The sequence below is a fragment of the Parasteatoda tepidariorum genome, chromosome 6, assembly GCF_043381705.1.
Source record: "Parasteatoda tepidariorum isolate YZ-2023 chromosome 6, CAS_Ptep_4.0, whole genome shotgun sequence".
NCBI lineage: Eukaryota > Metazoa > Arthropoda > Arachnida > Araneae > Theridiidae > Parasteatoda > Parasteatoda tepidariorum.
In genome coordinates, this window is record NC_092209.1 from 50,430,258 (window position 1) to 50,547,299 (window position 117,042).

Below are 117,042 nucleotides of genomic sequence, written 5' to 3' on the forward strand. Positions count from 1 at the left end.
TAACATCTTTCTTGGAATATATATAATTGCATTAAATAAACTTAATATTAGCATGTTACTTACAAATAAAGTATTTATTTTTACTATTTTCTAAACTTTAATTATTTTCAGGTTAGGAAAGTTTATTGAGTTTAAAAATGTGACTTTTCGTAATTTTATTTCTTACAGAAAAAAATGGAATCGAAGAATTATGAATGGAAAAATCATTATAATTTTTGTAAGATTTTCGTTTTAGTTTTCTTACTTACTTTCTAATGCTTTAAATAACTTGCATTGAGGAGAAAAAAATGTCTACTTTAGGAAAGTTAAAAGAAAAAACTAAAATAGGATGACATTTTTTTAACGAGTTTTTCATGGAGTCATTAGTTTTTCACTATTGCTACATTTGGATTAATTAACTAAAAATGAAATGAATGAAATGGGGGTTTAAGTTAATGAAAGCTTATTGCGTCATTTAATTATGCATTTATCTGTCTATACTTTAACAATAAACGGTATATTCTTTATCAAACATGGTGTAAAAATATATGTAAAAAAAAATTCCAGGAGATAAGTTTTGCGAAAATTTCAATTTCTAGCTCACACATTAATTTTTCAAATATTTCTGCCAGTTATAACTTATTTCCACTTATAAGATTATACATTAACTAACAAAATTCTAAGAAATAAATTTTACGAGCAATTATACTATTTATTAAATGTAACTAATTATTTTTATTACCTAAAATATCCTGTGTTAAACTATGAAACTCCACGAAATAAATTTTGAAAAGAGTGTTACAACTATATGACTTAAAAATGTTGTTAATATTTTTGCTATTTAAATCCTTCAATTTACTAATTATACTATTTATAATATCATAAATAATCATGAAATTTAAGGAACATACTGAAATTAATTAAAAATTTATTTTGGCTACCTGGTGCCACATGATTTTTATAAATATCCCTAATATTCATAACTACTGAATTTCATGAAAAGAAACATCAATTAATGAACTTATAAAATCTAATGAATTAAAATTTGCAACTATTTCAATCTTTACAACTTTACAAATAAATTTTAATCTTTACAAACTATTTATAACATATAAGTTATCGAATTTCTCTGACGTATGACTTCTTATATTCAATTATCACATTTTTGGAAATGCATTTTGCTAACATTTCTACTACTTATATTTTACAAATAATTATTTCTACTATTTATCACATCACATACCAATACATAAAATATATCCACTATTTATAACATATAACTTTCATAATTTCTTCTACTTAAAGCATCGCATACTAATATATAAAATATATCCACTATTTATAGCATATAGTTACCTAATTTCTACTACTTATGACTCTTTATATTCAACTACCAAATGTCTGGAAATACATTTTGCAAATACTTCTACAACTTATATTTAACAAATAATTATTTTTTTAACCTATAATATCACATACTAATATATAAAATATATCCACTATTCATAACACATAACTTACCTAATTTCTCTTACTCCTTATATTTGAACTATCTAATTTCTAGAAATACATTTTGCAAAGATTTTTTCTACTTATAATTTACAAATAATTATTTTTGCTACTTATAACATTACATACTAATACATAAAATCATCCACTATTTATAACATGTAACTTACAAAATTTCTACTAATTATTTCATTGTATACTAATACATAAAATATAATTCTGCTTTTGTCAATGATGATGATAAAATATATCCACTATTTATAGCATATAGTTACCTAATTTCTACTACTTATGACTTTTTATATTCAACTACCAAATTTCTGGAAATACATTTTGCAAGCTTGGCTTAGCCCCGACCCGTCCCATAGCGGGACATCCGGGAAATAAGTGAAGACTATCGTAGCTGCAAACCTCGAATCAGTCGGAGGACCCAGTGGTGCATGGACACGTGGTTTCATGGCCCCGAGTCACGCCCGACGAGAGCAACACTGTCGTTCGACGGACAGAGGAGGCCGAAGGGACAAGCCCGAGACGGGTGCGGCGGTGCCATGTTCGGCTGCGAACGACTCACCAGGAGTGTTGCACCGAGAGACGACCGCCACGCCACGACCCATCGAGGCACCCTCTGACTGGAAGATTACGAAACCCCTTTGAACTTTATTAAGTATGCAACAAAATGGATTATACAACAAAATGGACCACCAACTCGGTGATCAAACAAAGGAAACAAATTTAAATAAAATCAATTACAGCATTAACATCCCAGGAAGGGGTGGAGGACGCCTTAGAACGGCTCACAAAAAGTGGGTCAATATTTGATGTGTTTTCACAGGGCTGCTATTGCTCTTTGGAATGATGGGCAAGTTCTTTTGTTTGCTGAGTGATTCGTGTTTAGCTTTAGGCCGAATCTTCGGTTTGCTGTCTCGCAGTTGACGCATTTGCTCTTATTTTTGCAGTTATTTCTCTTGTGCCCTTCGTCGCCGCAATTTGCGCAGCATTCTTCCTTAGTGCAGTCTCGCGCCATGTGTCCGAAGCAGTTGCACTTGTAGCACCTAAGGGGTCTTAGGTATTCTTTGATTCGGTTTATAGACCATCCAAGTTTTAGTATTCCTTTTCTCATTATGTTCTTAAAAACACTTGGGTCAGTTTGAATAACGCAGTTGGTACCATTTAAGGATTTTATGGGAAAACAGATTTCAAATTTGTCGTCTACCATTTCATTATTTTGGTCGCTTAGCTTTTGCTTTAGCTCTTCTTTTTCCATTTCTTTGTCAACATTGAAGAGTATGACTCTTGGAAATTTCTTTATCGGCAATGAGCACTTCAGTTTGGTATCTAGTCCCTGGTCCACGATTTCTTCGTGAACTTTCTTAACATCTTTCTTGGACACCATTCGAACTACAATCCCGCCTTCCTTGATTGGTCTTATGTTTCTGACGCCAATAGCAAGCGCTGCTGGGTCAATGTTCTCTTTTAAGGTTTTTTCAGTCTCTTCGGAGGTGCACGGGACAGCCGGACGAACAACCAGCACGTGGTTCAGAGCCACCTTTGAGGCTCCTGTTTTGGTTCCGCTCTTCGCAATTTCTGCGTAAGATTTTTGCACTTTCTTCGCACTTTTTTCTACCACTTCTTTGAGAGTTTTTTGTGCCTCGTCGTAGAGCCCTCTTGTATAGGCCAGAACCTCTGATTGACTCACAAAAAGATTATTATAAGAAAGAGCAATTTTTAGTAACTCACTGATTTTTAGTGCATCAAGTTTTTTATTATAAAAGTCACTTGTGAATTTCGTAAATCGCTCATTCAGCTCTTCAACCGACTTAGCCCATTCCTTCCTTGACAGATCAAAAGATGCGTTAAAATCCTCCGGGATCGAATCCCCTTCCTCGTCGCTGCTCGTATCCAGAATACAACTCGTATTCCTCAGGGTTCTTTGATTGAAAGGCTCTGTAGGCAGCCTCGATTGGGAAATTTCGTTCAGGTCTTGAGTGAACCAGCTCTTATGAATAAATCGAGCTTTCTTATTATTTGAGGATCTATTGCCCAATTGGCTGTCTTCGGTCTACCGTCCCCTCTGTCTGCGTTAGCCACCCAGAGGTGTTACTCCCTCGTACCACGAAGAGGTGCAGAGCAGGTACTATAAAGCTGATGATTTGATGTTAGATGGTAGACCTTTTAAGAATTCGACGCAGGGAATAGACTCTCGGCCGTTGTTCCACTGCGAGTATTCGTTCTCGAATTACTTAGTTAGCTCGTTCGAATTCTAAGGGACACGAGGGAATACATTTTGCAAATATTTCTACAACTTATATTTAACAAATAATTATTTTTTTAACCCATAATATCACATACTAATATATAAAATGTATCCACTATTCGTAACACATAACTTACCTAATTTCTCTTACTCCTTACACTGTTAAAAATTTCTCCGAAAAAATGGTTAAATAACAATTTATTGAATGGCTATTTGACCATATTTAATCAAAACAGTGAAATAACCATAAATAAAATGGTAATCAAACTGTTGAGTTTGAGAAAAACTGTTTATTAACTGCTTTCACCTAATGCAGTTAAACAACCAGAATTTTATCTCACCAACTAGAAAAACCTAAAGAAGATACTGTGTACATATCATAGCCGAGCGGGCTTATCTGTCAATCTAATGACTGACAGAACTGGAGTTCGAGTCCTAGTGTTGACACCACATGACAACACATGAAGAATTTATAGTGTCCGGCACTCTCCAATGCCCATTACCTTACGAAAAGCCGAGTTAGTATGTCTAGTTAAATAATTATATTTTTTTACGTTTTTGAAAAATGCTGGTAGTAAATGGTTAAAAAACCGTATAGTTTTGTGTTCGTGGTTTTATAACCATACTTTTGTCAAATGGTTTCAAAATCATGAAGGAAAAAAAATGTTCTTTACTGTAAACTTTACGGTTAATCGGATGTACAGACAGCTGCCAGTTGTTTTACCATAATTTTAGAAAGAAAATTTTAACAGTGTATATTTAAACTATCAAATTTCTAGTAATACATTTTGCAAAGATTTTTTCTACTTATAATTTACAAATAATTATTTTTGCTACTTATAACATCACATACTAATACATAAAATATATCCACTACTTATAACATGTAACTTACATAATTTATACTAATTATAACATTGTATACTAATATATAAAATATAATTCTGCTTTTGGCAGTGATGATGATGAAATATATCCACTACTTATAACATATAACATATCTAATTTTTCTTATATATAATTGACACAGCAATTTAGACGCAACATTTTGAAAAAAATCTCTTCCACTTATAATTTAAAAATAATTTTTCTACTATTTATAACACTACATACTTATATATAATATATCCAGTATTTACAACATATGATTTACGTAATTTCTACTATTTATGAATTCCTATGCTTAACGATGAAATTACTAAAAATATATTTTCCAACATTATTAATACTTGTACATAATTTACAAATAATTGTTTAAACGTCACATACTAATCTATAAAATCCATAATTTCTTTTATTCTGCTCAAATATTTAATTTCATTAAGCATTTCAGGAACCTGAGAAAATTTTCATCTGATTTCTCTTATCTCTGAAAACATCATCATTTTACGAGGTTCTCAATATTCAATTTACAAGTTTCCCTTGGCAGTTGAAGATTAATTTTGGGAAAGCTTTCAAATTAAGAGAAAAGTACTCCATTGAAGTGGAAGCAAATTGAGCGGATAAACTTAATTTAAATGACGGTTGTTTGACCAAAGAATGGTCACGGTTCGAATATTCTGTCTATTTTACCCCCTCTTCTCATTTCTCTTACCGTTCTTTCTATTTCTGCTTAGCTTTAAATCTTACCTGACGTTTAATAAATTATTGATGCTTTTATTTCCTTATTTCATTACACATTTTGCTTGTTTATTTTGAGAAAATGTTCAGGATTATACATTGTAAAAAATTCCGGATCAAATTACGGTATAAAATATCGACGTTTGGGATCCGTATTATCTATTTTACCGTAAAATCCATTTTATTGTTGGATATTATACAGTTATTTTCACAGTAATATTTATTCAATTAGAGTGATTTAGTGATTTCATGGTAATTATTACTGTAAAAATTATAGTATTTTAGATATTTTGTTCTGTAGCATGTCCCGGTGAAAATGGATTTTACGGTTAAAAGTAACGGCACTTTTTACTGTAGCTTTACGCGAAATTTTTTAAGCCCATTTTTTATGAATTTGCAACGGAATTTTTTTTATGAATTTTTCAATCCTGATAAAAACTTATTTTTATTGATTGCTAGCTGCAATTCGCTGATCATTGATGATTGTCAATGAACAACTGACGTGATGTCAGCTTAGACATCTCCATTAAAGAAAGTGAAACAAACTACTTTTTGATTATATAGAGCTGTGAGCTAACAAGCATCACTGATATTACATTTTATCTGAGTAGAAAAGGATAATAATCGGAATTAATGAGTAGAAAAGGTTACAATGAAATTAAAAAGTTTATTTCAGTTCAATTTATAACAAATCTTAAAGCAAAAACTGTGGGAAAAATGCATTTTTCAAATGTTCTCTACTAACAAGCTAATAGAATTTATAGAACTGTCGATTTTTTGGATCGCGGGTGAAAATATTTTCCGTAGCACCCGCTTTCAGGTTCTGAAGTTATACAAAAGGTTCTGGTGTTATAAGAGATTCACAGACAAACTCTTTATTTTATTACGTCACTATCGTACACTTAAAATAAAAACTTGTCAAAATTACCGTACTATATTGTGATTACATTTTTAAATTTTGGTATAAAACCAAGGATGTGTAATAAATCTTAGCATAAAATCGAAATATACAGAATTTAAATCAATTATATGGTAATTTTTCCCTTTCTTTGATAGCAAATTATTGCAAAATTATAGTACTTATTACCAATAAAAAATACAAAACCGGAAAGTTGCTTGAGCCGAATAAATGATTTTTTCTACCGTGCTCTAAAGTTGCATGATAAATTGCCTAATTTTCACATATTTTTTCAAATTTTACCGCACATTATAAAACGATATTTTTGTTATTTTTGCCAAATTCATCACCAAAACACTTCAGTAAAAATTACCGCGGTTTTTTGTGTTTCCATCGCACTAAGGACACTGTAAATTTTACCATATTCTGGTAGTTTCGGCCATGCGTTTTTTGTCTGCACACAAAGAACTGGTATACAGTTGTATTTAATAAGCATGTTTAAAACCCATATTTATTATTTTTACTATTCATCATTCATACTACTTAAAAAAATTCGTATTCTACTTAAGACTATGTTTATAACACATCGTAAGAAAAGAAAAATAACAATTGAAAAATAAAAAATAATGAAGATTTTGAAAAGAATGGGACTTGTAACATTTTATTCTGAGCAATAAGTCTCTGGAAAAATAGTTTATAACACTCGAATGCATAAATATTTCAGAAATAAATCTCTCTATAGTATTGACAAATGTGACTAAGCAAAAAAAGTATAGAACAGTCTACTACGTCGTTTCTCAATTCCAAATATTGAAAAGAACAAGTAGTACTTCAACAATATTCGCTCTTCTCTTTCTTATAGGCTGCAGCAACGGAGCAGAGAGATATTTATTCACTGTAAAAGTGAAAAGCAATATTTCTGCTAAATAAACTGACTTGAAGGATTTAAAATTCATTTCAGTAAACAAAAATAAAGATAAAATTTCATTTATCCATTAAAAATTTTAATAAATAACTTAGCAAACTACGTCATAAAAAGTTCTATGTTCTTCCTTCGGGAATGGGCATTTTTGGAACCGTTTACATTATGAAGGCATTGTAAATTCAATATCGACTTTGGTTCTAATAGGAATTATTTTCAGACATATTTTAGTATATGACATATGACAGAGATATTTTATGGTATATGACAGACATATTTTATGTGTTAACAGATTCTTCGATGTAAGAGTGTAAATAAATGTTGAGTGATCAATTCAAAATTAAGTAGCTTAAGTATCTTAATGCTGCCAGCCAGGTGGCCGAGCTGTTAGCGCGCCTGACTGCGAAGCCAATGGCTGCAAGTTCGAATCCCACCCTGGGCATTGATGTTTCTCTCTCTATTTGTTGTCCTCTATGCGTGGATGTGGCCCACTCTATAAACGGGTTTGTGGCAGTGTGGCGTGGGTGATGTTGCTCACCTCCGTGACTTTGGTTCACAGGTGCCCACTGGGTAACGTGAAATGAATAACAATTCCGGCATCTTCTAAGGAGAAGAATAATGTTCAGTGCCTGCCGTTTGAAAAAAAAGTATATTAATGCTTATTTAAGGAAGTACTAAAGATTACTTTTCTCGATTATTTTTACACAAATTTAAGCTCTTTCTATTCTTTTCTAATCCCTCTGTTCATTGACTGGCTATCAGAGTCACATTTATTTATTTCTCTTTCAGAAGTAGCTTTAATTTACAATGCGTACCTACTCGTATAGGTAAGGAAAGGTGGCTATCCTTGTACAGAATACCCGCCCCAAGAGAACACTTAACACATGACAACACCAAAATTAGAGACTCATTGACACTTATACAGATTTCAAGGAACTGATCAATCCATATATCCACTTCCAGATATCCAACAGCTATTCCTGATTCTATTCATTGATGTTTTGCCGAACAAGGACAACTATTCATTTCTACTGAACTCATTGTTACAGAATTTAAGGAACTCATCAAGATTCCAGATATCTTCCAGCTATTCCTGATTCTACTCATTAATGCTCTCCTGAACAAGGACAACTATTCATTTCTACAGAACTCATTTTTACAGAATTCAAGGAACTCTTCAAGATTCTAGATATCTACCAGCTATTCCTGGTTCTACTCATTGATGCTCTCATGAACAAGGACAACTATTCATTTCTACCGAACTCATTTTTACAGAATTCAAGGAACTCATCAAGATTCCAGATATCTACCAGCTATTCCTGATTCTACTCAATGATGCTTTGCCGAACAAGGACAACTATTCATTTCTACCGAATTCATATTTACAGAATTTAAGGAATTCATAAAGATTCCAGCTATTCCTGATTCTACTCATTGATGCTTTGACGAACAAGGACAATTATTCATTTCTACCGAACTCATTTTTACAGAATTTAAGAAACTCATCAAGATTCCAGATATCCACCGGCTATTCCATATTCTACTCACCGAAGCTCTCCTGAACAAGTACAGCTATTCATTTCTACCGCACTCAAATTTACAGAATTTAAGGAACTCATCAAGATTCCAGATATCCACCCGTTATTCCAGATTCTACTCACCGATGCTCTCCTGAAAAATGACAACTATTCATTTTTACCGAATTCATATTTACAGAATTTAAGGAATTCATCAAGATTCCAGCTATTCCTGATTCTACTCATTGATGCTTAGCCGAACAAGGAGAACTATTCATTTCTACCGAACTCATTTTTACAGAATTTAAGGAACTCATCTAGATTACAGATATCCACCGGCTATTCCAGATTCTACTCTCCGAAGCTCTCCTGAACAAGGACAGCTATTGATTTCTGCAGAGCTCATTCTTACAGAATTCAAGAAACTCATCAAGATTCTAGGTTTCCACAGGCTATTCTAGATTCCAGTCACTGATGCTCGGCCAAACAAAGAAAATTATTCATTTCCACAGAAATATTTCTTGCATAATTTATGAGGATCATCAAGATTTCAGACTTCCACAAGTTGTTCTATACTTTACTCACTTATAATATTCAGAACTAGGACAACTAAGCCACTTATCATGTTTCCTGACTTGCCACGCTACACCCTTTTGCTTGCATTCTTCGAGTCTGTAGGTGAAACGAATCCGTAAACACCGCTTTCTTCAGCAGAGCAAGAGGTATAGATATATAGATATAACTCTTTTGTTGGGCCACATTCATTGGGTTGTAATTATTGACAACAGACACTACCTATTGACAGTTTAATATATTTTCTTTATTAAACTATATATTTAATATATTTTTAATATATATATTTTTGACTGTCTCCATCTTTACCGTGAGTGAAATCACGTTCAAACAAGTTTCCTAAAGTACTAATTTTACTTTATTTTCCTAATTTTTTAATGTACATAAATTATTTAAAATTAATGAAGAGTAAATAGTATTTTAATTGTTAGTTTTACATAATATTTAAAACTGAGTTTCAGCTTCATTTAGCATGATTCACCGCGCATACTTTGTCATAACCAAACTCACCAATAAATGTCATCAATGAGCTAGCTTCACTTACTATAAATGGGCTGGTAGCCTAACCGTAGAACTCAAATCAAGGCAAATATCAACCTTTTACGGCCAATGATGCTTTACGTCTTCGAAATGAAGAGAACTTGAAAGTAACAATTGCAGTTATTAAGAATTTATGAATTAATAATTTATTAGAAATTGTACAAAAAAATTAATTTATAAATTAATTAATTTCATAAAATTATGTAGATTACGACCTTAAAAGCAGACGATAAAAAATATCGTGATTGGAAAAGGACACTTTCGGGTCCTTCCTTGTAAGAAAAAATATCGAATAAAAATTGAGACCTATAAGCTTATAATGCATTTAAGAACTAATGTCTCAACGTTTTGGCAATTAATTTAAATTTCAACTGAATAAAAATTCTAGATCAAATTGCGGTATAAAATACCGTAACTTTGGGATCATCTTGTCCCCCCCCCATAAAAGTGATTAAAGGGCAAAGACTAATAAATTTTTTTCGTTTCAAAAAGCTAAATGTTCCTTTTAAATACTTCAAACATTTTAAAAACAACCTAATACAACCTTTTATTCCTATACCAAAAACAAAAATGGTCTTTATGTGCTATTTGTAAATAATCTAAAATGAAAGAAAGTAAAATATCCAAAAATATGTTATTCTCAGATTTATATTCTGGAACTCTATAATATAGGGATCTAAAAGAAGATAAATCAAACTAAGCATGAGACATCAGATTTTGACAGCTAATTATGATACAGATCTTTATCTGCTTTTTCAAAATAACGTCACATTTCTCTTCATTTCGATTTTGACATTTTCTTCCAAATATCGATTCCGGCATCGCATATTCCTTTACATTTTTACCTAGATGGGTAATCATTATTCATCATCCGGTTAGGGCTAAATTCCTTCTGTATGTCATACATTTTTTTGCTGCATTTTTTATTGCTATTATTCTCATGCAAATAAGAGTCATATTATCATAGTTTCACGGGTATATTTTTAAAAAAAATTTACATCATCGAAAACATATGGACATTTTTAAATCATCCATTGGGAACTTATTGTATGCATATATTTTGACGTAGTTATATAATTGAGAACTTATTTTCTTGCATGTTTGAAATAATCAAATTGTTTCATTGTTTGAATAGTTTTCATTGTGAACACATTTTGCAAGTTTATTTAAAACATTTTCATGATTGCAAATGTATTTTTTATGCTTACTTTTAAATAGTTAAATCATGGCGAGCACTTTTTTTTAGCAGAAACTACACTGTAAGAAAACAAATGATGATTAAGAAAAATACGGAATCAAATTACGATAAAAAAATACCAGTACTCAGTATTCCGGTATTTTATACAGAACAATCCATGTTTACTGCAATATATTACGGAGTAAAAAATCTCATATACCACAGCAAATATTGCAATAAAATCACTGCACCACTCCAATTAAATAAATAGTACTTCAAAATATACGGTAAAAATTGATTTCACGGATAGTGCACGCAAAATGCCGATATTTTATACCGTAATTTGTTCTGGAAATTTTTAAGTGCAGTTGAACCATTGAAAACATTATTATTGTAAATGACACAACATTATAGGCGTAACATGAAGTAACATAAGTATTGAATCAAGAGTACTGAAAAATGTTTGATTTTCCGTTACGTCTTATTATTATCTAATATAGAGCCCCTGAATTAGACAGGCCGACTCATCATCTATTTTTGGCTCTAATATATATAATTCTCTTACGTGGCTCCCAAATTTTGACTGTATTTCTCTTCCGCCGGTGGGAACGTTTGTTTTGTTTTGTTTACGTTTTGAAAACACCAAAGCATTCTGCCTTTTAATGATGTGTTTCTGATTAAAAATTAAGGATGGATTTAAGAAGAGCTGTGAAGTATTATTGCAATAACATTTACTTTATTTTCTTCATTTATGGAGAGAACAGTCGGCAGAGAATTCTGTTAGGTTAAAAAAGATTTTGCTAAAAAAAGAACGAATTCTAAAAGAAATAAAAGTAAACAACTTAAAAAATAAAAATGCTGTTGCCAGCCATCGAATTTTTTGAAAGTTAACTTAGCTACATAATGACATCGAAGCGCAACTAGATCAAAATTATGATACCTGAGCGCTTGACGTAACAAATCCTTCAATTCTATTAGTGTTGTATCGCCAAATGTCCAAATTAACAATTGTGTTCTTAAAAAAATTCTATATATATATATATATATATAATATGAATTCTATAAAGAAGAATTCTATAAGAAAATTAATATAATATAATATAATATTGTAATTTGTAATTTTTAACACGTTCGGCAAATTCTTTATGATGCACCTTCTAAAAGCATTTAAATGATTTAAAATTTTTTTAACACAGTAAGACGTAGGGCAGGTAGCATATTTCGAAAAATATAGTAAGTTCTACTAGTAGGATTTCAGAAAAAAATTCGTTACTTTCTTAAACTTTAGATATAGATTGCCAAATGAATTTTTCCAATTTATTATTTTTAGCATTTATAACTTTATTGTAGCATTTTAGGGACAGCTAAAATTTCCCTAAGAGACTGCTTTAATGTTATGTATGCATATGTTTTAATCTTACGTAAGCACTTGTAATTTTCTTTTTCTCTTTTGTCAAGTGAGGATGTGAGAAATATGCAATGCTAACAAAAGATCATATCAAATCTCTTTTATTTTAAAATTTTTTAATACAAAAAAAAACTTAAATGGCAAAAAAGTCTAACAAATTCAAATTTGGAATAAAATTTCAATCTGGGGAAATAAAATGCTGGGGAACGATTTCTTCCAGGAGTCTCAAGGTTTATAAAATGAATTAAAACAAAATTTTTTTTAATGCAATGTATATTAGTAAATTTCATAGTTAAGGAGAATAAGGAGGGCTATGAGTTTCTTACGTAAATATGAAGTCCAAAAATGTCTAAAACTTGCTTACGCAATATTTGAATAAGCTCTAATAAAGGGATCAAAATTGAATCCCAATGAGATCTATGATCAAATCCAATTTAAATGAGATCATCATTGGTTTTTATCAGGTGTCACTTCTTAACATTATTTAANTTAATTTTAAAGAATGCTAAAAATTAACAGAAACAGAGACAGTTTTTTTTCTTTATATAAATACAACTTACTTTAAAAAAATTCTATAAGTTGTCTTCTTATCAGTATTGAATCAAGAGTAACGTAAAATGTTTGATTTTCTGTTTCGTGTTTTTATTATTTATTTATTATAACTGTTTTATTACTTGTTATTTTTATAAATTTATTTACCATAAATGTTTCGTTTTATGTACGGAGGTATAACCCTTATCAGTTGACATTTGAATTATTTTTGAAGAATGTTATAAATTAACAGAAACAGAGATAGTTTTTTTTCTTCATATAAATACAATTTGCTTTTATGAATATTCTATAAGTTGTCTCCTCATCACTAATGAATCACGAAAAATGTAAAATGCTTGATATTCTGTCACGTGTTTTCATTATTTATTTATAACTCTTTAATTATTTGTTATTTTTATTATCTTATTTACTATAAATGATTCGTTTTATTTTCGGAGTAATTCGTGTGTAAATAGCAACATCATCTATTAAGTTTGACAGTTATAATTTTACTTAACGAAGCCAAATTAATGCTTAAATTCATTGAGGTACATTTTAGAAGCCTAACGTGAAGTTGGTCGGAACTGTTGATATATTGAGATTACGTATTTAATACATAGCTTATAAGGCCTCCGGAATGATATGCTATATGTTCGGAAATGATGTAATTAAAATACATAGTTTCAGAATGCTCTTTTGAAAACAATTAAATGTTTGCTGGCGTTCAAACAAGAGAGAAAAAAAGAATACTGCGGTTTGATACTGCGTACAGTGACAAAGAAAAAAAAAACGGATTATACTGATCATTTTGATCTAACGTTTGATCTGAGTATTGGATCTTCACATTCTAGGACTCAATCTTAGTGGTCCTAGAGGATGACATCTAATAGGCTAAATAATTAGAGAAAACAATATTTTAAGTTACAAAATCAGACACAAAAACAAACTTTATATGAACAATCTACTTTCTGATTCCCAAAATATTGGGGGTATCCGATATCTGGGAAATTTTTTGTTTATTAAAATTATTATTATTTTCCAGTAAATTAAAATTTATTTTTGCTAAAATATTAAAAAGTACCATCGATAATCAACATAAGCGTAATATTTATATTTAACCAAAAGTAGAAACAAAAAAGCGTCAACTTCAAGGGGTCTTAGTGTCAAGAAAAAGACAACGCACGAAGACTGAACAACGTAGCAAATTATGAAAAAAAAAGAGAAATATTGGGATGCCACACGATCGACAATTTCATAAATCACAAAAGTGTTTGACTTAATTCCAGGAACCAAGATCTCGCACCAAACAATTCGAACAGAACTTTAACTTCTTGGGCTTGAAAGTTCACATGTCATATGGAGTTACAATTCCTTTGGCCTGTATGTTTACGATATGAGTCATTTAAGATTAAAGTTTTATTTTCTTAAAATCATTAAACGAGATATATCAATGCCATATAAAAAGCTTTAAGTCTTAAATTCTCTCGCCATTTGATTTAAATAAAATCCCCTACAGTTGCCAATCAACCATTGTTATTATCAATTCTCAGAAAAGGTGTTTCGCGTTTAGTGCACTCAAAATATTTTAAATAGAATCTATTTGATTCTTCTCGGCATCGATCTTTCGCTCCCTTGCGGCAATTGGAGAATTAATTTTAACTAAAGCTTTTATGTCAAAAAGGGGAAACTTGGTGATAAAACTTAATTTGAAGGACTCTCTAAGACCAGAAATTGGTCACGATTGGATAATGTAGTTTGATCGAACGTAAAACTTCATTCTTCTTCACTTTATTTTGAAGAGTGGCTTTAAGTCTTTATTTAAGTTTTGGGAACAATTTTCGAGAATAAAGAGTTAGAACTCTTTAAAAAAAAGAAGTTATGTATGCTTGCAGTAGTTTCGAGCTTATTTAGAATGCAATAAGAGTAATTCTGTTGCCGTAAATACTCATAGAATTTAATTTCCGGTAAAAGAAATTGTTTCATTGTTTTCGTTTTAACATTCCTTTTAAGTAAGCAAACTAAAATTTGTGATATTAAAATAAAAATAGCGAAAGATGTTTGTCGCAGGTTCTACGTCAGTAATAAAATAAACCGTTTTCATTTTTAACTTATAATGATGTCAATTATACGTATTACAAAATAACATTTCGCTTTTTTAACTTAACGATGTTATTAGCATACATTTGTTTTAATAGTTATATTTTAACAAAAGTACTAAAAACTACACACGGTGACTAAAATATGTTATTTTATAACCGTTATTGAACAGCTGACCTAATTTTGAGTTTTTGACAGCAAATGTTTAATTTTACAACCTTGTAATTTTGAACCTAATCCAAAAGACAAAGGAACCCCTGTATTAAGTATTAGGAAAAATTTGCCTTCGTTGTAGATGTCTTGATAGAGCAAACCGGCATTTGCGCTACACGGAAAGAAAAACTACTAAATCCGGTGTCGGATGCAGAATTCATATCCATCCACCATCGTTAGGATTCGAACCCGGGAGACCTAATTGGGAGACGAGCGCTCTATACCACTGATCCACCGCAGCTGACTAAAATATTGTAAAAGGAATATGTATATTGTGCTAATCCAGTTTTCCTCTTCTTGGGCTTTGGGTTGTAGGAGCAGATGTTCTGGTTGGGTTGTGAGCCGAGCGCGCAATTGTGAGTGTTTAGTACTCAAGCATACTTGATACAAATTTTAATAAATCAACTGAAGGGAAGAAATGCTGAATCAATCTTGCCCTGTTCAAGGATAGAACCCCGGACCTGTGGCACGGAAGCGCTGCCACTCAGCCACTAGACCTCAAAAGTTTTTATTTCAAAAATGTATTTATTAAACTACTATATCACTCTAATTAATGTTTGCAAGATGAATGGTACAGATGGTGGACAAAGTAATGGAAACACTTCTTTACTTATGTATTTTATCATATTTCTCAAGAAATACAATAAGAATAATTTTATAGCTTTAGACTTTACTTCATCTTCTATTTTTAATGATAGATTATGTTTCCTGTGTGCTAACTCTCACCTTTCCCCAAAAATTATAAGGCAATCTTTTATGCTTCACTCTGAGAACCGAATTTGTTTTATTTGCTAGACCTGTTTTTTTTCAGCAACAAAAAAAGAATTGCAAACCTTCTTGAAAACAGAAGTATTTGCACAATAAGCATTATTTGAGCATGAGATAAATAAGCGTAACAAAAACTTCATAATTACGTCACGGACCCTGCTATTCTCCTTTATTTCAGGATTTTTGTTAACATTAGTGTACACAATAAAATGCAAAAGTACTGTATAGATTTTGATTTTAATTTACAGAATTCAAAAAGAGTGATTGGATTGAGTTATTGAGTTAGGCTTTTTCTAAACATTTTTAGCAAGTTAATGTTAAAAACAAATCAAATGCAATGAATAGTATCATTGTATCCGATTTGCATGTATCACATAAAATAAATTTGTCTATAGATTTTTAAATTAGTTACTTTTCTTTAATGAAATATTGAAAACACCTTTGTACAAAATATTTTAAATCTATTTATCATTTCTTATTCAGTGTAGTGGATAGTGCAATGATATCATATCCTTGAAATCGGTGTATAATCCCTTTGGAGCAGCGGCAGACTGTTGCGTTGAGTTATACAGTCATTAGGAAACCATAAGCTAGAGTATGTCATGTAGAGTAGGATTTAACACACAGCTCACTAAAATGTAACACTGCGCTCAAGATATGTAAGCATGATGCTTGATATATCGAAAGCAGTATGACTTTCCCACTTAAAATCATTTGAAACATTTTTATCATATACACGAGAGCTTTTTGAAACTAAACTATAATGTAATTGATTTCTTACTTTAATGCTAACAAAAAACTCTCATGAATCTTGGAAGAATGTTTTAATTTTGTATTAATGGAATAACAATAACTGCTGCCACTGAAAATTAGGCTTAGTGAGAAATTTAAGAGACGTATACAAATATCTTTATGCATTGCGAAAGTCAAGTGTTAAATATGCGCCTGTGATCATTTTAGTCAGACGCTGCTTTTTCATTTCAGATGATTTAAAATAACTATAGCATTTCTTGAACTTTTTGAAAGCTTTTTGGATTTTTTGAAATGTTTGGCAATAGTAAGAAATAAAAAAAAAATTATCATAAGTTTTGAACGCTAAAAATTTTTAAAATTTATAATATTTTAAATATTTAAAAAAATATTTTAAGAAAAATATAAATATGTTAAATATTTTAAGAAATGTTTGGGAAGATCAATATTAAATAGTGAACACACGAGCAACATATGCAAAAATGCAAAATGTTTTTGAAGTTTATCTGAGGTTGTTTTTTGGTGTTAAGGCTGATTTGAGGCTTACTTAAAGCTCAATTAAACAACTTTAAACAGTCAATCTCAAGGTACATAAAATTATTTTATTTACACTTAAGGTTATTTTGAAGTTGATAAAAATTTACCTTAGAGCAACCAGCTTGGGAAGGTTGTTTAAACGTTGGTTGGAATTTTTTTCGAAAAACCAGCTTAGAGAGGTTGTTTTTGGGATGTGCAGGTTATATTTTCTACACTTCAAGCAAAAAAATACATATGAGGTGTGAATAAATTCACCCGATTTTAATGAAAAGTATTGCTGAGCTATATGTGATGTTGATTTTATGAAGAGTAAATGAAATTTAGAATTGAAATTTAGAGTTATTGATGAGCTTATTTTTGATACAAAATATAGCTTATTTATATTATATATTCAAGTATATTTTTTGACACCTTTCAATCTCAAAACAATCTCACTAATACAATCTTTTTATAAAGTTCAAGAACAGTATAATTAGTTTATATGTGTTAAGGAAATCAACTACCAATTAAAATATTCCGGTTGAAATTAATGTATTAATTACCGGCACTTTTGTTGCATCATCCGTAAAATGCATTTTCTCGTAATATTCATTTTTACCGTAATATATTATACCGTATTTTTTAAAGCTACATTTATTTAATTAGAGTGATTCGGAGATTTTAATGTTAAAAATATGGCATATTAGATTTTTTTTTGTTCCGTGACTTGTTACGGTAAAAATTTATTTTAAGGTAAAAAGTGTGGGCACTCTGAGTGCCGTTAGATTTTTTTATTACCGTAATTTGATACAGAAGTTTTCGCAATGTAGAGCATTTCTTGGACTTTTGGAATGTTTTGTACCTTTTGAAACTGTTTTTTTACACAATAAAGGTTATAAAATTATTTATCAAAAGAAAAATAGAACTAATATATGAATTAGAGTAGGAAAGAAAAAAAATACAATGTGAATTGTGAGGAAAAAAACTGCTTAAAATCTTTTTTTAAATAATTTAAGAAATAATTCAAACAATAAATAATTAATAGAAAAAATTGACAAGAATAATATAATGGGTAATAAAAAGTTTTTTCAGGAAATAAACTAATAATTTATTACTAAAATTTAGCGTTAAGAGCTAAGATCAAAAAGTAATGTATGAGAGTATAGTTGAATTTCAAAACAGGTTGTAAGATTAAAAAATAGCAATGTTCAGACGCAGACTGCTGATTCATTTCGCAGAAACTCAAAGTTGTTATAGTCTGTGAAAAGGTTTCTTTGACGTTGACAAATATCTGTTCGCACAAGACAAACACCATAAATCTCAAAATTTCAAATATTGAATTTACCCAAATACATTTTTCATGATACCGACTGACAAAGATAACAGTAAAAACAAATGGTAAGAAGTCTGAGTTTGGAAAGGAAGATAAATTATTAATATTTTAATATTTTTACTTCAGATTTGCTAACATTATTTAAATAAAACATTTTAATAAACATTAATTCGCGTCGGTATGAAGTAATTTAATTTAAAACTAGCAAAAGCTTAAAAAATTTAATATATTTGCTGTCTTGTCATTAGTTTCTCGTTTTCAGCTTTCAAAACTGTATTTTTCTGGGTATTATATTTGAGAATTTACGCGAGTGGGACTTTTTGAATGACTAGCACATTTCTAGAATTATTTTTTCGTGTAACATTCTCAAAGTCGTATATGGGGATGAAGTTTGTTCATCTGAAATAGGTAATTGTATTTTTTTTAGTATGATGTTTAAAAAAGTTTTAATATATGTTTTTTGTAATAAATGCGTCAAAAGCGTGAACATTATTTTTAAAAACTTATATGTTTATCTTTTTAGAACCATTTATAAATATTACTTTTAAACTTTTAAAATTATAATACTTTTTGATGAAACAACTTAATCAAAGGCTAATAGTTTCAAAGAAAAATAAGATAAAAAAGAAAAGTAAGATAAAAAAGAAAAATAAGATAAAAAGAAGAATAAGATAAAAAATGAGATTAAAAAAAGAAAATAAATGAAAAAGAAAAATAAGAAAATTTTCGATTTATGTCTTAATTTTTCTTTTTTTGGCAATCTGCTATTATTCTTTTCGTAATCTGCTATTTCAACTTCTTTTTGTGTTGTTTTTTCCTCATTCTGAAAATAGCTCGTGATTAGCGAGATTACACAGAATAAAAAATTCTGTAAAACTTACTATGCTTGTATGGTAAAAAAGTTCAGGTAAAAGTAACCGTAATTTAGATAATTAAACAAAAATGTATGGTATTTAAAGAATTCATTTGGTAATTTTAACGTTTGCTATGAAAATAGTTTACCGGAAATTCTGGTTTTCATATTTATCATTCCTATTACCACACATTAAGTAGCAAATTGAAGCAAATAAATAGTTTTTATGCTACGCTCTAAAGTATCACTTTAAAATTCCTAAAATGTGTTTTTCAGAATTGTCACTCATTTTAGATTTTATTTGGTAATTTTTAATTTTTGATATCTATGCCTCTTACCAAGCAGAAAAGAAATCTGCTTACACTTCTATGGTTTAGTTAACTGATGGTTTATTTAATTTGTTTAAACGAGTCAGATGACTGATAAATATTTCTTATTCTACCATAATTTTTTTAAATGTGACAAGGATTAAAGGGCTGCAAAATTCTAATTAAAAAATTTTAAAGATGCTAAACTCAGATATATCAATATGTAGATATGTCTGACAGATAGACATAGGGTGACTGCCTAAACATCTTTAATGGGTGTAATTGGATTTATTTATTTATGAGCTGAATACCAGTTCTCCGTAAAATTAGACAAAAGCAAGCAAGCAATATATTAGAACAAAAATAGGGAAAAATGCTCAAAATTGAAAAGCATAATGAATAAAGTTAAAATAATTACATACTTTAATTTATTATATTTTTTCGTACCAGTATTCTTTACGTTATTACATTACGTTATTACAAACGTTATTACAAAGCACGTTTGTAGCACATCCTGTCAGAATAAAAATTAACTGTTTTCACAATCATTCGAAATAATGCTGTTACAGTTGATTTTCTCCGGTACTTACTCCTTTAGAGGTGCCATAAAAAAATTTTCCCAGTATCTATACTAAAATTTCTAAGTATTAGTTCAGTTTTAATTGGTGGCAAATTTACTTACATAATAAATAGTAACTGTATTTGTATATTTAGTACCTTTATGCCAGTAATGCCCATTACTAAAATCAATTGAGCATCTTTATTGTTAATAATCGTGTGCAATTATTTTTGCCTCTCCAAAATAAATTAGCACCTTTTCTCCAGCAACTTTGCATATAGTAGAATACCTAGCTTTACTTTATATTAATCAGTTCTTCTTATTAAATCAAGTAGGTATAATGGGAGATAATAATAATCATTCAATATTTTACTCTTTTTTTTACCGAATTAGTACCATTTTTCCATAAATTTTGTTTTTAACCAGGCTTATTTTTCATTCAACTAGTATTTATTAAAAAAAAAATCAAATGCACACAATTGCTGTCAAAAATGGTACAAGGTGATTTTTTTTCTTCCTATACAAATTCGTACCGTTTCTCTATTAACTTTGATTTTTAGTACAAGGCTATTTTTCATTTCAATTAATACTTATTTTCTAAAATTTACTAAGCATCATTGTCATCAATAATAGCATTAAATTTTTTTATGATTCTCCTAAATGAATTTTTATTATTTCTTTATTAATTTTTCCTTTTAATGCATAGCTTATTTTTTATTTCAACTGGCACCTATTACCAAAATCAATTAAGCGTATTTGGTGTCAATAATAGTAGGGCAATTTTCCCTGTTTGTCTGAAATAAATTTGCCACATTCCTCCATTAATTTTAATTTTTCTTTTTAGTACTTATCTTTTCTTTTATTTCAATTCGTAACTATTACAAAAATTAATCTTCTATCTTTAAGAAGTATTGTAACTATCTTTAAGAAGAGAAAAATCTATGCGTCTCTGAAATAGTTTCCCCATGACAATGTATCTATTTAGCAGATGCACTTTATCATTTCTTTTCAAGAAGACATAATCATACTTCTATCATTAACTTTTATAACATCTCAGAATAAATAGAATAATACTCGTAATATACAGAATACATTTATTCCAAAAAGGTATTTAATTTACATCATTAAGGGACTTACTTAAACAGAAATCTATATCGATATCAATATTCAGCTATTAATGTTTAGTATCAAACTTCACTATCGATACTATAAAGAATTAAGAAGTATCAGCACTATATTTTAATAGTATTAAGTAGAATTGATACCTTTGTTCAGTAATATTGAATAGTAATAACATTTATTTTTGATACTATAAAGTATGCAGCTGTATCAAATATTTCTTGCTGTAGTATCTAGTGGAATCAATACTTTAATCCAATTGTACCAAGTAATATCGATACTTTTCGCTAGTAGTATCGAGTATAAAATGCAAATCTAAATCGATATCAATATGTTGCATAAATTTATGTTTAGTATCAAACTTTATTATCGATACCATAAAGAATCTAGAAGTATCAATACCATATTTCGATAATATTAAGTAAAATTGACTCTTTTGTTCAATGAACAACGAGTACGCAAGAATTGATACTTTTGTTCAATACTATTGAATAGTAATGACCTTTATTTATGAAGTATTCAATCGTATTAAAATTTTGTTTTGATAGTGTCGAGTAATATCAATACTTTTCTCCAACTGAATCGAATGGTATCGATAATTTTCCCGAATAGTATCGATACTTTGCTTCGATAATATATGTAGTAACGGTACTTTCCTTTTCATTCATTTTTGATATAAAGGGACAATACTTTTTCTGTTACTATGCCACTACTTGTGGTATACGAGAACACATCTTGATACACGAGAATGAGAAGGATAAATTAACGAGAATGTTTGCAACAATCATTAGAAGAGAAAAATATAAGTTTCTCTAAAATAGTTTCCCCTTTAAAATATATCTATTTAGCTAAGTTACTGTTTCGTTGCTTTTAAAGAAGACTCATTCATACCTCTATTGTAACTTTTATAACATCTCTGAATAAATAGAAACAGTGTGTTTAAAGAAATTATTCAAATACAAAGAAGGGCTTAGACGGATTTTAATCGGAAACACTGTTGTGATCGTTTGTGTTTCTTTCTCTAATGTGTAAAAGTTTGTTCCCTTCAAGTACTTAAGAGAATAAGAATCATTTAGACTTGTTTGGAACCATGCCAAATCAAAGTAAAATAGTTATAAGAATTCTTTCTTAATAGCTATTTATTTGTTATTATTTTTCCCATGATAATACTTTTTGTAACAAAATAAACGTATTTAGTATCGCCTTTTTAATAGTGACATAAGGAAACCAGTGCTTCGATTGCTGAAACATGGAACTTAAAAAATGGGTTTTAACCTCCTCCATGAAAATTTGCGATACTTTTTCTTTATAAAATATGAATTTTAACCTGTTCAAGCTCTAAAACTGCATTGCGATTTGTCAAGCGCTTATAATAGATCTGAAAATAACCACTCGATACTTAGCGAGTAAACAAAAAAAAAAGTGTGGGCTTAGTTTAAATAAACAACCTGTCACTTCATTCATTTCAAAAATCGTTTAATAATTAAAGTACATCAGTGCAGAAACACCCTGGAAAACATAATTTTCACAAAAATGTCCAATGTCTCGGTTCAAAATTTTGATCCCACAAAATCCATCAATTTGTGATAGAAAGATTCAAGCAGAAGGAGATTTTTACAGCAATTTGCAATTTCAAAGTTGTAATAATTTATATATCAATAATATTTTGCCGATAAGCCTGTGTAGAGGTCAGAGAACTGGCATTGTCTCAGAAAGTTTCCAAGTTTGAATCCCAGGAAAGGCATGGATGTTCTTTCCTTCTCTGTACTATCTGTCATTACTGTGGGAGCAACAATCTGGTATTTCTGTAAGAGTCGCCAACAAATGTGCCCATCAGACAAAAGGTAATTCTCCCGGTTGGCATAGGAAAAAAAAATTTTACCTCCCCAAACACTTTTTTAAATTAAGTTCTTTAAAGTCAGTATGTTTGAGTAAATGTTGTCCCATATTTAGAATATTTTTTTTATGTCGGATTAGCTTTTTATTTATTTTCTTTTTTGTTGACAAAAACGCTTTCCAAGGACGAATTAGATTGCTCTAAGCTCCCTATTCACCTAATCTTAAATACTAAAGGAAATATTGCAAATACAATTTAAGAAGTAAACTCCTTTCAAAAGGTTTTGAAGAAAAGAGTGAATATTTTGATGAAATTTTATTTCAATAATATAAAACATTAACTGAAATGTAATATTATAACTTTCCACAAAATATAAACTAATAAAATATTTTAATTTGTATTTCTTTTTTTTTTAAATTTATGAAATTCACTTTTATAATTATAAACAGATTAAAATTAAAAATTTCAATAGCATTAATTGTTATAAATTCACAAACATTGCGTTTTTCTATTTATCTAAGCTTTACAAATTAATCTAAGCTTTACAAATTAAAACTCAAAGAACCAGGAGAGGATTTTGGTATAAGGATTTCGTTCTATTAATGAAACAAATAAGAAATTTCCGATTTTTAAATGACAAAGTTAGCAATTGCGGTGAGCAATTAGAGTCAAGTAATTGCTTTATAGCAGTTTAAAAAGAACATTTTCTCAACATGATTTCTGCGAAGCATAATACAACTCTTAATTTTCCGTTTTTACAAATTAAACAATAGATTTAGTTAAATTAAAATCATGGGAAATTTATGTGACTTTAATTAAAGATGACAAAATAAATGAAGTAAGTAATAAAATCAGCTTTGAAACTCGTTTATTCTAATCTTTGTTTTAAAACAAACATTTTAAGAACGTTTAGAGTTAATTGAAATTTGATAATTGCGCAAAATCACATCCAGTATTAAAAATAAATATTTTTTTTTAACTAATCTGTTCTTAAATCAAAGCCATATCTTTATTTCGCTCTTTACTTAATTCGCTGTTAAAAGTATTTGTTTAAATAAAACTTTAACTTCAAAAATTAGGGGGGAAATGTAATATTAATATTAAGATTATATTGATTTTTCATTACTGTAGTGTGTAGTTTCTTCTGCAACTTTTTTAAAATCTTCAGATCTTTAAAATATGGGAGTTGGCAAGTAATATCATATGCATTGATAAAACTGTATAAGAAACAATATTTAAAAATTTTTGTAGTCGCACTTAAGCGTCTTGAAAACACCTGAATATAAATAAAATCTGGTTACTTTATTATTTTTTGATAAGATATCTGAAGCAATTTTCTTTTAATACTATTGTAAAACGCTAACTCAATCTTGCAAGTATTTATATTATAAACATAGTTTTTATTACTTAATTTAAAATTATTCATTTGAAATTTGAGACAAGAGGTATATATCTTTTTTATTTTTATCACATTTTAAATATTGTAAATTAATTATAATTGTTAAAGTTTCTTTGATTAACTATATATTGAAAATTTACCCGAAGAATATTTACATTGTAATAAAAAAAATCAATGTAGAAAAAAATCTTGATTAAATATTCATCTGAAAGGTCATGTATATTAATTGTGAAAACATGTTTTATAAGGGCACTCTATATCTTATTATATGGTTACATCAGCTCAATTTATTGTATTTTTTTTTTAAAAAAATGTCCAGTTTAATATGTTTACATATAACTCCTACTTTGATTTTATTACGTTGGTAGTGCATTATCTCATATCACCGAACTACAGTCAATGGAATTGGTTCGTTAAGAACAAACATTTTGCAAGAGCAGCGTTCTAAAAATCTAATACATATATAATTCTCTTACGTGGCTCCCAAATTTTGGCTGTATTTCTTTTCCTCCGGTGGCAACGTTTGCTTTGTTTTGTTTGCGTTACTATTTCTCTTACACGGCGAATCGACCAATGATTGCCGCTAAAAATTTCACATGCCAAATCTAGCTGAGGTGGCTCAACATATTGCGCTTTTAAAAACGGAAACTGAAATAACCAGAGAGTATCAGCTGCGGCAATCTCATACTATTAAGCTAGGCAGAAGTGAATTCAAATTTATTTTAATGACTTAGTATTTACTAAAAAGATGTAATTGTTTTGAAAAAAAAGTTTTTATATAGATTTGAATGATTGTTTTGAATTCTTAGAATTTTGCGCATTTGCAATGTAGCTAAGTTAGTAGCGAGCGAAGCGAGCATGGTTTGCGAAGCAAACCATATAAGATTGAGTAGCAATTTTAGGGGGTTGGCGAGCGTTAGCGAGCAGTGGGCGCAGCCTACTAGTAGTAACTAATGGCAGTAAAATTTCCGTCCTTCATACTAGAGACAGCTTTTTAAAAAAATATGTGAGAAATGCTATGCTTTTCCGTCTTATTCTTGTATATAATTACATGTTTGTGCAAGTTTAAATTAATTCAGATTAAACACAATATTTACTACTTTTTTTGGTTTATAAATTTAATTGATAAGTAAATTTTTTGGCTAAGATTGTTAGATTAGTATATAGTACCTTTAAATAGTTATAGAATTGGTAAAAACTTCTGATGTGCCCACGTAAAACTATTTTTGCATTAAGAAGAAATATTTAAAATGTTTACAATATTCGATGCTTTCCTAGTTTAACTCTCTGAATAAATTTTAATGGTGCTTTTGGGTTTTGTTTCAGGTGTTATATTAAGTAAAATTTCAGATTGGGAACTGTAAGAATAAAGAATCTTGAATAAATCTTTAAATAAAACTACAGAAATAAATTATATATCGCTATACTTTAAGGTTAAAATCACCACTCGATTTAAATATAAATATATTTTCACAATTATATAGTGTGGGCTTCTATTATATAATTTCAGAATATGAATAATGTATGACAATTAATGACTAGAGTAAAATGAGAGATGACTAGAGTATTGATTTATATAAAACCTGTTTCATAAATTAACAGAATAAAATATAATTAAAAGTGAAGCTGTTCAATTATTATTTCTCAACTTATATTGAAATATTCATTCAAAAATTCAACTGGAAACAATATATACCATAGAGTAAGAGGGGGTGGGGGAAGCATGGTAGCAGAATTCAGTGATATAATTTTATTTAGTATTTCTGTATTGCTAAGTACAGCATGACGCGGAATTACATTATAAAACTATTCTACGCCCTATTGCTTCACAACAATACAGAAAATTAAGTAAAACTATATTGTCAAACTATTCTACTAACATGCAAGTCTTCGCCTTGCTTATTCCAAAATTTAAAAAAAAAACAACGACTCAAGACAATAACAGAAAGCATCAAAAGTAATGCAAAATAATATTGGTTTGGTTAGAATTAAGCGTTATACAAAGGTGAGAAAACAGCGATATTTTGTAACTTTCTAATATTTGAAAGTTGTGCAAAATGTCTGATTTTTTGGTTAATTAATATTATCTGATATTAAGTGATACTTGGGTAAAATCTAGTGCATTTTTGTGTAAAATTGACAGGCGACAATTTTTGTTTAAAACTTTTTATAATACTTTTCTTATAATAGTTTTAAAAAAATTCATGCTTTATTACTAACGATGTGTTTAATGCTAAATATTTCACTTTTTTTATAAATTATGTAACAATTGAAATATAGTTTATTTTTGAGATATTCCATATTTTAATCAATAGATTATTTTTATTGATAATTAATCTACATTTATTCTTGAATTGTTATTATAATAATACTTATCACCATTATGAAAATCAATTTTACTAAAATTTTTAATGTTTATGTATGGTAATTATTTTAAAGAATTAAATATATCCTTCAATGTATTAGATGATATAGTAATTCTGACGTAAATGTAAAAAGCATGGACTATTCACTTTTTAAAAATAAATATAGAAATAATATGTTACTTATTACCTAAAAAAGACTGGTTCTGTTTTTTTACTTATTAAAGCATTGTTTGACATTTTTAGCATGTATTTATGTTTTTTTTTTTTTGTTAAATGATTTTGAAATATTAGGCTTGTAAAATAATATACATTTTGAACCCCCGAAGAAATATAACGCTTAATGAATAAAATAAATTTTAATTTGTAGTCTATATCCTTCAGTATTCAAATCGAGAACGTAATTTAAATTAAAATATATATTTGGAATAGGAAGCATTCTTTACTTTTTTTAAATAAACACTGTAAAACTGTGAGTTCTTATTACTTAAAAGGAAGTGAAGCCATTGTTTGCGACTTATTTAAGCATAATTTGAAATCAATGCTTGGAATTTTTGTTATTTATTTATGTTTCCTTTAAAAAAATATTTTAAAGAACCAAGTTCGTCACAAAACACAGATTTCGAACCCACGGAAAAATATTACACTGAGAAATAAAATCAGCGCTCTAAATGACTTGTAATTAAAACTTAAATATATATTTAGAAGCCGGCGTATTCTTGCCTTTTTAAAAATCAAAAAATAAACCCAGGAATACCGTGGCTACTTATTACTTAAAAAGAAGTGGCGCTGGTGTTTGTGGCTCGTTCAAATATCGTCTGAAATCGATGAACTCCCATCCAGAGTCCTAACTCTAGACAGTTTTCCGTTAGTTCAACTGCTCATAGTCTTTGAGTGAACAATTCGTCTTTTTAATTCTTCTGGTTACTTTCTAGCTGAAGGAGAAAGTGGAAGTTGTAGTTTTTTTTCTAAAACTTTTGGAAGTGTGCCGTTTTCTGGGACGTCATTACCTTAGTTTTAGTGTATGCCTCTGGCTTTATTTTGAAGGCATATTTTTGTTTGTTTAAAGTTTGGATTATGTTGGCTCGACTTAAAACTTTCTTTCTGGTGATTCAAAAAAGAAATTAACTTCATTGTTTGGAGTTGGTAAGTTGGAATTTGAGTTTCTTTTAGAAGTTCATTGAACAATGTAATTAAAGATAATAAAAAAATTGAAGAATGCTATTTAAATGATTCAATTAAAAATACGTACAATAAAGTTGAAAACAATGTTTGATGGGGCTTGGTAAGCATAATTTATATATCTGTTACATTAAGCTATCAATGTTTTCTGTTTATAAATGTCTATTAAAATAAAAGTGTTTATAATTGATATAAGCTGTTATGAATTTAATATAGTTGCATATTTTAAATTTTTTATAGATATAAAGTTTAAAAATATTTTCTGAACTTATATATATTCACTTAATATTATAATGTACAATTTTGCTTTTTAATTAATTAACATTGAATTTTTGTTTTTAATTTTTATTGCATTTATGAAATTTTAAAATGATACACAAGCAACTTAAATGTATTTTAAGTAATTCGTCTTTAAATGATAAATTTTTGAATAATTAATTTTTTAATGTCTACTGAACTATAATATATAAGAGATAAAACAAATAAATAAATGAATTAAAACTTGTAAAACTGGAAAGACCACAAGAGAAAAGTACCAAAAGAAATTTTGCATAATTAAGTTGAAATATTTTATTAAAAACCAACAAAATACAAAAAGTAGAGCTGCCGTTATTTCTAAAAAATGCTTCCAAAAATTTAAAAACTCACTCTTGAAAAATTATTTTTTTCAGGTTACGCATAAACAATTGTAAATTTTTGCATATACTTGTCTAAAATCGTTATAATAGCTCTTTTTTTTAAAAAAGTTTATTCTAAAGCTATTTCAGTACTTAAACAGCCATTCTGGTTGTTCTCTATTGAATTGAAAAGCTAAGTGACTACCAAGAGACATTGTGAACATTTTATGTTTAAATTACGTTATGTGTGTATAGAACTTAGTTATTTGCTTTCAGTTCATTTAATAAGACTTTTTTTTAATTGAAAAATGTGTTTTATAAATAGCTTTCTATTGTTAGTATATATTATGAAGCGGGTGTTCGTAAATCCACAAAAATGTTTGTTCCAATAAGCTTTATTACTGACATATGACGAGGAAGAAAGGTTTATATACAAAACGTTGATTTGGAGAAAATCGAATGTCAATTTCAAATTTTATGAGCCTTCAAGATCAAGCTTTCAGTTGGAGTGAGAAAAAAAGAACAAGAATATTATTAATATTTTTTACCTCTCCAAGAAATTAAAAAAAAAATACTATTTTTTATGTTAGGAAAAATAAAATCTGAAAATTGGGTTGGACTAGAATATTTCTTTTCACAAAATTTCATCCCAATGAATACTTAGTCTCTAATTTTAACCGTGATTTTACTCATTATACGTCTCTTTTCTTTTACGAGTAGACAATAATCGTTTTTCCAAACCTCGGCTCATCTTCACCGCAAAATAACTGTCAGAGAGAATCGATTTTCCTCGTTATTAATTTGTAAAACCTGAATAATATTGAAAATACACAAATTGGTGATCGAGCCGTCATTTTTGCTTATAAACCATTCTAACAATGTAATTTGCACCAGCAATGTAAAATCAATATTGAATTTCAGTAAGTAAATGTTTCCTTGGTATAGAAACAACATGCATTTCCCCGAGCTTGTGAAGCAATAGGCTTATGATATCGGCAATGTACGAAATGCAGAATCAATGTTAACACTGTGATTTGCATCAACAATGCAAATCAACAAGGTGAATCTTAGATCAAGCATTAGGTGAAACTAGATAAAGCGGAGAGCAGTTTGATCGAACTAAGCAGCATTTGTGTTATATTGAGTGGAAAACTACGAAAATTTCCCATGGTTAGCCGATGAAATGCAGATTCTAACCTATGACCCCTTTACCACCGAGAATATTTTACATCACATAGTCAGAAAATTTATCGAAAGATATCGCTAAATGTCAATGTATTTAATCGTCAATTTACCATATTATATAAACAATCAAATAACCGTGGATGGATGGTAATTGAATTGTAAACTGTGAGAAAAATCGATTATTATCTAATTTCACCTAAAACGGTTAAACAACCAGATTTTTATCGCATCAACTAGGCTCACCTGATGAAACTACGAAGCTCCTTGCAACTGCGCACATATGATCTGTCTGCAGATCTGTCAGTCTCATGACCCACAGAACTGGGGTTCGAGTCTAAGTAATGACATCACAATATTTCCTCCATTCTCTTCAACACATGGAGAGTTTTCAGTGCTCTGCACTCCCCAATTTGTGTCCTGTACTCTCTTCTGCCCGTTATCCATTGAGAAGCCTAGCTCCTATGTCCAATTAATTTTCTTTTCTGTGGTTTTAAAACCGTAAAAGTTGTAAATGGCTTCATAACCATATTAGTTACAAACGGTTTCAAAACCGTAAAGATAAAAAAATGTTCTTTACCGTAAACTTCAAGATTAATCGGATGGACAGAATGCTGCCGGTGATTTTACCATAATTTTAGAATGAAAGTGCAGCTTCTTGGTCGGGGATGGGACCAGGAGAAGATTTCGAATCGACCAGCTATCGTTGGTATCAAAATCAGGGTCACCTCATTGGAAGGCGAGGTATTGGATATCATAGGTCTCTATCCCCTGAGCTACCTCGGCTAAATTTACCGGGAAAAAGCCCCTCACATCCATACCTTTCTATATTTACCTAAGTTGATACAAAGAGCGTAAGGTAATTACTAAATATTATGACTTTCACATCGAAGAAAGCAAAGCAAACTGGGGATTATTAAATAGTTGCACCGAGAAATTACTTTCAACTAGGTAGTAGTAAATCAGAAACAGAATCAGAAATTAGTTAAAAGTAAGAAACAATCATATTTGATATTTTGCTGGTTTGTCATTTAGCATTGTATGCAATACCTAACCATTATGAGAAAACTTAAATAATTTTAATATTTTTAATATTTTTGTAGACAATGTTTCGTTCAGTATACAATCACTACGTATTATTTACGTTACTGGATTTTCAATACCTGCAAGCTGTGAATAACCACGTACTTGCGATTACACCTGCAAGTCTATTGTATGAGAAACTAGTGTTTCAAATTGAAGGTCACACTATGCCTCTTTCTTTTTCGCTGCTTTTTACTCACCTGCGAAGTTTCACCTTGCGAATAGAATAGCCATCAGCGTTCTTACATGAATTATTTCCGTAACATGCCATATTTTTGCATAATAGAGTGTTTTAAAGTTCAATTAAAAATGTGTTTTAATTTAATAATGTATTTAAGTTTTTGTAAATGTAAATAACTTTTGTTTTGCTTAAAACTTACAATCTAATTAATAATTAAAATATCAATCATACTGTAAAAGATTGCAGATCAAATTATGATAGAAAGTATCGGCATTTTGGGTAAATCATAGGTAAAATTCATTTTTACTGAAAAGTGTTATACCGTAAATTTTACTGTGATATTTATTTATTTAAAGCGATTCAGTGATTTTACCATAATTTTTACTGCAAAACTTACGGTGAATCAGATTTTTTGTTCCGTAACATGTTCCGGGAAAAAGGATTTTACGGCAAAAACTAATTGTATATGAAGTATAAGTCGTAATAAAATTGTTGGATGTATACAAAAGTAAAGCACGGAGCTGTAAAATGCTGAAGAGCAGAAAAGTAATGCTACAGGAAAAAAAATGCTATTTCCTGTAGCAGATTTGCTACAGGAAATAGCAAATCTGCTCATTTCTGAAACAAAACGAAGAATAGTATGCAGAAACAATATTGCATTTGCATAAATTATATGCTAACGTCGTATTAACGTCATTCTCAAAATTACGTTTAAAATTTTAAAAAAGACAGCAAAATCTGACATCAATCGTGTGTATGAGTGTAGAGATGCTGGCATCATAGAATGTAGAAAATTGCAGAAATCAACTATAAAATGACTTTGATAATTTTCATTTTTTTTATCACATGGTTACTTAAAATCACTTTGACTAAGAATTGCAACCTTCCAAAAATTTACTAACAGCCCTTTAAAAAACATCATACCGGTACATCTAAGTTATAATCTATTTTCATAATTATATTACTCTCCTCTAAAGACAAATCACCCTTCTATTTATCGAAAATCTTAAAGTTCTAGATAGAACTTACTGGAAATGTTTTTGGCAGATATTCCCGTTTGTTGACATTTCAAGAATTCTAGAAGTATTCAATGTATAGAACTGGAAGATATCTGTTTGGATAGAGAGATGAACTTGAGGGATTAAAATGGAAGCTATCAGAGTAAAAGTGCTTAAGTGAGTAATGGGTAAAACAAAGGAAGTAGAGGGAGAGAATGTGTGATAAACAATAACACAGTGAGTACCCCTCATTTTCACACAGAATGTTCAGTGTGTGATCATGCTTGTTACGAGGTGGTCAACCACTTCAGAGCCCAGTGATTGCCATTCCTCTTTTGGAGCAGTTTACATATCTGTGAGAGTGGCTGCAGGAGGTAAACGAGCACACACAGCTAGGGTGACTGCATCCCAAAGATTTTCAAATGGATAAAGATTCGTTGAGTAAGCCTGTCACGCCATACGCGCAATGCCATCACTCTCTAAATAGTCATCAACGAGGGCAACTCTATTAGAACGCGTATTGTCGTCTATTGAAACGTAAATAAGACCATCTGATGCATCATTTAAATTCCCAACTCGGTCTAGGACTTAATCCCTATACTGTCAAGAACTTCACTGCAGGTGCGCAGATCGCTGCGATATCTCATTGAAAATCTTAATCAAGCCATGATGAGATTTGTTGCTTTGAAACAAGCAACAGTTTCTTCAGTGATTATAGAATCTGGTCCTCGATATAGAATCTGGTTTCGCAGGTCCGAAGGAGTGGGGGTTCGATTTTTGAATTTGGAAAGATCCAACGAGTACATGCAATCAGCGTAAAATCTGAGCAATCTGAGTCCTGCGGTTGGTCGCTGAGCAGTACCATGGCTACAAGGATTCGGAAACAATTTTCTTACCCTTTAGAACTATGCCTACATTGAGGAAATAGCCTCACGAATGAGTGTTGATGCAATCTATTCGTGGGTTTCTTAGTTAATAGGTACTTTACCTCTTGAGGTGCTCATTTCGCGAAAGACAAATGGCTGGAGAGCTTGGCTATAAAAGTGTCATAAGAAACAACAACACTCTCTGTTCTCAGACCGTAAGTAAACAGTGTGGTAAAAATCACCTGACTTCGGTGCTAAAAATATCTGTTGATGGACTGATCGAAATTTAAAATGAGAAGTTAAATAACTCAAATATTATGAAGTATGGACACATTATCTACGGTGTAATTTTGATGATACTACTTGTTAATATTCCTTATTGACATATTCACTATTGATGTATGCTTATGCCAGTGGCAATACAAACTAGAATATAAGATTATGTATCTTAAAACCTTAAATATCGACTGCAGTTTGATAATGTTTCTCCTAACCATTTCCAGTACTGTACAGCAATATTTATAAATTGATTTAAACATTAGAAATAATTTATCGGTAATTTTGTGAAATTTTCGCCATTTTTTCAAACTTTAAAGTGGTTTTCCTTTTTAAAAAATGTCAATATCTTAAGACATTATTGCTTATTAAAATACGATTGGTTACTTTTACAACTATTCTACATTATTCAACTATTCGACACAGTTCAACTATTCTACACTATTCAACTATTCTACACTCTTCAAGTATTCTACACTAAAACTACTTAGCATTTGAAGTAAATCTGATTAAAGTTATATGCCACAGTCTGTACTCAGATAAAAGATAAGGTTTTGTGAGAACTCATTCTAAGTTTTATATTACAAAGTAATCAATATAATTTACTTACGCAAAATACACATAACAGGAAAAATTGATAAAATTTATCCCTGATGTAACCTTAATCCTGATATTCTTAATTCAGATATTTAAGCCATAATTCTTTAAAAAGTTAACTACACACGGGGAAAAAGTATGGTCAAAACTACCAGAATATGGTAAACGTACCGTGTTTATGGCTGTATGGGAACAACAAAAATCTCGGTAATTTTCACCGAGGCTCTTTGATAATGAAGTTTAAAAAATTGCTGCTCGCAAAATATGCTTTTATAATATTGGTAAAAAATTGGTAATTGTTACATCTATCTATATTATATAAAACGCTAATACGTACGTATGTATGTATGTATCAATAAAACCGATGATATTTCTTTTCTCGCGCTGGCAACAGTTTTCATTTTTAATTGATTGGATTCGGCGCGCAAGAGCACGTAGTGAGCAACCAGAGTGAGCATTATCAGTTTGTTCAATTCAGATTCATGCACTGAAAACATGACAATATTTAATTAATTGATTAATTGAAGTGAGAATGCTTTAAAAGGCCGCTGTTGAATTGATATTTTTCTACTGGGAGCTACCTAAACGTCTAAAAAACGTTTAAGTGTTTGTATTGAATGCATTGAATTTTTTTATATTTCGCGTTTATTTATGCATTGAATTTTCACGCTTTAAAATGCAGAATATTAGTGAAGCAATATTTGATAATTTATTTTGCTAATATGTTTCTTATTTAGCTAATGTTTTGATTTTTTCACCATGTACAATCTAAATAGCTAATATACTTTTTTAAAAGCCAATAAGAACATTGGTAGAATTCTTCTACATAAGTACAATACTATGTCTTTGATGATAAAATACTATGTCTTTGATGATAATATATTATGTCTTTGTGCTAGAACATTGTGTTCATTGGCGAGCGAGCGCAGCGAGCCATGGTTCACGGCGTGAACCACATAGGATTGCGTAGCAATTCTCGGGGGTTGGCGAGCGTTAGCGAGCAGGGGGCGGAGCCTCCTAGTATAATATAAAACGCTAATACGTACGTATGTATGTATGTATCAATAAAACCGATGATATTTCTTTTCTCGCGCTGGCAACAGTTTTCATTTTTAATTGATTGGATTCGGCGCGCAAGAGCACGTAGTGAGCAACCAGATAACAATAACCAGAGTGAGCATTATCAGGTTGTTCAATTCAGATTCATGCACTAAAAACATGACAATATTTAATTTAAACTCAATTAGGAATTAATTAATTAATTGAAGTGAGAATGCTTTAAAAGGCCGCTGTTGAATTGATATTTTTCTACTGGGAGCTACCTAAACGTCTAAAAAACGTTTAAGTGTTTGTATTGAATGCATTGAATTTTTTTATATTTCGCGTTTATTTATGCATTGAATTTTCACGCTTTAAAATGCAGAATATTAGTGAAGCAATATTTGATAATTTATTTTGCTAATATGTTTCTTATTTAGCTAATGTTTTGATTTTTTCACCATGTACAATCTAAATAGCTAATATACTTTTTTAAAAGCCAATAAGAACATTGGTAGAATTCTTCTACATAAGTACAATACTATGTCTTTGATGATAAAATACTATGTCTTTGATGATAATATATTATGTCTTTGTGCTAGAACATTGTGTTCATTGGCGAGCGAGCGCAGCGAGCCATGGTTCACGGCGTGAACCACATAGGATTGCGTAGCAATTCTGGGGGGTAGGCGAGCGTTAGCGAGCAGGGGGCGGAGCCTCCTAGTTTGATATAATATGTTATGTATTTATCTCATGGTGCGAATAAAAGTAAATTTATTTATATATTAAAATAGATGATAGGTTGAAAGTATGCATGTGTAATTGTATTTAGATATATTTATTGTGTGAAAAGACGGGAAATGATTGAATTTCATAATAACAAATTAAGGCCAAAATTACCTTAAAAATATCCTAGTACTGGCCATCTGGTGTGAAAAATGAGAAATAATTTTTTTTATGGGCGAAAGAAATGAATTAGTTTTATTCTTATTGGCACTTAACTACTGAACACTCCAGCCCGGAAATATGACGGGAGCGAGAAATAGATGGCGAAATCTCACTCCGTCAGTTTCACGGCAGCGAGAAGGAAGGGGTCAACCACATACAGGAGGACTGAAAGAAATACTAAAATCATCAAATGAAGAAATGAACACACACACTTGTTAAAATTCTGCACATTTAATTATGAACGAATTCATGATTTAATTTGTAAGACATATCTCTAGATGCATGTTGTAACACACGAAAAGCCTTATTAAGAAATGGGTGACAAGAAAAATGGCGTCATGCATAAAAATTAAGAGAATGAGAAATTTGACTAGTTAAAAAAGATAAATATAGAAGGAAAGCTTAAATTTGAGAAGGTCTTTAATGTTAAGGAAAATTAAAGGTATAAAATGTAGATATTTAATTTACAGAAATTGATTATGGTTATTGATCTAATTTAAAATACAGGCTAAGAAAAAAGATGTAAAAAAATAGATCCCCTCGATACTGACCAAAGTCCGCATCTCGAAGAAAGAACAGAGGTGTCACCAAGCAAGCATGTACGAGAGAGAGAATGCGTCCTAAAGTATCTTAAAAAATTTGTTAACTGGTGTAGGACCAGAAAATTGATAGCCAACCAAATTCAAGGAGCCCAGGGTTTGAAAGTCAAAGGAGAGAGATTGGTAAAGTTAGTCCCCCTTAAAAAAATAAATGAAGAAAAAAGAAAGGCAGGTATAGATTGATATCTCTCCACACAAGGATTGCAATGACCGCGTTGACCATTGAGGAAGGTCAAACAGAAAGTTAAAATAAATTCAAACTGCTATATAAAAAGGAATTAATGGCTTAAGAAAATTAAAGGATTAGATATAAATAAAATATTAAATTGTAACGCTACACTAAGTGTAAATGTGACAGTAATGTTTAAATATTTGGAAATTTTATCATATTACCTTAGAGCAATGTATAAAATTCATTTATTCGGTTAAATTTACTTTTCAGTTTTGTATTTGTTTACTAAAGTAAGAGTAAGTAAGTAAGAGTTAATGAGAGTAAGAACTAAACTTTTAAAAACCGAAATTTCCGGTAAACCATTACTATAACAAAAATATTCAGGAATTATTAGTTTAAATACCATACGTTCTGTTTCTTATCAGCGGAATTATGGTTTTTATATTTTACCAGAACTGTCAGTACCATGCAGGACTGTAATTTCACTAAAACTTTTTCTGCTTGCAAAATCATTTACACACCAAAAAAAAATATCTAAAATTTTTATTTTATTTACTCAGTAAAAAAAAAATATGATTTTGCATAAATCGTATCCATAGTTTTGTGCTATAAAACTAAGTGATACAGTTTGCTCAAGCAAAATACGTTTAACTTGTAAAATGCGCAACGTTCCTTAATATTTTTTTAATATTTAGAATATAATTTAATATTTAATTTAATATTTAAAACAAGTTAACTATAAAAAATTCGCTCAAAATATCTATAATTTATTTATTTATTTACTTACATTTTAAATTCAATACTGAAAACGGAGCTTTAAAATCACTAACTTCCTACTAAGATGCAGGTCCATAAGAAAATATTTTTATAACATAAAATTCTTTTCATAATAATGTTAGGAAGAAATGTGGTATATTCTATGCATATTTTTCCAATTTTAAAATATTTATTTTAAGATATTAAAGTGTATCTTAAATCTAGCATGAACTAAGTTATGTTTCATAACTTTATAAAATGGCTGGAAAGTCTTGAACATTTATGAATAAGCCGATTAGTAAAACGAACATTCTTTTACCCTTTAAAGAGTTGTAATACTTTTATATATTTATTTTTATTCGATTCGTAAAATAGAAATTTTCTTTTCTCAGCAGATATATTTTCTAATAACAAATCTGAAAGAAATATTAAATGCTCTTTCGAATACGAAAATCTTCTTTGCGAACATTAACGATAATGGATTTTTAAGTACCATTCCATGTTTGAAAGAATATCTCAGCTTATTTTACATAGTTAGGGAATACGTGATGTTAGATTCTATTTCTAATAAATACTTTTCAATTTCAGGAATCAAATTTTATAAGATTTCTTTTGAAACGATTATTTTCATTTATTCGTGACTGTTAGGGCTGTTTGTGATTTAAAAAATGTATATTGCAATTACAGGCTCCGTATTGTTTACTTTTAAGAACAATAAAATAAAAATAAAAACACTTCTCTGATATATATGATAACAATGCTTATCAGAGCTAATATAGTTTATTAAGTCTTAAATATTTTTTTATTGGTTGAATATATAGTGATGAAAATACTATTAAAATTTTCAACAGCATTTTTTCTTGCATTAAGGAATATTTTTTTGGAAAAAATAATGTAAATCTCATCATTAAAAATTTACAAACAAATACGAAGATTGTTTAAAAAAGTAGCAATTCAGAATGGATTCCACATGGAAATGCATTTTGCCCCAATTTGCCGTCTTCAGCCACCGCTGTTCCCTTGACTAATGTGGTATTTCCTGTTTTCAATCCCATAATTTTTCTGTTTTGTGCTGGTATGTGTGGTTTTTTCTTATTCTTTATATTTAATATTTCCATTCTTCACATGTTAGTGTCTTGAGAATGAGACCTGTGTTTGGCCGCTCACATCATTTTAACTTTTTTCCATTTCGAATATCAAAAAATTCAAATTTTTATTGACCAGTCGTAGAGACAATTCTTCTAAAAATGTTAATAGAAAATTTTTAAGCATTTGTCAAGATATAGTTGAATAGTTTTTTTTTTGCATTACGTTACATTTTATAGAAAATTAAAATCTATAATTATTTTTTGCTTGGCTTTAACATTTCCCCTGCTTTGTATAAATTTTAAAATAATTATTGCTCACAAATCACTTTAATTTCTCTTATCACTTCATTTTGTATTCCTCTAAAAAGATAAAATTTGATAGAATAATATAATAATTGGAGCCTATAGATTTATTATTTTCGTGTTTTTTTTGCCCGAAAGTCAAAATAAACTAAGAACCTAAATAATTTATTTAATGTGTAATTAAATTAAAATCACGCTATAATTTATTTAATATATAGCGTGAAAATCGGAAATCGGTAGCTTTATAAAACGAACTTTTAACAATATTACTTTAAAAAGTACAAACACATGTAAAAGTGATATAAACTAAAACCGTGGATAAAATAGATGAGTCACCAATAGAAAATGTTGAACCATGATGGCTCAGGGAATAGAGCATTCGCCTTCCAATGAGGTGGACCTGGTTCGGATCCAGGAGATGGCTGGATGATACGAATTCCGCATCCGGCTTGCACCATCCACACAGTGCTGCTGTGAAATATCCTCAGTGATAGACGGATCATGGGTTAGAGTCCCCTTGCCGTCAAGCTAACCGTGAGAGGTTTCCGCGGTTTTCCTCTCCGTGTAACTCAAATACAGGTTAGTTCCATCAAAGAAGTCCTCCACTTAGGCAAATTTCTCCCAATACTGGATCCAGGAGTTCCCTTGTCTTCTGGATATTGGATTCAGAATTACGAGGCTACGGTGTTAAACATTACGAGTCGTAAACCCAAAATTGGGTCTGCTGTTTAACGACCTTTATAAAATAAAATAAAATAAAATAAAATAGAAAATATTGGGACCAGGGAATTTTTATTAATTTGAAGAAAGCAAAACTATAGAAATTCAAAATTCTCACAGCAGCTCTGCTTGAGCTTTAGCCTTCTTCAGATTATTTTTACATGTCACTTCGTAGCCAAATCTTGCCTGTTCAATATCTTAAGGGTTTACGATTTCCACTTAAATGGAGTCCAGCCATCGTAGTTTAGGACATGTTCCCGCTCTATGAATTGATTTATGTTGAAAATCTTAGGTGTTAAACTAGTTATATCAAAACGGCAAACAAGCCTTATCGTTCGTATCCCAGTGATTTGACGTAAATTCGAATCCCTACAATGGATGGTTTATTCGAATTTCAGTATTGGATCGCGCCGACTACAGTGCTGACCTAAAACATCCTCAGTGATAGACGGATCATAGGTTAGAGGCCTTACAGTCCGTAGACTCCTTACAGTCGGGCTAATTATGGAAGGTTTTCGTAATTTTCCTCTTCATGAACTGTTAGAAATTTCTTCAAAAATTGAATAACAGTTTGTTATTCGACCATATTCAACCAAAACAGTCAAATAACCATAAGAACATGTTATTCAAACTATTAACTGAGAAAAAATCGTTTATTGACTGTTTTCATTTAATACGGTTAACAAACCAGAATTTTATCAACGCCAACTAGGCCCTCTATATGAAAATACTTATTTCTTAGCAGATGGGTACTTACTTATAGCCAAGAGGACAAATCTGTCAATCTCATGACTGACTGTAGGAGGGTCTGAATCATAACGTTGACACTACTTCCATTCCTTTAACAAAGAGAGAGTTTCCAGTATCCTGCTTTTCCAAATTTGTGACCCTGGACAATTAGAATTCTATTCTACTATTCACGCATGAATGGCATCACCGCAAAGTTGCTTAACACATAAAAATCCAGATTCTCCTGATAGTTGGCCCACTAGAAACACTAATTGAGCCCATTTTAGCGATACATTTGGCATAACACAACTCAACAACAAATTAACTCCAACTAGCATAATCTAACTCCTATGTCTAGTTAAATTTTATTCTTACGAATTTATAACTATACCAGTTGTTATTGGTTTTAAAACCGTTAAAGTAAGAAATATTTTTAACCGTGAACATTGCGAATAATTAGATCGACAGGCTGCCTTAATTTAGAATGAAAATTCAATTATTATAAAGTGTAACGCAAATACGGATTAGTTCCATTAAAAATTCCTCCACGAAGGCTAATTTGTCCCAATCCCTTTTTTCTGGAATACCCTTTACAAGGTTAAGGAGTTGAATATTGATAGTCGTTAATTGAGAATTCGTTCGGCTGCTCAACGCCGGTTATAAAATAAAATAAAATGTCCTTCAAACCTGATTCCGTTTAACTTTATAGATTTTAGTATTCCAATGCTTTGTACTTTTTCTTCCTTGATTTTGCCAAGAAATCAAAAAATATTTCCTTATCACAGATAATTCATTATTACAGATTCATTATCACAGATAATTCATTATTACAGATTCATTATCACTGATAATTCATTATTACAGATTCATTATCACAGATAATTCATTATTACAGATTCATTATCACAGTAATATTAGCCTCCTTTTTCTTTGCTAGAGTTAAGATTTCGGATGCGTAGGAGAGGACTGGGTGTATAACACTTTCATACAGAAAAAATTGAAATTGTAACACCATTTAAAATCTTCTACCATAAGAGCAAAGAATTAAGAAATAAAGCTAGAGAAAATATTTATCTTTTTAAAAAATAATTTTCTATTTTCAGGATCTCACAGCACAGTTTTTTCTTTATTTTGATATTGACAAAAGAACTGTTGACTTTTGAACAAAAGGAGTTGAAAATACAATTTTGATCTTTTTTAAACTGCTTTAATTAATCAAGCTTCATTACAAAAATGCAGCTTACCAGTAATTTAAGGATTAAAACTTATGAGCTGTATGATGATATTACTTTCTGGAAAATAATCGAAATTCATTATTCTTTTTCCTTTGCTAAGAAATTAAAATTTTACGGCTGTAAAGCTTCATCATTTTTAATTAATTTAAGTTATATTTCTAAACACTCCACGCCACTGTGGTCGGCATTGAGTATAAAAGAGCTTCAAAATCATTTTCTATTTTATAATTAATGAATCTCAAGTGATTTGAGCATCATTAATTTTAAAACAAAGGAAAAGAGCTGCATCTACTGAAATAGAGCTGTGGGCAAAAGTAAAGCGTTTTAAAGGCGATTTCATATTGTTATGTTCCTAAGTTGAGGTTTTAGTTTAAGGCTACACTGTAAAAAAATTTTCTGGTCAAATTTTGGTACAAAGTACCGGCACTTTGAATACAACATCTGTAAAATCCACTTTACCGTAAATTTTAGTTTTACAGTAAAATAATATTATACCACAATTTTTAAAGTAATATTTATTTTATTGGAATGATCAAATTATTTTACAGTAATTATTTCTTTAAAAATTACGGCATTTAAAATGTTCGTTCCGTAACATGTTCCGGAAAAATGAATTTTACGATCAAAAGTATGGGCACCCTGATTACCGGTACTTTTTAGAGGAATTTTTTGTAGTGAAGTCCGTTTTCCTATTTATCATTTTTTTAAAAGTTTAGAATTATGCTACTGTAATAATACCTTTTTAAAAAGGAGTTATGCAAAAATTCTTATCTAAAATAAATGTTATTAGGAAATTATAACACATAATAAGAAGATGAGTGAGTGCGACTTAGGAATAAATAAAACCTATTTTGACGATGGGAAATAAAGCAAATTTGTTTTTAAACTTTTAGATTTATATTAATATCTTTTTTTTTTTTAAAAAAAAAGAGTTTCAGAAAAATCTGATTAAAAATAAAGAAATTGAACGAGTTTTAAAATTATAACACCTAAGTGAAAGATATGAAATAAAGTTTAAAAATTTAAATTTATAACATAATCACTTAAACTAAACTCGGCGTCTTTTTTTAATTTGAATACTTTTCTTGTCACCTTATATCTCCTTAAACACTATCACAAGCGTAATGTTAACTTATGACAATTGTTAGAACTATTTTTTGATGCTTTTTTTAATTTTAAAGATTTTTAGAACAAACTGAATTCTACATAATAAAAAATGGTTTACTTAATGGTGACAATTTCGTAAGAAATTAATGCCTATTTTAAATATTTCATGGCCTATTATATTTTCTCCAAATTATGAACATAGTGATTTTTTTCCCATTGAAGTTTAAACAAAAATGGTTGCACAAATGGCAAAGGGGAGTTGTTAATTATCCCGAAGATCATACAGTTAAAAATAAGGATCGAATAATGGTATAAAGTACTGGCACTTTGAATGCATCTCATCGGTAAAATCCATTTATAGTAAAATATTATACCGTAATTATTACAGTAATAAATATTTAGTTAGAGTAATTCAGTGATTTCACGGTAATTATTATTGTGAAAATTACGGACTGGATTGCATGAAGTTTATGGTAACATGGATTTTATGGTATGAAGAACTGACACCCTGATTGCTTGTATTTTTTACTGTAATTTGATCCGGAATTTTTCACATGGTAGTTATAATAAGCAATAAATAAGCAATTCCGTTACTTTAAAATATTGTTTTCGCATTACAGCGTTTTTCAGATGTAGAGGCCCCATAATTCAATAATTGCGTTCAAATTATTTAATTAGTTTAAACTAAATTAAGTGGTTCGTTTAATAGTTTTAAAGGAAGTTTTAGTTCAGGTAAAAGATTTTGTTATTGTAATAATACTTTCTAATTAAATAAATGATACGAAAATACATTTTAGTCTATATTTTCGTAAAATATGTTGTTATTTATTTTTAAACAAAAACCTTAAAAATTTAATGGGAAACATAAACAGAGTTTTTTACATTTTGTCTTTAAAAGTTTGTATAAGCTGTTTAAAATATAATAAAGAACTTTTAGTATTATCATATTTGGTTGATAATTTAATATGTCTCATTTTATCAGCGAGACATATTAAATTATCAACCAAAGCATTTAAGAAAATGCAAAATTTAGAGAAAAATGTTTTGCATTTCATAACCAAATAAGTTCGCTAGAATAATTTCAAAAAAGCGATGGAAAAGTGTTGTTTTCATAAAATATTTTGTCATCAAGTATTGAATCAAAACTGACAACAAAAAACCCGAATTATTATAGTTTAATGATTAAAATCGAAGATAAAAATATTCGACACTAAGATATTTTAATCTTTCATAAGGTATCATAATGCAAGAAAGGGTTTTCAATAAATCATATTTATTATATTTCCATAACTAGCCGACCAGTCTGTGTAGGGGGCAGGGAACTGTCCTTGCATCAGAAAGGTTCTGGGTTCGAATCCCGGGCAAGGCATGGATGTTTCTTTCCCTCCTGTGTTCTATGTCCTTTCTCCTTTGTGTGTGAATGTGACCCGCCCTATAAACGGGTTGTGGTAGTGTGACGTGGGCGACGCTGTTCCACCGCCGTGGCTTCGCCACAGGTGCCCACTGGGTAACGAAAAGAGAATTAGCAGTTCTGGCACTTTCTGTGGCCAATGGACAATAGCTCCAAGTGCCCGCCATTAAAAAAAAAAAAAAAATATTTCCATAACTCATGAAGCTATAAGTTTTGAAAGGATAGATGTTTTTCAAATAGCAATATCTTTTTTTACAGCAGCTTGTTACAATTTTCCTCTCTTTTATTCAGAAATATGTGAATCAAAGGAGAAAAAAAAAATAGTTTTGCATAAAACGCTTTTAAAAAATATTCATTTATCTATTAATAATTAATTTACGTATTTATAATAAATATTTGCTTAAAACAAATTGTTATAGAAAGACGAAGCATTTCATTGTTATAAATAAAACAAATTTAGCGACTACAGAATATTACGGATATTTTTAAAATTTAAAAGAAGTTTTTAAATTTTTGCCAAATTCACTTTGAGTTAAAATTCATTGAGTTTTTAATATGCATCGATTATACAAATATGTTAAATATTTACTCAGGAGACATAATGTAGGATAATATTTGAATAAAATATTTTAGCAAATTTAAACAATTGCTTTTCTTCGGTGAATAATGTAATCTTAAAAAATTTGTCAATGTAAATATATTTTAGCAGAGTTTAAATTTTTAAATATTTTCTTAATGCTATTAATTTCTTTCTTATCATATATTTATTTTTTATTTGTATAAGATATAGATTTTCAATAGAAAATATAAATTTTTTATTTCGAGGGGATTCTCGATTGAGTTTAAATTTTCATAATCTTACTCAACCAAAAATAAAACTAAAATGAAATACCGAAAATGCTTCAGATAATAAAAAAAAATTAAAGTTAATGGAAAACAATTGTATTTCAACTACCGTTATGAACATTCACTTGGATAGGTGGTTAGGGTACATTGCCATTTTATCCCCCCCCCACATCACCCTAGAGATTTTGCCTTCCTTCTATTGAAATGTATTTGATTTTTCTTTTTTGGGGTTTAGTTTATTTTACAATATTTTATCCCTAGCCTTGAGAATATGATTTAAACCACACTTACACATTATGAACAATAAAATTACCACAACCTACTACGGTTGTTTGATAGTTAGGGAATTGTAACCCATGACCAGTCTATCATGGTGTCGCGAGAATTTAATTCTAGAGATGAATTCGTACGGTTTCGATGAAATACATCTATTCACGAAGGTAGTGCCTCTTGTAGTGCCTGCGAAAGATAACTAATTATTTATTTTTTTGCCACTCAAGTATTACAAAAGCCCTCAAGTTTTTATTTTATATTTTAAATCCATCGTTCAACACCCGACCCAATTTTGGGTTTACGACTACCAATGTTCAACCCCACAGTCTTGCAATTTTGAACACTATACAGAAGACAAGGGAGCTCCTGAATCACCTAGTGAGAAAAAATTTGCCTTATTGCAGGACTTTTTGACGGAACTAACTCGCATTTGCGTTGAATGCAGAGGAAAACAACGAAAACATCCCACGGTTAGCCTGACTACAAGGGGACTCTAACCCATGATCCGTCTACCACTGTAGATATATTACTTCAGCACTGTGGTTGGTGTAAGCCGGGTGTGGCATTTGCATCCACCAGTCATCGTTGGGATTCGATGTTCACCTCATTGAAAGGCAAGCTCTCTGTCGCCTGAGCCACTACGGCTTAGGAAGACAGGGTTTGTAATTTACTTATTGTTACATACAAGGGCTATGACGTAAGAGCAATTCTTGCTTTAGACACTAAAATCTTCTTCTTTTTAGGCACTGTAATCAGTTTCCGGCCAAGATCATCAATAGCCTGGGTTCTAAGGAAAGGCCAAAGCAATCTATTTACAATTTAAGAAATAAAAATAAGAGATTTTAGGCATTAAAATCTTTTATTTTAATTTTTTTAATTGTAAATAGATTTTTGTGACTGGTCCTTAGAGCTCAACGATTGGTTGTAAATTCATTTTTACTTAGCATTTATATTTGTTAAGTAAAACTTCGTAACATCCGTCGTTACTTAATTTGCACCAAAAAAAGTAATACTTCTACCTACCACTCTTGTTGTACTCTGGAGTGTAAAAATTTTATTTTTTATTTTTTAATTTAGTAACTTTTTCATATTTATTTTTAGAATGAATTGCGTTTCTTTTTTCATTTAATTTCGTTTTTCGCAGTGTTTCTTTTAATTCGATTAAAAAAGGCAAGAAAAAATTTGATAAATTTAGCTATCACATAAGAAAATAAGACAGTTTTATAGCTTTTATAAGCCTTTCCTTTTCGGAAACTTGCGCTTTTTATGACATGAAACCATAAAAAGTTCCAAACGAAACGTTTCTTTAAGAAAAAAAAACAGAAAATTCAAAACAATTTTGATATAAATATGGGTTTTTTACGAAATGCCTTGCTATCTCAATTATTCATGACGCAAATTTCATATTAAACTAATTAAACGCTATGGATAATGAATAAATTATGAAAGCACTTAAAAATATATTGTCGTTAAAAAAATATGTATACATATTTTTTTAACGATGGTTTTAACTATAAAGAATAGCAATAATTTGAAAAATCTGGTCCAAATAGTATAGTGGTCCTAAGAAAGCATTATACACTCTTATTTTTAATTTTACTTTTTGCATGTATCACCATTTCTCTATAACTTTTTAAGCTAAGAGGTTAGCACATATTAAAGTATCATTTTTAAAGAATCATTTTTAATATTTATTTGATTTTGTAATAATTAAAATATTTTTCACTTTTAAGTCAAAATTTTCATTGCAATTTTTACACGGTGTTTAAATAGCAAGATGATTCGTTCCTTATTTAGTTTTTAAAAAAAAAAACAACAGAAAAACGTTTGACTAGTTGCCAATAGCTTTAGAAATTTTAAACATATTCGAACTAGAATTTTTCATCAGGTGGGGAGAAAATGGTATTAGTTCCACACCTGCTTATAACTATTATTTTTACTACTCGCTTGCTAGGCTTTTAAAAATTGTTTGTTTACTTTTAAAATTTCACACTGCGTTTGGCAAACATTTAAAAAAACGCCCTCCTCAGCAGCTTTTCCTTTTACTTAGACTTTTAAATTAGTAATCTAATTTTAGATATAAAATTAAATTACTAGTGAAAGTGAAAAAAAAATTAAGCTTTACATAAGTCTAAATGTGTGTTTTAATTTATTTTCGAATCTCTTCAGAGATTATTCTGTAGTTTTTTTTGTGTGTGTTTTCTTTCAGCCGTGAAACAACTCGACGTCTTTGCACTTTTTTTCAGCAGTTTCTTTATCCTAATTTAATATAATTACAAAGCTGAAACTTTTCAAGTTTAATAATTTTCTAAATTTATATTTTTACATTTTATTTCATGGAGATTTTCGTGTTTTTTTCTCCGTGTAATACTAATCCTGGTTATTTCTGTCAAATAATTCTCCACGACAAATTTATCCCAAAACTTGAGCCAAGAAATCCCTCGTCTTCTGAATTGGGTTCACAATTGCGAGACAACAAAATTGAACATTGGTAGTCGTAATCTCGAAAATAGGGTCTGTTGTTCGTCAACGGTAAAAAAGTAAAATATACTGTTATTTTAAAGAAAATTCTTAGTTTTCAATGCATTTATAATTGTAGTAACAGTATTTAGAATTTCACGTGTTTTTTAAATATCATATTTAAGAGTGTTTTACAAAAAAAAAAGAATTAATGTATTACCTTTCAATTTAAAACGAATGAACAATTAAATATTAATTTAAGTATTGAATTATTATATATTTTACAGAGTTCTGTGGAAAAGTGCTGCGACTTAAGCAAATAATTATGTCTACCTGTATTCATTCAGTCATGAGAGTTCTGAAAAATATTCAGAACTGAGTCAAGCATATTTCAAAATTAATTCCCACAGTTATATTTTATAAACTAACTATTTAAAATCTGAAGTTTATTAAGAAAAAGTTCGAAAAGCGAAAAAATAATAACTATTAATAAAAAACAATGTGTTATATCGAATAACAAATTTAAATCAAACGAACAATATAATATTTTAGGCATGCCGAATAGACACAGCTTTCAATTCACAAAAATAGATACAGCAGAATTTTCTTGCAGAATTTCTAATGTGAACAATTTTAAAAATACTTTACAAAGATTTTTAACACAGCTATAATAAGTTATAATTCTAAATTTAAGAGCTTTTCTACATGTTTTACAAAAAATTAACTTTTAATAGAATAATTACAAATTTTAAAGTAAAGTATACTGTATGAACTGATTTTTTCTAAGTAAGTCTCGTGTTGAATTGAAAACTTTTTGCTCACACTTCTAAAATTCGCTTACCTAAAGATAAATTCATGCTAAAAATGGGTGTTAATTATTATTTATTTTTTAATTATTTAATTTAATAAGAAACAGTCAAAGCTTGAATTGTAGTATATTTCAAAATAGATTTCCCATCAATTATTCGATTAATTTGGTTCAAATCGTGCCGTATAAAATTGGATTTTTTAAAACGAAATTACAATTTACAGTTCAAAACTTTTTTCGACTATTACTAAATAAAATTTTGAAAAATAATAAATAGTTGATGAATATTATATTTTGGATGAAATTAGCTTAAAACAAATTTTATTATAGTGTGCAAAAGAAAAATAAATAAATTACGTTTAGGCACATTAAACTCGAAACTTAGTCTTCATTTTAAGCTTTGTTAATAAAGAGAACCAGATGGACTTATATCTTACATGTATAACAAGAAATATTTATTTATTTACTTTTGTTAAAATTTGAGAAATCGAAGAGGTTCTTCCAACTATAAAAAAAACTATTAACAGTGTTTTTCAGAGCTCTTTTGAAAAGAAAAATAAATAAATCATGTTTAAGTACATTAAACTCGAAACATAGTCTTCATTTTAAGCTATGTTGATAAAATGAACCATCTGGACGTATAGTTTAATTACATTAAAAAAATATTTATTTATTTTATTTACAAAAAATTAGTCAAACTGAAGAGATGTTTTCATCTGGAAGAAAACCATTAGCAATGCTTTTCAAAGCTCTTTTACAAATAAAAATAAAAATGAAAGCACAGACTTACAAATCAAGCAAAACAACAATTTAAACTATAAGTATATATTATTTGGTCTTTAGAATGGCCTGATTACGCAAATATTCTACAATTTATTTAAATACTCTTAAAAGTCGCCAATTTAGCATGTTTTTCAATAGCATAATTTTAATTATTCTCAAAAAATGAATAATTTTACATTTTCCCATCTTTGTAAGTGCAAAAAATATAGTGTTTAAGCAGTTTTTCAAACTTTCAAAAATTCGATCACAAAAGCTGTTTTTCAAAAAACTAAGACTTTTCTTCGTTTCAGTATTTGGGGGCATTTTCGCAATTAGTGTAAAAAGAGTTTGCTTAACATGGACAAAACTAATTATAATAACCCAGAATAACTGTTGAAAGCTCACAACAGTTAAATAGAACATATTATTCACTAAATCTCTTGTTCATAAGACGACAAAATCTTATAGAACACCAGCCTAATGTCAATATCAGCTCTTATACCTTTAATTCCAAAATCGAATGCAATAAGCTTTCCTCTACGTTATGAAAGCTTCAAATTTGGGACAATCTATGCTTACGCATATTTGAAAGGAATAAATGCTTCTTTGGGAATACCTTAAGAGAAATTTAAATTACCTCAAAATAACTCGCATATTGTATGTACTCGCATATGTATAAAAGTTATCTTTTAATGAAGATTGTATGTTACACTTCGTTCAATTTCTCAAGTTATACATAGACTTTTCAACTGTAGGCTACAGAATGAATACATCAAAGATTTTCCATGTTCATTAGATATATTTGGTAAAGTTCTCGGTGGAATGATTTAAATCTGGTATAAAAAAAAACTTATTATAAGAATTCCATTGCATGTGTCACTTTTATGGCCTGGTGAAAGGAAGTATTTCCAAGGAAAATTATTCGTTCGTGTTCTTTGGGCATTAAAGAATTTGGCGAGAAATTGTTTCGCCCATGAAGAAAAATATCTTTTATTCTTAAGCCATTCTTTATCGCTTATTACTTTTTCTTCAAATATTTGAATTTCATCACAGGAAATTCTTTCTTCTCTTTTTTAATTGAGTTAGAAGAAGTTATTTTATCGTCTTTCCAGTTCCTCTGACGAACAAATTGAGACTCAAGAGCTTTCTAAGGACGTTAATAGGATTAAAACTGTTGAAAAGTTTTATGTGAGCTCACCGAAAAAACGCCTTTCGTTTTTTATTGTACTTTTATCGCCAATCCTCGTGTACTAATTTCAAGCAATAGAAAAAAAACTTTGATTTATATAAATTATCAGATATTTTTCAGTTATAGTGTCTCTTTCAGCTGTTTATCAATATATAAGAAGAATAAAATTATAAATTATTTCAGCAAGAAAATTGTCCTTGCTACTAGGGAATATTTTTTCATTTATGGAAATTTTTATTTCAAACCCTTATTATGTTAATTATTTTCAGAAATTTTATGTTTAATTTGGGAGAAATAAAATTAATCCCTCAGTAATGTTTTGTTTTAGATTCTAAAACATATTTTTGGGATATTGAAGATAAAATTAAATTATTATTATATTGGTTATGGGTTGTTGAAATGATACTTTGATTTAAATTGGTCATCGCAGTGATTATTTCGCTTCAAAATAGCACGTTTGAGCGCTTCTATGCAATCATTGAGAATTTGGTTTTTCCATCACACAAAAAAAGCAAAATGTAACCTTTTATTTGGTATAATTGTCCTTAATAGTCAGCTCAAAAATCTTACTTTGCAAAAATTCTTTGTCCCATTTTTTCAACTTTTTACAATATTTTTTTGAGATTTTAAAATTATCAAACATAAGACTTCGTTCTAAAATATGTGTTTTTTAAAATCATTTCTATTCTATTCATCAAATGCTTCGAAAATACCAAAAACATTTATGATCTTCGGAAACAATTTTCCAAATGCGTTTGAGTTAGATTTAAAACAGTATAATGCCTCATTTAGAAATGCTCTGAAATTTATACAAGATTGCAGAGCTTAAAACTAGTTATGATTTATTATAATATTGTTTTCAGGAAATATTATGGAACATATACTTAGGTGTAAAGAACAATTTTTAAAGAAACGAGTAAACAAAAAGTTAAGGGTATTTATCGGAAAAGGAACGAATAAAAAGAAAACAGATTTTTTTTAAAAAAGAAATTAATACAGCGAATTCAGTAAAAATAAGCCATATCATGGAAATAAAATAAATGAAACCACATATAAATGAATATAATAAATGATACAATAAATGAAAGAGCCACATTTGGTTTCACTGGCTTTAGAATGGAATGCATTATATTATTCAAATAACAATAAATTGAGAAAATAAAAATAAAAAAACTGTAGAGAAACAAAATACACATAAAAGAAGAAAAATTTAGCTGTATGGGAAGATAAAATTTAAAGACATCATTCAAGAGTATCTGGTTTCATGCAATTTAAAATTGCAATAGTAAAAGTTGCAATCATTAACTACGAAAATACACACAACGAAAAAAAGTAAGAGCTTGAAAAAATAAGTATAAGAGAATATCATTTATAGTAGATATAAAAGTTTTTAGCAGTTTTTTTTTTTGGAAATATACAAGCTGTTTCAGTTTTGAATTTCAAAAAGGAGTTGATTAAAAAATTTGACAAAAAAATATTGAAAAAATTCACGAATTTTTTTTTTATTAAGTTAAGGTGTAGGATAAACTTAATTAGGTTCTTTTGAACTAGTCGTGGCCTTTTTTTTAATAGTAATTCCGGTTTTTGATTAGATGTGGACATAGTTTGCGAAAAAATAATTTAAGGATAAGTATACTAATAAATTGTTCATTTTTATTTTAATTTCTTCGAATTATGCCTTTTTGTTAGGCCGGGATAGATTGGTCGGTAGGGAGCTGGGCCCATGTCAGAGAGTTCGTGTGCTCGAACCGCTCCGGCCGAAGACTGTCGAGTCGCAAAAGTCCTCCATGTTCCCAAAACAAATCAATACCTCTGGGGGTACTGGATTGGAGATCATCATTCTCTGATTCAGGTCAAAATTACGATCTGTGGCTGAATGAATAGATGTATGAATGGGTCCGCCCTATTAACGGGTGTGACGTACGGTGTGGCAGAAGTTGAATTCTTGGTCATAGATGGCGCCACTGGTAAACAAGAACAATCGTACCCCCCCCCCTGCCTAAATAGGCATACGTCAACAACAGCATCCCTTTTTGTTACTTCTTTTTGCAATTATTCTTGAATATTAAACAGTTTGTTTCTGATAGATATGTAATTCCAATAACATACTATTAAAAACTAATAAATAAATGAGTGTACTCATACCTATGCTGTGCAAAACGGTTAATAAAAACCAAGCAAAAATATCTCTGAAATATAGTCGAATTTGTATACCCTACAAATTGAAGACGGAGACAGCTAATACCAATTTTTGATCGAGCAAAATGCATAGTGTCAAAAGTGATGTGGAAGAAGAAATGTCTGAGAAAGATGTTCGTTGGCAGTCGGTAAGATTCGAACCAAGGACCTCCGAATTCGTAGTACTTAAACCACCATAGTAGTACACCGCAGTGCAAAGAGAGATAGGAAGATTTTATAGTTTCCGCCGTAGGGTCACATTATGCCATACTAATTTCTAATTTCAATGGTACAAAGGGTCATAATTTGAAGAATATGGTCTCATCAGCTTAATCAGAAGATCCTTTGTTCAAATCCAGCAGGCTGCCAGCGAGCATCTCTGTCATACATTTTTCTTTCCACATCTTTTTTTAAGCCGAATGCATTTTCTAAAAATTTGGTATATTTTGTTTCAATTTTGAAATCATAGGGTTTACAAATTCGGGTACATTTGTCTCGGAGCAGTAGTTTGGTAGAGCAGTATAACTAAGATTAAAACATTATTAAAAACATTTTTAAATAAAAAAAATAAATCCAAAACCAAAACTTGTTTCATTTAAAGGGGTTAGTTGATATAATCTAACTATCTCAACTCTATGGAAAACTATAGCTGACAAATTGATTTTAATACTCTCTTTTTCTATCTATATAAACACTTATTAAATCCTTATACATGCCTTATAATCACTTACTATCACGGAAAGTTCTTTACCAAAAAAATGTTATTTTAAATTATCGCTGTTACAATTAATAATTTGTTTTCAGTAAATTATTTAGAAAAGAGCCAAAACTAAGTAAACTTGATAAGAAGAAAATTTAATTTAATTTTCTTCAACATATTAACATATTCAATTATGCACTCCTGAAGTAAAATAAATTCTTATAAATATATACTCATCTAATTGAAATTTATTTTTCACTCAAATTTCTTTTAAAAATATTTCCATAAACAAAGGTAATTACTAGTTAGGAAGTGCTTTACGGAATTTCTTTTTGAAAATGAAATAACCTTTAACGCTGAGAATTATTTAATATTTGCTTTTTTAACAAAATTATAATTAAATGATTGTTATTTTTAGCGTGAAAACTAGACTAGTTTTATTTACATATAATGAAAAGTGGGTAACTTTCAAACTTATCTTTTTCCTACATTTCCTGCATTAATTTTTACTGTACATAGAATAAATTAATAATCTGTATTTTTTTTTTTTTTTGCTGAAGTTTTATTATGTTTGGGGAATAATTTGAAAACAATAAATAGTAAACAAATAATCTCAAGAAATAGAGACGGTTATATAATACTGGATTAAAAACTTCATTCTCTTCAAAGTTATAAGAATTGGAAATTACTATCGGCAAGTTTCAAATGCTCAAAAATAGGCATCCATTATCAAGACTATCCAGACGATATCTAAAAGAACAAACCTGGTTTAAAATCTGATACGTAGCGTTGCCAACGAAAAATGAAAAAATTATGGGGAAAGACAAAACTAGATCTACTGGAAATTTTTTCATCTCTTTTCTCTTTCCGCTGCTGCGGTTTTTCTAGTTTTGTTTCGCACCTTTATTTTTCCATTTTTTTTTCCTTGTAGAAGGCAGGGACTAATATAGGGGATAAGGACATTTAACTTTTCCCGGGGGTTTTTAGAAAAGCAACACGCTTTTGACAGACCGGTTTTACGCACAAAAAGGGGCGTTCGTGTCGTCCTAGGGATTATTTTCTGACATCCCCGCCGTACCTTAGCATTGCGCGTAATCGATGTTGATCATTAAAAAGCAACTTAATTTAAATTCTAAAATTTTTTCATTTCCGTAAACCAGTTTATTATTTTGTATGTTGCTCAAAGATGTCTATTCATTACTCATAATTAATTTGTTTGTTTATTGAAGTTTTAAAACCAGAGATCATTCAGATTATGAGCAATTATATACTATAGTTTCGGTTTTGTTTAGTTTCGGTTTTCAGAACTTGGGTTGATTAAAACCGAAGGAAGGATATTTGCTTATTCAACCATAATTATTAGTTTGAAGCATCTGGTTCTATTATAACTGAAGTATAGATGCTTATATTAGCATTTTTTTATATTTAAAAATATGATTTAACAGAAGGAGTTCGAAACTAAAATCCTTTGAATTTTATAAGTTTACTATTATTGTTTTAAAATCGTAATAATTAAAAATGCACATCAATGACACATTTTTTTAAAGCCATGCAACCGTAAATTTGTTAAATTTTCCGATGAGAATTAAAAATAAAAATCTTTTTCATGAAAATAATTATTCGTAGTATTTATTATGAACTCGATTGTATTATCTATTAATTTCCGATCTTTATTAATGCCTTTGCACAAATAATTATTCAAATTATTATAATATATATATATACCTATCAAAATCTCCCAATTCATTTCTTAATGTCCGCGTAAGACTATCTACCTTGCTAATTAATTGCCCTCAATCAAATGCTCTTCATTTTGTTTTGATTTAACAAGGAATAAAGATAAAATAACTCATAACTTATGTAAATATTTAAACATTGCTGCCTTTATGAATGTTTTTTTTTTTTAAATAAAACAATCATGTTTTGAGTTACACGTAAAGGGAAACCACGAAAATATCATTCAGATTGCTTGACGCTTAAAGAGTTCCAGCGAAATGCTCAGTAATCGTAATGAATTTTTTCTTATATAATAAATCATTTTTTTTGAGTCTTTGACAGACAGTCAATTATTTAATTATTTCGGTGATTAGCGAGATGCTCTTCATATTTTTTGTAACTTTAAACTCATTCCAAAAATCAAAGTAGCGTGCAATTTAAATATCGGCGTAAAACAATGTTTATAAAAGTTAATAAAATAATTTATTTTAACCAAGATTAAGTTGAAATTAAAGTAATCAAATGTTTCGTTAAATGCAAAGGAAAATCACGAAAAAGTATTTTAGATAACAGAACAATGATAACATTACAGCTAAATGTTCATTATCGCAATGAATTATTTTTTAACCATTAATTTTTTTATCATCCTTGACAAACAATTTGTCATCTAAGTGGATGTTGTGAAACACTTTCTTATATTTTTTACTTTTAACACGATCCATATATCATAGTAACTTGTAATTGAAATAGAGGAGTAAAATCATATTTTGAAAGACTTTTTGAATGAAAATAATTGGAATTTCCATTACACACAAATGAAAACCAAGAAAACGTTTTACTGGCAAACTAATTGTACGCTAACAGGCAATAATGAGACTATATCTCAGCAATTATTATCATTTTCCTATTTCTTGTGCTTTATAAATATATTTAATGTTTTGACTAGCTTGGAATGCTTACTAAAATGATCTTTATTTTATTTATTTATTCATTTTTTGTAAATACATGAATTGTGTTTTATTTTATTTGAAATATTTGAATTTCAGAATGATATAAAGAATTAAATTTTAATAAATTTTTTTTTTTTTTTTTTTTTTTTTTTTTTTTAAAGTTTAAAATTTACGAATTATAAATCTTTAAAAACATCTAAAAAAAATGTGTCATAAAATTTGCGAATTTCAGATTTTTCTGGGCTAAATAAGAGACTGAATGTTATCAATTATTATTAATCATTACAACTTATAAAAATCAAAAAATAAAAATAATAATAATTATGTACAGCTGCAATAAACAAGCACCGCAGCTCACTAGAGGGCGTGGATATAGAGTACAAACTAGTTACTAGACCAGTGATGTCAACGTTCACCGTGACGTCCGTAACTTTGAGTTTTAGATTTAAAATCACTTTCTTTTCTTCTCATTCGCGTCTGGTGAGTCTTGAAAATGGGTGACTATTTTTTAGCGTTTGGAAAATGTCCACTGTTATTTCCATGATGTATATTTTTGAAGCGAATGTAATCAAGTAATATATACTCACTACTTTAAAATCACTTCCAGGCCTTTTTAATTTAAGCTTGCTAAAAATAGCTATTTATTTTATATCTAGAAGTTTTGAAATTTTTGTTCTTAAAAGAAGAAAAAAGGGCTTTTAATGAATTACAGTGCATATTAAGATCTCTACTCTTAAAAACAAACTACCTCATGCATTATTGCAAACTTATTCACGACCTGCTTAAATGATTATTCTTGCTAGGCATCGGTATTTTATACAGTATTTATTCTTACCTGAATTTTTTTTAATGAAATTTTGGATTTTGTTGGACTATAATGTATATTAATGAAATCCCTACTTTTAAAAACAAACTTACTTATTCAATGCTTTAAAACCATTCCCTGATGTTTTGCATTTATAACAATGCTGTTTATTTGACGTCTGTTATTTTTTCCGTTTTTGATTTAAAAAGAAAAAAAATACAGTGTTTATCTTTAAAAGGGAAACATATTTTAATTATCAGGCTATGGATCTCATTGATGAATTTTTTATTCTTAAAATTTTTTTATGAGAAAACTTGCTAATTCAATTCTTTAAAACAATTAGCTGACTTTCTAAATGTATTTTCATCTGCTTATTTCACTTCTATATTTTTTTTTTGAAGTTTTTATTCTAAAAAAATTATTTTTACAGTATTTATTTTAAAAAGAAAGTATATTTTATTTACAAGATTTTTACTTCTTTTTTATCTGCATTGATATGGATTAAGATCTCCATTTTTAAAAACATACATGCTTACTCATTACTTTAAAACCATTCTCTGACGTTTTGCCTTTACAACAATGCTACTTATTTGACATTGATAACTTTTTCAGTTTTTGTTCTAAAAGAAAAGAAAGTTTTTTTTTGGCTTATGTTAAACTGTAGCGTATATGAATTAAGACCTCTACTTTTCTTTAATAGACACACCCATTTTCGTCAAAGCTTCGACACCTTCACAGTTAACTTCATTTTTTCAGTCTAATAATCGGAATTACTTATGTGAGGTTGGCGTGATTCATGTAATAAATGTCATCGACAGAAAAAGGAAAAGTGTTATCTTAAACTATTCTATCTTTATGACATTTTACAATAATAATGAAAACAGTGAAATGGATTAATTTGTTATATGCAAATAACAAATTAAAAATAAATTATATTAATTTATAATTTTCGGAAACTTATTTTGTTCATAAATGGGATTAATTATCATAAATAATAAATGCGTTTGAAAAAAAGTAAAAATATTTTCTAATAACAATTAAAACTGTGAAATCGATTAATTTGTACCATGGAGCCGAGGTGGGTTAGGGGATAGAGTGCTCACCCCCAATGAGGTGAATCGGGTTCGAGTCCTAGTGATGGCTGGTTGATACGAATTCCGCACCCGGCTCGCATCGACCACAGTTTTGACGCAAAATATAATCAGTGGTAGACGGATCATGGGTTAGAATCCCTTGACGTCAGGCTAACCTTGGGAAGTACTTGGTTTACTTCTCCCTGCATCGCAAATGCAGGTTAGTTTCATCAAAATGTCCTTCACGAGGGCAAATTTCCTCCAATACTTGATCCAGGAGTTCTCTTGTCTTCTGGATTGGGTTCAAAATTACAAGGCTACGGAGTTGAACATTGACGGACGTAAACCCAGAATTGGGTCATCTCTTCAATGACGGTTATAAAATGAAATAAAAATTTTGTTGCATGCATTTAGCGAAGGAAAAATAATTTTTATCAAGTTGTGATTTTTTTTATATTGATGTGGTTTGTAAATTATGTGATTAATTATGTAATTTTCAAAGTATGAAATTAAAAATTATGTTATTTATCAGCACCGAAATAATTCTACCGTTAAATTAATATCCAGTAGATGTTTTATAAATGTCATGTAACTAGGTTTTGTAAAACATATTTGAATTGTATAACATAATGAAATAAACCTGAATAGTAAATTAGCAAAACAAACCTTGAATAGTAAATTATCATGCTGTCATTGAAGAATATTATATTCACTTTTAGAAACTTAGTACTATACGTTATGATTCAATCTATTAGCGTGGATTTTAAAGAGAATTGCGGCAACCTTTTTATGGTGCTAAGTTGAAACTTCTTTAATTTGATTGCATAACGCTTAAGTTCAGTTTGAACGGAATTGTTAATATAAAATTAGGATTACAGCAAATTTTCGCTTTATTATAGTTCAACACTCTATAATCATGGTTAGGCGTTGATCAGATTTTCTGAGTGAGGATTTAAAATTTATCTCAATCGTTAAACATGTTAAGGTAAGATTGATATAATATGGTGAACTGAAAATGAAACATAGTAAAACATTCTACATTACAGGGCTAAAGTGATTATTATACAATTCTGAAGTGCAACTTGGTATTTAGCAGAGTCCGGTGCTATGCCTGCCTACTAACAAATTTCAAATAAATTCAAGGAGAAATTATATGTGATATAATTTTGATACAGAAAAGAAATTTAATTTATTGCGATTGACACTGTTGCAATAACTGTCATAATTATGCACAGAAAAATATTAAATTATTTGTTTACTTAGATAGGTTAAAATCAGTGAACTCATTGTTTTCGCTAACTTCCTATTTTGATTTTTTTTTTAGAAAATGTTAATTTTTTTTAAACTTCGTTTAGTGAGGTTTCACACATCATGCCAAATCTAGATTTTCGGCATGATGTGTGAAACTTAAAAACTCCTACTTAAAAAGAGGGAAAGGAAAAACAAAACAAAAAATAGTAAACGCTTCACTAAATATTGAATAACAGAAACAAAAAGCGAACCAGTGACTCGTTCGTAATGTGGACAGTGAATAATCGAATCATACTCATTTCAGTTTACTGAATCAAATTAAGTTACTTATTTGGGAGTCATTATTCTCAGTTGAGATTTCCTATTTTTCTACAGATATTTGATATTTCTTTAAACACCCTTATTGCTTACTACCTACATTTAGATATTTAATTATTATTGTAAGTTTAAATATCTCTTAATTCCTGAGGATCTAATATTTCTCGAAGTGTGTACAATTTTCCTCAAAAAGGGAGTTTTGGGACAAATTTTGAACTTTGTAAAAAAAACGTTATTATAATTATTTTACTATTATAGTAAAAACTAGTAATGTACATGGATAAGAAAAATTATTATGTGCAGTTTGAATTTTTATAATGTTTACAAGGCACTAAAGAAATATTTTCGCCCAAAGCTAATTGAAGATTGTTTTTTTCTCCTAATTATTCATCATGCATAATAATAGATTTTAAATCTTTAAAAAAAGCTCTTCAAATGTTATACTGGTAGCGAAAAATTCGGTTACCCTATAAAAAGAGCCCATTTGCATCTAAGTGCACTCAAAATGGATGCTAAGCTCCCAGCGAGTACGTATGATGTTACACAGCCTTCCTTTTGTTCGCTTTCCTAAATCTTTCGTGAATAAAAACTATTGTTTTGCTATTAAGAATTAATGAAAATCATATCTAAAAATCGCAACAAACTTACTTCTTTCAGTTCGCATTTAAAGAAATAAGAATGAAGAACAATAATTATGACAGAATAATAAATATTTTTTTTTTGCAGATGATTTTCTTCGACAGAGAATGAAAAGTAAAAATACTCATTATCTCGCATTTGATTTATTAAAGACATGTCAGCATAAGACTCACCATTTTTAGTTGTCAAACCAAATACAATTCTCTTGCAACGTCCTATAGTTGCTGTTTTTTTCAAGAACGAATGTCCTTCTTATTTGTCGAAATATGTCGCCAAATCTAGAATTCCAGTAAGACTTTGAAATCATATATTTTCCTTAATAATTCTATGATAAATATAGAAAAAAATAACGCGAATTAAATTTTAATTTGGCGTGTTTAACTTAAAAAAGCTTTTAAATTGTTTCAAAGCTTATTTGAATAATTTAATAAAGAAATAAAACGGAACTATATGCAGTCGCAAACGATTAGTTAAATTCTATACCACAATGATCTTTTCTTAATTTTTAAAGGAGTATAGTACAAATAGAGGCCCTTTTGTCAGGTTTTGAAATTTGTTTTTTGTCCATGCAAAGTTATTCTTAACGGAAAAACGATATAGACTATATTAAACCAGATTGTCAGAAAAAATCGGTTACATGTTGATCCAACATGTCCTTACTTTGAACCATTACATGATGCAAATTTACTGCAACATTCATAAAGTACTAACTTTAACAATAGTTTTGTTCATGTTAAACCATAGTAATCGTAATATGTAATCAAGCTTTAAAAGTGGGATGATAGTGTTCATTTAGTTTTATCTTAAAACTGTGACAAATTAAGCCTTTACAGTTTAACATGATCCATATTTTTTGTGTAATATTAATTATAAATTCTTTAGCACAGAAATTTTTCAGAACACTAAAAAAATATTTTTAAAATCAGGAGAAAAAAAAACTCAAGCCAGTTCACCATAATACGCTTAGAAAAAAGTATGGTCAAAATTACTAAGATACTGTAAAATGTACCGTATATCTAGCTTTATGAGAACGCCAGAAAGCTCGGTAACTTTACTCGAAGCTCTTTAGTAATGATTTTGGTAACTATAAAATATGGTTTTATAATCCGTGATAAAATGCCGTAAATATGATAAAATTTGGCAATTTTTTCGTGATACTTTAAGGCATGGTTTAGAACATGGTTAAATTAAATTTACAATTATGCATTCTTTACTATATGTATGGTAATAACAGCTATTTTTAAAACCATAATTTTTTGTAAACCGTTATCATAGGATGGAAAAATTACAAAATGAATGGTTTTAATATCATATATTTTGATTTTACCAGAAATATGTTTTTTTTCTTTTTGCCACAAATGCTATTACCATATAGTGCGGTAATTTTACCGAAATGTTTTGCTTCATGTATGAGTTTAATATAATACTTATTTGCACTGAAAATTTTGAAATTTTTCATAAATCAGGTTGTTTTTTACAAGCAGTAATAAAGTGATTTTATTTCAAAATTGAACAATTTATTTCGATCGTCTTTCTGAGAAATATTTGATCGGGAAAATATTTTTCAACATTCGATATTGCTACTCAGCGAAAACATTCAAATCCATAAAAAATATTTCAGTCAGATTCAATATTTGAAGTTTCGAGCAAACTAAAAAAATCTTTTTCTGCTCCTCTCTTCTGAAAAAGCACATTTGTCAATGACACCAAAGGATTTATTTCTTGAATTTCAATTGTTTCGGAACTTTAGTTTTGTTCTCAAGCAAATGATAGTTCTTGAGAATTTCCCATTGACTTTTAAATCGCTACGAATTTTCAATACCAGACTAAAACGATAAGATTTATTTTTTTGAATAGAATCTTTGAACATTATTTCCATGCATTCAGTTTAAGTAACTTTGATAAATATTTAAATATAATCAATTTCTATATAATACTTTTCCTCGTTTAATGCCATTCAAAAAGATTCAGGTTTAGATTTATATATTTTTCTGTATTTAACATAAAAAGATAATGGTTTAAAACTAATTCTCGTCTGAGAATTCTTATAGGTTAGATAGTCATAAGATAGGATATTTAATTAACAAAGTTTATCCACCTTCGTTTGGTTGCCATTCATATAAAACTAATAAAGGGTATTTGTCTGTTAATGTTTTCTTTATCTCTCATTTAAAAATACTTTCCTGAAATATATCATTATAATCTTTTCTTAGCAACAATCTTTGCAATAATTGCGCTTTTGATTTTGATTATTTTTCTTAATTAAAGCTTTGAAAAAAAATTTGAACCGTCGCTGTAAAGTAAAACTTAAAAAATTACTTTACCTAAAATGTTATGATAAAAGATTTTATAACAGCTTATAACTACTATTTTTAACCATTTACTATCTTGAAATAGTAAATAAGTCATATTTATTTTTTTATTATGATTTATATATATGTGTGTTCACTAAATCACGCAATTTGAATGATGATTATTGGAAATTAATATTCTTGAGAGCAAGTACTCTTAATGTTTTTGCGCACTGAACCATTATTTTATAGATATATACATTTTTGATGAATAGAATTTGTTAAGTTTTTGGAGTAACCGAAAGCTAAACCAGAGATATAATTACAAAGATATAAATGCAAAATGAGTCGATAAAGTTTTATCCTGATGGATTTGGGAACCAAATTTTTGATACAATGAAAACGCTTGGGATATTTTAATCGCATAATTACATTTTTTTAAGGACTGTAAATATGGGAATTAGTTGTAGAAGTAGGCAGTGGATCTATCTAGATTTTAAATAATTTACACTTGCATCATAACTTTTATTAGGTATTTGTTAATATTCCTAATGCCACTTGCCAGCAAGTCTACTCATTGAAACAAAGCAAATTTAAAGCAGAGGATGTGTTTTCTGTTTTACAGTGTCACCATTTAGGGCCAAGAATACGATTTCTGCCACATGCAAGCCACAGCCCATTTGTAGGGTGAAACCATTCATACATCCATTTATTCTTCCATGGATCGTAATTTTTGCCTGAATCAGCGAACGATCTATCCCCATATCCGTACCACCAGAGGTATTGATCTTTTAGGTGAGCATGGAGGACTTTGTAACCCAGCAGGTTTAACGCGCACCAGTCACCATCGGCCGACTGGTATCGAACTCACTACTTCTTGGACATGGCTCCAACACCCTACCAAACAGGCTATACCGGCCTTTTTTTAAGTATCGTTTAATAAAGTATAATCATTAAATGTACAAGTTGTTGATTTTTTTTGTTGACATCCTGCAAAATATCTGAAAGATCTGTAGAGCGAATTTATATTTGAAACATAATTACTTCGAACCTAATTACTGCATCTTTAAAAATTCTTTAAATTTCATTTGGAAAAAAAAAAGAAAAAAAACGCGGCAGTGGAATGGTGCAATATTCTATCTCAACATTGGTGCAATATATAGATCTTAACAATGTTTTATCATTTGTATCGGATAGAGAATTGGTTTAGAGAATATGTGGTGACTAAATACCACATGGTACTTTCAAAGGATACTAAGAAGAGAAAGGAACATCTAAATCGCGATTTGGAAAGTAAATTTTCTTTGAAGATCTTTCAGCTGAGATATCTTGAATTTGAGAGAAATGAAAGAGAGAGGAAGAAAAATATCTCGAAAATTTCTTATTGTCAACCTAAAAGCAATTAAACTCTAGCCAGTGATCTTCCAATAATTTTCGATACTATGTGCTAGCACCAAGGTTAAAACTGTATACGCAAAACTAAAAAAAAGATTACAGGTTGTAGCTGGTTGTAGGTAGGTTGTGGCTGTAGGTTGTTGCTGGTTGTAGCATTATGAACAGGGGATACCTTCACAGAGATTGAAAATTTTAAACGATAAGAAACTCTTGGTATTAGTAATGTGAACTGTTTCTTTTGAAGTGTTCCTCAATATATTTTGAAAATCACAAGCTTTGCTTTTAAAATGAAGACAAATTTAATGGAACAAGCATGAAAGATAATAATTTTCAATATATTATAAAATATTCAAAATAAAACCTCATTTATTAAGAGAAAGATAATAAAATGGATATGGGGTGCATTTTCGACGATCTGGTAGTAGTTTTTTAAACGCTGTTTGTCATATTTAGCCACCCTGTAGCAAGTAGTAATTTTGCTCTATGTGGTAAGCTAAGAAACGCTTGTGTATCAACTAGCAATAACCGAGCTTCGAATCCATATCACTTGTGCTTAAAACCACAATATTTTCTAAGCAATATCGGGTAAATTAAATTTTATTTTAACGCCTTGCATTTAATTTAATATTCCTTGGTCTTCTACACAGTGTCGATCCTTTTAATCTGGTAATTTGATTACCAATCAAATTATTGTTAGCACTACGTGTTCCTCCAATGCTGATGCTCTTATTAATGAGAACAATGAAATAATTCACAAATTTCAATGCAATTATTTTATGATATAATAATATAATGAGTCATGCTAATAAATTTTAGCATGACTTATTCCAGAATACATTGAACGTATTTTGTCTATACATGGAAGTCCTGTGTTGCAGTTTTAACTCAAGGAGGTATAATGCATTGTACATAAATATATTGTACAGTGCAACAAAAAGAAACGAACCACACTCAATAACCTTTGATCTAAAGATCGGATCTTCACATTTTAAGACGCAATCTTAATGGTTCGAGGGGTTCCCTCGATAATGCTAATTAATTAGTGCAGACGGTATTTTAAGTTACAACATCAGACACAACGCCCTTTCTCTGAATAAACATAATTTTTTTTAAACGGTTTCAGATTTCTGACCCCCAAGACATAGGGAGTAGCAGCAAACTGAGAAAATATTGTCCCCATAGTTTGGTCAGGAGAGTCATCCAAAATTTTGACCCCTTAATGTTAATTTTACTTTTTGCGTTATATCTCGAGAATTTTTTAAGCAAATTAAAACATTTTTGTGCACAGTTATAACATTCGTATATCCAAAGATAATTCCAAGCAAAAAAGTAAGTTTAAGTAAATATTTATTATTTTTTATTATATTATTAAATAATAGTCGAAAAGTTTTCAATTCGTTTTGCATTTGCAATTCCAAAGTAAGTAATTTCAGATAGCGAAATATTAAATTTTTGCGAAATCGGTTGAATAATTCCTGAGAAATCAAATTTTAAAGAAGTCGCAATACTTAAAAATTTGATTTCTCAGAAACGCTTCAATTGATTTCGTTCAAACATAATATGCTAATACGCAAAAAGTAAAATTAACATTAAAGGATCCAAACTTTGGATAGCTATCCTGACCGAATTATGAGAACCTTAATTTCACAGACTGTGGCTAACCCTAATGTTTTGGGGGTCGAAAAACCGAGTTCATTGAGACATGCTTTAAAAATAACTTTTCGGTTCAGGGCTTAAATTAATCATGCACAAATAGAAATTTTGAAAATTAAAACAGTATAAAACTAAATTTAACTTTTAGTATAAATTCTAAAGTGACAGAAAATTATTAAAGAAATTATTGTTATTTTTCGTGAATTAAACTTGAAAATTAGGAATGAAGTTACAAAAAATAATGATGGAAATACACTTACAGTACTGCATTGAATTTATCCTATGAAAAACTATCTCAATGAATTTTATTCATCATTTACTGTGGTATGTTATTTAAATCATTACTTCATTATCATGAAATTCATATTTCAAAAAGAAAAAGGAAAACTAAATTTTAATAAAAGTACCAAAGCCAACTTAATAATTGAGGAATTACTTAATGATTCACCTCGCAAAATAATCTTCTTAATCAAAATGTTCTAAGTATATGTGTGATATTAATTACGTCTTCTTTTTTGCTTTACATTTTTGCACAAACATTTTTATTAAGGAGTTTTTTTGGAAAAAAATGATTGCCATTAATCTCATTTCCCTTGGCTATTTTTAACCAGTTTTTAATTGTTGCAACAACATATATTTAATAGCATAGTTTTGCCATTAACCCCTCTTTCTTTTGGTTTTTTGAACCAGTTTTTACATATTGCAACACAGCATGCATTGAATATGATAGTTTTGCCATTAACCTTCTTTCCTTTGGTTTTTTGAACCAGTTTTTAGATGTTGCAGCACCGCATATATTAAATTGCTTTGTTTTGCCATTAACCGTCTTTCCTTCGGTTTTTTGAACCAGTTTTTACATGTTGCAACACAGCATGCATTGAATATGATAGTTTTGCCATTAACCTCCTTTCCTTTGGTTTTTTGAACCAGTTTTTAATTGTTGCAACAACATATATTTAATAGCATAGTTTTAACATTAACCCCTCTTTCTTTTGGTTTTTTGAACCAGTTTTTACATGTTGCAACACAGCATGCATTGAATATGATAGTTTTGCCATTAACCTCCTTTCCTTTGGTTTTTTGAACCAGTTTTTAATTGTTGCAACAACATATATTTAATAGCATAGTTTTGCCATTAACCCCCCTTTCTTTTGGTTTTTTTGAACCAGTTTTTACATATTGCAACACAGCATGCATTGAATATGATAGTTTTGCCATTAACCTCCTTTCCTTTGGTTTTTTGAACAAGTTTTTAGATGTTGCAGCACCGCATATATTGAATTGCTTAGTTTTGCCGTTAACCGTCTTTCCTTTGGTTTTTTGAACCAGTTTTTACATGTTGCAACACAGCATGCATTGAATATGATAGTTTTGCCATTAACCTCCTTTCCTTTGGTTTTTTGAACCAGTTTTTAATTGTTGCAACAACATATATTTAATAGCATAGTTTTGCCATTAACCCCCCCTTTCTTTTGGTTTTTTGAACCAGTTTTTACATATTGCAACACAGCATGCATTGAATATGATAGTTTTGCCATTAACCTCATTTCCTTTGGTTTTTTGAACCAGTTTTTAGATGTTGCAGCACCGCATATATTGAATTGCTTAGTTTTGCCATTAACCGTCTTTCTTTTGGTTTTTTGAACCAGTTTTTACATGTTGCAACACAGCATGCATTGAATATGATAGTTTTGCCATTAACTTCCTTTCCTTTGGTTTTTTGAGCCAGTTTTTAGATGTTGCAGCACCGCATATATTGAATAACATAGTTTTGCCATTAACCTCCTTTCCTTCGGTTCCTTGTTACATGCGGCAACTCCGCATATATTGAATATCATTGTTATGTATTTTGGAAAACTATAAATGGAACTTTTTCACTATTTAAAATTACTACTAAAATTACGAACCTACTGAATCACGAAAACTGCAAAAAATTATTTATATTCAAACATTTAAATGTATTCAAAACAAATCGTAAGAATACTTATCGCTTGAAACTCGAAATTAATTGAAGGGAATGATTATCATAAAGAAAAGAAAGCTAATTTTGAAATAATAGAGCGCCTAAGAATAGTACTAGTGTAAGTGGTGTCACAAACTCATCCATCCCCCTTCCTTTAGGAGGAAATTTAAGCAGCATGTTTTTATACTTTAAAAACCTTTCAGGTTTGAAACATCTCTTAGGAGCAATTAAAAAAAACATACGAATTTAATATCTTTGAAAGAATGTGTGAATGTGAAATTTAGTTAGTAATGAATCAAAATCAAGAATAATTTTTAATTTTAATAATTTTTTTCAGAAATGTACTTAATGTAAAATTAATTAAATGCAGAAATTTATCAATTTAATAATGTTTCAATAATATAATAAAAGCACAAACTACTTTTAAATTCAATTTAGTCCATTCTAACAAACCCTGGCAATTTTATTTTAATTAGAAGATATTCTTTGGTTATATGTTTGATTAACTTTTTTCTATGTGAGATGAATTTTCAGTTATTTCCACTGCCCTGATAGATATTCTTTTTCTCCCAGAAGAAAACATAGTGAAACCTCCGTTAAGCGGATATTCTTGGGACCGAAAAAATTGTCCGTTTATGAGAGTTGCCCGCTTACGGAAAGAGTACCCTAATAACGAAGTTTAATACTGTATATTGTTTTTATAATATTTTTAAAGATGTAGAAATTATTAAATAATATGCAATAACTATCTACAAGGATATTTGTTTAAACTTTATGAGAGATAAAAAAGAATATATAAAGAAGTTTGATATAAATACATAATTCTAGATCTAGCTACAGATAAATGAGTATAATTTTCCTATTAGCATATATACTCAAGTCAGACATATGATACCGAATAGGAACTTTTAGTCCTCAATCGGTTTCAATTATTAGGTTTAAATCCCCTTATACCTACCTATCATTTGATAGGGAACATGGTTAATACCTATTTGAAAGTAAACATTCAAGGACCTATGGAAGGAAATTCCCACGATTCACATTCAAGTCATGAGGACCTATGGAATTGATTATTCACAAGTGATCAGCTATCAAGTGTCTGAATAAATGTTTCATTCATATGAACATTTCAAAGATTACTTTCTGTTTACAGGTACAGAGAGCAAAGCACTTTTCTCCTCCAGAGTACCTCAGTGATTTCTGACGTCTCCGCTGTGGACACTTGAAATCACTGAGGTACTCTGAATGAGAAAAGTGCTTTGCCCTCTGTACCAAGTGCTCTTCGGCCCAGGCATCCCCTGAACATCTACTGGACTGCCTCGGTCTTTTAAAACAAGACCTTATTGAAAGACCCTTACTTGTTTTAGACTTTTTGAAGGTGAACAATCTCATGGACCTTGTCTAGCTAGGCGAGAAATGGGGATTTGAAAGAAGAAGAAGAAGATTACGTTTCAGTTCTCTTTTTTTCCCAGCTGTGTTAAATACAGTCTTCAAATTGATAAGAAAATTATAGAAATTTTCAATGGGGAAGAATCATTGAGAGCATTTAAGATGCCATTTCAACTTAAGGGGTCTCATAACCTGTGTGATCCATATGAAAATATCAAAAGATGCCGCTGTCCGAATTATTTCAGGAGAGCAGCATCAGTTTCTCTCCTTTCTTTACAACGATAAGGCAAGGTGACAGGAGAAAGATTGATTCTTCAGTAGTGAAATAGCTTAACATTATTTTTAGTTATGGATAAGGCAAAAAAATTATATGTTTTAAAAATGACAAAAAATTGCATTTTTTTCGTTGTAATTTAAAGCAGAAACATTATTTTTTCAAATTTAAAAAAAGTAGTGCCCGGTTTGTTGTTGTTGTTGTTGTTGTTAATTTTACGTCGCACTAGAGCTGCACAATGGGCTATTGGCGACGGTCTGGGAAGCATCCCGGAGAATGATCCGAAGACATGCCATCACAATTTTGATCCTCTGCGGAGGGGATGGCACCCCCGCTTCGGTAGCCCGACGACCTGCTAGCGAAGTCGAGCACAGTGCCCGGTTTGAAGAGATGGAAAATAACGGTTCAGGGCCAAAATAACTGTCCGCGACCGGTTACGGGAGTGTCCGCTTTGCGGAGAATGTACATAATGGTTTATTCATAGAAGATTCCCGGGGAATTAAAAATGTGTCCGTATTGAGAGGCGTCCGTTTTACAGGAGTGTCCATAACAGTATTTAGTTCCTTATTTTATGTTACGATGTGTAAAAGTACAGCTTTAATATTTGCATTGAATATATGATGGCAAACTAAACTTTTTTTAATATTAGAAATTATATTATTAGTAGTTCAATATAAGTTCGATAAACTCTTTTTTAAAATTTCAATAAAAGCTTTAAGCAAAATGCATTCAAATAGTAATTTGTATGCGATTAAATTATAAGCTGAAATATAAATTTTAATTCGCGTGTAGGTCGTCGGGTTACCGAAGCGGGGTGCCATACCCTCTGCAGAGGATCAGAATTGTGATGGCAAGTCTTCGGATCATCCTCAGGAATGTTTCCCAGACCGTCGCCAATAGCCCATTGTGCAGCTCTAGTGAGACGTAAATGAGCAACAACAACATAAATTTTAAACTTCAAAGCAGTTGCTAATAATAGGAATAACAACAAAAGATATGATAGCTTAAGCGTCTACTAAGCACGTGACGTCATAAATTGAGTTCTCTGAAGAAGAGGCTAATAAAACTCGGGAAAAGTAAACCTTACTGTTTAATAACCTTGAACATTTCCTAAGCAAAACAAAATTTATCTTAATTTTAAATCATGACTTGTTACTATTGCATTTACTTTCTCGGAGAGAAATCTTTCCTTTGTATTGATAGTTAAAATTATTAAAAAAGTAGATAATTTTGGATAAACATATTGATTTTTCAATTCTACGTTATTTTATTTTTTGACAAAGTTTTTATGACATAATTTCAAAGAAATGTCAGAAACTGGTAATGCATCTGATTTTTTTGCTTGCTTATTCAGGAAGAAAATATTCTATTTTTCGTCAAAACTTTTTTTTAAAAAAATTAAAACTTTCTCAAAAAAGAGTTGAAAGATACATGTCAGCTCAAAAACAAAACATATTTTCTCATCCGTAAAATGTTAAGGAAAGGCTATAATTTCTGTCACTTTTGACATTCTGTTTTGCAATTTTAAGATAAGAAATACACATAAAAACCAATAAAAATATTTTGCTGCTAGGATAAAATATAGTTGTCACAAAAACTTTTTTAGTAAAGGCTTACTTAAGAAATATTTAATAATAACATTTAAAAAAAACATTACTTGTTCTTTTTATACATTTTAATACATAGTTCATGAGATAAGAGCTTTATATTTTAATTCAATTATTATAAAATTTATTTAAAGTTTCTTTATTTGGTTCACCAATGAATTGTAATTAAACGAGGTAATGGAACGGTGAATGGATGAAATAGGAAAGGAGTGAATGAATACATTTATGAAAGGATGAGGAACCGAATGAAGAATCATGAATAGATGATAGAGTTAATAATCTCATTATTTGGTTCACCGAAAAATTGTAAATAAACGAGGTAATGGAACAGGGAATGGATGAAATAGCAAAGAAGTGAATTAATAAATTGATAAAAGGGTGAGAAACAGAATGAAGAATCATGAATAGATGATAGAGTTAATATAATAGTCTCAATATTTGCTTCACCCAAGAATTTTAAATAAGTGAGGTAATGGAACAGTGAATGGATGAAATAGTAAAGAAGTGAATTAATAAATTTATGAAAGGATGAGGAACCGAATGAGTGAGTTTAAAGAATCATGAATAGATGATAGAGTTTACATAATAGTGTGTCATTATTTGGTTCACCAAAGAATTGTAAATAAACTTGGTAATGAAACAGTAAATGAATGAAATAGTAAAGAAGTGAATTAATAAATTGATGAAAGGGTGAGGAACAGAATGAAGAACCATGAATAAATTATAGAGTTAATATAATAGTCTCATTATTTGGTTCACCGAAAAATTGTAAGTAAACGAGGTAATGAAACAGTGAATGGATGAAATAGTGAAGAAGTGAATTAATAAATTTACGAAAGGATGAGGAACCGAATGAGTGAGTTTTTAACAATCGTGAGTAATTGATAAAGTTAATATAACAGTCTCATTACTTGTTTCATCATAAATGAGCGAGTTAAGGGAATGATGGATGGAGAAAATAGCAAAGGAGTGAATTAATGAATTTATGAAATGGTGAGGAACTGAATGAGGCAATTTAAGGTATGGTGAATGAATGATAAAGTTAATAGAATAGTGCGCAGATAAGAAAGCAAACTATAATAATAAAGTAGTATAGGTGGACGCCTAATTAGTAAAAGTAGTAGTAAAAAGTGTAGTTGTAAAAAATGTAGTAGTGAAGGACAAGCAAAAAAATGAGTAAATAATACTGTGATTGAATCAGTGAGCGAAAATGTGAGTCGAAAGGAAATTGAATGATCAGTTAAACTGAGTGAACGAATAGAATAAGGCAGCGGTTCCTATTTTTTCCTGCTATGGATTACAAGTTTCTGACGACGGGAACCCGACCTCATAGTTAAAGTAAATAATTGAAATTATGTACGTATTAACCATTAAAAATTGACTTTATTTTGATTTTTGAACTTTTCAATATTTAATCATAATATTTTTTTTCATTGTTTTATCGTTTAATAATTTTAAATTATGTTTTATGTTCGACAGTTGAATTTGCAGTCTTGAAGAGGAATCTAGTCTAGCTGAAAATTTATTTTTAATAATTGCTATAAAACAAGAACTGTTAAAAGTATTAAAAATGAATATTATGGAAACATATTTCTTTATAAAAGAATTCAGTCATTGTAATTTAATTTGAAAATAGCAAAGCGTAATGCTTTTGAAATTTTTATGAATAAATGTCCTTTTTATTCTACTTCATAATTATTGTTAGAAAAATTATATATATTTTTTAAAATTTTCATTTCTCTCTTTTTGGCATTTAATTAATTCCGGCACTTGGCATTTAGCATTAAATAATTTCATGAAGCAATAGAAATAGGTGAATGATGGATTTTTAAATATAGTTAATTATAATTACAGATTTCAAAAATGTTTAAAGCAAACTTTTAAAGAATTAACAAAGGCATGTCTTAGAAGAATGGGATGCATTTTAAATCAATTATAAAAAATCGATTATCATATTTATATCGTGGAATTTTATTATCGTCCAAGTTCTATATGCCAAACTTTATTACGTTTATTGCTTTGTCGTGATTATATGGCATGTTGTGCTTAATGGTGCTCCGATGAATAGTATTAATTAAGTATCCGTTCAAGCTCTATATGCCAATCTTTATTACGTTTTTTATTTCATTGTGATTCTATGCCATGTTGTGATTGATGGTGCTCCGATGAATAGTATTATTTAAGGATCCGTTCAAACTCTTTATGCCAATCTTTATTACGTTTATTACTTCGTTGCGATTCTATGACATGTTGTGATTGATAGTGCTCCGGTGAATAGTATTATTTAAATATCCGTCCAAGTTCTATATGCCAATCTTTATTATGTTTATTGCTTCATTGTGATTCTATGGCATGTTGCTATTGATAGTGCTCCGATGAATAGTATTATTTAAATATGCATTGTATGCATATAACTACTACTGCTTTAAAAAAAAACATTGTCATTCCTATTTCGCTTATTGCTTTGTTGTGATTTGATGGCATATACTAGTGAATAGATACATTATACTATGCAAGTATGCATTGCATGTATATAACTGCTATTGCTTTAAAAACGTTGCTATTATTTAACTCATTGCTTTATTGTGATTTGGTAGCATATAATAGTAAATAGAAGCAGTGTATTATGTAAGAATGCGCTGTATGTATATAACTACTATTACTTTAAAAAATACTGCCTTTCCTCTTTAATTCACTGCTTTATTGTGATTTGATGGCATATAATAGTGAATAGATACAGTGTACTATGTAAGAATGCGTTGCACGTATATAACTACTATTGTTTTAAAAAATATTGCCATTCCTATTTAACTCATTGTTTTACTGTGATTTGGTGGTATATAATAGCGAATAGATTTTTTGTACTATGCAAGAATGCATTAAGTATATAATTACTAGTATTTTAGAAAAAAATATCATAGTTTGTGAATGTTTTGCTTCTTAATTTCTGCTGCATATTATAATGAAAATTGGTAATTTATTTTTCAGATAATTTACCTAAGGGATATTCATTAACAAGAGGCTGAGAGTCATAATAAAATCTGAATGAGAAATGCTCAAGGAGCCACCTATTGCTGCTTGCATCATTGAAAACTTGCTTTTCCTCTTTGTTGCTTCCGTACCAGTTATTTGTGAGTATTCATATCGTAATACATATTTTTTGTGCAACGTGTAGTCGGATTAGCTAAAAATAGTAAATTAGAATCAGATTAATTAGAAATAATAATTAGATTAATTAGATAAGAGAACCTAAATTGGCTATCATCGAAAAGTTTAACAAAAGTATTCTTTAACAAACTTTATTGCTTATCATTGTTATTCAGTCTACAGTATCTTGCCATAACCTTTCAAACTAAAATCATTTTTAAATTGTGTTCTTTGCTAAGTTACTTTTCCGAAATCCCAGGAATTAAAGTGATTTGAGAAACCAAATAAAAGTCTAGTAATTTGTTCCAATGTGAAAATAATGGCGCGTTCCATGAGGAGAATCACGTTTTCCCGTACCTGATGCACTTTAGATTGCCATTTAAAATAGAAAGACAAAATAGCTTAAAAATTTGTTAAATAACGTAAAAAAAACTTATTAAAACATACAAATTACTGTTTTATTTATAATATATTGCAGGTATTTCGATCTAGGTATTGTAGGCATTTCGATATATTGTAGGTACTTGAAGCAAAAACTTCTTAAATAATAATGAATATGGTAGTAACGAAATATCATAACGATTACCTCAGAACATTTTAAAGAAACAATATGAAATTTAATTTTGCTTCTAAATTTATTTACTTTCAAACGCATGTGTTAGTTGCAAGTTCGAACCAAAACTATCTACATATAATCAATATATGTAGCTATTCTGGAGTTTGATTTTCTGTGAAGTTCCCTTTTGTTTCTAGTCATAAATATTTTTCATTTAAATCTCATTAACGTCTGTCAAGTTTTAGAAATTGGCGCCTGTTTTATGAGCTCTTAATTGTCAACAGTTTTTTCCAATTTGTATATTTTTGAATTAAGTAACTTCTTGTATCATAACTGAAATAGTAAAAGTGTTAGCTAAAGAGAAAATTATAAATTAATTATTTTTGATAATTAGCAAACTAACCCATACTTGATTAAAAAAATCTTCTTTGGCTTCAAAAATATGCAGATGAAAATAAAAGTCGACATGTTTCAAACGACGTATTTCATATTTTTGAACCAAATTTAGTTTTCTTTTGAGTAATATCTTACCACTTCCATTTCCTGGGATTATTTACTTAAAACTAACCATTAATTAATAACAAATTATTGACTAATAATAATTTTTGTCAATTAATTATTATTATAATTATTTTAATAATTATTAATTATTATTATTATAATTATAATTATTATAATTATAATTATTATAATTATAATTATTATAAATATATTATTATAATTATTAATTACTAATCGATTAACATTATTTTTAATTATTAATTAATGACTAAATTGCTTAGGCAATATTTGCACTTATTATTTGAATCATAATAGAAATTTAGAAAACTTAATTTTTATATCAAGTTATTGCAAATATAATTTGCACTTAAAAAAAATAAAATATACTTTAGAATGTCTTGTTTCTTATTTCTCCAGGTTCTCGCCCCGACGTTCCACTTCGAATAAGCATGCTTCACATTCCCAGTCCTGTAGTTACAGGAGACAGTGTTCACTTACAGTGCTGGTATGAGCTTGGAAATGAAACTTTATATGCCGTCAAATGGTACAAAAATATGAGAGAGTTTTTTAGATATGTACCAGGTTCCAACCCATCTTTTAAAATCCTCCCACAAGTCGGCGTTCAGGTCGATGTAAGTTTTATGATTATTTCGAAAATTTTTAATGTTATTTTTCTTGCACGACTTATGGGGCTCTTTCCTTCAAACCAAACTCAACCGTTTAAGAGGGGGGGTATAGATTTAGTGCGATTATAATAATCTTAATTTCATTATAAACCATTGTGTTGTATGGTGTATATTTAATGTACCCAACTTTCAAAATATTTTAAATACAAAATAGTGACCTTATTAGAATTAGATAAATATAATAGGTGTTATTATATTAATTTAATTGCATTTTCCAACTTTCAGTAAAATCCACGTCAAAATTCTTGATAGTGCCATCGAAGGATTTTGATTATTTATGTCGGTTTCAACGCGTTTCTTGATGGTCCAACACTATAGGATGGTCACTATCATCCAACATTTTTCATCATGTGTTCATGGTTTTTGATATACTTACAAACTTCCATCATTTCAGGATAGAAAATGTTGTTTTAATACTATAATAGTTGACCATCAAGAAATATTTGATTTTCATGGGCCAATAAAATGTTAACAACTTATGATGTAAGATGTTTCGTTGCTATGACTGTGTGACTGTCTCCCGTTATATTATGTTTGGTACTGTTGAAACAGATGTTATTCTCTGCTATGATGGTTAACCATCGGATTAAGTTTGGTACTGTTGAACCAAGAATATGCATCATATTATGTTGGAAGATGATGCTTTACTATTTTGATGATCAACCCATGAGTTACCTTTGGTCATTAACAACATTTATCACGTAATGATAGTATATGTGAAGTCAATGCTATGATAAATCATCAAATGAAGTTAGTTACTGTTGGACCAGAAAAAATTATCATTTCGTGTTGGAAGATGATGTACTTATTTGATTGCTGCAAACAGAAGAAAATAAGAATCTCTGTTGAATTATGTAAGTTATTAAAACTCTTATAACCAAGTTCATTGTTATCAGATAAAATATTTTTACTTGAGTTTTTCTCTAGAAGGGATTTAATGATATAAATACTATATGAGAACTTATTGGACACCCTATATAAAATACCACTTTTCTGCTTTGCATTTTTGTCAGTAGTATTTACTCGCTGAATTTTAAAAACCTTTTTTCTTCAATATTGTTTTGTTTATGCACTTTGAAGAGAAATGATTTATTTTTGTTGAAAATAATATTTCTCATTTATCGTTAAACATGTTTTATGTTTTCAGTAAATGTGAAAATTATTCTGCGAATTTATGAATAAATAGCAAAATATTTTAAAGCTGTCATATTTTTGAAACTCCATGATAAGTAAATATAATTTATGCCATTTACATAAGTTTTTCTGCCGCCATAAATCATTCAGTAACTTTTGAAGGAAAATTGTGTAGTTTTTTTTTCCTTTTTTATCATAAAAGTTGAACCTCCCACTGTTCTCACTGTTTTTTGAAAGAGGAAACAAAATAGTTTACGAAAATGGAAAACAGTTTATCTTCGGAAACCAGTTGCCAAAGAAAATTCAATCCTCCATTCACGGTAAAGATGAATGTATGAAAGTTATTTAAAATCCATCAAAGAAAATGCGAAAAGTGAGAATACATTTATGATCAAAAATCAGTTTTTCACCTTGTAAAGACTTCCTCCAGCTGCATTTTTTTATTCTATAGTTGTAAAAAGCGTTTGAAGGAATGCTAATCATGTGATTTATTATTCCTATATTGGGATTTTCTAGGAAAAATTTCAATAAATTCAGTTCACGCGTTCCATTTTTGAATAAAACAATCTTAGCAAAAATTTGAGACAAAGAAATAAAATACCGTCAACTACAAGAAATGTTAAGAAAAACAAGCAAAATTTGAACAACAATAACTGCAATAAAGCACAGCAAAAAATAAACAAATATATATGTTAAAGTACAAACAATATGCAATCAACAATTGTTAAGAAGGGTAAAGGTTTGACAAAAGATATCAAAAGAAAATATGAACAGAAAACAAGAAATCGTTTGGTACACGTGCTGAAATAAAAGAACAAAACATTTTCAGCAATACATTGATAGTAATTCTCTTTGAATTTTCTTACGCTTAAGCAGTGGAGAAATAAAGAGCTTCAACTATGACGCAAGAGCATGTAGAAACGATGCGTTTTTTCAAAGCGTGACGAAATGGTAAACACTTTCGCCATAGCAGTTTCAGCGCCACACTACGGTAAACATTTTAACTACCAGCTCTATTGGTGAGCGGTTTCTTTATAACTATTGTTGAACATCCAACCCAGTATTGGGTTTACGACTACGAACGTTCAGCTCTGTAGCCTTGTAATTTTGAACCCAATCCAGAAGACAAGGAAACTCCTGGATCAAATATTCGAAGAAATTTGCCTTCGCGGAGAACTTTTCGATGAAGGTAACCTGTATTTGCGTTACATGGATAGGAAAATCACGTAAACCTTACACGGATAGCCTGACAGCAGGGGGGCACTAACCTATGATCCATCTACCACTGAGGATATTTTACGTCAGCATTGTGGTAGATGCGAACCGGGCGCGGAATTCATATCGACTAGCCATCGCTGGAATTCGAACCCGCCCACCTCATTAAAAGCCGAATGCTCTATCCCGTGAGCCACCACGGCTATATATTGATGAGTTTATCACTTTCTTTAATTATTTTTAATTGAATTTATTTTGAATCATTTGGTTATTTGCTTTATTTTAGTTACAGGAAAAGCTTAGAAGTTAATTCTTTAAAGATATCGTGTAGCAATGAAGACAAAAATACTTATTGTAAAGCAGATTAATTAATTTAAATATTTTAATTTTTCACCATTATTCTTGTTCTTAAGTTTATTTCCTCATTGCATAAAGTACATATTTGAATGAATGATGTGCGAAAGAATGATTTGAAACTAAAGAATAAATTCAGAAAATCATTATTAAAGCAGATTTTCTTCTTTTCTTTTCTTCCTGTTTATATTATCATTTATTGTATGACAGAATGAAATAAATTGGAGTAAATAAAAATATAGCAGAAACACTTTTTTCGAGTTACAGAATTAAAATTTAAAACAAAAGATAAATAATTTATTAGGAAATTTTATATTTTTGCATAAATACTTAATATAAACGAATTTCACAATGGCAACAGAAATTATTCTGTTCTGTTTTAATTCAATAAATATTACTGGAATGAAGCAAGAAATATAACAAAAACACTTTCTACGTTTTACAGAAATAAGACCTAAAATTATAGATTAAAAATAGATAAGTATATTTTATATTTCTGCATAAATTCTTAATATGAACGAAATTCTCTACGCTTACAAAATTATTTTATTCTGTTTTTATTCAATAAATATTATTGGAAGTTAGTAAGAAATATAACAGAAATACTTTCTACGTATTAAAGAACTAAACTCTTTAAAAAAAAAGAAAGTTATGGAATGGGTTTGGAAGTTTTATATTTGTTTCATATATGATTAATATGAATACATTTCAAGAGGCTAATAGAAATTCCTCGTTTCTATTTTTAATCAACATATGCTTTTGGAAGGAAGCAAGAAAAACACAGTTTTAAAACTTTGCTCACACACAAAGTAGTAATTCAGTCCCTACATGCGATAAATTTAATCATCATGTTATAATCCTACAAAAGTAAGCAGAAATATGACCTAAAAACTACATTATAAACTAAAAAGTATCAATTATTACATTCTACAGTATCAACTAATCGTTTTCTTTAAACTTTAAAAGTGGGCGCAATAAGCCAGTTAGGCATGAAGAAGCGTTTAAGAAAGCGTATTGATAAAGTCAGAATGGATTTTAAAGTTTTATCGTTCATGTTTTAAACATTTTATGAAAACAATTAAAGGATTAAAGAATAATAGGATTAATAGATAAAATATTAATAATACCAACTATTAATATGAGCAAGTAAAATCTGAGACAGTTATAATTCTTAGGAAGAGAAGTAAATAGTTAACTACATTAAATGTTTACAATATTTACAATTATAAAGAATAACAGAATGAGTCAATTAATAATTAGAAGACTAAAGTGTTGGCTACTGTAGTATTAGGAATGAAACACAAGCGAAATTTTAGCATATATTGGTAAAAAGAATACACAGCAAAAACTGAACCATCGATTATTCTGTTTTTTTTTTTTAAATACGTTGAAGCATATTATTTTCGAATGAAACAAATTTTTCATAACAATGAAACCAAAAGTTAATATTAAAACAAAATACAAATGCAAAATAAACCCCAAGAAATGTTTTAAAAAAACAAAGAAAGTTAAAAATCTAAAAACTAAGATGAGGAAATAAAATGTGAATACTTATTCGTCTAAGGAAGATTAACAAAATGTGGTCAAAATTAAGTGTTAAGAAGAATTTTTTTAATAAATTTTTCGAGGAACAAAGTGTTTACATGTATTAAGAATAAAACACACAATAAAATGTTAACCGTAACAAGTTCTATCTGAAAAAAAACAACCGTACCATATTCCTGCTTCTTATTGTAACGTCTACACCGATCAACAACATTGATTTTATTTTAAAAATGTATAATATTTTAAAAATATCAAACCTTTAATTTACTTAAAAATGCCAATTAAAAATATGCTAAGAAATTCAGTTAAAAAACTCATAATAAAGATTTTAACTCATAATGATAGAAAAACTCATAATAATAGATTTTATGTCCAACAACTAAATTTGCAGTCCTGGAGCTTTGTCCAGCCTTGTACTGAATTTGTTTTTTAGTATTTTCATAAACTTAAAAAATATAAAATGAGCCAAATTATGACTTTCTTTTAAATAAAAACTAAAATGAACTGCTATAAGCGTTGAAAATGAATTCTAGGGAAATATATTTCTTTAACATCCTATTTAGTTTGATTTGAAGATCCCTTGTGGGAAATATGCATGGGATTTTTTTTAAATGCATGTCTTTTTCATTATTTATTCCACGTATTGTTATTGAAACAAAATGTAATTTTTTTTTGTTTAAAAAGGGCAATATATTTTTTATTTTCATTTTAGTTTAAATAATTTAATAAAGGCAAACGAAATGCTGAATAAATAGTGGTTTATTAATTTGATTTTAATATAATTAAAAGTTTCAAAATAATTACGGGTTAAAAAAAAGCACTAAGTCTCAAAATATCGTTAACTCTTCCACGGAACCCTAGGGTTCTACAGAGCAACATTTTGGAAGTGCTGGTCTATGCCGTTCAACAATTTCAATAATTTTATTTCGAGAAATATATAAAATGTATTTAAAATATCAAAAATTAAATATGTCGAGTAACTTATTAAGTCAAAATCTGCCAAGAAATTCAGCTATAAGGCTATGATCAATGTTATTTATACTGTAGTATTTTGTCAAACAAATCATAAATAATAACTTTAATTTCATTAAATTTCTTAAGAAAACATTTGCTGCATTTTAACAAACTGTAGAAATCAGTTATTAAAATATCCCCGAACACTGTTATAAATTTCTAGAAAAAATTTCTAGAATACGGTAAAATAACAATTAAATAAATAACAATTTATTTAATTGTTATTTCACCATATTCAAACAAAACAATCAAATAACTATAAATAAGATGGTACTCGCACTGTTAACTGTGAGAAAAACCATTTTTTGACTGATTTCACCTAATACGGTTAAAAAACCAGAATGTTTTCGAACCAACTAAGTCCATCCAATAAAACCACTTAGTTCCTAGCAACTGTGTTCATGTTATAGATGAGAGGGCTATTCTGTCAATATCATGACCGACAGAACTAGGGCTCGGATCCCAACGTTGGCACCACAATATTCTCTTCCAAACATGAAGAGTTTCCATTGTCCTGCACGCTACAACGCCAATTACCTAATAAAAAGCCTAGATGTCCAGTTAAATTTCTTTTCTACGGTGCTGAAACCATGTTAGTTGAAAATGGTTAAAAAAATCCGTACAGTTTTGTATTCATGGTCTTATAACTATGTTTTTTGTAAACAGTTTCACAACCGTGAAGGTAAAAAATGTTCTTTTTACCTTCTTTTGAACAGACTGTTGCCGGTTAGTTCATCATAATTTTGAATAAAAATTCTAACAGTGTATTATGATATCCCCGTCATATTTCAGACCATCAATGGGTAAACTTTCATCATAGGGTTATTTCAAACATCCCATTTGATCATCTGACTATTATAGTAGAAGAATTTTAGCCATTCAATTTGGGATATACACTATCTACCAATAAGTATTTGGACATGTGTGATTGAAAAGAAAAACAAACTTTATTCATAATCAATTGACACGAGAGGCAATTACAATGTGAACCCTCTAGGGCATACTTTCCACAAGTCCATTTGTGGCGGCTAGGGGTATTTTCTTCCACTCGGCTTGGAGAAGACTTGTAAGTTCCTTCACTGATTTTAGACGGTAGTACACCCCTTAATTCGGCGATCCAACTCGTTTCAGAGGTTCTCGATAGGGTTCAGGTCTGGGCTCTGGGCAGGCCAGTCCATTCGATTAACCCCCCTGGCACGACACCAAGCCTTGGTGACCCTTGCAACATGACAGCTGGCATTGTCGTCCTGGAAGTAAAAACGGTACACCCAGTGAAACTGTCACAACGTAGGAAGCATATTGTCATCCAAAATAGTGCAGTAGGCTTCTTGCATGGGACTAATGCCGATGTTGTTCCCTGCACGATATATACCGGCGGAAGGTATGATGTATCTCAGGACCGCAGATATAGTCATTTGCATAGGTGTCCAAATACTTATTGGTAGATAGTGTACTATAACTTGCGAAATCACTACTTAATATAGATATTTTTAAAATCCTTTTCTAAAGAACGTTTAATATACACATTGAAAATCGGCTAGTAATTTTCAAGTAAGGAGAAAACTAAAACGGTTTTGAAATTTGGTGATATCACTTCTGAGGAAGGTGTAACTGAAAATATAATATTCCTTTTGATTGATTGTAGAAACAAAGAGAAAGTAAGAGTTATTAGAGTCTTTAGGTGATCAAACTGGTTTTGACCTTCGCATCCCGCCTGTATTACTGTGGTTCAACAGTTTCTAATGCATTTTTCTTTTTTCCTTAAGTGTTATTTATTTAACATATTAGTGTAAATGTGAATACTTCACTAAATAAGCTACATTAGTAGTTTACCAGATGGTGCTCCGCGGAACCCTTGTGTTCCATGGAAATGTCCCAGAAGTTCCGAAAGTTAGGACAACGTTATCAGCTACAAAGCGCTGCAGTGAAATTTATATTCAATTAAGTTTCCATTAGTTTCTTAATAATGATTTTTTAACTGTTCTGAACGTTTATTTTAGTTTTTCTTTATTTTTATTAAAACGAAAACCGTATTTCGGCTTTTTCATTTTTAGTTTATGCATAAAATAAAAGAAATTATAAAATAGGCTAGATGAAATTGCTAATTAAACAGTCTGACATAAAACCCAATTTTAACTAGTATTCTTTAAACTTTGCGATAAAAATATTTCATTCTTCATTCATTCATTAAATATTTTCAAAACCTTTTTAAAAAATTAAATTTACGAAAAATTTTCAAAATAAATAATGGTCATTAGTTACAGAATATTTTTCATAATTGCTAATGAAATTTCCTCTGAGTCTCAGGGTTCCTTTGAAAGAAGGTCGATCACTTAGGGTTCCTTAGCCGAAAAAAATTTGGAACCGCTGCACCACACTATCTACACTAATGAGTATATTTTTTTTGTCTTCATTTTTGACAAATATTAGTAAAATATGCATTAAAGAGGTGATTAAAGAACAGCCGGTGTACATTTTTTCAAACATGCAGAAATAAAATCTGGAGGCTTTGAAATTATTTCAGTAAGAAAGCTTTTCATGTGTCAAACTTTACAAAGATCAGGTTCAATTAGCTGTAGCTTTACTTTCCATTTTCCTACCGAATAGCCTGGTTTGATTAATTACAGCAAAATAAGTTTCCTCAGAACCTTCACTACTTAAAGTTAATATTCGATAACTTTCTCCATATAATTCATTAATTAAAACTTATGTAACCATAAACTTGAAGAACGCTAGGAATCATTAATTAATACTAATTATGTTCTCTATGTAAACTAGAGTTGTTACTTTCTTTTAGTAGAGTTATTAATACTTCAGTAAAAAAAACAGTAAAGACTGATAAAGTTAGTGGTATGAGGAAGATAAATGGGGCATTTTATAAAAGATGTTTATAAAAGAGATTTTATATCTAAATAAGTTGGTAAATACGCAGAAAAAAATTTAACGCAGCAAATTTAGCGAATATGAAACACTCTAATTTTACCTTAAAAAATTTAAATAAAGGATCACTACAGAATTTTTGTGATATTTTTTATTCGAATATCGTAATTTTAGTGAAAAAACATAATCGAATTTGTTCTCTTTTGTTCTTGTCTAAATCATCACATTTAAGGATAAAATATTATAGGAAAAGATTTCCTATTGCTTGAATAAATAGCAAACCTACTTTTACAGAAAATCATATCTTAGAGTGTTTTCTAGCAAAATTTAAATGCTTTGTAAATTTAATGGAATTTTAAATGCTGTTTATATTCATTTAAGTGCCGTGTACAATACAAAATTAGAGTTCACTAAAGAGTTATTATTAGAAATGTAATTTTTTTTTTCAGAATTATTCGCATAGCTAATGTAATCTTGTAAAAGTTGAAACAGAGAAAACATATACTTGTATATCCAAAAATGATAACGATTTTAAAAATCAAAGAATAACGAAGGGGCACAGTTCGATGCATTTTGATTTGAACATCAGGAATTTATTCTTTTGAAAATTCAAATGTAATTATAAAGTTCATCAACAGGTGACACTATTGACAATAACGTGGTGCAGCCTGGGAAAAATTGAATCACTCAATTTAACTCACGTACCTATAAATATTTTTAGTTGGGGTAGTCTACATATTTCTATATCAGTCAACTCCACAGTTTTCCCAACTATTTTATTATAGTTTTTTCAAGTCATCAGCGCCATCTTATGACAAGCTTTGTAACTAGTTTGTAAAATTCGTGAGAATAAATCTCATTTCTTAATGAGAAAGAAGCTACTTCTCTTTTTCTATAATCATTTTTTTCAATCATTTTGGGGATAAATGAAAAGTTTTCCTCATTGAATGCTTACGCTCACATTCCAAACTAGCAGCTCAATTCACAGATAATATTTCTATGTCTTTGTTCTTAGTCTTCGGGAAACTACAAATTAAACTCAATTTTAAAGTTTCCAGCAAATGCTTGATTTAGTACCTCTTACTTATAACAAGGGAATGTTAGTCTTCATTTCATCTGACTTTCTTTACAATTCAGTATTTTTCATTTATTTCAAAATTTAAGTGAAATTTTACATTAATGCAAAAATATAGCTTATTTCATTTTGACCCACTCAAAAAAGTATAAATTTCATAAATGTCTAATCAAATATGGATGAAAATTTTATGCACTCTTAATAAACCAAGTACAATTCTATAATTATCTAACAATAATACCTGAGTTTTGTTTCAGATGTCAAAATCAGACAACCAGAGTGTGTTTTTAAAAAATCTTAGTATGGACAGCCACGGCAACTATACATGTCAAATTTCCACTGATAAACCTCATTTTAGATGTGTGCAGAAAACAAAGGAGCTTCAAGTAGTGGGTAAATTTATTTCTTCTTTTTTATCATTGAAATGTCTAAGAAATCAATTAAATCCATCCTTTAAACCGTATTAGTCAGTATGATTTGAATCACAAAACCTCATGCATAAAGCTATAAATAATGCATTCATAATTCTAAATAATCCTTAACTCGCAACTTCCTGATTTTTTTTTCAAAGAGAAAGAAAATGAAATACGTGTTTTAACTTTGTCTTAAAATTCAGAAAGAATTTATAGTGTTCGTTACCTGGTTCACTATACGTTTCCATCAATATAATTAATTTTAATTAAGCTTTACTCGGCAAGGCATTAGTTTACGCATGCGCAATGATGACCTATAGTTAAGGGAAAGGGAGTAGAGAACCAAACGGAAAGCAGTATGAAACCAACTGCAGGGGTATTTCTCCCCTCGATCAAACTTTACTGTCAAAGGAGTGAAGACAGAGAGTTAAAATTCTAATTATGCTTTTAATCCTCCTTAGTTAATTTTCATACATAAATTGATGGTGAATATTCATTTTATTCCTCCGTATCTTTTGATACATGTAAAATACGAGACCGTCACCCAATCAGAACTTGAGATATAAAGCATTTGGTAATTTAGTTCTCTTTTAAATTTTTCTGTCAAAATTGCATCTATACAGTTTTGAAATCAGTAGTTTCTGAAAGGTATTTAAATAGTATACATTTGTTTAGTTTCAAATTTTTGGTAAATATCTTTCCTTTTATATAATTTGCGTTATAACATTCCTTCAAATTAGTTTTAATCAGTTTAAACTGAAATAAAATCAAATTTTGAAAAGAAACGTAAAAAGTGACAAATGCGTAGCTTTAAATTACTGATTCAAAACACAAATCGCAGATTTTCATTGCCTTATCGTTTTGTGGAAAATTTTATAGAATTTCCTGAAATTATTCAAGCTCTATTTCTCCTAATTTAATAAAACGATCCTTTTAGTTTCCTTTAAAAAAAATATGGGTGTGTCAAATAATATTATATCATGAAAAGTTTATTAAGTACAAAAAAATATCAAGAAAACAAAAATCAAAAATTTAATCTAAATTCCGAGATGGCGTGGCGTGGGTAGAGATCTCTTAAATGTTATACGGGTGAAAAAAATATTCTTCGTATTTGATTTGAGAAGGAAACGAAAACAAGGTTTTTTTTTAATCTTAAATTGTCGAGATTAAAGCTGTTTTTAAAATTGAACAGAAATTATAACTCTTCAAACAAATAAGAGATATTTTTATTTCATGCTACCTTTAAGTACAGAAATGAGATAAGCTATAGATTACGTAGGTGGTGCTCAGATTAACACGGGTGATTCGTTTAAGTGTCAGAAATAATTTCATTTTTGAAATTAACTGAATAATCTGTTTAGTACTTAATTGGCATTTGTTAGAGAGGAAATGAGGTCTTTTCTGGAATAAAAGAAATGCTTCCTCACACTTTAAGTAACTTGTTATTTATTTGTTAACATGTTATTCAAGTTTATGCAATCAAACATTTAACAAGCTATCTGGTAGAACCAAAAATGAATGAATTAAACACCTATAATGCAAAAAATCAAATTGTTAGATACGTTATTGGAATTAAGAAAATTAACATGATGAATTATTTAATCTTTCGATTATTAATAGTGCAGTTATCCACTGTTTGAAGTGTAAGAAGTCTGCTAAGCACTAATGAAGAGAGAGCTTTTCATCTACCATCCCGAGTTTACACTCTCTCTTCGTAAAAAATAAAAGCATAAAAATAATAAAATTTTCATTGAGCACTTTACATAACTATCCTCAAACCATTATAAAATGTATTGTTGTTTCGGATAAATTTTATGTTGAGTTTTAATGAATGATTTATTCTTGAATTCTTGACGCAGAATGGGAGGAGACCAATTCCAATGAGATCAGACTAATAGTTTAGATTCTAAACTATCTAAACTATCTAGATTGTTAAATTCTAACCGTCCCACTTAAAGCATTTATTTATTGATTAGTTATTTTATATAACAGAAACTAAATTTTAATTTGGTTTATTTTATTTTGAATTTATTTGATAAATGTATAAAATCAACATGTGTTTTTTTTTTCTCAAGTTTTTCACACTTGACTTCACTACAATTAGAAATTTAAATCTTTCACAGTGAGTAGCACTATACCAGCTGTCAAAATTATATTTGAAGTTGATGAATTTACAAAAAATCAATATTAGGTAAGCAGGAGGTCTGCCCAAAGCCGAAAAACATGGCAACGAGTCTACGAGACTAAAAAATTCAGGAACCACTGGTTTAGAAGTTATAAGAGTTTTATTTTCAGAAAGTGCATTTTTGTACTTTCATTTATTTCCACATCTTACATTACTCAGAAAAGTGAAGTATTGTTTCGTATACAATTTTTTTTTGTTTATTCGAGTGACACCAAATACGAATCAAAAAGACTAATATTGCAAAAGTTTAAATGACACTTTTTTGTATAAAATATACTACTTTTGAATTGCACTTAAAATGAAAAAGACCCTTATGTCTTTACAAGTATTTATCTTATCAACTCAAATTTTATCTGATTTAATTCTGCGTAAAATATTTTTGGGGAAAAACCACGTACCTTACATGTTTAGATAACTCCTAAATAGCAATACAAAAGGGTACGTATAACGCAGGTCTAAAATAGTATTATTTTTAAAACTCATGCAACTTCCGAACTATTCATTCTATTGACTCATGTTAGTTTCTTTCGATTCCAGTGTTAAAAATTCCACAGGAAACACCGTCTCACTTGTTTCAATAAATATATCAGATGAGTAAATAAGTACAAGTACAAATTTGAACTTTTATAAATAATACCCTTATAACTTTTAAGCTATTCAAACAAATGGTCTCGTAATTGATTCCATTCCAGATTTTTTTAAAAATACACCAGAATCAATGGAAACGGAATAGAATGGATAGTCAGCCGATTCGATTAGATTAAAAAAAATACACCAGAATCTTGTATATTAATTGTTTTGAAAAAAAAAGTCTAATTTTACTGGACTAATTTCTTTAATCATCCAATAATGAAACCAACAAATTAATTGATCGAAACTAATTATGAAAAATAAAAACAATTGGCTATGACAAGATGCTGCAAAGCCAAGCTAAAGGAGGAAGGAAAAAAAAGAAGAAGCAGGAAAAGGTAGTAAGAAAAACAGATATCTGAACTTTTAATATAATGTGCACATCATTATAGATTATGTACACTTTATTATATATATTGTACGCATTAACATGTTCCTTATTAGATTTGCTTCAGGAAGATCCAGTACTGAAATCCTGCTTTTAATACACATAGTACACAATGCAACAGACATCGATAATTTAAGGATGAAGCCAGTAATTCACCAGCAATGTGCAACGAATTGACTTAGTACTTTTTGATTTTTTTTGGATATCTCTTTTAAATTGCATCAAAGTTCAGTTTGTATACAAATTATATTTGACCCATTCCTTTCGAATGCGTTTGGTTGTAATATGAAGGTTATGATATGCAGGTTATAATAGTACGCAATAATAATATGGGGTAGATATAATTATGAAGCATATTATTTTTCAACGAAATATAACAATTCAATATTAATTTTCAAAAACATCTGAAGTGAAATACTGAAAAAGAATTGGAACATGATACATAAATGTTATTGTTGTGTTAGATTTAATAAGAGTTTTTCCTTGCGAAATTAACTAATGCCTAATTCATTTCGTTGATTTGGCTTTTCGTAATTTTATTCCTAAAGTGTATTTTAATGATATTATTTTTTTAAATATTTTTGTTAATCTAAAAGCAACTTTGTTTTGTTTCAGTTCCACCTTCGGATGGTCCAATACTAATGACTGAAAAATCTGAATATGAATTAGGTGATAATATTTCGATTTTGTGCAATTCTGGTAAATCAAAGCCAGCCCCAGAATTAAAATGGTACATCAATGATCAATTAGTAAGTAATATTTGTCATTATAATACTCTTTTATAATATCAGTGGGCGAAAATGTAATATCATCTTTATTTTGATTCATTCTCGGCTGCTCAGGTTTTTCTAGTTTTTCTTCTCACCACTTTTGCTAGGCAACTTTACGTTTTATAATTCAAATCACTTTTTTTCGTCTGAATAATGTCTGACAGAGTCGTGGTAGCTCAGGAGATAGAGCGTTCACCTCCCAATGAGGTGAATCATGTTCGAATCCCAGCAATGGCTGGTGGATACAAATTCCACATTTGGCTCACACAGACCGCATTGCTGACATAAAATAACCTCAGTGGTAAGCGGATTATGGGTTACTGTTCTCTTTCTGTCAGACTAACCTTGGGAGGTTTATGTGGTTTTCCTCTCCATGTTACTCAAATGTGGGTTAGTTCCATCAAAAAGATCTCCACGAAGATAAATTTCTCCCAATACTTGAGTCTGGAGTTTCCTTGTCTTCTGAATTCAAACTTACAAGCCTACGGTGTAGAACATTAGTAGTAGGTCCCAAAATTGGCTCGAATGGTCAACGACGGTTATAAAATAATGTCTGGTAATTCATGCAAGTGGTTGCTTATTTATGAGCGCTTGAAACATTTAAGCTGATATGTACAATCTATATATTTTTGAAGCGATTGAAATTTTTTAATCAAGTAAATTGTTATATATATATCGCATTCTCAAATATTTTCGTTTTTGGATTTCCAATTTTTAAGGACAATCATAGAATTCTGATTTCACTGCTCAACCCATGAGTTTAGTGCAGTTTTAAGCTCTTATGCTGTCAAAAGCAATCGGTTATTTTCCTAAAATTAATTGTCTTTAACATTTAGAGCAAATTTGTCAGGTTACTACTGATTCTTCACAGATTATAATGAGCAAAGTAAGCGACATCTAATTGGTTTAAATGATGCTATTGGAATCTTAGCAGACAGTTACAACAGATATAGACCGGGAGAATAGATAGAAGAGGCAGATAATTTTAAGGTGAGACCGTAGTTATAAAAGGGGACTTAGTATATTTTCATCAATATATCTGAAGATGTGTAGTAAAATGCTTGTGCTATCAGGTCTAGATATTTAGCAAAAAAATAAATAAATATATATCACCGTAATCCACTCAAATAAGTACGTACTTGGTCTACTCAGGCCATATTCTTCTCGCCGTGAGGATTGGTTTCCTCTTTGCTGTCCGTCAAGATTAACTGAATAAGAAACTTAAAAAATCGAATTTCTATCTTGATTTTCGATGTTTAATATATATTTAATATAATAGCATTCCACATCTGAACTTTGAAGCGATGGATTATCGGGAATGGGAAATCAATCAAGTGTCCATTATTATACCACCAATCCTAAGAAAAATTAAATTTTTTGTCTTTGAACGTCCAATTTAATTTTTTGAGTTCACGTCAACTGATTTTTAACTCCATAGCCTCGTAATATATCACTTGTCAAGTTAGCAAAAAGAGGCCACGTAGCTAAAAATACTAGACTACTTTAATGACAATTATGTAACAGAATATTGGATAAAACGTAATAAAATATTTTTCTGTTAGTGTAAGGACATGAAATTCATTCACCAACCTTTTTTACCCATTCCAGTCTAAAAAAAAGTTTTATCCTCGCATCCGCTATTCTACAAATTCAAATGCTAATCCTTACACCCGTGGATCCTTACAGTTAGTATGTACAATAAAGTAGCTATTAAATTAATATTTTAGATTAATCTTTTGCTTACGACTTGTACAACAAGTGGACTGCAGATGATGGTACAATATGGTATACGGTAACCAAAGAGTTTAGAACCATAGGATGAAAATAATATGATTGTTTGGGACAGTTGATATCGATAAATAACATACTGAATCACATGTTTTAACTCGCGAAATAGATCACCCATGAGGATTAGTATTTTACGAAAAGGGAGTAAAATTTCCAACAAGAAAAGTATGATTGATGAAGAGACTTTATTTTATTACCTCCGTTGAACAGCTGACCCAATTTTGGGTTTACGACTACCAACGTTCAACTTCGTAGCCTTGTAGTTTCGACCCCAATCCAGAAGACAAAGAAAAAACACTCCTGTATTAAGTATTGGGAGAAATTTGCTTCAGATGGAATTAGTTTTTTGATGGAAATAACCCACTTGGAGAAGAAAACATGCGATACATGGAAAGGAAAACCACGAAAACCTCCTACTATTAGCATGACAGCAAAGGGTCTCCATTATTCGTCTACCACTGAGGATATTTTACGTCAGCACTGTGGTTGGTGAGAGCCGGGTGAGGAAATCCTAGCGACCATGCACCACTGGGATTCGAACCTGGTTCACCTCATTGGAAGGCGAACGCTCTATACCCTGAGCCACCCCGGCTCTGATGAAAAGATGTGAAAAGAAATTCACAAGATATGCGTATACATCCATTGAATTAACTGAACGTATACAGACTTCATGCCATTCGTAATATATATTTTTAATTGCCATTATAAATTAATCCATATTTTGCTAACATTTTGTCCATACATTTTGTGTTTTTCAAATTAATTTTTTAAGAGATTCCGCATTTAATTTGCGATAACATCAAGACAAGTGGATTGGTATAATTGACGAGAAACGAGCGAAAGATTGAACCTCAAATGACGAGACTTCAGTGTGGATATTTTCTAATGGGAGTTAAAATTACATTGCGTCTACGGGAGTCTATGTCTCGCTTATAACAATTATTGGGTTAATGTAACGGGATTTTTCCGAAGAATAACTATTATATTGAATTAACAGATTTAGCTTTTAAATTTTATTACATCATCAAATCTTTGTTTGATATGCTTCTATAATGGTATATTATACCAACTAAATTATGTTTATAAAAAAGGAATAAAAGATTTGTTTTTTAAATTCGATGAGAATGATTGTAGTACTTATAATTATTATACAACTGCCTGAATTTATTAAAAAGTTTTTGGTCTGTTTATTTTTGTTTATTTTTTATATTTATAGGCTCCATCTGAGTTGTCCGACCAAGAAACTGTAGTATATCCCGACCAATTAGAAAGCACAAGCTTAGCACTCAGATTTAGGTTCAAACCAGATGTTCTACATAATGGAAAAGTAATTCTGAAGTGTGTTGCTACGATAAACCAGATGCGTGCTGTTTCAATAAAAGAAATCAGAGCTACAGGTAAAATAGTATTTTTTAACCTCAGTAGTTAGCTATAATCAATTAAAATTATAATTTTCTATGCAATTCAAAAATATAGTACCTATATAAAAATATAGCAAAATATAGTTCAAAAATATAGTATATATAAAATGGAACGCATCTTCGCAACTTTCAGTTTGTTCTACAAATCATTTTATTTCTCGTGGTTGATGAGTTCATTGCGTTATTTTTAATTCTCAATTAAAATGATTTATTTCTATTTAGGTTATTCATGGCAGTTAATAGGCAAAATAAATACAAGGGCTGCTTTATTATCAAACAAAAGTCTAATAACTATGTATAAAAATCGTTACCTAACTTAGATATTATTAGTGATCAACGTTAGCAAACGTGCGGTTAATCTGCGTTTGTATCATGAGCCATAAGTTCAGTTATTAAACAGTTTTTGTTTCAAATCACCAAAATAGAAAATTAAAAATTTCCTCTAAAAAGAAGTTTTTTTTCGTGAAATTGCTAACTAAACTACTGAACTAATAAAATTACTGAAGTGTGAGCCCAATTTTTTCCTAGGATCATATAATTTCTGTGTGTAACTATTGTCTCTAAGGAAACAAGATATAAATATTACTAAAGACATTCATATCTGCAATAAAACAAGAATGTCAAATGTAACTTAATTTATATACTAATTATCAGAGAAGAAAAATCTATCATGTTTTATAAAATTGTATCGCAAAAGGTAATGGTAAAAAGCTTCAAAAAGTTAAGGAATAAATATTCAACGTCTAAGATACAGAAGTGTTATACATCTAATAAAAATTATAGCGTTTATTAGCAGCATATTAATGAATTTCACTTGGAGTCATTCCATTACTTTCGCGCGTTTTAACGTTCGTTTTGGAGACATGAGGCCTCTCTGGTTATGAAGACAATGTGTGAATGAGAAAAAAAACAGAAAGTAGTTAGAAACAAAAAAATGCACATCTTACAGCAAAAAAGTAAAAAGAAAATTATTGAGAGAAAAACGAGATTCGGTAGTAGCCGAAGGAGGCTAAACAGGGCAGAATATACTGCCATGGCTGATCTGATCATGGCTGACTGGGCTGAAGGCTGAACAGTCATGGCTGACTGGACTGATCTGATATCACAATCACTATATAATCAGCGTTGGCATGAATGAAACAAGACTTAAGAGGTTAATAATAGCTGTCTTTTCAAGAATAGGAAAATTTCGGTATTACCAAAATTAGATTTATAACCTAGGTCCCAACAATAAGGGGTGTTTGGGGATTTGTAGATATCTTGTGACGAACATATCTATCGTAATGCCTCTAATAAAAATTTTAAATCAAACCAGTTTTCCAATTATAGCTCAAGTTTCATTGGTTAAGTATGTGGTAACTTTCTAAGCTAATGGTAATACTGTTAGGGTCTTTAAGTGATTTTAATTAAATTAAACTTCAGTGACATGCTGTAAAGCAATTTAGAATCTAAATCAGGACAGTGTGTTGTGAATTTTGAGGAAAGAGAGGGTGAAAAAAAACTAAACTTACCTGTTCTTTGCAAGATACATTGGCATTTAATAATCAAATATTTTCTTAACTTTTAGAAATCCTATTTTTGGAAAAGGAAGGAGTTCTGTTCCATCTCAAATAACTAAAACAAATAAAAAATACTTGTATGAAAATTTGTGACATCGAATAAAAAATAATTATTTTTCGGAGCTGATTGATTGTGAAGTAGGTACACTGTAAAAAATTCTGGATCAAGTTATAGTAAAAAATATCAGCTCTCAGGGTGTCGATACTTCTTACCATAAAATTCATTTTTTATTAAAATCTGATGTACCGTAATGTTTACAGTAATAATGACTGAAATTAAATAAGTATTACTATTAAATTTACCATAAAAATAGATTTTACGGATGCACCCAGAGTGCTGTTTTTTATACCGTAATTTTAAACGGAATATTTTACATTGTAGAAGGAAGTAAAGAATGTACACAGAAAAACGAATTGCATTTTATTGCAATTTGTTTTTCTGTGTTTATTTTAAAATCTGATGTACCGTAATTTTTACAGTAATAATTACTCTAATTAAATAAATACTACTATTAAATTTACCGTAGAAATAGAGTTTACGGATGCATCCAGAGTGCCGTTTTTTATACCGTAATTTTAACCGGTATATTTTACATTGTAGGGAGAAATAAGGAATATACACAGAAGTAAAAATTACATTTTATTACAAATATGTTATTTAGTTTGAAGCAGAGACACGTATTTTAACTACAATTTCTTCTTATAGGTGCTAAACAAACAGAACTTCATGTCGGATTGTTATGTGTGTTGGTCCTAATGGTTTTAACTCGACAACTACAAGCATTGTTTATATAAAACTGTATTTTGTTAATTTTAAGTGGCAATTAAAATCCGGAAGTTTCATAGAAATTTACGTTAAAATTATACACTCCTCATGAATGAAAAATTATTTCTTTGAAAGAAAATCAACAGAGTAATTTATGGAGTTATATTTTTCATTACATTCCTTCTTATTCATATTTTTTCAAGCAATCAGTTATTCGTTATTAAAGTAATCGTTACTTTTAAAAGCAATCAGTTATTCGTTCTGTTTCCAGCAATTGCTCAAATACAGTGAAACGTTTTTAAAAGAAAATGTATTTTAAAAGGAATGAAAAGTGAATTTCAAAGTGTATAATACATAAAAATGGTTGCATTTTGTCTTTTGGTGCTCCAGCTTGTGGCTTTGGTCTTTAAAAGGCAGCTTTCAGAAGTTTATATTTTTGTAATTAAAATAACTTTAAAAAAATCCTTTTGTTAACAAGCAAGTATATCGAATTTATTTGTGCTAACTTTTTTTTTTGTTCATATTTTTTTACTGTCATAGTTTTGTTATTGTTTTTTCAGGCTTAATTCTCTCCCGGTAAAAGCTGCGTTATATTTACCCCACGCATCATTCAAACGCAGCTTCTTAACATTTTTACTGCCTGATCAAAGAATAGGAATGCAATAGATCTTTCAAAATAATTCTTAAGTGTATATTTTATTCAAAGTGTTCCAAATATATTTGCGTACTTTTTTAGTAAGTCATTTATATAACACAACAGTTGTATTTCCGGAGAATTTAGTTTTAATTGCTAGTGAATCAAATATATTAAATCAGTGGTTCGTTACAAAGTGAGGGGGATTACTTTTTTTTTCGAAGTTAAGTTACGACCACATTGAACTTTCTCACATATATGATTTTCTTTGGACTTACATTTTCTGATTTTCATTTAACAAACCTACTCTGAGAGACGCACAGCAAAATAACACTAAAAGGTTAAAGAAAGAAAAAATAAAATGAACTCAAGTTTGAATTTCTGCTGAACTTGGAAATAAAATCTCCAAACAACACTATAAAAACCCTGAGAAAAACTATAAAACAATATTTCCAAAATAATCAGTATTTACAAGAAAAAAAGCTGGAGTCTGAGGAAAAATTATTCATTTGGAATGGTCTAGTATTTATCAGAAACATTGTTATTCAGCTTTTTGTTTTCCGTAATTTGTGTTGTCAGTCGATGTTGAAACTAACTTTTACATTAAGTAAATGTAATTGTCCTTATTTTTTTACCCTTGCATAGATTTCTTTCGTTTTTCTCTATTTGATTTGCTAAATAATCTGCAGTTTTTGAATTACTCGATAATTAGCAACACTGAAAAAGCTGCTTCTTAACAGACAGTGTCCTTTTACATTAAAACTTTAATTTTTAATTTTAGTGGAAAAATGTTTTCAACGGAATAACCAGAAATGTAATTCAAATTTCATAGTCTTTGTTCTCATTTACTAAATAAATTTTTAACGCACGTAATTTTTAATGGCGGGAGTTGCTAATTAAATTTTATTGGTTTTCCTAGCTATAAAATATAAATTTGGTTTTTGTCAAAAATTTACTCTTTATCAGATGGTTGGAAAAGAAACTATTTACGAGCTTATACCTCGAAGCGATCTGAACAGAACCAATTGACAATTGCGTAAAAAATAACGAGGGGATGCAGAGCAGCAGCGAGTAGGAGGGGGGTTTTCTTTGTAAAAAAAATCGCGCTCAAACCTCTATATTGGTCACTTTGACAGCAAATCGTCGTTCTAGGCAAATCGTCACTTTATGCACTCATTATATATTCTAATAAAATTTTATTTCAATGCTTCTAAAGTGCCCAAAATATTAGAAAAAGTCACAAAATTCAACAAAGCTGCTAAAATTATTTCAGGACTTAGCGCTTCTCGAAGTTGATGTAATGTCAAAATGACCGATCATTCTAGCGTTAAACAAACAATAAATTTTAGAATTCTTTAAATTGGATGATTGTTGAAATGATTCAAACTTAATTTAGAAACTACAAGCGTAATTTTAAAAATCGAAGAAAGTCTGCACTTATTTGGACACTTTGGAATTGTTTTTTCGATATTTTTACTTGACAGATAATCAATGAAGTTATAAATATCGAGACTGTTTTTTTTTTCTCTCACTTAAACTGAATTTTGACTGCAATAAGCTTTTGAGTACGTTTTTATCTGATGTGAAAGTCTTCCGCTAAATTACTTACTAATTTTTCTAGTATAATTAGAATTAATTTTTTCGAAAGAAGCTGAAAAGGAATAAATTCTTAATTTGAATTTATAACTCAAAGTTATTTTTCAGACACACTTTGAATCAATTATATTAAAATTAAAGATATTCTTTTTATTAAGAACTTCCCTCAATTTCTTTACTGATATTGCTGTCTTCTTTCTGTTATGTGGAATTCAAACTGTTGTAATTTGATATTAATGTTTTTAATCGTCGTATTTTATGCTACTGGAAATTACAACGTGATCTGTATCTTTTGACTAGTATGTAAGTTGTTCATGATGAATTTTAATTGTATAGGAAACCGAGGTTATTTGAAACACATTTCGGTATTTCAGCATAGTATTTATTTATTTTTTTAATTTTTGGGTGCAATCTCTTTAAAAGCACCGTATCATTCAAAATTTCATATAATTTCATTATCATCAAAAAATATCTACTTTTGCATGTATTTTTAGTGTAACCAGTTTTTAACTATTTTGACACAAGTATACTCCTCGTGATTTGAAATATTTTAAACAAAGGATAATAAACGATATTAGTTCACTGTCAATTGAAATTAACTTAGTTATTTGTAGTTGGATTTCATATTTATCAAAGTTTTGAAGATAGTCAGATATGTTTTAAAAATTTCCACTTAATGATAGAGCAGCGACTGACATTTTTAAGCTTCGGAATTTTAAACAGGACATGTATATAATCACTAAAAATGGTGTAAAAACAACAAGTTTAAACAAATATTTTTGCCAGTAACGCTGTTTTCCTTTATTTTTTTACCTTTTGACGCGGAATTTTTATTAAACAAATTTTTCATACTTTTTTCATTATTTTGCATTAATTTAGGTCAAAATAAGTGAAAAATATTATATTTAGCACTTCAAAAATTTATGGTTGTGAAATACAGCGTGAAATATCGATGTCTTTTTCTGCGTTAAATGTAAAATCTTTCAACTATGACTCACTTACATACAATAATTTTTCAAATTTGCATTTATTTGCGTCTGAGAGAAACAGTTTTTTATCATTAAAATTTCTTCAATTTACGAAATCAATTACTGATAATTTTTTAAAAATGGATTTTTCCCCGTATATTTTAGTAGAAAACAGTTCCGCTAATCTAACAGATTTTTTTAGTAACTATAAGACTGTTTTTTTATTATTGAAAATTACCGAAATACATTTTATCTTGCAATTTGAGCGTCAAAAAAATTATTTAAAAGAGATGCTGTCGTCTCATCCGCCTCAGAGTGTTAAAATAAAGAGTTTTAACTATACAGTTTTCGAATTCATCTCTAGGAATCCATAATTTCGTTTTAAAGTTAATAGATGGATCTATCATATCTCGGTAAACGAGAAGCGCATAAAAAAAGTTGCTGTGACGTCATTCTGGAATGTTCTTAGAGCTTGCGCTACCCTGAATGAAAATGAGATTCATTGTTATATACGATATGTCACATGGGTGTAATGTAACACCTAAACAGACTATATGTACGAAAAATCTAGATATACCAGTTTAATATTAAATTAAGATTCAGTTTAGAAACATTAAGAAAAATAAAAAAGAGGCAAATTGATCATTTGCAATAGAAGATACGAAAGTATCATGAGCATGATAAGCACTCTTGGAAGCTGGAGTGTTCTATTAGAGTTATTTATTTAAAATCGCAGGTTTCAACAGACATTGTTTAAAATATGTTTCAAATCAAATACAACCTGAACTTGAGTTTTTGCTAAATGTGGCAGTCTCGCTTACTCAGTCTGAGACAGCAAATATCATTTGAAAGCATGTTAAATTTTAGAGCATTCATGTAGAATTTTTAACATTAAATCTGTCTAAAATTTAATTTATGCGATTTTATAAAATAATCCTTACTCAATACAAAGTTATTACCAGCAAAAAGCGTGTTTTAAAAATAAAAATATACAAAATAAATAGTAAAAGTCCAAACTAAATAGTCCTAATAAATGATTAACATTATAATTAATTATATAACTTATTATACTGCAGTGTTAAAATTTTTATTCTAAAATTATGGTAAAATAACTGACAGCAGTTGGTCCATAAGTAAAGTTTACGGTAAATAAAAATTTCGTACTTTTATGGTTTCGAAACCATTTGCAACTAGTATGGTTATAAGAACGCAAATATAAAATTATACGGTTTTTTAACCATTTGCTACAAGCATGGTACCAAAAACGTAAAAAAGAAACTTAACTGGACATAGGAGCTAGGCACTTCATTAGAAAATGGGCTTTAGAGAGTGCAGAATACTGGAAACTCTTCAAGTGTTGTAGGGAATGGAAGAAATATTGTGATGTGATCGCTGCGATCCCCAATTCTCTCGGTCATGAGGCTGGCAGATTAGCGTATTGGCTACAATATATACGCAGTAGCAAGGAACTAGGTGGCTTCAATAGGTGGGCGTAGTTGGTGTAATAAAATTCTGGTTGTTTAACCGTATTAGGTGAAAGCGGTTAATAAACATAGTTTCTCACTGTTTACAGTTTGATTACCATCTTATGTATGGTCATTTGACTGTTTTGTTTGAATATGGTAAAATGACAATTTAATTTTCCTTTAACCAGTTTGAAGCATCATAGTTGATGCATTATAATACACCATCTAATTGATACATCATAAGCAAGTCAACATCGTGCACCTCTTACATCGTGCAAGTCAACATCAGAAACCTCTGTGGAAAATTACCTCGGTTTCCCCTAAATGTTTTCTTAAGTTGAATGCCATGTGTTAAATTTTATATAAATAAAAACTGTTTAAAGTAAAGCTCCTTTCTAATGTCGTGTGACTTTGTTATTTATTGAACTTGCACAATTTATGACTGTTTAAATGTATGTAAAAGTATTGCTAAAAGTGATATAATATTGTTTTGTAAAGAAATTTGCGCATGTATATTTGTGCATGGCGAATAATAAAGATTGATTGTTATTTTGTGTTTGTTTTTAATGAATTCTTTTCATCTTTATTATTATTTCGTAAATACATACACCGAAGAGCCATCATACTATGACCACCATCCATCTATATCAATGGGCTCACCCAGGTTTTCATGGTTTTTCGCCCAGGAACAATGCTTTCATAGGGCCCATTAGGACCCATAATACTCATAAAACAATCCCTGGCGTCTGTAAGCTACTTGAACATAGTTGCAGACCAGGTTTACCCATTCATGGCAACACTTTTTCCTTCGGGGGATGGTGTTTACCAACAGGATAATGCACCATGTCATAAGGGTCGAATCGAGGAACATTCCAGTGACTTTCAAGTCATGTCCTGGCCCCCAAATTAACCTGACCTTAATCCAATAGAGCATTTGTGGTCCTACTTGGAAAACCAAATTCGAACTGCCACGCTACCCCATCGTAATGTGAGGGAATTGCAGGACCAGTTGGTGAGCGCTTGGTACCCGATACCTCAGACTACCTATCAGCATCTTGTGGAATCAATGCCGCGGCGGGTGCTAGCAGTTTTGAGGGCTAAAGGTGGTCCTACATGTTATTAGCTGGGTAGTCATAATGTAATGGCTCTTCTGTGTATATATATAACTGTTTCACTTAGATAATCAAATAAGATTAGAAATGCATCCCAGTGAAATTGATGTTAAACAGCTCTCAGTTCGCTAATATTAGAGCATAATGGTAGAGCATATTCTTTTTCTTTTTTAAATAAATAAGAGCTGAAAAGCAATAAAATTTTGAGCCGAAATGATTTCAACACCATGCTACCTTAAGCAGCTGAACTACATAATAAGGGATGAGATTATAATTTTCTCTTACTGCTTTTAATTAGGCACCAGCAACTGGAGAAGAAGTAAAGTGACTATATTTAACCCTGTGGTTTAAATCAGATTCAATTCGATACCTGTAAGTGACGTCACGCGTGAGTATCGAATCTGATTGGCTTCTGATTCGAAATGCCATGATATATTAACAATCATTTGCAGGTCTTCAATGGAATATATGAAGTTCGCCATAATCATTTGGTAATTATTATTGTATTTTCTCTTCACTTCACTTTTATGAAATTCTTAAATGTTAATTCTTTAATAATTTCTTGCGTTAATGAAGTAAATTTGTTTTGTAATGTAAATTGCAATTTGGTCTTAATGTTTTAAATTTCTCACCATTTTTCCTGCTCTGAAACTTATTTATGTTGAATAAAATAAATACTTACATATGTGGCATGCAGCACTAATCCTTTTAACGTAATAGGAAAATGAATACGCAACGCGTTACTGCTTATAATTGCTGCATAACTGCTTCTAGATAAATAATTTATGAAGATTTTCTTATGGTAGATTATGAATCACCATTCTGATGGACTTTTGATTCATTTTCTATTTGCTTTTTTTTACTCAAATTTTATTTAAATACTTTCATATTTGATTATTTTTGAACTTTAAAGTAAATCTTTCATGACATGTGTTCATTAAGTGGTAAAACAAATATAAATAATTTTTGCAAAACATAATATCGTGAGGAAAGGAAACAAAGAATTTACATGAAACATAATATTTTGAAACTTAACTCTATACATTTCTTTTGAAAAATAAAACTATTTACTTTAATTTGAAGAAGATAAACTATGCGTAAATTAGAAGAAAAAAGAGATAAATTAATACTTTCCAAGAATATTTAAGAAAACCTTCTGCAGAAAATATATTTTTTATTTTACATATTAGAATTTGGTTTGCGAAGTAAAAAGTAAATTTAATCAGCGTCGAATAAACAGTATTCTGCAAACAAAACTATTTCTATTTGACGCAAATATCTTTTTAAAAAATTTCTATTTTTCACAAAACCTACTAACTATAATATTAACTACTTCACAACACTATATTAATACTTAAAAGTTTTTTATTTACCTTTACTCGAATGATTTTTTTTTACATTTTCCAGTTCATTAAATTAGTTTAGCATTCTCAGTAAATTTTTTGCAGGCATCATCGCGTTAATTACTATTTTTGCAATATGTTAAATAAAGGAAAAGATTATTTTAACGACATTCAAAACTAAAAGTTTTTAGTTATTTAAGTTTAAAATGATGAAAGTATATTTTAATAAAACTGCAAAAAAAACTTATAAATATTAGATGTTTCTATATAAAAATGACGGTAATACGAATCAAACATTATACATGAGATATTATTAAGCTCATAAGCACATAAAGCTATGAAATTACTATAGGAAAAGAACCTGAGAAGTTAATAAAAGTGCTTTAAAATAACTATTTAAATGTTTAAAAATAATAAACTCTGTAAGTCCTAAATATATCCTAAGTATAATAAGTCCTAAAATTCTATAAGTCTTTAACTAAGAAAAAAAATGCGATCGAAATTAGAAGAATATAATAAAATTTATGGTGTTTCTGGCTGAATGGAAAGAACAAAAAGCTCGGTAATTTTTACAAAAGCAGTTTGGTAATGATTATGGTAAAATAAACATAAAATATGGTTTTGTTATCAGTGATAAAATTTGATAAATGATGTAAAATTTGGAAATTTTACCAAGACACCTTAGAGTATGACATAAAAACCAATTTTTTGGTTAAATTTGATTTCACAGTTTTGTATTTTTTACTTACTGTGTGTTAATAAAAGCTATAATTCGAAACCCAGAAGTACAAACAAACCGTAATTATATGAAGGAAAAAATTACCAAATGAATGGTTTTAATAACGTATATTTAAGATTTTAATACAAGAATTATGGATTTTTTCGTACTAGAAATGTCATCCCATACAGTACGGTGACTTTAACAGAATTTTTTTCCGTTTAAATTTTGAAATTTGCATAACTCATTTTGGCATTATTTTTACAAATTACATATATTCATTATTAAAGCACATGCTATATACTATTTTCAATCGTAACAAAATTTAAAATACTTCTATGAGGTTCATAATTATTTCGCTTTCTATTTCTCATTTTACTTTCATGGAAGCTAAGTTTTACATTTATTATGTTAGCTTTAGGATGACAATTCTAATTATTTACATTATTTTTTATAAATTTTTGCCATTATTATGTATTTTTATAAATTACATATATTCATTGCTAAAGCACGTATTATATACTACTTTTAATATCAACTAGTGTAAAAATACTTCTATATGGTTCATAATTTTTTCGCTTTCCATCTCCCGTTTTACGTAAATGGAAGCTAAGTTCTACATCTTCCATGTTAGCTTTAGTGTGGTAATTCTTATTATTAAAATTATTTTAAAAAATTTCTGACATTATTATAACATTATTTTTATAAAGTAAATATATTCATTATTAAAGCACATGCTATATACTATTTTCAATCGTAACAAGATTGAAAATACTTCTATGAGGTTCAGAATTATTTCGCTTTCTATCTCTCATTTTACTTCAATGGAAGCTAAGTATTACATCTATCATGTTAGCTTTAGGGTGGCAATTCTTATTATTAGCATTATTTTTATAAATTTTTGACATTATTATGAAATTTTTATAAGGTAAATATATTCATTATTAAAGCACATGCTGTATACTATTTTCAATCTTTACAAGTTTGAAAATACTTCTATGATATGCATAATTATTTCGCTTTCTATCTCTCATTTTACTTCAATGGAAGCTAAATTTTACATCCATCATGTTAGCTTTAGGGTGGTAATTCTTATTATTAACATTATTTTTATAAATTTTTGACATTATTTTTATAAAGTAAAGGTATTCATTATTAAAGCACATGCTCTATACTATTCTCAATCGCAACAAGTTTGAAAATACTTCTATGAGATTCATAATTATTTCGCTTTCTATCTCTCATTTTACTTCAATGGAAGCTAAATTTTACATCTATTATGTTAGCTTTAGGATGGCAATTCTTATTATTAAGAAGAAAAAAAAACTAAAATATAACAGACGACGCTTAAAAGGTAAAGGGTGTGTCTTTAACAAAGACGTAAATGTCTCAATTTGTGGGGAAAAAAGGTGAATAAGCTATCTTCGGAAGAAAGATTGCAGGTTAGAGTACTTCGATTAGTAGATTAACGATAGGATAAAAATCTGACAATTTTCGATTTTTTAATACGGGTATTTATTCTATAAAAACAATTTCAAAAAGTTTCTTATTGGTTAAAAGATCGTCTGATTGAAATAAGTGTTTGGAAATATTAGATAATCATTTATTATTGGAAATATATTGGAGCAAAATGTAACAAAATTTTATAGGATGCAAAATATTAAATATAAAATCTTAAGCTGTTTAGTAAAAATTCTGGTGAAATAAAAGGTTAAAATAATATCTAATTAAATTTGCTTTCGGTCAAAATAAAATTTATTGACTATTAGCTGCTTCCGGCAACCACCCGGTCTGATTTTTTATGAGTAAAAATTCAAATGTGTCGGGAAGAAAAATAGTTTTGTAAAAAGTAAGCTTTCATAGGTCAGTTCACAGCAAAAAACGTATGGTCAAATTTTTCAAACATTTCATTTTCAAACAAGCATTTTCCAGGTTTTTAGCTCTATGAAAACACCAAAACTCTCGGTAAATTTCACTGAAGTGTTTGATATTGATTTTGGTAAAATTGAAAATAAAATATGGTTTTACAATGTGTGATAAAATTTGAAAAATGATATTAAATTGATAATTTTAATGTGATACCTTAAACCATGGCTTAAAAATTATTTATTCTGCCAATTATACTTCTCTGTTTTATATTTTTTTTAATAAAATGTGTGGTAATAAGAGCTATAAGTTGAAGAACCTGTATTTACAGTAAGCAATTACCATAAGAACGAAAAAAATTTCAAAATGAAAAAAACGTATATTTTGGTTTCATTAACCAGAATTATTATTTTTTACTAGAAAAGTCGTTACCTTACAGTACAGTAATTTTACTAAAATTGTTTTCCGTGAAAATTCTGACTTTTGGTCAGTTTTAAGATTTGACCACACAAAAAAAGTATCATTGTGTTAGATTGCGCATTTGGTTCTAGAGCACGTTTTTATTTCTGCGCGAAAGCAGTGAGTTTTTGGAAACATTAAAATTACATTATCTTAACATTAATCTTAATATAACATTTTGCAACACTGCTTTTTCCCTAACAGGGCGCATAAATAATAAAAAATAAGTTTTTAACTTCAATATTGCACATGAACTTTGATAAAAATAAATGACCAAAGAGCAAGCATATGAAATTATTAAAAAAAAAATTAAAAAAATAGTAGAAATTTAAACACTATGCCCATCATCAAAATCATTTGAAATCTGTCAAAGAAAGTTAAATCAATGACAATAGGCTTAAAAACGAGTGTTTCGTGTGTTTTAATATTGTACGCAAGCTACATGATGTAGGAAAGAAGCGAATGTTTCTATCCTTTAGAACTTTGAAATCTATGGGAAAAATACGATTCAAATCAACGCTACTGCTCCCAAATTGTTTAAGTACAGTGCACAAAGAAAGATACGGACCTCTCTGAATAACTCTTGATCTAACGATCGGATATTCAAGTTCTGGAACTCAACTTAAAGGTTCAAAGGAGGTGACCTAAAATATGCTAATTAATTAGAGTAGACGATATCTTAAATTACAAAATCAGACACAATAACGTAATTTCTCTGAATAAACATACCATATTTCCAACGGATTCGGTTTTTGATCCCCAAAGTATAGGGGATAGCCTCAATCTGGGAAATATGGCTCAAATAGTTTGGTCAGGAGAGTAATTCAAAATTTAAGCCCCTCTACTGTAATTTTCAATTTTTGCTTGTTTCACCATATTACGAGGACTTTTAAGTGAATTGAACCATTTTCCACACAATTGTAATAGTAGTTTAACCTTAGAATCTTAGATAATTCCATGCAGAATCTAACTACTAGAAAGTAGTTTTATTATTTCATTTAATAATAGTTAAAGAAAATGTGTGAATTGTAAGGTATAAAATGTTTTTACATAATTATTAAGAATGTAATTTTAAATGGCAAAATGTGAGCAAGATTAGTCGAATAGTTCTTTAGAAAAATAATTTTAAAAATACGACTTTTTCAATACCATATATACCCTCCTGATTGGGTCCGTATTTCCCAGATTACAACTAGCCCCTATATTTTGTGGATGAGAATATCTAATCCCTCGAAAATTAATTATGTTTATTCGAAGAAAAAGCGTTTTTGTGACAAATTTCGTAACTTAAAATATTGTCTGCACTAATAAATTAGCATATTTGAGGTCATCTCCTCCAGCCACTAAGATTGAGTTCTAGAACGTGAAGAGTCGATCACTAGACCAAAAGTTATTAAGGGTGGTCCGTTTTTATTTTGCGCAAGTGTACATCCAGACCTACATAACATAGAGTCTTTTGATAAGTAAATCTAGTGAACAATGATATACAAGCGCACTGTTTTTAATGCCACAGTTTTTAATTTTTCTGCCGTCGGGTTAACCGAGGAAGGTTTCAGTGATTTTCTTCTCCATGCAACGTAACTCTTCTTAGTTGCTTCAAAAAGTCCTCCACGAAGGTTAGTTTATCCAAATTCTTGATTCAAGAAATATCTTGTCTTCTGAATTGAATTCAAGGCCTCGGAGTTTAACATTAATAGTCGTAAACTCAAAATTGAGTTGACTACTCTACGCCGGTTGTAAAATTTATAATATCTTATTGGGAATTACTATAAATATGGAATATTCCATAAATTTATAATTGATTCAATTTCTAATTCAAAAAAATCATTATTTAATAATTAAATTTGAAAAACATAGTTCAATCCAGCTAATTTACGCAATTATAATGTTTTTAAGGAAATTGCGTACCTTTCTCGTGTTAATTGAAGTATTTAAAAACTTATAAAGCTTTTATTGATATTTTTCGAATAAATTAATTTGAATATTGTGAATTTATCTTTATACTTCCGAAATTCTTTACAGAGACCATTAAAATGTTTTCAGAACAAAAATTACTGTTTTAGGCAATTCACATGTCAATTTAAGAGGAGAAAATTCTGTTTTTTAAAAGCTTTTCATCATTTTCTTTTAATCATATTTCTTCTATAAAAGAGTAAAGAGTGTTTTTTTTTCTTTTCAAATTCTGAAATTTTTGAAAATGGATATTTTAACATAAAAATAATTATTCTTTTAAAACTGGAAGAAAATTCACTGAATATAATTTTTTTTATTGTAACGTGCTTTATGTATTTCCACAAATAAACAGCAACATCAAACATCCACGTTTCAAAGATATGTATTATTAGTTTTTTAATTCTGTAATCAATTTCGAAGTTTAAAAAATTCTTAGTTTTACACATAGAAAATTAAATACAATCTCCTGCATTTACAAAAACGGAACATATTTTAATCTCAGCTAATGATGTTGGAATATTATTTTTTATCGCAATACGTTTTTTTTTTCAATATTTTCAAAATATTTTAAATGTTTCAGCAGAAGTTTTAATATTTATAAATATACTAAGCATAAAATCTTTTTTTTTTTATTTTCTTTCCTCATATTTCAATTTAAAACGGAATTGTTTTTATTGTAAATTTTTCCCAACAGAAAAGTTGGTTATGCAGAATGTTTCAAAAATTCTAATAAAAGAACAGTATATACCGAAAAGCCACTTTTATTAAAAAATTTTATTGAATCGAATGGAAAGAATCATATTTTTAAAAATATTCCTTACAATAAATATGATTATTCATTGCACTATTTCAAATAAGTTGATAAAGAAAAAATACTTCAGAGATTGTCTTTACCAATCAAAGGCTTCACGTTATTGTTTTTGACTTCATTTTCAGAATAATTTTTATCCTGTTACAGACTTAGAAGTCTTGTGTAGAAAAAGATATGTGAAGATGTAACGTAATCTAGTTATTGAGCAAATTAAGTTAGTCTACTATCTAACAATAGCATTTATTTAAAATATAGCTATTTGAATTCATTTTTATTCTACAAGAAAAACATTTTTTCCACTTTTGGAATTCAATTTGAAAATACTTAAAGATTTTATTATCTTATAATACAATAGCATTTAATTAAAATATCGAAATGAATTCATTTTTAACTTCAAAAGGTTTTTTTTTCGTAGAATCAACTTTGAATGCTTCTGAACATAATAATATTTTTCCCCATTTAAATTGTCGCAAGGAGTTTCAAAATTTAAGTATACAATAGCTAATTATTTACACTTTGGCATTTTAAAATGTCTGAAAAAAGAATAATTAGAATAGTTGTCTGATTTTGATTAAATTTAATGCAATGAAACAGATAGTCTGAATATTATACTTTCTGAGTGGACAATTTCATGCAAATTCAAGCTTTCTTTCGTATGATTACTAGTGCAGGATAGCATTGAAATTTTAAAACCACGATTAGACCTGTTTAATTAGAGAGCAATAACATTTGTTTAAAATACTAAGATCCCTCACTCCCGGTCCGATTCGCTCAACAGTCCCCGTGGTTGCTTTTCATTCAACATTAAACATAAAAGAGAATGAGCAGTTTATGTCTATTTTTTACACAAACCTACAATTGGATTGTTATCTGTGGCATTTTGAGGAATAAATAATAATAGAATGAAAACTCAGTCCAGAATATAAGTCCACTAAACAATAGCATGAAAAACAAGTCCATAATATCAGTCCAAATTTTTTTTAACTTTTTATTTCCAATGGCAGGAATGCAAACAATAACGCAGAGGAACAATAAAAATAGAAAATAACAAAAGACCGAAGTCATCTTTCCAAAAGCTCTCTCGCACGCCAATATCTTGCTGTCTCCGAGTCAAGCCCGTGGAACCTCCTACAGCAATGGAGGTGCTCTCTATTCATTGGTGCTCCAGAACCACACAATTGAAACTGAGGGTGGTCCAAAAATTAATAGCATGAAAAATAAGTCCATAATATCAGTTCAGAAATCGATAGCATAAAAACATAATATCTGTCTAGATATCAATAGCATGAAAAATAAACCCATAATATCTGCCCAGAAATCAAAAGCATAAAAATGAGTCCATAATTTTAGTCCAGATATCAATAGCATGAAAAATCAGTCCATAATATCAGTTCAGAAATCAATAGCTTGAAAATTAAAGCCATAATATCAGTCCAGATATCAATAGCATGAAAAATCAGTCCATAATATCAGTCCAGAAATCAATAGAATGAAAAATCAGTCCATAATGTCAGTTCAGAAATCAATAGCAGATAAAATTAGTCCACCCCGAGAGTTCTTACTCAATTGTTACTCAGCTGAAGAAAAACTGTTCCAGTTCATGCACAAATATCTCAGAACCAACATGGATGGAAACTGTTTTTCCCCTTTGATTTTCATAAAAGCATTTTTTTTCCCTTGAGAGTCGATAAAAAAATAAAGATCACTCTGTTTACAAAATATGCGATTATTTTAATTACATGTAAAATTATTTCATTTATATGTGAATCGTTGCGAAATGAAGGGATTGCTGGATTTGAAAATAATCATCTGCACTTTAAAAAAAAATAATCATCTGCACTTAAAAAGAAAAAAATAAATAATCATCTGCACTTTAAAAAAAAGAAAAAAAAATAATCATCTGCACTTAAAAAAAATTAATAATAATAATAATCATCTGCACTTGAAAAAAAAAACTAGAAAAATCTAATATACAACACAATAAGTAGAGATAGATGAGTTGAGAAAGAAACGAATGAGAAAAATAATTTTAAAAACTAACCTAACGTCATATAACAGTTTACATTCCAAACAGTTTGTTGCTTCGGTATGATTTACAGCTAGCAACATCTGACCTCTCTTTTATTTTATTCTTTTATTTTTTCATTTTATTTTTATTATTTTTAACATCAAGTCAAAGTGAGCTTAAGAAGTAAACATTACGAGAGAGATAAATTTTTATACAACTTAAATTTAATAATTATTTTTAAATAAATAATTATTGATAAATGACTGTTATTTGAAAAAGAAAATGTAAAATAAGAAGAAATTAAAGGAATTTTGAAAAAAAAAAAAAAAAAAACGTCTAAGTTATAATTTATAATGGTCGTATCATCACGTCAAATTTCAACGAATCATTTGCTCTTCAACGAAAATTAGATCAACCATTACAAATATTAGTTTTTTTTCACTACAAGAGTAGCAGTTGATAATTCTCGAACTAATAATAGAATCGTATTTTATTAAGAAGAAAATTGTTTTAAACTCAAGAATAATAAACCCTCTCAGCATGCCAAATTTCAACTCTGCAGTTGCATTTCTGCAGTCTGTAGAGCGGCTTGTATGATATTTTTTGCAACAGGTTAAACTGTTAATAATTCTCGAACTAATAATCAAATGCAGATGTTTCTCGTTCTATCTTAACTCCTGTACCGTGTAACTGAAAAACAAATAATGTTGTAAGTGCTTCGAGAAAGATTTCAAAAAACGACATAACAGCTATTTTTCTTGTCATTTCATTACTATCAATTGAAAGTATTTTAAATTTGTTATACCCCTATCTTCATTGTGTCCCAGTTACTTGCAAGCCCTATCTAATCTCAAATCACATTCCAAATACAATTGAGCATAAACTTTGCCTTTTCAGAATTACAAATTTTGTTCTTTGACTATTCAGACTTTTGAAATTTCCCAAAGATTTGACGTTTGAAAACTTTTTTTCGTCTTTTCAGACCTCTGAAAAACTTATTATTTTTCTTCTTCACATTTTAGGTATATTTCAAAATTTTTCAACATTGATCACTGAATTGATTTCTTATGCCATTGTCTTTTACAATCTTTGATATTCCCAACGCATTGTTCCTCCAATACCTAATGCTCTATTATTGTGTAAACTTCTCATTTGTTTTTTTTTCCAAATTTTCATTGTACTTTATACTTTGTAAGCCATTTATACTTCTTGTTGATGTAATTTTTGTGTTTTATGTATGCTTAATGTATGTTTTGTATGTAGAATGCATGTTCTACTCTTGTGTGCCCTTAAATAGGGCGGGTCGAGATACGAATAAACAAACAATACCCCTACCTTGATATAACATTAATAATATGGTGAAGAAAAATTGCTTATCTGTTTTACGAAAAATAGTTTTAAACAAATTAGGAATTACGATAATTTTCTTCAATTGATTATATTTCGGCAAAGCTTATTACAAATTAAAAATCAACATAACTCACACATATTTGGCCACTTTATGAGTTGCGCGTGCTCTACAGGTTGTTGCAACGACGTTATAGTATTTTTTTTTCTTGTTTCTGTTTTTCATATATTTGTTTATCAAGATTATTTTAATACATTTCGAGAACGGGCCGGGATAGCCTGGACGGTAGGGCGCTGGGCCCATATCCAAGAGGTCGTGGGTTCGATCCTCGCCGGCCGAAGACTCCCCGTGTAGTAAATGGTGACTGATGCACGTTAAATCTGTCGAGTCTCAAAGTCCTCCATGTTCCCACAACAAATCAATACCTCTGGGGGTACTGATCCAGGAGTTTCCTTGTCTTCTGGATTGGTTCAAAATTACAAGGCTACGGAGTTGAACATTAGTAGTCGTAAACCCATGAAATTGGGTCGGCTGTTCAACGACGGTTATAAAATAAAATACATTTCGAGTATGATCCGTGATGACTCAGGGAATAAAGCTTTTGCCTTCCAATGAGATGAACCGGGTTCAAATCCCACCAATGACTGGTCGATACGAATCCACTTCCGGCTTGCACCGACCACAGTGCTGACGTGAAATATCCTCAGTGGTTGACGGATCACGGGTAAGAGTCCCTTTGCTGTCAGGTTAACCATAAGAGGTTCTCATGGTGTTCCTCGTCATGTAACGCAAATGCGGGTTAGTTCCATTAAAAAGAAATCATGCTATTCTTACGTTGGTTTTTTTCAATTGCATGACAGTGTACACACTTCTCTACACACCTTAGTATTTTCATAACTCTAAGACTATTTCTTTGCTCTATAAAACGAAATGTAAGGTTGGGTACCAAAAACAAGAGCAGCGGGAACGTTGGAGACTTACGAGTTTTTTTAATATTCGGAGACATGAATGCATTAGTTTTTAACTTGCCGATACTTAACTTTATCTACAACTTAAACTTATCCAAATTATATAATACTTTTAATTTTTTTTTCCAAAATAATGCTTCTGCTTTTCCGAATATGAGATAATTTTGATTAAGGATCATCCTAGAAAAGAGAAAAAAATACTATTTGAGAGAATCTACTGAAAAATACTATTTGAAGAATTCAGAAAAATCTTATTTTAAATTTAATTCAAGAAAAATAGTGCCAAGTGAAACGTTGTTCAGCAGCGAATTTTCTCAATCTAAGAGTGTCTCCAGCAACTTTTCTTTCTATATATTTATTTATTGAGTCAGATATAATATTTTCAATAAATCGTTACAATAAATAATTATTGCAGCATTATCAAATTCAATATAGATCGTTGAAAATGAATATTTAGCGATATGTGGACTATTTATTTTGTGCATCAAACAGAAACATAGTCATACAGATTTTACCTGATGGAAAACTTCCTACGCTTCAAAATTACACAAACTTGAATTGACAGTCGACAGGTTTTAAACGAATTGAAAATGAGTGCCCATTTCCAAAACTTGACAGACGTAAATGTAACAAAAGAAAAATAATTTGGAAAAAAAAATTTGTTAAAAAAGAGGAAAAATAAAGGTAAGAAACAAAAACTAGGAAAAAGACAGAAGTCGAGAGAGAAAAAAAATCAAAAACTGAACTAGAAAAAACTTAGAGGCTGAAAAGCAAATCATGGTAAAATGTATTTCCAAGCGTTATGTAGACGTAGGGTAAAAACTAATGTCATTTATTCATCTGAATCAGCACTCCGATGAATAAAATACAACTCCAAGGTATCAAGATGAGCCGATATGATTGAGGAGGAAATAATTCTAGCATTGTCGAAACCGAATTTATGTCAAAGATTCCAACAATGGAGAGCAATTGAAGATTTCTTGAGTTCTTGATAACGGTCAAATGCATCGTGATCCTTGAGTCTGCATTTTAAAGCTCGTTAAACAGATACACGTTTCATACAGATTGTTTTATAATCACCTGCCTTAATATTAACTCCAAGAATTTTTGTTAGAAATGGAGTAAAAAATAAACCTTTGTAAGCTTTAATTAATACTTAACGAACCAAAACCGAGCAAATAATAAACGAGAAAGAAAAATTTTAAAACATCAAAAACCATTTATTGCCTACAGAAATTGAGAGAAGGTTTACGAAAATTCTTTCAAGTTTTATCCAGTAATTAAAATGCTTTCCATGCTTTTAATCCCACCTTGTTCAGAAGCCATTTATTAGTTTTACCCTGTTAATTAAATATTTTACGAGGATATAAAAAATTACGGTAATTATGCAACGCTATGTAAATATGAAACATGTGTCAATATTAATATCGTTTGGACAAGAAGATTTCCCTTGGAATTATAATACAACTCTTTCTTTATTTAATCATAAATTCATGACGTCTCGTAAATATAATTAAAGGAAAAGAATTATAATAATGTTAATTAAATAAATTAACATTATTTTAAGTTAGCTAAACTACTTTATTTAAAATATTTCTTCGTTGTCTATAAACAATTTTAAAGTACTTACTTCCTAAATTACAAGCTGCTAGTTATTGGAGAAAATTTGTAATTCTTTTTCTACATAGCACTATACAAAGCAAACTTTTACTTGTTACAAAATTCATTCTCTTCACAAACATAAACTATTTATCATTTACTATTGATTACAAAATCGTTAGCATTATACGAGAGATAAATAAAAAAATTTTTGTTTTATGTAAAGAAAAAAGGTGCAAAAGAGCATTAAAAGCATTAAATTAAGTGAAATGCACATTTTTAAAGACGTAGAGAAATTCTGAAAGCTAAATAATATATTGCAGATATTAATTTAAAAAATATCTTTTTAGAGAAATGGAAAAAAATTAAATACTATAAACTGGTTTTGTATGAACCCAAGTGAAAAAGGGAATATATTTCTCATCACTGTATTTGTTTAAATATTTTAATTACTTTTGATACATGTATTTATACTTGTGATACATGCATTTATTAGTAATTATTTAAGCGTGCATTAAGATGAAAAACAAAATTTAGATAAATATCAAACGTGATATCAGTTTATATACATTTATTGTTGTTGTTCAATTACGTCTCACTGGAGCTGCACAATGGGCTATTGGCGACGGTTTGGAAAACATCCCTGAGGATGATCCGAAGACATGCCATCAAAATTTCGATCCTCTACAGAGGGAATGACACCCCCCGCTTCGGTAGCCCGACGACCTGCACCCGAAGTCGAGCATTTTACGGTAAAGCAGTTTAACGAGGACCAATACCGCACACCCTCGGTCCCTACGCAGACTAATACAAGTAGCCACCATCCCGTACACTGACCGTAGCCAGTGATGCTTGACTTCGGTGATCCACTGGGAACCGTGTCTTAACGATCAGTCTCCTGCGGGACTCACATACATTTAAATAACACATTAAATTTTAAAACCTAAAATTATTGTTTCATCAAATCACGCATTATTAAATACGTCAAAAATACGATCTGGGAAATAAAATTCTAAATAAACGCACTAAATTCTAAAAACGATAGTTTCTCTAATAGATTGATCAAACTGAAAATCATTGATTTAAATGCAAAGAAAACAAAAACTAGAATCTTGCTTTTATCTCTTGAAATATTTGTCCTCTCTATTCCTTTTCGACAGGACGAGTCTTCACAATGATAATTTTAATAAGAATATTTTTTATTTCTAATAAAATCCGGAATTTAAAAGTTTGAATTTTTCGAAATGAACAAATCACCCGAAATGCATTTCAGCGAAATTAATTGCTTCAAAACTCCATGAATTGTAGCATATGGGAGACAATCATGATCAGTATATACCTTTATATTTCAAACGAAAAGAAATCAAAATGAGATTTAAAATCAGAATAAAAAATTAAATGCTGCTCAGAGTTGTATTATGAATAAGCATAGCAGCAGTTATAATTGTTGCTTTTTCTTCATCTGAATGTATGTAACATTTTTACTTTCATCTCAGTTCTTAAATAAGTTAGTATTTTCGAAAGTATAATTACTGATACTTAACCTAAAAAATGTGTTATTTTTAAGCTTTCAATTTCATACTCTCTACCTCGTATATTACTCTTGGAAGGATAACAATATTAAATAAATTGAATGTTTGACTTTAACACTCAGCCAACAGCTTGGTTTATTTATTTATTTATTATTTCTTTTTTTTTACCTTCTCAAACTTTTATGACAGAGAGGGAGAGTGTTGAACTTGAAATCACGTGTACATGAGACCAGAATAAAAAATTACGCCCTCCGGTTTAAATATATTGCACCAACTATACAAAATTGATGCTGACAAGAACAGGTATTATCTGCTGTGTTGAAATCCATTTCAGGTTTTCCAGGCTAGTACTAAGAAATTTTTTTTTATTTCTAAAAAACGAAATAATTTTTTTTTCTTCAGAAAAATAACTTCTTTTTCTTAAACAAGCCAAAAAAACATAAATAAATGTTTATGGTCACTCTATTAATTTTTTAAAGCTCTTATGCTTCTCTAAAGCTTTAATAAAAATGTTCTTAACTGGTTTTATTGTTACTACCGAGTTTATCACAAAAATTATTATTATTATCAGCAATGTTTCAAAAAACTGTTCATTTTGACTTGAAAAAAAATCTTATGAATCGTCAAAATTTATGTTGGCTAATTTAACAAAGTAATTATTCAATAATGGTTGTTTTATTTTATTTTAAAACCATCATTAAACTGTAGACCCAATTTTGGGTTTAGGTCTACTAATGTTCAACCCTGTAGCCTTGAAATTTGAACCCAATCCAGAAGACAAGGGAACTCTTAAATTACGTTTTGGAAGAAATTTGATTTCGTGGAGGATTTTTTGAAGAAACTAACCTGTATTTGCGTACCATGAAGAGGAATACCTCGAAAACTTCCCACGGTTAGCTTGAAGACAAGGGTACTCTAACCCATGATTCGTCTACCAATGAGAATATTTAATGTCAGCTCTCTGATCGGTGTGAGCCGGGTGCGTGATTTGTATCGACCAGCCATCGCTGGTATTCGAACTCGGTTAACCTCATGGGGAGGCGAGCGCTCTATCTCCTGAGCCACCACGATTACATATCAATTGTTGGCTTAACCGTCTTTTAAGATAACGCTTTGCCCGAGCGGAATTATCTTGATTTTAATAATAACTTTTCAAGCGGTGCCCTCGATATTATTAAAGTTATGCATGTATTCTGTATGTTTTTGTAATAATATAAAACCTGTTCAGCAACTATTTAATCACACTAACCATCATAACTTCAAGATATTTCATCATAATAAGCATCAGTGTTATAGTGTTAATTGTTACTGGAACACAAATTCCCGTAGATGGAAAGGGGGAGAATGAAAAAAAAAATAGTGCGTGGTGTCCCTCCGCGCGGAAGAAGTTAAACTTCATAACCTGCGACGTTAATTGTAGAAGAATCAGCAGTCGTAGAAGGATCACTAGTTCTATTCAACGACTCTTTTTCCTGCTCCGCTCGCTTCCGTGCTCTCTAATCACGGTAATATTGTGCATTTTTCCCTCGTGGACCTCTTGAACCAGTGGAAGTGCTTGTGGATGCCTCATCGTCTCGGCATGGAAATGTATTTGTATTAATAATGTATGTGAATGCATCATAATGTAATTCGCGATCGCAACGCTCGAGTACGCCGTCTAGCGGGAGCCTGTAAATATCAGACATTAATTTATCACGTTTTCATTTAGTTCCATCGAAATCATTGACAGAATCAGACGCCATTTTTTAGCAGCAAATAAGAAACAAAATTTCCCTAAGGAAGAACTTGAAAAAAATCTCCAGAATATTAGTAAATCTTTCAGGAACAGAACACACCAAACATTTGAAGAAAAATTCCTCAATAATTTTTAATTTCTATTATCAACAAACTTGCAACTGATGACTTCCGATTTCGGATACTGTTACAGATGTGTGTATTAAGGTAAAATGCATTTCTTCTGTCT

The 117,042-nt window shown here is 29.4% G+C and overlaps 1 protein-coding gene across 1 annotated transcript; it reads left to right on the forward strand.

Annotated features, from left to right (window-relative positions):
• The first annotated feature begins 27,913 nt into the window (after positions 1 to 27,913).
• On the forward strand, positions 27,914 to 97,368 carry LOC107443942 (cell adhesion molecule 2-like). Its single transcript, XM_016057967.3, has 7 exons — positions 27,914 to 28,189; positions 73,660 to 73,802; positions 75,293 to 75,507; positions 85,036 to 85,171; positions 89,010 to 89,143; positions 92,169 to 92,349; positions 94,639 to 97,368. Exons 2-7 carry the CDS (start codon positions 73,724 to 73,726, stop codon positions 94,725 to 94,727), a joined length of 834 nt encoding a protein of 277 aa, XP_015913453.1. The 5' UTR covers positions 27,914 to 28,189; positions 73,660 to 73,723; the 3' UTR covers positions 94,728 to 97,368.
• Positions 97,369 to 117,042: the final 19,674 nt, after the last annotated feature.

Coding starts and splice junctions, on each gene's coding strand:
- LOC107443942 (XM_016057967.3), top strand. CDS start 73,724: ATGCTCAAGGAGCCACCTATTGCTGCTTGCATCATTGAAAACTTGCTT. Junction 73,803..75,292: donor TGCTTCCGTACCAGTTATTT/GTGAGTATTCAT, acceptor TTATTTCTCCAG/GTTCTCGCCCCGACGTTCCA. Junction 92,350..94,638: donor AAAAGAAATCAGAGCTACAG/GTAAAATAGTAT, acceptor TTCTTCTTATAG/GTGCTAAACAAACAGAACTT.